This window comes from Lygodium microphyllum, chromosome 18 (genome assembly GCF_053477565.2).
Source record: "Lygodium microphyllum isolate KBCC chromosome 18, Lygodium_microphyllum_v1.1.10, whole genome shotgun sequence".
Classification (NCBI taxonomy): Eukaryota; Viridiplantae; Streptophyta; class Polypodiopsida; order Schizaeales; family Lygodiaceae; genus Lygodium; species Lygodium microphyllum.
The window spans coordinates 53387856-53521459 of NC_141152.1; the positions used below are offsets into that span (position 1 = coordinate 53387856).

General features: G+C 41.9%; 2 protein-coding genes across 2 annotated transcripts; both read left to right on the forward strand.

Annotated features, from left to right (window-relative positions):
* Positions 1-3857: 3857 nt before the first annotated feature.
* Positions 3858-100419, forward strand: LOC148020891 (uncharacterized). The gene is made up of 6 exons (XM_087698701.1): positions 3858-4149; positions 62376-62417; positions 62489-62604; positions 62706-62811; positions 97639-97692; positions 97827-100419. Exons 1-6 carry the CDS (start codon positions 3934-3936, stop codon positions 97998-98000), a joined length of 708 nt encoding a protein of 235 aa, XP_087554827.1. The 5' UTR covers positions 3858-3933; the 3' UTR covers positions 98001-100419.
* Positions 100420-100618: 199 nt separating this feature from the next.
* On the forward strand, positions 100619-107619 carry LOC148020892 (putative mitochondrial protein AtMg00820). The gene is made up of 2 exons (XM_087698702.1): positions 100619-103618; positions 103711-107619. Exon 2 carries the CDS (start codon positions 105637-105639, stop codon positions 106204-106206), a length of 570 nt encoding a protein of 189 aa, XP_087554828.1. The 5' UTR covers positions 100619-103618; positions 103711-105636; the 3' UTR covers positions 106207-107619.
* The last annotated feature ends 25985 nt before the right edge of the window (positions 107620-133604 follow it).

Below are 133604 nucleotides of genomic sequence, written 5' to 3' on the forward strand. Positions count from 1 at the left end.
TTTCTCTCTTTTTCTTTTTTTCTTTCTCTCTCTCCCTCTTAAATTTCATATTTTCTCTCTCTATGTTTCCCCCCTCTCTCTCTCTCCTCTTCTTTGTTTTTTGCTCTCTTTGTATCTTTTTCTCGATTTCTCTCTCTCTTTCTCTGTATTTTTCTTTTTCTCTCTCTTTCTCTTTCAAGTTTTTTTCTCTCGCTATCTTTTCTCTCTTTTTTTCTATTTTCCTTTCTCTACCCCTATTTTCTCCCTCTTTCAAATTATATATTTCCTCTCGGTCTCTCTCTCTAAGTCAAAAACTAAATTAAAAAAGGTTTAATTTAAAAAAAACTATTCTATTTTCTCTTTCCCCCCTCTCTCCATCCCTTTCTCTTTCTTCTTCTTCTTTTATTCCTCCTCCTCCTCCTCCTCCTCAAAGTGTGTGAAAAACTATGTTTAAGAAACTTTAAATTAAAAAAATCTTTTAAAAATATTTTATTAAAGAGTTTAATATGAGAGAGAGAGACTTTTGATTTAAAAAGAAGTTTGATTTAATTAAAGGAGAAAGAGAGAAAGAGAAAACCTAGGCCCTACATATGAGAGAGAGAGAGAGAGAGAGAGAGAGAGGGGGGGAGGAATTCAATTAAAAAGGGGAGGGGGAAAAGAAAGAGAGAGATTATAAGTGAGAGAGAGGGGAGGGGGAAAAGAAAGAGAGAGATTATAAGTGAGAGAGAGGGGAGGGGTTTTTAATTTGAGAGAGAGAGAGAGAGAGAGATGAGGGGGAAAGAGGCTTTTAATTAAAAAGGGGAGAGGGAAGAGAAAATGAGAGATTACACGTGAGAGAGGGGGGAGGGGAGGGGGTTTTAATTGAAAAATGGATGTTTGGAAGAGGGGGTAGGTTTGGGAAGCATTCTAGAGGTTTGAGACTTTTCGAACCTACAACGAAAATAATGTAGTAGTGATTTAATATTTCCTCTTTCTATAATTCTCTTTTCATGTCCCTCTTTCTCTCTCTCTCTCTCTCTCTCCTTCTCCTCCTCCTCCTCTTCTTCTTTCACTTTCTCTCCCCCCCCTCAGTCTCTCTTAAAGTATGTAAATTTTATATTTTTCTTATATGTAATTCTCTCTCTTTATGTTCATATTCTCTTTTCTTCTTCTTCTTCTCTCTCTCTCCTTTTATTCTCCTCCCATTTCTTCTAATTTTCATTTCTCTCTCTCTCTCTCTCTCTCTCTCTCTCTCTCTCTCTTCCCCCTCTCTCGAAAAATATTTAAATTTAAAAATGACTTTTAGCTTTTCTATATTTTCCCGTCTCGCTTTCTCTTTTCCTCTTTCTTATTATTATTCTTCTCTCTTTCTCTCCCCTCTCATCTCTTTTCCTTCTCTCTTCTCTCTTTTTTCTTATTCTCTCTCTTTGTTCTCTTTTTAAAAAATTTTCATTTCTCTTTCTTTTGGATTTTATATTTCCTCTCGATAATTCTCTCTCTTCTTCTTCTTCTTCTTCTCTCTGTCTCTCTCCCCCCTTTTCTTCTCCCTTCTCTTTTCTCTATTTTTATTTTTTCTTTCTCTCTCTTAAATTTTATATTTTCTCTCTCTATAATTCTCTCTCTCTCTGTGTTCCCCCTCTCCTTTTCTTTGTTTTTTACTCTCTTTGTATCTTTCTCTCAGTTTCTCTCTCTCTCTCTTTCTCTCTCTCTCTCTCTCTCTCTCTCTCTCTCTTTCCTTATTTTTCTTTTCTCTCTTTCTCTTTCAAGTTTTTTTCTCTCGTTTTTTTTTCTCTCTATTTTCTCTTTTCTCTCTTTTCCTTTCTCTCCCCCAATTTTCTCTCTCTTTCAAATTATATATTTCCTCTCAGTCTCCCTCTCTAAGTCAAAAACAAAATAAAAAAGGTTTAACTTAAAAAAAACTATTCTGTTTTCTCTTTCCCCCTCTCTAAGTTGCTTTCTCTTTCTTCTTCTTTTAAAAAAAATCATTCTCCTCCTCCTCCTTCTTCTTCTTCTTCTTCTCAAAGTGTGTGAAAAACTATGTTTAAGAAACTTTAAATTAAAAAATTTAAAAATATTTAATTAAAATCAAAGTTAAAATTAAAAAATTTAATCAGAGAGAGAGAGAGAGAGAGAGAGAGAGAGAAAGAGAGAAAGAGAGAGAGAGTGTGTGTGTGTGTGCACGCGCGCGTGTGAGTGAGTGAGGGAGTGAGAGTGAGTGAGAGAAACTTTTGATTTAAAGAGAGAGAGTTTTGATTTAAAAAGAAGTTTGATTTAATACACAGAGAGAGAGAGAGAGAGAGAGAGAGCCTAGGCCTTACATATGAGAGAAAGAGGGGGGGAGGAATTTAATTAAAAAGGGGAGGGAAAAAAGAAAGAGAGAGATTATAAAAGTGAGAGAGAGGGGAGGGGGTTTTAATTTTAAGAAAAGAGAGAGAGAAGGAGAGGGGGAAATGGGCTTTTAATTAAAAAGGGGAGGGGGAAGAGAAAATGAGAGATTACACGTGAGAGAGAGGGGAAGGGAGGGGATTTTAATTGAAAAAGGGAGGTTTGGAAAAGGGGATAGGTTCAAGAATCCCTGTGGAGGTTAGGGGCATTTCAAATCTACAATGAAAATAATATAGTAGTAAGATGAAGGCAAAATCATGGCAACCCATGCTATTCATATTTCTTCCTTATGGTTCGAGTTCCCTTGAAAGCCATGCTTAACACATGGAAGTCAACATTTACATGATCTCTTAGAGTCTAGGTAGATATGAGCAGCAATTGAATACAATAATCTTTACTTGTTCAACTTACAAAGGTGGAAGCAGAAAATAAATATGTACAATTAAATATCAACACAACCATCATGGATAGTCCCAAAAAGCATTAATTTTGAATATGTGATTGCATGGGATGTATCTAATTGTACAATTGATCCATGTCTATGATACAAACATGCAAATATGTGATATAGATTAGATGCCAGATGGACTATCCAAATGAAGGCTGAGTGATACATCTAAAATTACCAAAGAAATGAGGGATAAACAAGCATCCCATCTCAATACACAATGCCATTGAAGAAACTTGGGGCTCATCCTTAGACCTCAAATTTGTGGATTTCAAACAATGATGAACTATTGATATGTTGTTGGTCACATGCAAGAGAATGATTTATAGCCTATAGGTGATATTATTGAAGAGTTTCTTTGTCACATGCATGAGGATGTTTGTTCGGTTCGCAACATTTTGGAGGATCATTTTATGGATATTTATATTGTAGGTCACAAATCTAGAGGAAACATTGCACTCCTAAAAGAGGGAGACATTTCACATGATGCTTTCGTCAAGGTAACAAGTTTATTAGAGTTTGTAGATGAGAGTTTGGATGAAATTTTTCATCCAAAGGGGAAGATCCATAGGGCCAATCTATTCCCAGAAAGGGTCATCTACATTCTAGAAGGACCATGAACTTCAAAGTCCTCGATAGGGCCATCCTAGTCCCACACGAATCTATCTTACTTTTGGAGGTTTCTTTTGGACCACTTGTTGCAACATAGGCAAGGTTAACATTCAATAGATCATAGCGGACCAACACTTCATCTTTCTAGAGGAATTTACCAAAGATTTGAGGAGACTTTTGGTTTCACATTGAGATAGAGCCAAAGCAAACACAATGCTCATATAAAACATGCTTCCTCGAAATAATTTTGGTTGAAGCTTGGGTTCGCGAGCATGGTTGGGTGAACTCGATACCAATGTTTTAACAATGGCCTATCCTCATTGAAAAATACCCTCACATTGAAAAAGGAATTCAAAATTTAATTCAAAATCGAGCAATAGGGGCTATGCAAAATTTTCCATCCAATGAAAATTGTGGGGTAAATAGTGGTTCCCTTTTCTTTGGTATCCAACAATAGGGGCTATGCAAAATTCCAAACACTTGAAAAATGTGGTCGTAATGGTGGTTCCTATGCTGCTTCTACCTGCAGCATGCTGCATCTAGCGAGGCAGCACCTTCTCTCTCTCACCGCACAACCTCCATTGTTGACATGGGGCTCCGTCGTCCCCGCAGTCTGCTGCTCGCAACGGCACTACAGCACAATCGCAGAGAGATGCACCAAGCAGCTGGAAGTCAAGAAGAGCAAGTTCATCGCTTGGGCGGCCCCCGTAGACAGTGAATCTGCTGCCCTTGACTTCCTGGACGAGGTGTGCTTTGCTAACAGTCGCAGTATCACGCCAATACTATTGCTTTGCCTAGCTGTTGAAATGTTTCTATGTGTTTCTGCGAACGGCTTGTTTCTCGTTTGCCACAGGGGATTCAGCTGTGGATGAGATGTGGACAAATGGGACTGCTTTCAGGATTATCAATAGAACCGGAGAAAGGCGAAGCTTGTAGATGTTTGATGGTGTATGTTTTTCATCAGACCAACTGAAGGATAGGGTGATATGATCTATAGGACAGACATTAACTGTGCCGAGCATTAGAAGGAAATCTAATTTGTTGTGAAGGATAGAAGCTATAGAATGCATTTATGTATATGATATCACGTCCCTTGTGATACAGCCACCTTGACTATGACATTAGACGTGTGTGTACGAGATGTATATGGCATCACATCATCAGACGTTTCCTCGAGGGTCTAAGTGGGTCTAAGGATGGGACAATGACACATGGACTAGCCATATTAAGAAAATGAAGGATAGGTTTTGTGCTCTAGGGTAGGATGGATATGGAAATTACTTAATACTAGGAGCTTTTGTTTTCTAGGATAGAATGGTAGGGTTTTCCCTATTGGCCAGCGAATGTTTTATTTGGCACTACGACAACTTATGAATGAGCAGTCAAGGTTTGATTGGTACACATGGGCTTAGAGGTCGGAGGATTGGTAACTTGAGGATAGAGGAAGGTGTATTATCATTGGTTGGGCTTTGATAACATAAAGGTGCAATTAGCTAACATATATGATATTGTGGTCATTTTGATATAGAGGAGGAATGTTTGATGCCGAGCTTGTTAGCAGTATTCTCATGTGTGAGGAGTCTGTGCATGCTAGAGTGGGTTGGGCACATACTAGATATTTTAGTGGCCTTGGCATATACTAGATATTTTAGGTATTTTATTGTGTATTTATTGTGGCCATTTATGGTTGTTGATCTAGCCGACTTGTATTTATGGTCGGCCTGCCGGATGTTGGCTCACCTAACATTTATGATGCCATTATTTTGCCCTATATATTCTAGGCTCCCTCCTCAATCTCAATTGTTCATCACCCAAAGGTTCTATTAGAGAGAGGGAGCTGATGCCATTGTTGTATACGATTATCTTGTGTTTGGTATATGGATTCCATTTCTCGAGCATTTTTCTGAGTTCTCCTCTTTGTAGTGTTCTTATGTATTTTCTCTTCTGTCTTGTGTTCAACAGTTTATTTAAGCATGTGTTTATGCTTCCATTGCTGCATCCACTTGTGACATGGTATCAGATTCCAAGATCTACGCTCCTGCTGCTATGTTTTGCTGATCACAGATTCTCCTTTGCCCTCTGCTGATCAGGCAACCCCTTGCTACTGAAAATTGTGGTGTTTCTAGCTCTCCACTTTAGTTTTTACAGCATTTAATGCCCCTCCAGCCTGGTTTTACACTTCATTTGCATTTTAGTTTGCTTTCCTCCTGTTGCCCTAGGCGGCTCCTAAATTGCTAGTGATTGCTGTCTTTTGATTAGTATACCTATGTTTTCAGCATCTGCTCTGTTGGTAGAGTTCTGGGTGACATCTTTTGGCTGGTTTCTTGCATATTTTTGTGATTTCGGCATTGTGTTTTTTGTGATCACCTTGTGTATACTACGTGTGAACTCTGTTTAGTGTAGTCTGTGCTGTTGGTGTGGCTATACTCTCTCCGTCCTCCTCTTCTTTCTTTTATTTTCTCTTTCTATCTCTCCAGTGGCTTCTCCCTATTGTTCTACTAATAACAAACTTCATGGCCCTAATTAGCTAACCTGGAGTGCTGTCATGAAAGGATGGTTTGTGCAGAAGTGGTTATGTTATGTCGTTTCTAGAGTGTTTGAGTGTCCTGACCATCCCATTTCTCTTCCAGCTGATTTCGAGGAGGACAACTATAAAGAAGCCCTGGTCACATGGGATAGTGTTAACACGTGTGCTTATTCTGCTCTTCTTCATTGCATCTCTAAAGAAGGCCTGTTGGTGGATCACCTCTCATAGGTCCTCTTTTGCGATATGGGTGAAGCCTTAGATATTGTATGAGGCTCTTTGCCTATGTGTGTAGTTATACTTTATAAACAACTCCAGTAGATGAAGTTTGAGCCAAAGGATACTATTCAAACATTCTTGCTTCGTGTTACACAGGTACAAGGCCAACTTTGACACATGCAGTCTATCCTTTCAGAGGCTCATCTTGTGGGGATTGTGCTCTACAAGCTCCCTACGGAGTTTGATGGAGTGGCCAATGCTTTGCAGGCCTAGATGTCATCGATGCCAGTGAGTTTTACACATCCTCATTGTTGCTTGAGCATGAGATTTCTTTGTGGTTACAAGGGATACTTCCATCCCAGTATGATGGCTCCAGTGAGACCTTTGCAACTTTAGAGAGGAGTGACAAAAAGAAGTTGAAGGCCAAGTGCTATCATTGTGGTAAGAAGGGACATTTGCGCAAGGATTGCAAACAATTAGTGGCTACAAGGAAAAATAGGAGAAAAAGAAGTAGTAGGATATGGATTTCTCCTCCGAGTTAGCCGTCTCCTTTTACTTTGACTTGGATCTTTTGGCCAAGACCAAGGCCAAGGCATGGAAAGGGTCATCTTCTTCAGATTGTGGGAAGGGCTTGGCAACCCCTCCTGCTTTTTAGTGCAAGTGATGCCGTCATCCCTCATGACTCTCTAGTGCTAGAGAGGGAGTGTGAGAATGGTGAGATGAGGCAAGTGCACCTCATCTATACATGTATATAGGTGGGTAGGTTTTAGAGAGGGACTTCACTGATGATGACTAATTGATTGAAATCTGGCAAGTTTTGAAATCTTGGATTTGGTTGCATGTTTATGATGGGCTGTTACTAGATAGGTAGTGGGATTGGCTCGTGGTCCAAGCTCACACGAGGGGACACTTTGGCGGTCTTGGCCAAAGGTGGGGTTCGGGGAATCCATGTTCACGTATACTCAAGAGGCATTTTTGACTGGATGATCATGTATGCTAATGCGAGACATTGTTGTGATAGACATTGAGAGTTGTTATGGTTCTTCTCTATTTTTAGGAGGTGGTATCATTGACATTGACATCAGGTTCTCTTTGAGGCGTCTTGGTGGTGGCTTGATTACCTGCTGCTTGGGTATCTATGGTTCTATTTTGGTGGACTTTGTTGTATAGACTATGATGAGTCATTATCATTGTATCATTGTATTGTATCAAATCACCAATGATCTCAGAGAGTGTGTTAGTAGTATTGTCAGCTTATGTATGAGTTTGTGCATGCCAGAGTGGGTTGGGCACATACTAGATATTTTAGGTATGTTATTGTGTATTTATTGTGGCCATTTATGACTGCTTATCTGGCTGACTTGCATTTATGGTTGGCTGGCCAACTTGGCATTTATGATGCCACTATTTTGTCCTATATATTTTGGGCTTCCGCCTCAGCCTTAGTCATTCATTACTTGGAGGTTTTGTTAGAGAGAGGGAGCCGGTGCGAGTGTCCACACAGCTAGTGATTCACTGTTGTACGCAACTGTCTTGTGTTTGGTATATGGATTTCATTTTGCGAGCATTCTTCTGAGTTCTCTTCTTTGCAGTGTTCTTCTGTGTTTTTTCTTCAATCTTGTGTTTGGTAGTTTATTTCAACATCTATTTATGCTTCCATTGCTGCATCCACTTCTGACAGAGCTATCATCAAGTCAATCTGAGTAGATTATTTTAGATTGGAATGCATTGCTCTTTGAAAAATAGACGGGATGGTCATGCAAATGAGATCTTAGCTTCATGATCATTTGAGTATGTGAATGGCAAGCTTAAGGTTTTTATAAGAAACTGCAAAGGCTAAAGCTGAAACTTATAAAGCTTATGCCTTTTGTTGCTGTCATAATCAGTACATTGATAATGACTAGAGGCACATGCACAAAATTTTCATAGCCTGCATGGAAGCGTTTTGACACTATCTTGAGGAATAAAGCACAAGAAGTTAATGCTGATAAAAGGTGAGGCTGGCTGTGTAGGTTTGGGGGTGTGAAGATATGCTGAATTTGCATTGATTCTAAGAAAATGAATGAATGGATGTACATAATGCTCAAAGGTAGAACTGTCCAATAGCCGATGACTCTCGTGGGAATGGGTTGAGGGAAAAGTCGGAGTGTGACATCCATTGGAGATGGATCCTAAGTGCTATAACCAGTAGTTGGTGCTGAACAGAGTGGGCAGGCAGCAAAAATGCAGCCTGTAGAATTTTATCTAGCAGACTAAGATCTCTAGGAGCAGCACAACAGCAGGGGAGCTGATCTGTAAAGGCATCTGTCCACATGGCTGGGAATCAGGGTGGCAGCTGGAAACAAGGTATTAGGAGCTGAGGGCAGTCTGAGGAGTAGTCAGTCCCATAGGAGATGATATCCAGCAACCAGGCAACAGCTATAACCCCCCTCCAAAAAAAAAAAACACCATCGAATCCCACGATAAATTTGAATTTTGTACCCAAGGGGGAAAAGGGATGGTTGGCCCACAAATCACAAAACAAATAGTATGAACTTAACCACTTGCAAGGGTATCGATGACGAAGTAAAGTGGGTGGAGAGGTAGCTACCACCTATGGAGACAACTCAGGATCCAATGTGAGTAACGTGCTCAAGGGTACTTTGCACAATGAGATGCATAGATGAATGTTATATGATGAGAATGTGGATGCAGCAAGATGCCACTTAGATAGTATCCCTCATAGGGGAAATTGTGCACTTGCCCAAGCACCCTTCATAAAGATGATAATGATCATGCAATACAAAGGGTAAGCACATAGGGAAGGAAGACCGATATCGAAGACAATGCTGAAACCTATAGATACCAATTGAAGGGTAGGAAGCCCCTCAACCATGGATGTCGATGCCAAAGGAGAAAGAGGTGTCAGAGTGCAGCGGTGCGGAAGCGTAGGACTGAGAGAGAGAGAACGCAGAGAGAGAGACGAGAGAGAAAGAGACAGTGGAAGATGAAGATCTGCTGTATAAAGTGTGCTGTATACAAAGATATGTAGATATATACACGGGCGTAGTGCGCTGGACTGCGTGTCTCCACCTCGACGATGCAACCTGCTGTTCACCTCGAAGTCCGCTACAGTCTGCACTGTCTCCTGTCTGAAATCTGCGAACAGAGACGGAATCTGCGCGAGCCTCCAGCCTGTAATTTGCGAGCAGAAGAATGTGAACAGAAGACTGAAAACTCGGCTATAAATAGCCAAGATCTGGGCGCTAGAAATAGACAGGTCGGCTGCATTAAATGCAGCCGATTGATGCAGAATCAGGTCGGACTGCCACGTGGCAGTTCGATTGTGCAGTCCGACTGCACCTGGACAGGATCTGACTGCTAACACCCCCTCTCAGAGCCTGGGCGGGGTAGAAGCCTGAGGGATCTGGAATATCTCCGAAGTAGAGCTTGGGGAAGTGCCTTCGTAAACAAATCTGCAAGATTGTCCTCCGTCTTGTAGTACTCCACATTGATGGTCTCATCCAGAAGCTTCTCTCTGATAAAATGGTACTGGATCTCTATGTGCTTCGTCTGGGCATGAAAAACAGGATTCCGTGCCAAGGCAATGCAACTCTCATTGTCGCATTGCAGCAAAGTAGGACGAGTCTGGGAGCAGCCAAGCTCCTCCAACAATCTCTGAAGCCACACAGCCTCACATGTGGTGGAAGACGCGGCCCGATACTCCGCCTCAGTAGACGAAAGGGCTACCGTGGGCTGCTTCTTGCTACTCCATGAGATAACACCTGCACCCAAGGTAAAACAGTAACCTGTAGTAGACCGCCTGTGATCCACATCACCGGCCCAATCCGAGTCGCTCCAACCTGCAAGTACAAGATCTGAACCACCTGTGCTTGCTGGATAGTGAATCCCTAAATCAGATGCCCCCCTCAAATACCGAAGTATCCTCTGAGTAGCCTGCCAATGCACCGTCTGAGGGTCACTCATGAACCCTGCCAAAAGCCCAACAGCAAAACAAAGATCAACACGAGTGTTGAGGAGCCAAATCAATGATCCAATCAACTGACGATAGCGGGAAGCATCCGCCATGGGAGAAGCTGAATGAGAAGTGGCCTTCCAGTTCGGATCCATAGGAGTAGAAAGGGTCCGATAATCCTCCATCGCAAAAGAAACCAAGAGCTCCTGTACATATCTCTGCTGAGAGATGAAGATCCCCCTTTGAGACTGATAAATCTCATGGCCCAAAAAGAAATGGAGTAGACCCAAGTCCGTCATCTCGAACGTCTGATGTAAAGCTGCCTTCGTCTCTTGGACCTTCTGTGCATGATCACCTGTGACAATCAAATCATCAACATACAACACAAAAAGCACACAACCAGCCTCGGAAGTGTGTACATAAAGCTGCGGATCGGCCTTAGAACGCCGATATCCCAACTGTGACTGAAGGAACGAATCAATCTTCTTGTTCCATGCACGTGGAGCTTGCTTGAGGCCGTACAAGGCCTTCTTCAACCTATAGACTTGCCCATCTGAAGATCCAAAGCCAGGAGGCTGCTCTACGTAGATCTCCTCCTTTAAATCACCATACAAGCAGTGGGGGCAAAAGTATCATGACAATCAATCCCTGGGCGCTGTGCAAAACCTTTAGCAACAAGCCGAGCCTTGTGCTTGTCCAAAGAACCATCGCTAAGGTACTTGGTCTTGAAGACCCATTTGACGCCAATCACCTTCTTATTCGGGGGACGAGGCACTAGTGACCAAGTGCCATTCGTCTCAATAGCCTCCAACTCGGCTTCTTCCATGGTGCGGACTGTAAAGCCTCCTTCACAGAGGTGGGCTCTCGATCCTGCATAACACGGGTCATCAAACAATAGTTAGAGCAAACAAGCTCCGTAGAATGTGCCTGGTGCCTCCGTGACCGCCGCGGACTATCTTGCAGTCCCCACTCCTCAGGGACCCCCACTATCCCTGAATCACGGAGTGTGTCACGGGCCCAACGAGGAGGTCGGACCTCTCCTCGTCTCTCTCCATTAGTTGAAGACTCTGGGATATCCACCGGTGGTAACTCCTCGGGGGTGACCGGTGGAACAGAAGACTCTGTATCAGAAACAGAATCTGAATCAAAAGACGCGGGCTCCAAAGGAACTGCCGTGGGAGCCCAACTCTCCCCTGGATCTCTAAGAACGGGATGCTCCTCACCCGCTGCTATGGCCGAAACTTCCACAAACCGCACATCTCGACTGGTGTACACATCCCGCTTGACGGGATCATACAAACGATAGCCTTGGGACTGGGAGCTGTAGCCAACAAATACCTGTCTTTGGGAAGCTGCTTCAAATTTATCACGATGAGCCTTGGGAATGTGAACATAGGCATCACACCCAAAGACCCTAAAATAAGAAACATCGGGCTTAGTCCCAAAGTAAGCCTTAAAAGGTGTCATCCCATCAACGGCCGAAGTGGGAGATCGATTAAGGATGTGGACTGCAGTAGCCACAGCCTCGACCCACAGAAACTGAGGTGTCTGTCGGTGCTCCATCATGGTGCACGCCATCTCGATCACACTGCGGTTTTTCCGTTCAAGAATGCCATTTTCTTGAGGAGTGTTGGTATTAGCAAACTCCTGGTGAATACCTTTAGCTGCACAAAAATGAGCAAACTCATTAGAAACAAATTCACCACCCTTGTCGGATCGCAAGGTCTTCAATCTCCGGCCTGATCGGTTCTCCTCAAATAGAAGCCAATCCTTGAAGTGGGAGAAAGCTTCTGACTTCAATGCCAAAAAATAGGCCCATGTCATCTTGCTGTAGTCATCTACGATCAACATGAAGTACGAGCTCCCTTGCAAGGACTCGTTCCTCATAGGGCCACAAAGATCCGTAGATACAAGCTCCATTGGTGAAGTAGACCGCCGCGAAGCTTTGTGGGGAATGGCATCCCTATGCTGCTTCCCACAAATGCAGGAGATACATGGCTGTTGGCTCACCACTATATCCGGTAACCCTCGAACAAGGTGTCCACGTGACGCCCTCCGAAGATAATCATAATTAAGGTGACCAAACCGAGCATGCCATAGCTCTGACTGTGTCTGAGAGGTAAGAAGAAGAGTAGAGAGGGCGGTAGAAGACTTCAATTTGTAGATGCCGTTCTCCTCATATCCTGATGAGAGAACCTTCCTTGACCCAAGATCAAGGACTCGCACCGAATCACTGTCAAACTCCACCAGAAGGCCAAGGGAACAAATCTTATGAACTGACAGAAGATGATACCCTAAACCTGGTACTTGCAAGACTTCTGAGGTATGGGTACCACCACGTCCATCTGGAATAAGCTGCATCTCACCCCGTTCTGCAATAGACACTGAAGAGCTATCTCCAATGAGAATCTGCCCACGTGCAGGTCGCAACTGGGCAACACCATCTGATGAAGGAGTCATGTGCCGGGAGGCACCACTGTCAATGATCCACTCTCGAGCGTGGGGAGCCGTCATCGTAGCATCAGAAGCATTCGGTGTAGAGTCCTCAATGACAGCTAGATGAAGAAACGCTGCTGATGAGGGTGCAGCCACCGCTCTGTCAGAGTGCAGCGGTGCGGAAGCGTAGGACTGAGAGAGAGAGAACGCAGAGAGAGAAGAGAGAGAAAGAGACAGTGGACGATGAAGATCTGCTGTATAAAGAATGCTGAATACAAAGATATGCAGATATATACACGGGCGCAGTGCGCTGGACTGTGTGTCTCCACCTCGACGATGCAACCTGCTGTCCACCTCGAAGTCCGCTGCAGTCTGCACTGTCTGCTGTCTGAAACGGTGAGCCTTGGGAATGTGAACAAAGGCATCACACCCAAAGACCCGAAAGTAAGAAACATCTGGCTTCGTCCCAAAATAAGCCTCAAATGGAGTCATCCCTTCCACGGCCGAAGTAGGGGATCGATTAAGGATGTGAACTGCAGTAGCCACAGCCTCGGCCCACAGAACCTGAGGGGTCTGTCGGTGCTCCATCATGGTGCGCGCCATCTCGATCACACTGTGGTTCTTCCGTTCAAGAATACCATTTTCTTGAGGAGTATTGGTATTGGCAAACTCCTGGTGAATTTCTCTGTCTGCACAAAACCGAGCTAACTCATTAGAAACAAATTCACCTCCCTTGTCGGATCGCAAGGTCTTCAACTTCCGGCCCGATCGGTTCTCCTCAAAGAGAAGCCAATCCTTGAAGTGCGAGAAAGCTTCTGACTTTAGTGCCAAAAAGTAGGCCCATGTCATCCTGCTATAGTCATCCACGATCAGCATGAAGTACGAGCTCCCACGCAGGGACTCATTCCTCATAGGGCCACATAGATCCGTAGATACAAGCTCCATCGGTAAAGTAGACCGCCGCGAAGCTGTGTGGGGAATGGCATCCCTATGCTGTTTCCCCCGAATGCAGGAGACACATGGCTGCTGGCTCACCACTATATCCGGCAACCCTCGAACAAGCTGTCCACGTGACGCCCTCCGAAGATAGTCATAGTTCAGGTGACCAAACCGAGCATGCCATAACTCTGACTGTCTCTGTTCGCAGATTTCAGACAGCAGACAGTGCAGACTGCAGCGGACTTAACAGTGGACAGCAGGTTGCATCGTCAAGGTGGAGACACGCAGTCCAGCGCACTGAGCCCGTGTATATATCTGCATATCTTTGTATTCAGCATTCTTTATACAGCAGATCTTCATCGTCCACTGTCTCTTTCTCTCTCCTCTCTTTGCGTTCTCTCTCTCTCAGTCCTACGCTTCCGCACCGCTGCACTCTGACATGGTAGCTGCCTTAGCTTGTTAATGTGCTCCCGGAGCGAAGAAGACTTATGTACGGACAAGGTCCGCATCTGTACCTCCAAAGAAACCCTCTTCATTAGGGTCATCCGATTGTACATCTGATCAAGCTCCAGCCATATCTCCCGAGCCATCGTCAAGTGCTCGATGTGAGCGATCACGGCTGTAGTGCATGATAGAAAGAGAAAGGATCGAATCTTGGCATTCAGTTTGTCCCAATGAGACTGGGCCTTGGCCAACTCCGCACGAGCATCGGAAGAGAGTTTGGACTCATCTCTTACCGAGGGCCGGTCAATCTCCTCCTGTACCAACTCCGCCAAATCATAGGACTCAAGGATGGCCAACATCATGACGCGCCAAATGCGGTAGTTGTCGCCGTCGAGCTTCTGATCTGTAGGAAGAGCCGGTAAGACAGGCACCTTCCGGTCCATAATCGCCTGGAACTCCAAGTCCATCTCTGTAGACATCTTCACTTGCAATGCCTTCACAAACGCAAAAGCAGCCCCCTCTGACTGGGAAAACTCAGCCTGCTAAGGCTCTTCCGCGTCCTGAACCTTCTTTACCCGCCGGAGGCGATGAAAAAGCAAAACCTGCACTTGTAGGCTGAAAACTCAAACTTCCTCCGCGTCAAACAGCAGTAAACAGCAGCAAATCCACCACCTGTACTCCTTTCCTGTGCGCCCACACTCGTTTCAGCCTTGTTCCAAGGCGCAGCCCTCCTGTCTGCCCTTAAACGCAAAAAACGCAAATTTGTGTCGCGATGGAAACTCCTCTTCAGGTTGATTCTGCGCTCAGTCAGCCCTCAAACACTGCTTTGATACCATGTCAGAGTGCAGCGGTGCGGAAGCGTAGGACTGAGAGAGAGAGAACGCAGAGAGAGAAGAGAGAGAAAGAGACAGTGGACGATGAAGATCTGCTGTATAAAGAATGCTGAATACAAAGATATGCAGATATATACACAGGCGCAGTGCGCTGGACTGCGTGTCTCCACCTCGACGATGCAACCTGCTGTCAACCTCGAAGTCCGCTGCAGTCTGCACTGTCTGCTGTCTGAAATCTGCGAACAGAGACAGAATCTGCACGTCACCGGTCTGTAATCTGCGAGCAGAGAAGTGTGTCAGACTGCTGAGAATGTCGGGTATTTATAGCCGACAACTGCCTGGAAATAGGGCACCAGAAATGCCCAGTTTAATGCAGCCGACTGCCTGCTGCAGGTGGACTGCCACGTGGCAGTCCGACTGTGCAGTCCAACTGCATGCAGTCCGACTGGACTGCACCAGGCTGAAACCTCCTGCCTGGCTGTGATCTCTCTAACACGCTCCAGAATCCTTCGTGTCCTTCTTGTTGGTGTCCTTCTTGTCTTTGTCAGGGCAATTCTTCTTCCAATGGCCAGTCTTTCCACAAATATGGCATGTGGATTCTTTGTCTTTGTCCTTGTCCTTCTTTGACTTGTTATCCCCCTTCTTCTTCTTTTGGTCCTTTCCCTTCTTTTGAGAGGCTTGACCTGTCAGTGCCTCCGTCTTGGAAGCATTTTGTCCCTTCAGTTGTTCCTCTTGGTCCAAGACCATAGGAATCAACTCTTCCCACCGAAGAGTGGACTCCCGCCCCGAAGCAATAAGGGCGGAGTAGAAAGCACCGAATCGTGGCGGCAACTGGGACAAGAGTGTGATCGCCATGTCTTCGGAGGAAATCGGCTTCCCTGCATTCTGAACCTGCATTTGAAGCTGTCTAAGCTTGTTGATGTGCTCCCGCAACGAAAAAGACTTGTTCACGGACAAGGTCCGCATCTGTACCTCCAAAGAAACCCGCTTCATAAGGGTCATCCGGTTATACATCTGATCAAGCTCCAGCCATATCTCCCGAGCCACCGTCAAGTGCTTGATGTGAGCTATCACGGCTGTAGTACAAGACACAAAAAGAAAGGAACGAATCCTGGCATTCAGTTTGTCCCAGTGAGACTGTGCCTTGGCCAACTCCGCACGAGCATCGGAAGAGAGTTTGGACTCATCTCGCACCGAGGGCCGGTCGATCTCCTCCTGTACAAGCTCCGCCAAATCGTAGGACTCAAGGATGGCTAACATCATTACGCGCCAGATGCGGTAGTTGTCGCCATTGAGCTTCTGATCTGCAGGAAGAGCCGGTAAGATAGGCACCTTCCGGTCCATAATCGTCTGGAACTCCAAGTCAATCTCTGTAGACATCTTCACCTGTAATGCCTTCACAAACACAAAAGCAGCCCAATCTGACTATGAAAGCTCAGCTTGCTAGGGCTCTTCCGCGTCCTGAAACTTCTTCACCTGCCGGAGGCGATGAAAAAGCAAAACCTGCACTTGAAAGCTGAAAACTCAAACTTCCTTCTCGTCAAACAGCAGTAAACAGTAGCAAATCCACCACCTGGACTCCTTTCCCGCGCGCCCACGCTCGCTTCAGCCTTGTTCCGAGGCGTAGCCCTCCTGCCTGCCCTCAAATGCTGAAAACACAGCCTTGTGTCGCGATGGAAACTCCTCTTCAGGTTGGTTCTGCACTCAGTCAGCCCTTCTACACTGCTCTGATACCATGTCAGAGTGCAGTGGTGCGGAAGCGTAGGACTGAGAGAGAGAGAACGCAGAGAGAGAGAAGAGAGAGAAAGAGACAGTGGAAGACGAAGATCTGCTGTATAAAGTGTGCTGTATACAAAGATATGCAGATATATACACGGGCGCAGTGCGCTGGACTATGTGTCTCCACCTCGACGATGCAACCTGCTGTTCACCTCGAAGTCCGCTGCAGTCTGCACTGTCTCCTGTCTGGAATCTACGAACAGAGACGGAATCTACGCGAGCCTCCAGCCTGTAATTTGCGAGCAGAAGAATGTGAACAAAAGACTGAAAACTCGGCTATAAATAGCCAGGATATGGGCGCTAGAAAAATGCAGCCGACTGATGCAGAATCAGGTCGGACTGCCACGTGGCAGTCCGACTGTGCAGTCCGACTACACCTGGATAGGATCTGACTGCTAACAAGAGGAACCTTATTCTTCATATAGTGCCAAGAATCATGAAGAAAAATGCAAATGAAGCACCCTAGCTAGAAGAGCTAGGGAGAAGTAGTTGCGGTGGTAGTATTGAGAGATGCATGAAGATCCACGTGGGGAGGGGGAGGATTCATTTTAGTAGAAGAGCAAGTCTCAAAGGAAGATGGAACCGCAAAGAAATGGCTAGCAATCCATGTCTCTAGTCTAGGAAGGACCGATGCAAACTTACATATTAGCTCTTGACTAAAATACGAAACCTAGCATGTAAGTAGCAAAGAAACCAAAACTTACATAGTAGTGTTTCATGCTGAGATGCTTTGGTGCAAAATAAAACAAAAGTTAAAAAAAGGTAAAATGAATGAGTAATAGAGTAGTAACAAAATGGATGAATACAACAAAAGATGAAATGAAAAAATCCTAAAGCTAAGTAACCTAAGGATAGATTAGCCTTTGGGTCTAACTCATTAGTCTAAGGAACTAAGAGTACTAAGTAATGCAAGACTAGCCTAGTGTACCCTAAGGGACCTAGAAAGTGCTAGCCTAAGGATGTGGCCATTGTTTACATGGCTATTAGAAGGTCTTTGCCGATGAAACTTGTGGCGAGGTGGAGTTGTCCTGATTGGGGGTGCATTAGGAGGCGTTGGAACGGTGGTTAGAAGTGCACGTGGTGAAAAATCTAAGGTAGTTGGTTTAGCAGAAAATTACCCAAACCTTCAAGAGTCTTATAAGGCAGGGTGAGAAGGGCTATCGCGTGCCACTTGTCTAGTAGTGCACGACTATTGCCACCTCTAGAGTTTCCTTCGAGGAAGAGGATGCCAAAGCCCTTGTAGAGTATGAAAATGGGGAAGAGGTCTTTTTGTAGACTTGATCATGTAGCCTTGTGTAACCCAAGAACAGACATTTGAACTTGTAGAAGGTTGGCAGTTAGGATAGCAAAATGACTTGTTGCATAAAGTGAAAATATTTGGGTGGTAGCTTATTTAAGAATAGTAAGACTTGTGTTGGTTGTAAAGGTCCTTATGCTACTCCCATGTATATATTTATTTACACATGTGAACACATCCTTGCGGGTGTAAGTGTACCATACCCTAAGTATAAATACATTCGTTTATTCTTTGTGTGTACCACACTAGTACAGACTCATCTCTTGACTCTTCACTCTTTCTTTGCACCGCACTGCTGAATACACCTCGATTGATGCGCACACTACCTGAGTTCTTCCTCTCGCGCCCTTCAAATTGGTATCAGAGCTTCGGCATGAGTATATGTGCTTCTGGAGGACTGGACAAGTCAGTCTCTGCATGTGAGTGTGAGCCGACAGGCAGTCGAGATCAATCAATGGTCAGTCTAACCAGTCTACAATATGTGTGACCAGTTGGCGGTCAATTCTGACCAGGTGACAACATTTTATAGTGTAAAATTCCCATGAGCTTTCCCTCCCCATAGGAACTCCCTCCCCCCTTAATTTTTTAAAAAAAGTATTATTGGTTTAAATTTTTTTAAACTTCCCCTCTCTCTCCCCGCCAACAGCACGTCGGGGAGAGAGGGAGTGATGTGTTGGTAATGGGGGGCATGCAGCCCCCCAGGTGGGAGGGGTGGCGGCCATGCCCACCTCCTCCCCCTCCTATAAAAGGGGAGGCTCCTCCCCCTCCCTCGTTGACAGAGACGTTGCCCCACAACCCCCCCCTCTGGACGTCCGCCAGAAGCTCCCCCCCCCTTCCTTCGAGTTCGTCACCTCCTCCCTGCGGCAACAGCAGTAGCGGCCCTGGGCCGTCCGACAGAAACTTCCTCCCCCACCCCCCCCCCCCCCCCCCCCCCCCCCCCTCCACGTGATCAATGAGTAGGAGAGGGAGAGTGAAGAGAAGAAGAGGAGGAAGAGGGAGAGAAGGAGAAGGAGAGAAGAAGGAGAGGGAGAGAGAAGAGAAGAGAAGAAGAGGGAGAGGAGGAGAGAAGGGGAAGGAGAGAGAGAGGAAAGAAGAGAAGGAGAGAAAGAGGGAGAGAGAGAGAAGGAGTGAAGAAGTAGAAGAGGCAGAAGGAGAGAAGAGAGAAGTAGAGAAGAAGAAGAGGTAGAAGGAGAGAAGAGAGAAGGAGAAGAGGGAAAGAAGAAGGAGAGGAAGAAGAGAGGGAGAGAAGAAGAGAAGGAGAGGGAGAGAAGAAGAGAAGTAGAAGAAGAAGAGGAGAGGGAGAGAAGAAGAGAAGGAGAGAGAGAAGAGAGAAGGGGAAGGTGAGAAGAGAGAGGGAAAAGAAGAAGAAGAAGAGGTAGAAGAGGAAGAGGAGAGAGAGAGAAGAAGAGAAGTAGAAGAAGAGAATAGGAAGAGAAGAAGAGGAGAGAGAGAAGAGAGAGGGAGAAGAAGAAGAAGAAGAGAAGAAGAGTGAGAAGAGAAGAGGAGAAGAAGAAGAGAAGAAGGGGAAGAAGAGAGAAAGAAGTAGAAGAGGAAGAGAAGAGAGAGAGAAGAAGAGAAAAGAAGAAGAAGAGAGAGAGAGAGAGAAAGAAAGAGAGGGAGTGAGAGTAAGTGAGTAGCCCTCGAGGAGCCGTGTTCGTGAAGCTATCTTTTTCAAGCCATCTAACGACTTTTCCTACCCGAGCCTGTCGTCTTGAAGGCCGGACTTTCCAAACTCCGTGTGGCAAATGGCTCCCAAAAAGAAAGCCGCGGGAAGCGTAGGTGCCAAAGCTACCATTGGTACCGGTAATGTGGGAGAGGCAAGCGGAGCGACCAATTCAATGAATGTCCCTACGATCATGAATCAAACCCAGGTTCTTGAAGCTTTATAATTAGTTCTCGTGGAAGAAATGAAGGGGATAGCTACGTGCATGGAACAAGGACGAGCCGTAGGATTTTTGTTTATTCTAAGCGCTAGGTTGCATGCGTGAAATGGTAGAGTATGGAGTTCGCATAAGTTTATATGCATGGAATGATAGCTTTTACACATATGGAATGATAAGGTTTTCGCATTATTTCACATAAAATAATAGCTTTTAAGCCAGTTCAGTGCATGAATAATCATTTAGAATTCATGCTTCGCGATCATGACTAAAAGAAACACATGAAATGATAGTTTCCGTTCGTAAGATGTAATTGCGCCGATGGATAAAAACCTAGACTTTTATATATGCAAGTCACATGTGATCCAGTGCATTAGGAATAAGTATTCGTTGCCAGGTATGAAGAGGGTTAAAGGTTGTTTAGGATGTACAAATACACTAAACGCACCATGTGCATGATGGGTAAGGATGATTGGGAAACTCCGCATAGTACCACACTAAGAGAGAGATGGGAGGGATGCATGCATCTAGACTGTATCTTGAAGGCCTAGATGAAGAGTCATGTGTTGCCAAGTGTGTTAACTGAACTTGGTTAGAACTGGAAGAATAAAAGACCCTTGATTGGGTTGCGAATAAGGCATGTCCGTTACCTTGATTGACCAGCTAATGCCTGAGTCAGGGTTAAGATACCATAAGGTAAAACCCAAGGGAAAGAGCAAGTCAAAATAAGTTAGCTTACCAAGAACATTTGCTTGCATGATCTTGTTTGAGACTATTGGGATCTCGCCAAGTCGCGAACGATCCAGGATTGGATGCTGGGAGTATTCGGGAAAAAGACCCAGGATCAGATGCTGGGAGCATCCGGGAAAAAGGGGTCACACCTTGGCAGTTGGTTGTACAACCGGCCTCTGAAATGTTTATGATTGTACACTTAGGTGCATTATTTGATCTCCTTTGCTCAAGGAACTAATTCAAGGAAAAACGCTTAATGCTTCAGGTTAGAAGCCTGAAGGGAGAGGCAGGAACAGTTACCTTCGATTGTCTGCCTGGCCCTATCCAAGGGGGTTGTTAGCCGTGCCGGGTATATGGACCTAACCTGCCGCGAGAGGTCTCTCCGTGGGTGCTGCTTGGAGGGGGAGGACGCTTTGGTGCCAGGGGAGGCTCTGGCCGTAAATTCCTTGCCTCCGGATCCCGTACAAGAGGCCGACGTGACTCGAGATGGGATCTCGAGGCCCATGTACTAGTCAACGGACGGAACTTGGAGCAGTAATCCTGTAGATTGCTGGGATAGCCTTTGGGCATGATATTGGATGTACTCCGGAATTATGATAAATAAAGAACAGATATTTGAGAAAAAGGAACTTGCTTGACATTGTTTTTATGTCAGTGCCTAAGTTACGTGAAGGAACCCATGATTAATTTGATTAATTAAGGAAGCTAATTTTCCATGTCAAACGTAATATGGTAGGTAATTAGATAACTAAAGCAAATTGAGGAAAGTGCGGTGGACGTGACTTAGGTCGGTCCTACGGAAGGGTGGTCCTGGTTAGCTGGAAACTTTTCTCAAATGGCGAGATAACAAGACTATGAAGATCTAGTATTAGTAGGGTTAGAATCCCGATTTAGGCTGTTTTAGGGGAAAGGAATGGGACTATGCCTTATGGCAAGGAGGTTGAGTTTTGCATCCCTCTTGTTTCCCATTCTCCATGAACCAAGTGCAGCATGAATCCGCTTTGACTCTGTTGTTTCTACGCAAAGGGGTTCATCTGGAGCTCGACGCTAGCTTCTTCCTAGAGACTTTGCTGATAGGAAAGGAACCTTGACCTCAGGTCGATCCTAAGTGGGAACGGCCGGACACTCCCGCTCGGGGCAGACTCGGGAAGACCTAGTTCGCAAATGCTGTGTCATTCCTTGTGAGTGCCAGGCGGAGCCTTCTAGACCCTCCTCCCGATGGGCTGCTAAGACGTGTCCCACAAGCGGACGAGCGGACACGTTACATACAGGCTGTCAACACCAGGCGATGAACAGGTTTGTAGGTGAGAGGCATGTGGTAGGTGACACGCTGGCAGGCGACGAATAGGTTTGTGACAGGCAGGAAGGTGACGAACAGGCGTGTTACAGCAGTCGGAGGCCATGAACAAGTCAGCGGTGACTAGATGAAGCACCTTGGGCCAGCATTTCAGCTAGCGACAGCTCATAGGTAGTTGAAGGTCAACGGCCTAGCTCTTCAACACTTTTTCAGCCTTTTTTGACATTTTTAAAAATTGTTTTCAGCAAATAGCCCCCCTGCTCTCTAATGGGGGTTCGTGCGCATAAGCATAGTGCTTAGATCTATGCAAATTTATGTCTGAAAATTTGGGGCTTTTCCCTATTTGATGCTGGTCATGCAGAATAGTGACATGTGACCTAGAAATTGTAGACATTGTGCGTATTTGCTTCAAAATCTTGGGGCTTTTCTTATACAAGTGGAATTTTGCTCAGCTGAGCCAATTTCACTATGATTTGTGCACATTTGGACCCTGAATTTGGGGGTTTTGCGGAATTTGTGAAATTACTGCAATATTTGCCCATATTCGACATTCGGGATGATGCATTAATGCAATTGGGCTAGATTTATTGCAAAATTTTTGGAGCTTTTCGCATTAGTGATGCATTTTGAGCTAATTTGTGCTTTGATAGTGAAATTACAGTAGATTCATTGCTGAGTGGGAGAAATTTGGACTTGGGATGTATTAAATGTTGTAAAAGGGCAGCTTCTCTTGGTACATGTATTGCTGAATGCTCATTATGTAATGAAACAGTGGTACATATAGAACTTGGGTTATTGCATTTGGGCATTACGGTGATGTATTATTGAAGTGGGAGTTGTCATTTATGCATACGTATTAGATTTGATTCATGTACATGATGTAATCAGCTCTTGGGACTGAAATTGCAGCAAAATATCTGCTTTGACACCATTTGGAAGTACAAGTGTATGTATTTGCTGTTATATTCAGCAACCTTGCCATTGGCTGAAAGTATTTAACATTTTATTGCAGTCTTTTATTGTTGAAGATGGCTGGCAATGCATCTACGTCTGACACAAAGAATCTTCTTAAGATTCATAAATTTGATGGCAATGGCTTTGATCTTTGGCAAGATGGTATGTAGGGTATACTTTTTCTGAAGGATTGTGATGATGCTTTGGCAAAACATAAGCCTGTTGCTTCGCCAGATGAGGATTGGGCTAAAATGAATAAGAAAGCCATTACTTACATTAAAATGATTGTCTTCATAGATGGTATCTTGGTTAATATCAAGGGACTTATCACTGCTTATGCAGTTTGGGAGAGACTCAAGGCTACGCATGAGAATACAACTCTTGTTAATTAGGTTCATCTCATGCGAAAGTTAGTCAACTTGAAGCTTGATGAGTCTAAGCCCGTCTTAGAGCATTTAAATGCTTTCATTGGTATTTTGAGTCAATTATAGGATGCATGCTTGTAAGCTTTTGATCCTAAGCTGAGGGCTATTTTCTTGCTCATGACTTTGCTAGATTTATGGGAAGCATTGGTTGTATCATTAAGCAACAACCCCAACTTGACGTTTGATGGTGTGTGTGGTTCTATTCTCAATGAGAAGATTAGATGCATGGCAAGTGGGGAAAATAGTGGATTAACCTACAATATAAGAGGATGAACTAAAAAGAGATTAAATGCTGCAAATAAGAACAAAAAACATAGAAGCAAGAGGAAGGAAAAACAACGAGATGTCGCTTGCTATTAGTGTGGATGCAAAGGGCATAAAAAGCCCGATTGCAGTTACTATAAAAGGGAGTAAGAACGTAACAAGCAAGCAAATGCAAAAGGCAAAACGAATGAGAAGGATGACAACTCTACTCCTAAAGAAACAGAAAAGGCAAATGTGATATTTAATGTTATTATTGAGAAGATAGAAGAATATAAATTGTTGATTTGTTGGTTGCATCTTCAGATCCACATGCTATGACAATGGGAGATATGTATATCACAAAAAGGGATGTGATAGATGCCTTGTTGTCTACTCATGATGGTTTGTCACAATCGTGGATTGTTGACAGTGGTGCTTTATTTCATGTGACTCCATCTTTGGAGTGTTTTTCTTTTTATGCAGAAGGTAACCTTGGGAAAGTTTACCTAGGGAATAACCATGTGTGTGATATTGAAGAAATGGGCACCATACACCTAGCTCTTGATTATGGTCAGTAATTGATTCTTCATGATGGTCAGTATGTATCTGGCATTTAGAAGAGCTTGCCTTCTGTTGGGCAGCTAGACAACAGGGGTTACTTCACTACCTTTGGTGGTGGAATGTGGAAGATACAGAAAGGATTCATGCTAGACACTAGAGGTGGTAAAAAAGGAACTCTATATTATCTTCACTGCAAGGCATTTCCTGGAAAGTTTGTTGCAGGTGCAAAAGTGCAGTCACACATGGAGTTATGGCACAAGTATCTTGGACACATGAGCCAAAAGGGTTTACAGGCACTTTTTTCACTGGGAAGAGTTGACATGAAAAACTTAAAGCTTGACTTTTGTGTTGACTATGTTTTGGGAAAACATGTAAAGAGTTCATACTCTCATGGAGCCTCTAAGAAGGCATGTATTTTGGATTTATTCCATTTTGATGTATGTACCATGCCAATAAAAACTCATAGTGGTTTTCATTATTTTGTGTCTTTTATTGATGACCATTCTAGAAACTTATGGATTTACTCGCTTAAGCAGAAAAGCAAGGCATTGGACGCCTAAAAGGTTTTATGCATTTGTTAGTACTCAAAAGGGTTTAAAATTAAAATGCATAAGAATAGAAAACAGGGGAGTGTATATCTAAAGAATTCACTAAGTTTTGTGATGTCAATGGGATTAAAGGGAAGCTTACAGCTCCTTATAATCCATTATCTAATGGTGTGACCGAGGGAATGAATTGCACTTTATGTGAGAAGATTCGGTACATGCTATCTAGAGCTAATATCCCGTAATCATTTTGGGGAGAGGCACTTAAAAGTGCAGTGCTTATTTGCAACCCATCTCCACATCGTGCACTTGAAAGTGGTATCCTTGAAGAGGTTTGGTCTGATAAACTTTCTTCATATGACCACTTAAGGGTCTTTGGTTGCGAATGCTATGTACATGTGCTTGTTGATAGCAAAACCAAACTTGACATGAAATCTCACAGATGCATCTTCATGGGTTATGGAGATGAAGGTGAAATGGGCTATAGAGTTTGGATTCCAAGCATGAAAAAGGTGCTACGCAACCGAGATGTGGTATTTATTGAGTCAAAAGTTATTGAAAAATGCCACATCTAGTGATTTGGACAAAAAGAAAGTGAAATTTCAGCATGATCAGCCACTGAAAATTTAGCTCAATTTGATGCTGGTTATGATAATCAACGTATCGTCATTGAGCCAGATGAAAACGGGCAGCAAAGGGATGCTGAAAATCAGCTTGGGCAACAAAATCAGCATGCTGAAAATGAATTATAGCAGCCTGAAAATGCAGTTCAGTAGCCAAATAATGAGGTCATTGACATTCTTTTGGATGTGGATCCATTGCTTGATAACACAAATCATTGGGTGAGAAGGTCTACACGTGTTAGGAGACCTATACAGAGGGTTGATCCCTCTTTGGATTGCGTTTTACTCACAGATGAGGGTGAGACTCTCACGTATAAAGAGGCATTATCATGTGAGTTAAAGAAAAAGTGGGAGCTAGCTATGCAGGAAGAAATAAAGTCATTGTATTAGAATGATACTTGGGATTTGGTTCCATTACCCAAAGATAGGAAAGCCATTTCTAACAAATGGGTCTATAAAATCAAGTGTGTGAACGGCAAACCCAAATACAAAGCAGGCTTGTGGCTAAGGGCTATGCATAGAAAGAGGGGATTGACTCTCAAGAAGTCTTTTCACCTGTTGTCAAAATGACCACTCTTCGGGTATTGTTTGCTATCGTAGCATCTATCTATCTTGAACTTGATTAGATGGATGTTAGAACCACATTCCTGCATGGTGATTTAGAAGAAGAGCTGTACATGAAACAACCAGAAGGCTTTGTTATACTAGGAAAGGAGCACTTGGTGTGAGGCTTAAGAGAAACTTGTATGGTTTAAAATAGGCTCCTAGATAGTGGTATAAAAAGTTTGATGCCTTCATGCTCTCACATGGGTTTAAAAGAAGCAATGCACATCACTGCTTATATATAAAGAAGGCTGATGATGGAAGCCTTATAATACTTGTGCTTTATGTGGATGATATGCTTATTGCTACTAAGCATAAAAGCCAGGTTAATGCATTGAAAAGACAATTGAATTCAGCCTTTTCCACGAAGGACTTGGGTGCAACTGAACACATTTTGGGCATGCGTGTGACAAGAGATAGAGAGCAACAACTCTTATTTCTCTCACAAGAAAAGTACATCGGCAAAGTACTTGATCGTTTCTCCATGGCAGATGCTAAGCCACTTGGTATTCCTTTACCACCATACCTTAAGCTTAGCAAAGTAGATTGCCCAAAAGATGATAAGGTAGCCAGCTCTATGAAGGGTGTTTCTTATGCTTCAGCCTATGGGTCACTCATGTATGCTATGGTTGCCACTAGACTTGACATTGCTTATGCAGCGGGAGTTGTGAGCAGATTTATGTCAAATCCTAGCAAAGCACATTGAGAAGCAATGAAATGCATCTTTTGATACCTTAAGGGCACACAAAGAAAGTGTATTTGCTTGGAAAGGGTACGTTAGGTTTGCAGGGGTATTGTCATGCAGATGTGGCAGGTGACTTGGATACTCGCAAGTCTACTAGTGGGTACATGTTTACTTTGACTGGTGGGACTATTTCTTCGTGCTCTAGATTGCAAAAGATAGTAGGACTTTCTACCATTGAGGTTGAATATATTTCAGTCACTGAAGCTTCTAAAGAAGTTGTTTGGCTTGGTCGTTTGATTAAGGTATACCTGTACTTGGATGTGATAGCCTGAGTGCTGTATGCTTGGCTAAAAATGCCATGTTTCATGTATGTACCAAACATATTGATGTGCAATATCATGTTATTAAATAGGTTTTGGATGATGGTCTAGTCACATTGACTAAGATCAAAACACAGGATAACCCTGCAGATGTTCTCACTAAAAGTCTTACAAAGGCTCAATACGAGCATTGCATTCGGCTAGTGGGAGTTGGTTAAAGGTTCGCTTAGGACCTTTAAGTGGGAGGTTGTTGGGTGTAAAGGCCCTTATGCTACTCCCCTGTATATATTTATTTACATATGTAAACACACCCTTGCAGGTGTAAGTGTATCATATCCTAAGTATGAATACATTCTTTTCTTCTTTGTGTGTACCACACTAGTATGCACCCATCTCTGGACTTTCTACTCTCTCTCTGCACTGCACTACTGAATACATCTCGATTGATGCGCACACTACTTGAGTTTTTCCTCTCGCGCCCTTCAACTTGATCTTCATCTGACTTTGGTGAGCTAGTGGTAGTGAACTCAGCGAATTGATAGGCTGTGTATGAAACACAATGTACAATAGATGATGTGTGCTTCTAGAGTCTTCTCTATTGAAATTAACCACACTAGGAGTAATTGAGAAGGGTTTTGTTTCATATAACTCAAAAGGGTTATATAAATGAGAGTGCGTGAGGAGGAGGAAACACAAACATGGAGAGAGCTCAGAGAAGGGAAGAGAAAGACTGCAATGGAACAATAGAATGGAAGGAGAAAATTTGCACTAAACTCTAAAAGAAAGCTGAATACAATGAGGAATGATCAGTCCTTGTATGCAGCCCAAGGCATCGTGAGGGCATTGGACGAGGCTGATGATAGAAGGTAGCATCGGAAGACGGAGGAGAGTCTTGAATGCCAGTGTGTTCTGAAACTTGCAAGATAGAATGACTTGTTAGCAGTCGTCTATCTTGTGTGGTCATCTCTTACATGTGAGCCTCAGTCTAAGCTAGATGAGGATATTAAGAGCTTTGACATTGTATTTTTATGTCGCTTTGTGTGTTTTAGACACTTTAGATGGAGGGCACATTAGTGCATTTCTTTTTGTGCACTTTTGGTTATTTTTCAGGGTTTGACTACATTTAGGATTTTCCCTCTTTTTTGCCTATATATAGGCAACTGAGCCTCCCACTTTCATTATCCATTATCCATCATTGATCCTTCGTAATAAGCTAGTCCTTCTCAGTCTCTCATTCCCCTGCTACTGTCTAGCACCCACATTGACGCGTAGAGCTGCGTGTTAGAAAGTACCTTCTATTGATGATTGGATTCATACTTATTCCACTATTTTTAAACAAGTTAAACAATTGATTGCTAAGGCCCAGTAATCCTATGTTAAGCAAGCTAATAAGAAACGACAAGCTATGCATTTTAAAGAAGGTGATTATGTTTAGTTGTGAATTGAGAAACATAGATTGCATAGTGTTGAGAAGAATCCTAATGTTAGACTTGCACCTCGATTTTATGGCCCATTCAAAATTCTTCATTTTATTAATCCTAACGCTTTTAAATTAGAATTGCTTTCCTGTTGGCTATTGCAGCCTTGTATCTTCAGCCATTGCAGTCACATTGTTTCTTCTCTCTCTTGCGTTCTCTTTGTTTCCTCTCTGTGTTCACTTTCATCTTTCCGTTGTGCACTCTCACACGGTATCGGAGCCACACTACGTGGGAGCCGGAGATCTCGAAGAGGAGCGTGCTATCCATGTCAAAACTTGCCAGTCATCATACTCATGAGATGCAAACCTTGTGCTTGGAGTCAAACAGGGAAGGATTGTTGAGAATGTGAGCATGCGAATTCTCCTTATGCTAGAGAGGATAAGGGTAGCTGAGTATGAATGGTCCTAAGGGGAAGGCGAAACCCTAACCCTAGCCATCTGAGGCTATATAAACAGCGCATGGGTCTATATTAGTTGATTGAGTGAGAGTGACCCAAGTTGTACTTCCATAAGCAACTTAATAAGCAAGACTTGTTCTTGTAATTTGAGCTCTCCTCTCCCTCTTGTGTACACATCCCAATGTTGCTTCCACTCTGATTTTCAACATGGTATCAGAGCCTCCTCTGATCCTTTCAGCTTTCATCAACCACATTTTCAACTAAGTGCTCATGAGCCTTTATCTTCTTTATCTTATCCCTTGACCTCCATAGCCACAGCTTAGCCCCCTAACCTTGGAGGAGCTAATGTGAGCAAAGGAGGCCATATTAGCTCTAGATTTCTTCTATAGACTTCATCTCGAGCTCAGGTCGCTTCAGGACGACACATCAAATTGTGACATTGAGCAACCAGGAAGGCGACATTGCTGGTTTTTGCAGATTTGGCGCAGATTTTGTAGTGACTAGTTCAGCCCAATGGCGCAACCTGTAGAGGGCACAATCCCTCGAGCAACCATAGGGCTTTGTTAGCTCCCCTAGTGGGCCATCTCCCCCTAAAAGGGTTTGGCTTAATTCTCTTCCTATTGCTTGCTGTAGACAAAACCCTAACTTTGGGTCATAGTGGCAGCCATAGCCACAAGCTTGAAAGCTTGAATTTCTTCATTTTTTAACCTTTTGCTGTCATTAATAGTGATTTTAATCACTGAGTCACTACCTTCAGAGTCAGTTAATGATTTGTGATCTTCATTTCAATGGTAACTCTTCATTTGGTGGGCATCACTAAGGTTGCCAAGATGGATACCTATTATCTCAAGTGGTCTTAACTTTGAGATGAGTGCTTCTTAGCACTAAAATACATTTGGTTGTCATTAGTTGCTGGTGTTTTATGATAAAACAGAAATATGAATGTAATTGAAATCTCCTCAGACTTCTCTACAAGTATTGAAGTTCTCGATCAACCTTGTTCGACCAAATACTCATCCACTAGACCACAAGATTGGGAGGAGCAAGAAGTTCAATCCAAGTTCACTTCACTAAAGCTTAGGAAGACAATCAAATCTAAAAAAAGGGTTGTCCAAAGGAAAGGACCACCAAAGTCTTATTTTGAAGTTCTCCACATGTACGACTTTCAACCTTTCTTATCCTTGCGGTTTTAATTGTTAAGTCTACATTGTTGTGAGGCTATGTGGCATCTATGAACACATAGACCATTTTTTTCATTTGGTTTGCATCTATTGGCCCTTATTGTAAAGGATTAGATAGTGCTACTTGCATTTAACAAGGAGTAAGGGCTTCCTATGGCCTCAACCTATACTGACATACGTCCACAAATCGGAAAATTTGCTAGAAACGACTTCCATCCATGGCAAGTGCTTATTAAATACAAGATGATGGAGAGGGGTTACTAGTCTCTTATTACGGGGACTAGACCTGTTGATCCTTCCAACCCAAATGATATGGAAGACGATCAAGGAGCTTGGGCTATTATCATGCTTCATCTTGATGAATCCTTAATACACCATGTAGATCAACACTATTGCCAAGGCCTAATGGGATGAATTGGAAAAACTCTATGGTGCCTGTGGAAAAAATTCACAAACTTTTCTTAAAATTGAGTTTTTCAACCAATAATATAATCAAGGGGAGGATTTGGGAAAATTTATTTCCCATATGAAAGGGCTTATGGCCCAACAGCTTCCATACAAGCACCGGTGAGGCCGAATGCGATGCTATTGCTGTCCTTTTGAAGGCTGTCAAGAAAGTTTTTCCTACTCTTGTAACAACATTAATGGACATTCCAAATCCCGGAAAATACTATCCAATCATACTTGGATGAAGAGAAGAGAAACCATAAGGAGCACACTTCAGCATCTACTTCCCGTGATCAACTGTTGATCCATACAACTCTTCTTTTGGTTGTGAAAAAGGGCATATTGTAAGTAATTGCTGGAAGAAGTACCCAAAAAAGATGAAATGCAATAAAAAAAGATTGGGAATATTATCAGTAAGTGTCCTAGTGTGCTAGAACCACCTAAAGAATTGGAGGCTAACTTTGCCTCTCAACCATCTGATGATCGACCTTTTTGAGTCTTGTAAACTCTCTACCTATAACCATCTTTGTAGCTTGATTTATAAAGGCATCTCATTGTGGATTAAAGGGGGGGGCATTCTATCATGACTTGTAATCCAATGCCACTTGGCATTGAGGGGGGTTAGTTGAGAATGTAAGCATGTGAATCCTTCTTATGCTAGAGGGGATAAGGGTAGAGCTGAGTGTGAATTGTCCTGAGGGGAAGGGGAAACCTTAACCCTAGCCATCTGAGGCTATATAAACAGCCCACGGGTCTACATCAGTTGATTGAGTGAGAGTGACCCAAGTTGTACTTCCATAAGCAACTTAATAAGCAAGACTCGTTCTTGTAATTTGAGCGCTTCTCTCCCTCTTATACACACATCCCCATGTTGCTTCCACTCTGATTTTCAACAAGGATGGCCTGTTTCCAGCCCTTTTTTAGGTTTCATTTACTAGGGCAGATTTGCATTTTGCTCTTGGGTGGGCTTTAACAAGTTGGGTGTCACTATTACTGCACTCAGGTGATGTCAAACAGGCTAGGCAGCTATTCTATTGGCTGGGTGACACCAAAATAGACCTGCATTTTCTGTAGGCAGCCCTCGGCACACGTGTTGCAGAACCAGGCCCTGCATTACTTGCATTTTTGTGCAGATAGTCCCTGTACCTCTGCGTTTTGTGCAAGGCATCTACTTTCCAATGCTGGGTGGCCTCTTTTTTAGGCCAGCAGCAGGGCAGATTTGCATTTATTGCAGATATGCCGTTTCCGAGTATCGTGGTACATTACCAGCCCTTGGATTGGCTACAATCATAGATTAAAGACCCGTTTTCCTCTGCATTGAGTGCTCACTTTTGTTGCTTGGCATTGCGTATTCCCTTCAGCATTAGATACTCCCCGTTTACCTTGCCCAGTCAATCTTCTTCTATACCGTGGCAACAGACCTTGATTATCTCGAGGACACCTCTTATTGGTCACCTTTATTCTAGTGGCAGCATCTTCTTTGTTTTCTTGTAGGTACTTTATTGAAGAACATGTATGGTTGATGTGTATGCTATGGGGTTGTGGTTTAGGATCATTTAGACTTATCACCATCTTATTACTCTTTCTCGTCATATTCTTCTAAGGCTCCTAGTCCACGATTAGCATTGATGGCATCTCTTGAGCAGGTGCCAGTCCTACCCTATCTCTTCATATCGGACAAGCTGGATGGGATGAACTACCCTCTATGGTTGTGCCGCATGGAGTGTCTTCTCGATGACTATGACCTTTGGGATTTTGTTACAGTCCCTATACCCCTGACCTACTGGGGATTGTCATGATGGTGTGATTGCGGATTCGGCAACTTTATGGGATTGATTAAATGCCAGAGCTCGCCCTTCTCTCCCTTTGAGTTGTACAGAATTAGTGCTCGTGCATGTTAGACATATCTGCACCAGTGCAGAGATTTGGAGGAGATTGGTATCTCTCTTTTGGATCTAGAGATTTGGGCATTGCTTATCTCTTGAGTTGAAACGCGACAACTCTCTATTGCAGATTCCCCTACAACAAGGGATTACATTGACAGGATGGAGAAGATTCGGGATGAGCTTTCATTTCTTGGTACAGACAGTTCTTTAAAGGACCTAGCTGTGATCCCTCTCTCACATCTTCGGTTACTAATATATGATGTGTGCTACACTAGTCTTCTTACTTCTTGTAGTCAGGAGACTTTCACTTGTGAGGAGCTAGTTCCATTGATACTTGAGTAGGATGTGCGTCACAGTGAGCTAGATTCTTGCGGAGCTCGTGCATATGGCCGTGCTTATGCGGCTTTATCTATAGGTACAGGACAAGACAAGTAGCAAAAAAAGACAGGGAAGAAGTTGGAGTGATCTTTCAACTTTGCTACAGCTTTTGTGGGGAGGTACGATTGTCTCATAGTTGAATTAGAGGCTTGGCTCACCCATTCTCGAGTGGATTTTTTTGGAGCTTGATTGATGGACCGCATTGGCTTTGGCACTCTTTGTGCCATCCTCAGATCCGCATCTCCTTTGGCCTTCCGCACTAGTCGTGTGTCTTGTGTGGTCATCTCCTACTTGTAGCCTCGGTCTAGGTCCGATGAGTGAAAGATAGAGATTGGGTGGAAGTATATAAGTAGAAGCAAGAGCTATGGCAGATGGAGCAAGAGAGCAAGAGCGAGACACCGTATGTGGCAACTCCAACAGTCACAATGTGTGATTGGCCTTTCCTTATTCAAATGTCATTAAAAGAATAAAGAATGAAGTGACAGTGATGGGTGCTTGCCACTTGCAATGTATAGGTGTGCGGGCACTGTTAGTGTAATGAATATATGGGTGGCTAGACACAAGCGCCTTTACCCCCAACAACCTCCCATTTAAAGGTCAATGTGCTCCTAGTAAGGAGAGAACAAGAAAAAAGTGACAAAGGACAACTATACATAAAATACAATAGGATGAGGAAAGATGTCATCTCATCCAACGCTCAAGGAAGGCAAAACGCTCCACTGAGAGACTTTTAGTGAGTAGATTTGTAGGATTTTGTTTAGTTGAGATTTTGACAAGCTCGATGGACTTGTTCTCAACGACCTCTGTGAGATAAAGTGGTAACTCATCTTGATGTGCTTTGCCTTTGCATGAAAGATCGGATTCTTGGCCAAGTGGATGGCACTTATAGAATCTGTAACAAACCTCCTGTATATCAATTCTTACCAAGACATATTGGCTCAATGATTCCAAATTAATTTGATGCTCAAGTACTTTGAAAGGCGATTTGTATTATTTAAGTGTTTTAAAATATGATTAAATGTTCATATTTCTATTTAAGGGTGACCAATGGCCAGAATGCACTATAATATACTTGGTTCGTCATTGACAAGATACCCAAGAGAAAGTAAAAGTTTAGTTGGATGGTCAGATTGACCAGAAAGCTCAGATGACTAAGACTTTTACACTCGGGTAGTCATATTGTTTAGAAACCCATATAATGAGTGGTTTCAGAAAGTAAAACTTGATGCTCATGATTTAAGTAACAAACTAGTAACCGGTGAACTTATATAATGAAGCTCTCTAGAAGCTAAATTTGACGACTTTTAAAATTTAAGAGGTTATTATTTTTGGAGTTACCAATATATAGGTGTGGGGCTTGGGTGCTAAAAAGTGGGAAGTAGAGGCTATAAATAACAAGTGTGTTGAAAACGACAAGTGTAGGGAGACACTTGTCTCTTCAAAATGACACATGTCCTTTTCTAGATGCCACATGTCACTTTTCTAGAGAAAGAATCTTCTAAACCTTCTACTCTAAAAATCTCTCAAATAGTTAAAAATTTGAGATAGCTACTGAAGACAAAATTGTTTCTTGCAAAATTCTAGAGCCTTTGACGTGAACAGAATTTCCATTTGAGCAACTTCCAAAAATAGTAACCTCCTAAATTTTAGGAGTTGTCAAATTTAGCTTTTGGAGAGCTTCATTATGTAGGTTCACTGGTTCATGAAACTAGCATTCCTTCTTGGAATGGGTGGTGATAACCTGATTTAAGAGTTAATCACAACAATAAATAAATGCACATAAAATGAAATACACACTTTACTATAACATTCTTGGACAGTAGACTCCCTGTTGGCCCCGAAACTGGCACCCCTTGCGGTATTTCTTTAGCTTTCATTCGATTGGAAGGAGTACAACTTGAGATTCTTCAATCTCCTTCTGCTAACCAATTTCTCTTGCTGTCATAAATGACCAGCAAGCCTTTTGGGTCATTTGCCCCTTGATTCACCCAGGACTTCTTCTCCAATTTGACCCTTGGCTGGCCAAATGCTATCCCAAATCAATTCGGGATAAGCTGGCTCCTGAAATCGCTTGATAATCTTCAATTATCAGCTGTTGATTTCAGTCCCTTGAGCCTTCAATCTTTGGCACGGATCCCAAGGTGGCTGCTAAACCCTAATTTATGCTGTAAATTAGGTTTTACTGCAGAAATTACAGATTAGCCCACCAAATGGCTGAGATCTCCTCGGAATGGCTGAGAATTGCTGAGAATGGTTGAGCATAGGCTGAAGGAGATGAGAGAATGCTGTAGAGAGAGAGAATTTTGAGATTGTCGTGAAGAACTGATCAATATCTGCTGCTGCCCTGTTGTACCAGCCCCAAACGGATACACCAACAACAATAGGAGCATCAGAGACTGTGATCTTCAGGAGAAAGTGCATTAGCAGCAATTGCCAGCTTCCCAAGGTCAAGAATATGCAATCTCCATCACCAAAATGGTTTCCAATGGCTAGGAATTGGCCCCAAAAGCTGGCAGCAACAGTCCAACACCTCTTCCCAACAGCTCCGAAATGAAAAAACGAGATTTCCCTCTCCCTTCAGCCCTATTTAGCCTTTCCCCCCACTTGCATGGGAAAGTTTTGCCAAGTGGCAACTTTCTTAATCAATTTTCAGTAATTTCTAGCCATTTAATTAATTTTCAAAATAAATTAATTCTGAAAATTAATTTAGCCCTTAATCCATGCCCAGAAAATTGACCTTATCCATCCAAAAATTAATTGGCTAGGCCATTTGCAACCCAAAGTGGTCCATGCATTAATTGACCCTTGGACAAGTATTAATCAATTAATTAATGCCTAGTTCCTAGTGTCACCACTGACACTTAATGGCCAATTAATGGTCCTAGAGGCAAAGTGACACCAAAATTCACCTAGAATCCAACAAGTGTAACTTGTTACAACTTTTGCCTTTGACATCCATCTTTTTCACAGGGTCCTTCGGCCTTCAACTGTAAAAAAGTAGCTTACACCTCACATGTGCAACACATGTGCATCTTTTAATTGCACATTTGATTAATTCTTTAATCAAATGTCAATTAAACATAAGCAAAGCATCAAATTTTTACGTCCTCGTGATAGTTCATGGTTTGTTTCTTCGATCATGAGCATTTGGTTTCTCTCTGAAACCTCTCATTATATAGGCTTCTAGTCAATGTGACTATTTGAGTGTAAAAGTCTTAGTCATCTGAGCTTTTTGGTCAATCTTATTGCCCGACTGAAACTTTTCATTTTTCTTAGATATCTTGTCAATGACAACCCAAGTATAATCATAGGGCGTTTTGGCCATTGGCCACCCTTAAATAGAAAGATGAACATTTAATCATATCTTAAAATACTTAAATAATACAAATTGCCTTTCAAAGTACACGAGCATTAAATTGATTTGGAATCATTTAGCTAATATGTCTTAGTAATAATTGATAAACAAAAGGTTTGTTGTAACTAGCCTTCCTTCCGTGGATGGGTGGTAAAGCCTTGATTACAACTTATTTACAGCAGCAAACAATTAATGCAAATCTGAAAATACAAATTCACCCACTGATCTTGGACAAAGCACACCCGATTGGCCCCCAAATTGGTGCCCCTTTCCGTATTTCTTTAGCTTTATTGAAGAGAAGTTCACTTACAATGGGATACTCCCAATCCCCTTCGCAATCCAAACTCCTCTTGTTGTCCAAAGTGACCATCAAGTCTTCAATCTGTTTTGCCCCTTGATTCAAGTACTTAATTGGCCTTCATCTACTTCATAGATGATGGGAATGCCCCAAATTCAATGACTGGCTAGTCCTTGAGACCTGAATTTAGCTGAAATTCACCTTCAGCCCTATTGAATCCAAGTCTTGGAGTTTTCAATTGTTGGCACGCTTCCCGAGGCTGCCGCTAAATCCTAATTTCTGCTGTAAATTAGGGTTTACAACAGAGAATTTTACAATTTCTCAGCCTCCAAGGGTCCAAATGCCAAGATCTTCGAAGCAAGGCTGTGAAATCGCCGGAAGATGAGAGAGAAAGCTGTAGAGAGAGAAAATTCAGAGTTTCTTCACGAAGAATTGATGAAAATCTGTCATTTATTGCTGCTGCCGTGTCTCAACAGCTTGTAGATGCCAAGACCTCTAGAAAATCAGTCATTTACTGCTGCTACCCTGCCTCAACACGAGGCAGCCAAGGACTAGAAAAGACCAATCAATAGCAGTTGACAACATCTCCTCCCTCTCTCTTGCAGGTTGAATACACTAAAAATGCCTCTCTCTAGCCTCTAAAGACGTTTTTCAGTCTTACATGGGTTTTTTTGACAAAGTGACAGCCTTTCCAAATGGTTTTTGCAGCATTATGCATAATTAAATATTAAATTTTAGTCTTTAAATATTGAAAATTAATCTAATAATTATTTCGGTGCCTTGAAAAATAATCTGACTGGCCAATAATTAAATTGGCTAGGCATCTTCCACTACTGAGTGTCTTTGTGCCATCTTTGACCATTAGATTGGCTTTAGATATCATTAAACACCACTTCTCTAGTGTCACCAACTGGCACTTATGACCAAATAAATAACCTAGGTTAATAATTGGCACTAGATACCACCAAGTACCTATGCAGTATAACTTATAGTAACTTTTGCCTTTGACATCCCGTGATTTCTTGGAGTCTCGGTCTCGTAAATGTACTCTAACCCCAGTTGCATCTCACATGTGCAACATTTACTTAATCATGTGATTAAAAGTTAATACACATGTTAAGTGGGGTTTCAAAAATACATGTCCTTATGACAGCCCTCCCCCTTGAAATCCTTGCAATCGTCCTCGATTGCACTGCCAAGTGCATCAAAAGCAAAGTACTACACTGAAATTCTGCATAGGGCATTATAGTCAACACAACATTGCGCATTGCTGTTCAACCATTCCATATGCCCAACATATGCTGAAAATTATCAGCCAACATGACATAACATAAGACACAAATAATCTCAAAAACATTGCCAGATTATCATGTGATATGTCCATTTCTCATGAGCTCTACTCATTTGGCAAAACCAAACCATAGCATAGCATAACCAAGTATAAACCATGGCTAAAACATCAATGGCATCATAACATATATTGTTGTCCATGAAACTAGATGTAAACCATTGAAACTGAGCATAATCTTATGATAAATTGATCACTAGCTGATCTGAGAACTGATCACAAATTGCTGCAAATGTGACCCCAAACTGATCACAAACTCATTGCAAAAACTGACTAGTAGTAAAAGTAAAAACTAATCTAAAAAGTTACCATAAATGGTTCTCAAGATGATAAAAAATTGAGCTGAAACTAATCAAAATTTGTCTCAAAATTGAGGTAAAATTCATGCTAAATTGATCATAAGCTGATGCAAAAGTATAGTTCCAATGCCCGGGTGAAACTCATACTCATCTGCATACATCTCATAGTGACTAGTACACTAAGTAGTGACCTCATGGCAAACATACTGTCAGCGCAGTACCTTAGATGCATGCTGAATACATCCGAGATCCACTACATACAAGAGCTGTCCATTACTGAGGAGTGGAGGTGCTAGCTCCCTCACAAGTATCAGGTAATACTCTGGACCTCTGCTGTGCTGAACTTGATTGAGCCCGAACTAAAGTCCGCTCTAATTGAAAAGCAGCAAGGTAAAGCTGCAACAACTGAGGATGGTCTGCCAAGTCATCCTCCTCCATCCATTTGGCATCCATTGGTGAATAATTTTGAAACTTCACGAAGTACCTTCTAGAACCCTTACCCTTGATCTTCCTCTCTTTGTGTGCCAAAATCTGCTCTGGTGCCAGTATTTCATCGAGCTCTTCAACCTCCGGCTGAATTTCAGCAGAGATATCCTTAGGCACACCTCCATGAAAAGGTCTAAGCAAGCTCACATGAAAGGCATTGTGTATCTGCCAATGTGGAGGCAATTTCAGCCTGTAGCATGCATCACTGATCCTCTCCAACACTTGAAATGACCCATAGTATCTCATAGACAGCTTTGGATACAATCGCTCTTTGCCCTTCATCTTTTTCAGTCGTGCCTTTTCAAATCACAACAATACATAATTGCCCTCCGCAAAGTGCAAAGCATGCCTATAACGATCAGTTGCTCTCTTTTGCTTATCCTATGATCTTTGAAGCGCATACTTAACCTTTTGATAAGCTGCATCCATGCTTTCCACATAGCGATCAAACTCAAAGATCTTATCTTTTGTGTGCAAAATAGGGGGTACTTTCTTACCACCCTCTATTCAGCTTGCTGTTTATTAGGACATCTGTGTGCTATATGCCCTTCCTGTTCACAAATATAGCATTTATTTGCAGCCATCAGCTCCCTATGTCGTGCATCACTTTTCCCACTCTTTCTTTGCGGTCTGTTTCTCTTTCCAGCCCTATTTTCAGATCTGCCATAATTTTTAATCTCAGCCTTTGCCTCTTTGACATGTGACTTGGTATCATTATCTTGGAATCCTGCATCCTTTCCACACAGCAATGTGTCAGCTGTAGTAGCAGTTTCTATAAGTTGAGAAATGCTAGAAACAGTGGACTTAATGCAAAAATCCCGAATACCCTTTGGCAAACCACAAATATACTTCTCCACCTACTCATGGAGGGGTACTATGCGATAAGAAGTAACTGGCAACAATGCATCCCAAAACTTCTTATTGTACTGATCCAAGTTCTTGCAATCTTTGAAATTCAACTAATTCCAAGTTATCATAATGTCTACTTCAAAGGTACTTGTGAACCAATTTGAAGCAAACATTGCTTGAACTGGACCCAAGTGGTAGGTGACTTCCTTGAATAAGAAGTGTAGTCCACCACTGCAATGCATTTCCCTAAAAAATGTGGTTGCCTTGCGTATCTTAAATGCCATTGTGAAGTTGCCTTCAGAATAGGCTGCGTCAAACTGTTGAATAAAAACAAGTGCTTTCAGCCTATCTTGTGCACCACTGAAACCCTCAAACTTCATGCTTTCACCTCCTTCATTATAGTCCTTTGGCGGACCTATGGGAGTCAAGATACCATAAATGGGCTGCTGCAAAAAGGGTTCATTGGCTGTATTTGCATAAAAACTAGCACTATCTGAAGCACCTACATGTTTAGCACCAAATCCTTATGCTCCAACAGTCCCTAGGGGTGCCGATACATATCCATATGGCCCACTTTGTGCCCCAGGCATCATGCCTATGTTGCCATACATGGAATTAGGCTTTCCACTTGCATTACTTGGATACATTGGGTGTTGTGAGCCATGCATTGGCTGCTGCATACCATAGGGATTTGTGCATACATTCCCGTATGTGGTGCCTATCCAACCATAGCATGAAAAATGGTACCACCACCAAAGTATCCTTGCTGTCCCTTGCTGTCCCATGCTTGCATGTGCATAATTGTCTTGTTGCTCATGTTCCCATGGATCGGCACTACCAAGTTGCCCATGCATTTGCACTTGCTGCCCCACGGATACGAATAATTTGTGCTCATCATGCATTTTGGGCTTTTCTAAAGAAGGTTTAGGCATTTCCTTTGGTTCTTGTGGCTGTCCCGAAGCTATAGAAGGGGTCTTCTTCTCTTTGCCTTTGCTGTCCTTCTTTGGGGCATTCAAGAATTGAGTAAATTGGGGATCCTTTGCCAATTCAGCAAAAAAGATTTGCTGCTGTACGCATTCGATCCTTGAAGCTATTATTAAATTCTTCAGCCCCTTGTTGGTCATCAGCCTCTTTATACATTGAAGTGTCAACATTTGGGTCATTTTTCACATTTTCAGCATGCTGTCCATGGTGAGAACCATGCCTAACATCAGTCATTGCATTTCCCCCTTCACCACGTAATTGGCCAAGGAGTGATGCATCCTCTCAACTTGATCCTGTATTACCATGTGAATACATGCTTGCTGTAATTCACTGCTGAGAACAATTTCAGCAATAGTGCAATAGTACCAAGCTGCAATTAAGTACCACGGGCACACCAATTCAAAGGATTTGATGGTATCCCAGTAATGGAACCATGGAACCAGCCTTCCTTCCGTGGATGGGTGGTAAATCCTTGATTACAACTTAATTACAGCAGCAAACAATTAATGCAAACTGAAAATACAAATTTACCTACTGATCTTGGACAATGCACACCCGATTGGTCTCAAATTGGCGCCCCTTTCGGTATTTCTTTAGCTTTATTGAAGAAGAAGTTCATTTACAATGGGATTCTCCCAATCCCCTTCGCAATCCAAACTCCCCTTGTTGTCCAAAGTGACAAGCAAGTCTTCAATCTATTTTGCCTCTTGATTCGGGCATTTAATTGGCCTTCACCCACTTCATAGACAATGGAAATGCCCCAAATTCAATGACTGGCTAGTCCTCCACCTGAATTTAGCTGAAATTCACCTTCAGCCTTGTTGAATCCAAGTCTTGGAGCTTCTAATTTTTGGCACGCTTTTCGAGGCTGCTACTAAACCCTTATTGCTGCTATAAATTAGGATTTACAGTAGAGAAATTTGCAATTTCTCAGCCTTTAAAGGTCCAAATGCTAAGATCTTCGGAGCAAGGCTGTAAAATGACTGGGAGATGAGAGAGAAAGCTGTAGAGAGAGAAAATTCAGAGTTTCTTCTTGAAGAGCTGAAGAAAATCTGTCATTTACTGTTGCTGCCCTGTCTCAACAGCTTGTAGATGCAAAGAACTGAAGAAAATCAGTCATTTACTGGTGCTGCCCTGTCTGAACAGCCTATAGATGTTGTCATCTATTGATTGGTCTTCTCCAGCCCTTAGTTGCCTCAAAAGGTCCTCCAATGGTTGCAAATCAAACCAGTAACATCTCCTTCCTCTCTCTTGCAGGTTGAATATACTAAAAATGCCTCTCTCTAGGGACAAGTGACAGCCTTCCCAAATGGTTTTTCCATCATTATTCATAATTAAATATTAATTTTCAATCTTTAAATATTGAAAATTAATCTAATAGTTATTTCAGTGTCTTGAAAAATAATCTGATTGGCCAATAATTAAATTAGCTAGGCATCTTCCACTCTTGAGCATCTCTACGCCATCTTTGATCATCAAATTGGCGTTAGATATCATTAAATGCTACTTTTTTAGTGTCACCAACTGATACTTATGGCCAAATAAATGACCTAGGCCAACAACTGGTATCAAATACCACTAAGTACCTATGCGGCATAACTTATAGTAACTTTTGCCTTTGATATTCCGTGATGTCCTTGGGTCTCGAACTCGTAAATTTACTCTAACCCTAGTTGTACCTCACATATGCAACATTTACTTAATCATGTGATTAAAAGTTAATACACATGCTAAGTGAGGTTTCAAAAATACATGTCCTCATGACATTTGTTACATTCCTCCCTCTTGAAATCCGTCTTGTCCTTAAGATGTTGCTTGAAGTATTTCTAATTCTATAGCTTCTTCATAACTGCAAGTATTTTTGGATAGTCTTTAAAATACTCTTTTGGCATCCATTTAGAATCTAAATGAGAGTAATTTTTAAATTTCAAAAGGAATTTTCTAGAAATATTTCCTTCTCATTTTTTGATTACTTGAAAGACTATTTGCTTCGGTTGAAGTATCTCCTCATGTTTATCTACTTCAGTGGATGCTCTATTATAGGTTCCAATGGTGGAGACCCTTTATAAGGCTTCAGAAGATGGATATAAAAATCATTGTGAATTCTCCAATGCTTTGGAAGTTGTAACCTGTAATAAACATCATTAATCTTTTCAATGACTTGAAGTAGTCTATAATTTCTTGCTGCGAGCTTAATGACTTGGGATGAAGGCTTGTTAGAGTTTTTTAGACAAGCATTGTCAAATTTCAACCACACCCAATCTTTTTTTTGTGAAATCAATTGCCCTCGATGCTTATTTGTTGCTTTCTTTTGTTTTTCTTGAGATCTTTGGATAGCTCATCTAACTTGGGCGAATGTTGTATCCATATCACGCATGAACTCATCGGTATGAAATATCTCCTTCATGGTTTTGAGAATAGGTAATAAGAGTGGTTTTCTATATATGATCTCAAATAGTACTTTACTTGTAGAAGTATAAACTGTGTTATTATAGTCATATTCTACCAAAGGCAAATACTTTTCCCATTATTGGTTGGCTTCATGACAATAGCACTTTAGCATATCCAATATTGTGAGATTGGCTATCTCTCTTTCAGTCCATTTTCTGATTAAAGAAAAGCAATTTTTTGTAGAGGACAACCATTTGGGGGCCTCAACAGGCAAGGGACAGAAGGGAGACACCTTTTAGGGGCTGGTAATAGCATTGTTGATCAGGTGATGGCATTTTGCAGGTGACTATATTAAATGCAGGCTGGAGTAGGCAGTAGGCAGATTTTAGGGTTTTCTCGTAAAGAAAATTAGCTTTCTCTCTCATCTTGGCTTTCTTTCACCTTGTCCAATCCATTCTCAAGAGATTTCAGCATTTCTTAGCCATTTTGAGTAGATCTTAGTCAAACTTGGTGGATATTAGAGGGATCTTTATTGTGAATCCTAAATATTTATAGAAATTAGGGTTTAGCAACCACCTTGGTACCCGTGCCAATAGGATAAGGCATTGTACATTGAAATCAACACCTACAATTTGTTGCATTGTCAGGGATTTCAGATGCCCAACCATTCTTTTGGGATAGCATTTGGTCAGTTGGGGTCTAGTTAGAGCAAGTCGTGGGTGAAAATCAAGGGGCAAATTGCCCAATTTATTTGCTGATTGTTGGATTAGCAAGGAGCTTTTGGATCGGCCAAGGAGATCGTGGAATCTCAGCTTGTAATACATCCATTGGCAATTGAAGCTAAAGAAATACCGAAAGGGGTGTCAGTTTTGGGGCCAATAGAGTGTTTACTATCCGAGATTATTAAGGTAAATTATGCATTTCAATTCATGTTTATTTGTTGATTCGTGGAATCTCAGCTTGTAATACATCCATTGGCAATTGAAGTTAAAGAAATACCGAAAGGGGCCCCAATTTTGGGCCCAATAGGGTGTCTACTGTCCAAGATTATTAAGGTAAATTATGCATTTCAATTATGTTTATTTGCTGATTGTTGTAATTAAGTGTTTGATTAGGGAATTACCACCCTTTCCAAGAAGGAAGGCTGGTTTCATGGTTCTGTCATCGGGATACCATCAATTCCCTTGAATTGGTGAGCCGAAGGCACCTGATTGAAGGTTAGAAGCTTTGCTCTAGTGCTGAAATTCTATTGAGTTGAGCATTACTGCTAGAATGTCTTCAAATTGTGAGATGGGATTAAGCGGAGATGATGCCTCTCAATTTGAAAATTCACAAAGTATTGGGAAAAATGCAATGCCTAATCTTGGACAAGGCATGCAGCATGGACAACAAGATGATAATGTTGGTTTAGACCAAAATGTGGGTTCTTCTAAGCCTTCAAAAGCTGATGACTAGTAAGAGCAAGAGGAATTTGATGACCATTTTAAAGATCAGCTGTGATGACAGCAACTAAAATGTTTGTTCACTTGGCAAATTATCCTCAATTCATGTACTTTTTGAATGCCTTAAAGGAGGTAGTAAAGGCAAGATGAGGAAATTGTCTTCAAGAGTTTTGGGACAGCAAAATGCATCGAAAGGGAGTGTAGTTGGAATATCTGATATGCATGAATTCTTTAAGCTTCTCATTTGTCCTGAGCCCTACATTTGGTAAAGACAGTAAAGAAGAAGATGATGTGTTGTCCTTCTCATTGAGGCCTCAGGCTATAATGTCTCCTCAAGGCCTTGAGTGATGGAGATGCTTGGAAAGGCACTATAGCTTCCCAAGAGTACAGAGTCTCACTCATTGTGAATTGGTTACATGGTGTTCATGTGTCTCGCACAATCCATGCCTCCACAATAGTTGCAGAATACTCTTTAGAAGAGCACCGGCTGTGATACCATGTGAAGATATGCTAGGGTTTGCATTGAGAAAACATGGAATGTATGGACATGACTAAAACACAATTGTGGGAGTGGGCTGAGGGAGAAGTTGGAGTGTGACTTCCACCAGAGTTGGATCCTGAACAACTAGTTGATGCTAAACAGATTGGGCAGGCAGCAAAAATGCAGCTTGTAGAAGTATGTCTGGCAGACTAAAACCTCCAAGAGCAGTACAACAGCAGGGCAACTGAGCTGATCTGTAAATACAACTGTCCACGTGGCTGGGAGTCAAGGCAGCAGCTGGAAATAGGGTGTTAGGTACTGAGGGCAGTTGAAAAAGCAGTCAGCCAGGTAAGAAATGATGTCCAGCTATCAGATGACAGCTGTAAACAGCAGAACACAGGGTTGGACTGGTTGTGGGATGATTTGGATGCAGTTGCTGAGCAGTAGAGCTGTAAAGTACATAGTAGATGGGCACCTCTTGTAGGCTGGACGAAAGCTGGAAAGAAGGCACCAAGGGTTGAAAGGAGTGTCAGCAGTCAATGAATCGGCTGGACAGCCATATGCTGATAAGGACTTGATGACTGGAATGGAACGGGATGCTAGGTGATTGAGCACGCCATTTTATTTATAGACAAGGAACCAACCAAATTGTGGGAGTTTGCTTTTGGGACGACACAGAAACTCTTTGTAGCATTAGTCTTGAGTTTTGGGGCTGTTTAAATCAGCTAAATAAGGTTTAATATGAAGAGACCCTGAGTTTTATAGAGGAAGTATCATGAGGACATGTATTTTTGAAACCTCACTTAACATGTGGATTAATTTTAATCACATGATTAAGTAAATGTTGCACATGTGAGGTGCAACTGGGTTATGAGCTCGGGACCTGAGAAAATCACGGGATGTCAAAGGCAAAAGTTGCTATAGGTTATGTTACACAGGTACTTGATGGTATTTGGTGTCAATTGTTGGCCTAGGTCATTCATTTGGCCATAAGTGTTAGTTGGTGACACTAGAGATGTAACATTTAATGGTACCTAACACCGATCTAATGATCAAAGATGGTACAAAGAGACTTGGGAGTGGAAAATGCCTAGCTTATTTAATTATTGGCTAGTTAGATTATTTTTCTGGGCACTGAAATAATTATTAGATTAATTTTCAACAAATAAAGGCTGAAAATTAATATTTAATGATGGATAATATTGGAAAAACCATTTGGAAAGGCTGCCACTTGACAAACTTGCCCATACAAGCTCATAAAAGGCTGAAGAAAAGGAAAAACGAGATCATTCTTACTGTAGCAAAGGTAGGAGAGCTGTGAGCAGCCATGGCAGTCTATTTTCAGCCATGCAGCCAGCCATGAGTGAGTTTTGAGGAGGTGATTGCAGATTCGGACCCTTCATAGTTGGGCGATTGCATCCAGGTACAAGCTGACATCTAATTTGGATGTCTCAACTGTAGGCGACAGCATTTAATGTTGTTGTGGTAGGGCAGTAGCTGGATTTGATTGATTTTCAGTCATTCTTCGTGACAAAACTTGAATTTTCTCTCTCTATAGCCTTCTCTCTCATCTCCCAGCCATTTCACAGCCTTGCTTTGAAGATCTTAGCATTTGGACCCTTGAGGCTAAGAAATTGCAAATTTCTTTGCTATAAACCCTAATTTACAGTAAAAATTAGGGTTTAGTAGTAGCCTTGGAAAACGTGTCAAAAATTAGAAGCTTGAAGACTTGGATTTTTCAGGGTTGAAGGTGAATTTTAGCTAAATTCAGGTGGAGGACTAGCCAGCCATTGAATTTGGGGCATTTCCATTGTCTATGAAGTGGATGAAGGCCAATTAAGTGCCCAAATCAAGGGGCAAAATAGATTGAAGACTTGTTGGTTACTTTGTGTTGAGATATCGAGCTCCACTCGTGATATGCCAAGGTGACCGTTGTGCATTTATGTCACCGACTTGTTAGCTGCAGATGAGGTTGGTACACCGCCTATGAATAATAGCTAGATGATAGCTATCCTTATCTACTCTAGTTCGTGGCTCAGTTAGTATGCCACCTTAGTTAGTTGAGTTTGGTTTGAGACTCATATATAGGGTTCTTCTATTTCTCTGTACGAGAGTTCTTTTGGCTTATACAACTAAGAAGAGGAAAACTGTTTTTAGCCTCCATCTTTGTGTGTATTCCCTCATTGTGTAAGTGAGAAAGCTACTAGTGAGACTCCTTCCTTTTCTCCCATTTTCACAGATTGTCACTGAAAAGCTTGACAAGAACAACTTCCAAGCATGGAAGTTTAGAATGACGAATTTCCTTATGGGAAAAGGATATTGGGAATTCGTTGCAGAAAATGAAGAAGAATCAGTTCTTCCTAATGTTCCCAATCAACAGCAAATGCAGGCATTTAAAGGATGGCATAAGAGAGCTAGAAAAGTTATGTACTGGTTGTCTATCAGTATTTTAGACTCTATGATTTTGGATATTCAGGATGCAAGTACGCCAAAGGAGGCATGGGATACTTTGTCAAAAATGTATAGCACAAATACGCAAGCCAGGAAAATGCAGCTCAAGCAAGAGTTGCATAATGTGCAAAGAGAAAGTATGAGCATCAATGACTACCACATGAAGGTGAAGAAGATTGCAGATGTACTTGTTTTCATTGGGTCGCCAGTGGAAGATGATGATTTAGTTTCTGTGACCTTGAATGGTCTAGAAAAGGATTATGCACAGTTCCGAACATCCATTTTCATCCGTGAAAGATTTCCTGATTTTGAGGAGTTGATTGCTCTTCTAATTTCCGAGGAGCAGAGAAATGGTGGTGCATCTTCTTCAGGAGGAACTTCAAAAGAAGCTGTCTTCTACTCAAATGCTGGAAGAGGTAGAGGCAGAGGTAGAGGAGGCCGATCTGGAGGCCGTGATAGAAATCAGAATATGCAGCAAACTCAAGAAAACCAATCCTATGGAGGAGGACGTGGTAACTCTAGAGGCAGGGGGAGCCAAAGAGTTCGTGGTGAATGGCAAAGAGGCCAAAATGCAAACAACAATGTTGAATGCTACTACTGTGGTAAAATGGGTCATATGGCTAAAGACTGCTATAAAAAGCAGAATGACATCATGAATGGAAAATTGCAACAAGGGAATTATGCATCTTCTAGTAGACAGGGTGATGACAGAAATGAGCATTTGTTTATGGTGCAGCACATGACCAATTTTGTGACAAGTGCAGAAGAAAGCAACGATGTGTGGTATGTTGACTCAGGTGCATTAAACCACATGACAGGTCATGCAGAATGGATGCATGATACAAGGAAAATGGAAAAACCAGGATTTGTGAAGACTGGTGATGATACTGCACATCCTATTGTGCAGATTGGAAAAATTCCTTTGTCTATGCAGGATGGGAAAAAGAAATACTTGTCGGATGTATTTCATGTCTCGAATATCACCAAGAACCTGGTTTCTGTTGGTCAAATGGTTTAGCAGGGCTTGCAGGTCAGATTTAATCCTCATGATGCTTTGTTGAGGATATGAAAAATAAAGGTCGCTTGATAGCAAAAGGAAAGAAGAAGGGCAGAATGTTTACGTTGGATGTAGACATGCCTGAATTGAGTGCAGCAATGTTTGCACATGGGACTAGTGTAGTTGCAGATATTGATATCTGGTATAAACACATTGGTCATGTTAATGTACAACAACTTAAATCAATGCAAGCCCAAAATATTGTTGCAGGATTGCGTAAATTCAAGGTTGTAGAAATGCATAAGGTATGTGAAGCCTGTCAATTTGGAAAACATGCAAGGAAACCATTTCCTAGACATGTTCAAGAGAGTAAGAGACCATTGGAATTAATCCACTCTGATGTGTGGACTACTAAAGCTGCATCTATTGGAGGCTGTCATTATTTTGTCACTTTTATTGATGACTATAGCAGAAAAGTTTGGGTGTATTTTATGAAAAAGAAAAGTAAAGTTTTTGGGTATTTCAAAACTCTTAAAGCTATGGTTAAAAAAAAAACAGGCCTGCAAATAAAATGCTTAAGGTCAGATGGAGGAGGAGAGTACCTCTCAAATGAGTTTGCAAGGTTCTTGCAGGAGCATGGCATAAAGCAGCAATATTCATGTAGTCATACTCCACAACAAAATGGAATTGCAGAAAGAAAAAACAGGCATATTGGAGAGGTATCTCGTGCCATGCTCAATGAAAAAGACCTGCCAGATTTTTACCGGGTTGAGGCAGTTGCTACAGTAGTCTACATAATGAACAGGACTCCCACTGCAGCAATACATGGCATGACTCCAGAGGAGAGGTATATTGGTAGGAAATCAGATATTTCTCATTTGAAAATTTTTGGTTGCATTGCCTATGTTCATGTGCCAGATGAGTTGAGATCCAAGTTGGATCCAAAAGCTGAGAAGTGCATCTTTATTGGTTACTCTCTGCAGCAGAAAGGGTATAGATGCTATAACCCTTCTACTCGTAAGTTTACAGTGAGCAGAGATGTTTTTGATGAGATGAGTAGCTGGTATAAACCAGTAAATGTGATTGATAATGTAGATGCACAAAATGGTAATGCTGCACAGAATTCACAGCAGCAGTCACAAGATATTAGTGGACCTGAAGTGTCCTCTAGCAGTGGTTCACATTCATTGCCATGGACAGGCAGATTGAGATCATGAGAATCTCCTCAAAGCAATACAGATAGTGGTATGCAGGTATCACGAAAAGGAAAAGAGAAGGTAGATCAACCCATGTTTGATGTGAATGCAGGTTACTCTTATGTGGATGGTGATGGTCGACACTTCATCTCTTTGTGCCTTAGCCTCACTCAATTCCTTGAGCAATCGTTCCTTTTGTTGCTTCTCCCTTCTACACTCTGTGAAGGCCTGGGTCCTAACCCTTTTAGCTCCTGAGTGAGCTCGTCTCTGATCTTCTTCAGTTGGTCAAGACGTTCTTGCATCTGCTTGTTTTGCTGCAAGAGGACCAAAAAGACCTCCTCTGGCATCACCTATTCTTCTATTTTCTCACCGTGGGGCTCTTTTGCAACCTTCTCCTCCAATTTTCTTTCTAGTACATGTTTGCTTTTCATCTTCTTCCTCAAGTCACTTATTTGCCTTTTTTGGGTGGCTATTTAGTATGTTTTTTTGAGTTGGTAGGTCAAGAATGTCCAGTGGCTCAGAACAAAGCATTGATGATGAGTTGGGTATTCCTTCTGTTATTACACCTGGAGTAAGGAAGACCAGGGATGTTTTGAGAGCACCTGGAAGTGAGCCTACTTTGCGCAGGTCTACCAGAGCTAGGTATCCTGTGGATAGGCTGAAATATGATGGATTTACAGCCATTCACTATGCTTATATAGTCAAAGTGATACATGAACCAAAATCCACTTCTTTTGAGCAAGCCATAGGAATAGAAAAATGGGAGAAAGCCATGGATGAATAAATGGATGCCTTGGAAGCAAATGCTACATGGGAATTGGTACCTTTGCCTAAAGATAAGAATGCAATTGGTTGTAAGTGGGTTTATAAGGTGAAGCACAATACAGATGGTTTTGCGAACAGATACAAGGCAATATTAGTAGTCAAGGGGTATGCACAAACATATGACATTGATTATGACGAAACATTCAGTCCGGTTACAAAGATGGCAACCGTAAGAGCAGTCATTGCTATGGCTCTATCAAAGGGATAGTCTTTACATCAGATGGATGTAAAGAATGTCTTCTTGCATGGTGATTTGCAAGAAGAGGTCTATATGGAGCAGCTACCAGGTTATGTGCATGCTGTTCATCCTGAGTTTGTTTGCAGATTGAAGAAAGCCTTGTATGGTTTGAAGCAAGCACCTAGAGCATGGTCTGACAAGATAGGACAATATCTTGTCACTATTGGCTTTCAGATTTCCAAGGCAGATTTCTCACTTTATGTGAGAAAAACAGAGAAAGGTATTATGCTGCTTGTCATTTATGTTGATGATTTGATTATCACAGGTGATAGTGATGAAGATATCCTTCACGTGAAAATGCTATTGAAGCAGAAGTTTGAGATGAAGGATTTGGGAGAGCTGCGTTATTTCTTGGGCATTGAGGTGATTAGATCACCAAGTGGAATACGGCTCTTGTAGAGGCAGTATGGATTGGACATGCTGTCCAAATATGGAATGACATGTTGTAAACCTATTTCAGTTCCTTTGGAGCAGAATGTGAAGCTGAGCGCAGATGCAGGTGAGCTTCTCGAAGACCCTACTATGTACAGACGCATAGTAGAAAGTTTAATTTATATGACTATTATCAGGCCAAATTTGAGCTATGCTGTTGGATTGGTAAGTCAGTTTATGCAAGCTCCAAGGAAACCGCATTTGGATGCGGCTAGACGCATACTCAGGCGTGTGAAGTTCACATTGCAGTATGGACTATTTTATGAGATTGGGGTTCAGATACAGTTGCATGGATACACTGATGCTGATTGGGCTAGTAGTATTTCTGATAGATGATCTACTAGTGGATATGTGTTCTCTTTTGGGAGTGCTGCAGTCACTTGGAGCAGCAAGAAACAGCCTACAGTTGCCTTGTCGAGCACAGAGGCTGAGTTTAGGGGTGCAGCAATGGTTGCATGTGAGGTAGCTTGGTTGTATAAGCTACTTTATGATATGCACCAGCCTATAGATGGGCCAGTTGTCATTTATTTTGACAACATGAGCAGTATACACTTGGCAAATAACCCAGTCTATCATGCTAGAACAAAGCACATTGATGTGCATTATCACTATGTGCGGGAGAGGGTTTTACTAGGTCTTATTGATCTAGTTTATGTCAGCACAGAGGATCAGGTAGCTGATATATTCACGAAGGCATTGGGCGCAGAGAAGCTGCGCAAGTTCAGAGACCTGCTTGGTGTGCAGGAATTGGGATTGAGCTCGAGGGGAAGTGTTGAGATATCGAGCTCCACTCGTGATATGCCAAGGTGACCGTTGTGCATTTATGTCACCGACTTGTTAGCTGCAGATGAGGTTGGTACACCGCCCATGAATAATAGCTAGATGACAGCTATTCTTATCTACTCTAGTTCGTGGCTCAGTTAGTATGCCACCTTAGTTAGTTGAGTTTGGTTTGAGACTCATGTATAGGGTTATTCTATTTCTTTGTACGAGAGTTCTTTTGGCTTACACAACTAAGAAGAGGAAAACTGTTTTCAGCCTCCACCTTGGTATTCCCCCATTGTGTAAGTGAGAAAGCTACTAGTGAGACTTCTTCCTTCTCTCCCACAATCTTGACACTTTGGACAGCAAGGGGAGTTTGGATTGCGAAGGGGATTGGGAGAATCCCATTGTAAATCAACTTCTTCTTAAATAAAGCTAAAGAAATATTGAAAGGCGCGCCAATTTTGGGGCCAATCGGGTGTGCATTTTGAAACCGGCCTGTTCACTGGGAAGGGCGGTAGTGTACAACCAAAAAAATACGTAAATGCTTTCACCCAATTCACAGTCGCCCACTTTACCTGAACTTAAAGACACAGAATCAAGAAGAGAAACAGGAAGCTAGAATGCTCCTGTTGCAACACATACACCCTGTTGGCCCCTAAGTTAGGTGCCCCTTGTGGTATTTCTTTATTTTTAAAAAGAGAAAGTACAATGGGCTGTCTTTCACCTATTCTGGGTGAAATTTGACAGCATAACAGTACAATTACTGACCCAAATCAAGTTGACCAGGAGGGGAAACTCTGCCCAAGTCTGAAACTTCTGGTTGGAGTGCAGAATTGACCATTTCAGTCTGCTGTAATTACTGGTTCAGACCTGTTCTGAGACATGTTTACAACTCATACTGTTCCCTGTACTGTTTAGCCCATTGTAATTACTGGTTCAGACCTGTTCTGAAACTTGTTTTCAGTTTATATTGATCCCTGTATTGTTCTGCATCATCTGGGCCAAGTGCCCCTTGATTCTGACATCATTTGGGCTCTGAATTAACCTCTGAACAGTCCAGAATCAGTACTGATTTAGTGCTGTTTCAGGCTCTTGCTTGGTGAGGTTACCACCCTCACCTATTCCTGCTTGTAGGCAGCAAACAACTGCTCCTATTCCTGGAGAAAGGAGGCTCTTGCCTCATACAAAAACAGCATATTCCACACAGCTATACCTGAATCAGAAGAAAGGCCCTTGATTCTGCAGCATAACCATACTGTCAGGGAGAGAGAGAGAGAGTAGGAAGCAAGCTCAGCCCTTTGTGCATCATAGACAAGGTAGACCAGCTCTCAAGAGCTCTCCATCTGCAGCTGTTTTTCACAAATGAGCCCCTTACAGCCCAAAAACTGCACACCAGCCCTCTTTAAAGAGGTAAGTGCACACATTTGTGCCAAGTGGCAGCACTAGAAGATATTTCCCGTTTCAGCCTTCCAGTCTAAAATTCTCCATGCTCGGTGCAGAATTTGACCTCGGCACAGACTAGAGGATTGATCCTCGTGCAAAAACGAAAGTAATGACGCGAACAGATTCTGAGGTCCAAAATTAGTAACTCCCTAAATTTTAGGAGTTGCTTCCATTGCATCCCCACTAGTCTTCTAACCATCTTTGCTGATTATGGCTACATCCAAATTTACAATGTAGTTCAACCGAAAGTGAATTTCCACTGATGACCCCACATGGACTAATCTCTTGCAGATTTGTCCATCTTCACTTTGAACTAGTCTTTTCCAGGCTAGTTCTTCAACACACTTGTCCATATACACTTTCACAAGTCTCTTCCAGGCTTGTCAATCTACAGTGCCATCAGTCTCTTCTAGACTTGTACTGGACCTTAACTGTCCAGTCTTGACTCACTAGACATTCCTGTCCGTTTCACATACTGGCCATGCAACTCAGGCATTTAGATTTCAAGAGGGATCCTTCCAAAAAGAAAAACCAAATAAAATATGTAATAAAGAAATCAACAAAAAGGTAATAGTTGTCACAATTTGGTGACATACCTCCCTCTTGAAATCGCAAACGTCCTCGTTTGCATGAATGTCATACATGCGTCCAGCTAACCCAGTGATCTTATACTTGGCAGCATATGTACAACACATACATGCTATCAGTCAACATTGTGTACTGAACACACTGTTAACACATGTATGTTCTAACTGTGAAATATGGCAGATTATCATCATGTGACTCCACATCACTATTTCCAGATATAGTGGCCGGTACACCACAATGATATCCCCATAGTGGTAGATTCTCATTTGATGACTCCACATCACCCTGACTAGAGATCTAGTGGCCAGTACATCAAAATGATATCACGACTGAGTCAATTTATAAAATACATGCCCGATCGAGTAACCATTGTTACAACATGTATTCAATTCAATAGAAGGAAAAACTGTATTCTTGCAAGCAATACTTACTTCTTTAGCACTGAGAAAACCTATGGACACAATAAGTGTTAAGTTGTACAAAATCTGTTTCTGTACATAATTTCTTTCTTGAGCAATTGTCACTTTGACAATCTATTTCAGCTTAGAGATACAAGGGGTCAAGGTAGGTTGCAAGCGAAATGCTTCAAGGTAAAGTTTCAACACATTAGGTGACTCTGCAAGTTCATCTTCGTCCATCCACTTAGCATCTATAGCTGGATAGTTCTTGAACTTAACCAAATACCTTCTAGCAACTTTGCCTTTCACTTTCCTTTCCTTGTGTGCCAATACCTGTTTTGGAACAAGAATTCCATCAAGTTCCTCAACTTCGGGCTGTTCCTCAGCTGGCATATCTTCTGGCACATCACCCACATAAGGTCTAAGAAGACTTACATGGAAAGCATTATGAATCTTCCAATTGTCAGGCAATTTCAGCCTATAGCTGACATCACTAATCTTCTCTGTTACTTGAAAAGGCCCATAGTATCGCAAACTAAGTTTAGTGAAAAGACTTTCCTTGCCGTTCCGCTTCTTTAAGCGTGCCTTTTCAAACTGCAACAGTATCCAATCACCAAGTGAAAATATCAATTCACGACGGTGATGATCAACAGCTTTCTTTTGCTTTGCCTGAGTCCTTTCAAGGGCATGCTTAACTTTCTGATACATTTCACCCATACTCTGCACATACTGATCTGCCTGAAAAATCTTATCCTTTGTATGCAAAATGGGAGGAACCTTTTTACCACCTTCAACAATTTCAAAAGGGGCTTTGCCTGTTGATGAATGCACAGTATTATTGTATGCATACTCGCCCAAAGGCAAATACTGCTCCCACTTTGACTTGTGCTCTGATACATAGCACTTAAGCAGATCCAAGATAGTAGAATTTGCCTCTTCTGACTGTCCATCAGTCTGTGGATGAAATGACGATGAGAACTTAAGCGTTGTGTCCATGTTCTCAAATATGCCTCTCCAGAATAGACTTGTCATCCGTGGATCACGGTCACTGACAATAGACTGTGGCATACCATGATACTTGAAGACATTGCACATAAACAAATGTGCCATCTGATCTGGTTTTATCTTCTTCTTGACAGGAATGAAATGAGCCTGTTTGCTAAACCTGCAAATAATAGTCCATATCCCATCATTTCCTGTCTGTGTCCTTGGAAGATCAAAGATAAAATCCGTAGCTATGCTTTCCCATGGTTTATCCAGAATAGGCAATGGCTGTAAAAGCCTTGGTGCTTTTTGCCCGTCAAACTTGACCTTCTGGCAAATCAAACACTGCCGCACAAAAGCATCCACGTCTCTTCTCAAAGTAGGCCAATAAAAGAATGTCTCTACTGCTTTGACTGTTGCATCAATACTACGATGCCTTGCATACGGTGGAGAATGACTCTCTGTCATAACTTTCCGTCTCAATGGCATAGTCACACATAGTCTGCCATGCATCAACATGAAACCATCCTTGAGAAGATAATGCTCATGATGTTGTCCATTGACAAGCTGATCAAAGATCCTTGCAAAATCTTCATCATCAGCATACTGTTCCTTCATATCATCAAGCTCATGATGATAAGGAATTGACACAGCTGAAATTTGTGGCTTCCTTGACAAAGCATCAGCCACAACATTCTTTTTGCCTTCCACATGCACAATCTGAAAATGGAACATTGACAAAAAGTTTGCCCAATGCATATGCTTTTCTGACAGCTTAGTCTAAGTTAAGAAATAACGCAATGTCTGATGATCTGTCTGGACAACAAAATCTGCCCCAAGTAGGTAGTGTTTCCAACAAGAAAGCGCATGAGTCACAGCCAACAATTCTTTCTCATAGACCTGCATAGTCTTCTCTGGCCCTTGCAAGATTCTGCTTTCATAAGCCACTACCCGGCCATCTTGCATTAACACTGCACCAATGCTATTGCCACAGGCATCACACTGGACAACAAATGACTTCCTAAGATCTGGCAGAATGATCACTGGACTAGAAGTCATCTTTTCTTTAAGAAGATTAAAAGCTGAAATCTCTTTCTGTGTCCACTGGAAAGAGACTCCTTTCTTCTGTAAAGCATGTAAAGGTGAAGCAATCTTTGCAAAATTGCGAATGAACCTCTTGTAGTAAGAACACAAACCCAAGAAGCTTCTTACATCATGGACAGTCTTCAAATCTGGCCATGTTCTAATTGCTTCAACCTTAGCAGGATCCATTCGGACACCATCCTTTGACACTTTGGCCCCAGGAACTAGATTTCTTCCAAGAAGAACTCACTCTTCTTGCCATTGATAAGCAACCTATTACTGCGAAGCTCATCAAAGACTGCCTTCAAGTGTTCTTTATGCTCTGTTCATTCTTTGAAAAGACAATCATGTCATCAAAGAATGTACCAACAAACTGCCTGTATGGACGAAAAATCCTGTCCATCATTCGATTAAACGTAGCAGGAGCATTAGTAAGTCCAAATGGCATTACCAAGAACTCATAGAGACCAAACGTGGTTCTAAATGCAGTCTTATGCACATCCTCTTGCTTAATCCTGATCTGATGGTATCCACTCTTCAAATCTATCCTGCTGAAAATTGACGCTCCTTCCAAACGGTCAAGGATGTCGTCAATTCTTGGAATGGGGAACCTGTTCTTGATGGTACTCTTGTTCAATGCTTGATAATCTATGCACATGCGCCAAGAGCCATCCTTCTTCTGCACTAAGAGCACTGGTGAGCAAAAGGGAGATGAACTTGGCTGAATCAGCCCTTTTTCTAAGAGCTCATTCACTTGGCTCAATATCTCTTTCTGTTGGGCTGCACTAACCCTATACGGAGGTCTATTTGGTGGGCTACTGCCTGGCACCAAATCTATCGCATGATCCTCAGACCTCTCTGGTGGCAACTATGATGGTAATGAGTCAGAAAAACAATCACTGAACTGAGACAAGAAAGCAGACATGTCTCTATTTAATATAGAGAAATTTGACTCATCATTATCCTTGACATCACGTGCAAAAATCAAGTACGCAGAAAGATGATTCTTTATTACAGATGTAATGGCAGAAGCCGATACAACAGGTACGGACTCTCCTTTAAGCTTCACATCAAGCACATGAGTCTTTCCCCTACGTTCCAAAGTCAGTGTCTTGTTAAAGGCATCCATCACACCATGCTTTCTGAACATCCATGGCATTCCCAACAAGACATCACAGCCTTCAAGTGGCATGATATAAAATTCTTCTGCATCAACATAAGACTGTATATGAAGACGCAGCTTTCCAAGAATGGGTGTCACAGACTCTGAGTGACCAGGACATGCCAACCTTGCCTCTGCTGTGTAGCCCATCTCATCTGCTATGATGCCCAAAGTAGAAGCCAACTCTGGTGAGATAAAGTTTGCCTTAGCTCCAGGATCAAAGAAAATGAGTACATGTTGATCCCTAACTTTACCCCAAGCTCTGCAGAGCTCATTAGCATCCGAGTGTGGCTTGTCTCCCAGCATATCTCGCACTAAACTTGCTGAAGGTTTGGGGTTTTTTCCTTTCCTGTCCTCTTTATTATCATCAGCTGATCTCTTATTCTTGTCCGGACAGTTAGACGCAATATGACCAGTCTGCTCACAGATAAAGCACTTCCTCTCAGCCATTAAAGCCTTTCTCTCTTCAAGAGACTTGCGTACAAAAGGTTTCTTCTGATCCTTTGACTGTTGTCTAAAGAACTTGGTTGGCTTATTCTTGAACTGCCAAGATTTACCTGTGCTCTGAGAAATCTGAGAAACCTGTTTACTAAATGGCTTCTTTGCTGAAAAATTTTCAGATTTGTCCTGTTTAATGCTGTCCCCAAAACCACTTGACTGTCCCAACAATAATGCATTTCCTGTGGTAGCATTCTCAATTAACTGAGTCAAAGTGGTGACCTTTGTCTTTGTACAATAATTCCGAAGTTCCTTGGGCAGCCCACAGCAATATTTCTCTATCAGCTCAGTCAATGGCACAACCCTGTAAGAAGTGACTGGAAGTAAAGCCTCCCAAAACTTCTTGTTATAGTCTTCCAGATCCTTGCATTTAGATGCATCCAAATTGTGCCAAGCTGACATAACATCGATCTTAAATTCATTGGTCAACCAAGCAGAAGCAAATACTTGCTTAAAGTAAGTCCAAGTGGCAGGAGCCTGTCCTTGCATCAACAGTGTACTCCACCACTGACTAGCATTATCCTTAAGAAAAGTGGCAGCTTTCCGAACCTTAGAGGGCTCTGTAAAGTTCCCTCCTGCAAATGCGGCATCAAACTGCTGTAAGAGAGAGAGCCTTAGTCCTATCTTCAAATCCTCGAAAGATGTCAAACTGTACGGCTGCACCACCTTCCTTGTATGGCTTTGGCTTCTCATGAGCCATCAAAGGGTCCATAGGATATACCTGCAACATAGGAACACTAATAGGTGGCATAGGAGTTGCCGGACCACTGACTACAGGGCTTGTAGACACAATACTTGCTTGCTGGCTTTGATAACCAGCCATACCAAAAGTGCCCTGTGGCATGCCAAAACTGCCCTGAACACCCTGAAATCCAGGCTGCATGCCTATATTACCATACATGGGGTTTGGCATAAAACCCTGTGTACCCCAAAACACTGTTCCTGGTACATAAATTTGGTTTCCAGGCACATAACCAGCCATACTTTGAAATACAGATCCACCTCCAAACAGGATGTACAGAGGTCGGTGGGAAAACCTGTGGTAAAGCCTGAAAACCGTTTCCATGTCCATTTAAACCAACATTTTGCTGCTGTAAAGTGGCGAGCTGAACTAGCAATGCCTGTGTAACTAGCGTTTCCGCCACCTGTTCCTGGACAGTCGGAACCAATCTTGGAGTCTCCATTGACTCCGCAAGCTGCCTTGGTGTTTCCATTGAATCTGTAGCATGCTTACCCTTATCCTGGACCTCTACTGGATCCAAAATCTTTGCAGATTGCCCAACTTGCTGTAAATGAAAGGAAGGCTGCAAAAATGCCAAAAACCTTGGATTCTGCATCACTTGAGTAAACATACTCACATCAGCAACTAACTGAGTCTTGAAAGTGTCTTCATCCATAGAAGAAGCCGTAAGAACTTGTGGCTCAACCATAACAGGAGGAGTAACAAACTGTGGAGGTCTAGAAGACTCTCCCACCTCATGAACAACAGGGATCTCCTGTGATGAAGATGCTTCCTCTCTGGTGTCTTCCTTTCTATCAGCCATAATGCACAATTCTGTGTCTACACCCAAACAAACCCTGGCTCACTCTTTATGGAAAAAGTGATTCGATCCCGGCAATGGAACCATGCAAACCGGCCTGTTCACTGGGAAGGGCGGCAGTGTACAACCAAAAAAATACGTAAATGCTTTCACCTAATTCACAGTCCCCGACTTTACCTGAACTTAAAGACACAGAATCAAGAAGAAAAACAGGAAGCTAGAATGCTCCTGTTGCAACACATACACCCTGTTGGCCTCTAAGTTAGGCGCCCCTTGTGGTATTTCTTTATTTTTAAAAAGAGAAAGTACAATGGGCTGTCTTTCACCTATTCTGGGTGAAATTTGACAGCATAACAGTACAATTACTGACCCAAATCAAGTTGACCTGGAGGGGAAACTTTGCCCAAGTCTGAAACTTCTGGTTGGAGTGCAGAATTGACCATTTCAGTCTGCTGTAATTACTGGTTCAGACCTGTTCTGAGACATGTTTACAACTCATACTGTTCCCTGTACTGTTCAGCCCACTGTAATTACTGGTTCAGACCTGTTCTGAAACCTGTTTTCAGTTTATATTGATCCCTGTACTATTTTGCATCATCTGGGCCAAGTGCCCCTTGATTCTGACATCATTTGGACTCTGAATTAACCTCTGAACAGTCCAGATTCAGTACTGATTTAGTGCTGTTTCAGGCACTTGCTTGGTGAGGTTACCACCCTCACCTATTCCTGCTTGTGGGCAGCAAACAACTGCTCCTGTTCCTGGAGAAAGGAGGCTCTTGTCTCATGCAAAAACAGCATATTCCACACAGCTATACCTGAATCAGAAGAAAGGCCCTTGATTCTGCAGCATAACCATACTGTCAGGGAGAGAGAGAGAGAGTAGGAAGCAAGCTCAGCCCTCTGTGCATCATAGACAAGGTAGACCAGCTCTCAAGAGCTCTCCATCTGCAGCTGTTTTTCACAAATGAGCCCCTTACAGCCCAAAAACTGCACGCCAGCCCTTTTTAAAGAGGTAAGTGCACACATTTGTGCCAAGTGGCAGCACTAGAAGATATTTCCCGTTTCAGCCTTCCGGTCTAAAATTCTCCATGCTCGGTGCAGAATTTGACCTCGGCACAGACCAGAGGATTGATCCTTGTGCAAAAAGGAAGGTAATGATGCGAACAGATTTTGAGGTTCAAAATTAGTAACTCCCTAAATTTTAGGAGTTGCTTCCATTGCATCCCCACTAGTCTTCTGACCATCTTTGCTGACTATGGCTACATCCAAATTTACAATGTAGCTTAATTGAAAGTGAATTTCCACTGATGACCTCACATGGACTAATCTCTTGCAGATTTGTCCATCTTCACTTTGAACTAGTCTTTTCCAGGCTAGTTCTTCAACACACTTGTCCATATACACTTTCACAAGTCTCTTCCAGGCTTGTCAATCTACAGTGCCATCAGTCTCTTCCAGACTTGTACTGGACCTTAACTGTCCAGTCTTGACTCACTAGACATTCTTGTCCGTTTCACATACTGGCCATGCAACTCAGGCATTTAGATTTCAAGAGGGATCCTTTCAAAAAGAAAAACCAAATAAAATATGTAATAAAGAAATCAACAAAAGGGTAATAGTTGTCACAATCTGGAGACACATTTTCCAAGATCAGTAGGTAAATTTGTATTTTCAGATTTGCATTTATCGTTTGCTGCTGTGGATTTGCCACCCATCCATGGAAGGAAGGTTGGTTTCAGGAAAACTATGAATACGACGCGGGCTGACTTGGGCACCCATATTTTGGTCCTGGCCAGCTAATATACGAGGTGTGGCTTCAGTTTGCCTATTTATAAGCAACCTTCCCCCTCACTCCAATGATCCATCATCTAGTGTTCATTCAGCCAGCCCTCCTCGTTCTTCTTTTCCATTTCTTGCCTCCATCTGTCGCTCACACTAATGCTCTGAGCTGTGTTGGGGCTGACTGTTGCAGCCTTGTAACATTTGGTCTTTTGTTACTTTGTTTGTTCTTTCTCTTGTGTTTCTTTCAATCTCCTTCTCTACTCACAACGTTCACTTTTCTTTTGGTCGTGCACTCTTAAGAGTACAGCCATTTCCATTTGTGATTAACTATCATTGTGCTACAATTCTCTCTATTTCTCTCTTGCACATGATTAATCCACACATGGCCAAACATTTTCCCATTTGGCGACATGGTTTTGTTCAAGACTCAAGTGTATATGGCATGTCACACCATGTACTGATGGATAATGCCTCTTTCAGCCAAGGATGTGTTGAATCTTTTTGATATGCACTCCCTTTGTCGATTAATATGGAGAGGGCCAAGTTTATGATTGCTGAATTTTCCAGCCATATCCAAGTCTTGTTTGCAACATGCAAAAACGTATATAACTTGAGCTTCATTATATCTACCAATGTGTGATGTATGATTAACCAATGAAAGTCACAAAGTGGAAATAACCTTAGATAGACATAACTGGCATGGGACCACAAATATTACTCTGCATGGGACCACAAATATTACTATGTATTAGCTGCAATTTCCACCAATTCTCATATAACCATCCTTGAATAAAATATTTGCTTATGCACTTTACCCAAAATGAAGGCATGTCATGTATTTTGAAATTCAACAAATTGTACAAATTTAGGTGTAGCAGTTTTTCTTACCTGCATGGGTGTCTTGTGACTGAGAACAGGAGTGATGTGCTCTCAGATGGGTTATCTGCTTCAACTAGAGCAAGGATGGTGGCATCAATGATTGTCTTGAGATAGAACAAGAGTACAGCTTGCTAAAGACCTTTAATGAACTGGAACACCGTTTAGTCTTCTTGTAGCATGCTGCTTTAAGTTCATCATTTGGTTGTCTTTATTGACCTTTTTGTAATCTGGGTTAAAAGATATTGTTACTTGAGACCTTCTTTCCCCTTGGAATGAATGATATGTTTTGAAGTGGGCAGGACCATTTCTAGTAGCCAATGTCATAATGTTGAGCTCATTATCTGTTTGATTCGTGAAATAGTAGTTCTTTTTTAAAGTTTTGCACTTGCTTTGTGTATATGCCTTACATCAGCCATCTCTCCGTCTAGTTCAATGCATTTAACCTTGATTCAATCAAAGTGTTTGGATAGTTGAAATAGTGCAGTTGCTTTTAAGATATCTGTCAACTTTGACAATTTAGAATTTATATGGTGGTTCTTGGTATTAACATGCTTTATAAACATCAGAGACTTTTTTAAATCACCTTTTATTGTTGTTTATGAAAGATCCCCATTTGAATCAAATCAGCTCTTATTTTTAACCCTAAAATCATTAGATGTGGGGCATCAAGTTGTTTTGCAGATAAGTCATCTAAGGATATTGTTCTCCACATGTAGGTTGCGGATCCTCATGCCACACATAACTGCTGGGCTTACAAGGTAGGATGTTGGACATTTCATGCTCATTTTGGGTTTTCAAAGTTTTTATCTAACCATTGATGAGTATGCAGTTGCAGTGTACATATCGTTTCAATGATGATGGGGAGCCAGGTGGAACTGCTGGAAAGCCAATTTATTCTTCTATTGTTGCATCTGGTCTTGATGGGGTTATGGTAGTTGTGACCAGGTTAATATCCACTTGTACAAGATTCATTGAGTGTTAACTTGAGGTGACATGACATTTATAGTATGATTTAGTTATATCTTATTGTTTCATTTAATTGACAGGTACTATGGTGGGATTAAACTTGGAACTGGAGGTCTTGTAAGAGCATATGGGGGGTTGGCACTAGACTGCTTAAGGGAAGCCAAAATAGTTATTGTGAAGCCCAAGGTATGCTGCTACTTGATGAATGTTGGACGTGTTTCAACATAAGTAGGAACGCCTTCCTTACTTTTCTGTAATTATTTAACATTAAGACTTTGATATGATTATGCAGTGAACTGTCAATCTCAAACATGTTTCTTAATGGGTACATTTGAAAGCATAGGGGCATGTGTGAATGCATGATGTGTTGCTCTCCTGCTTTTGTATGGTTTTGCATGATGATGAGCTTCATGCTCATTTCTATCAGCACATAGGAAGGGGCTCCACTGTTTCGAAAGTCATCGTGGGGTTTTCTTCTTTCTTCTTTTTCTCTTTATCAACACACACACACACACACTCTCTCTCTCTCTCATGAAGGGTAAATGCATTAATTGCTGAAAGTACAAGAGTCAGAAATAGTATAAAAAGGCGGCAGAGGAATGGAAGAAACTGCCGTATGCTATGAGACTAAATCATCCTTGGGGAGAACACTTGCATGATGCATGATATCAAGTTGCTATGGAGGAGAGTTGAGACATCTTAGTTGAACAATATGACTTTGCACACTAGAATGGGAATGAAAAATAAAGGTGTTCTGGGTGGTCCAGTTATGGCAACAATCCAGAAGCGCTAGAAGCGAAACACAATCTTCATGTGTGGTTGCGCAGGATCTGAAAATTTAGGCTTGCCAAAAACCCAATCACAGGGACACATGATAGGTCCCACCACATGGCCACATGGCGCCAAATCTTAGACAAAAGGGACCACATTTTTCTCACTACCGTGCAAGAGATAAAAGTCTCCACACTTGCAATGCAGAAGAAGCAAGAGGCATTAAGGTTGCTCTGTTGATCCAGCCCTCCATTATCATTGATTTCCACTATCTCGTGTTTTCATTGATTTCCACTATCTCATGTTTTTGTGAAGCCTTCTGACTCCCCACCCCCCACCCTGCTGCTGCCGTTCAAAGGTTGTAAGAATTGTTTATTTTGAAGTGTTAGCATTGGCTTGTCATGCAGCTGCTGTGAATGACAATGGTAATAGAGTAGGATTCTTTCTTACTTTGGTGTGTTTGTCCTTAAAGAAAATCAAATACTTGGGCCATGTATTTTAGAATCATAGTTGCGTGGTGACAAATGTAGGCGTACGTGTGCATGTGCGTGGTGGCTAATGCACTCATCTTTTAACCCAAAGACTCAAGTTCTTGTGTATATGTGCGTGCATGTGCGCCCCGCGGGGGGGTTTTGCATGATGCTACTGGTGCTGGCTAGATTTCTGCTGCGCATGCCTGCTTGCTGAGTTTTTGGGACCTGCTGACCACATTTTGGCTGTTGTTTTGCTATGATCCTCCATCGTTTAGGCTTTTGGTCATGCTTCAGCCATGTTTGTTAGGGTATCATGATCCGTTAGCAATCCTGCTTCAGCATGCAGTTTCTCTGCTCCTCCTCCTTTCTCTGTCGCATTGCATTGTTCAGCTCTCTATGTTCAATCACAGCTTCATAGTATTACCAATTTTCTGTTCCAGAAGTGGGCCATCCTGCAAAATTAGCTACAGTTCATCATCTACAGCCATGTGCACGCACATGCGTGTGTGCACAGCTCTCTTCTTTCTCCAGTGCAATAAATTCAGATTTTCAGATGCATAGTCATCAGGACAAAATGAGAGTTATGGGAGAAGGCAACATGTTGATTTTGATAGTGATTCACCTTTGTTTCTGGCAGCTCAGCTCAGTTTGTATATTATGCACTTCCATAGATTTTGAGGACAGTAGAGCAAAATGGACAGACTCTTTACCTCATTTATTTATAAAATCAAATTGCCTACGATTGTGACACCCTTGTTTTTTTTGAAAGAGTTACCATCATTTTCTTTCTCAAGCAAGGTGATTCTGTTAGCAATCATGTGAGTCATGTCCAGTCAACTTGTTACATTTATGGTGTAATACTGGGGAACATGTGCGAGAGAAGACCATCCGGGGGCCTTGGGCACCCGAATGGGGTCAAGGGGAGCCTAGGAAGTGAGTGAGTTCTAAAATAGTATAACTCACCTTAAGGAGACGGCTGGCGAGGGAGACACGATGGATGAGAAGTCTAGCCAACACTTCCTAGACGTGGCTGGGAGGAGAAACAGAGACGAGTCTCTTGTGCTTTGAGGACCGATGATAGAGGGGGCACCTATGGAAGTCTCCCGCATCCAATACTGATGGGCATCTAAAGTACCCGCATCTAATACTGGTATTAGAGCCGTCGGGCCGCGTCCTCGTCTTCAGCTATTTCAAAATTTCTGCCAAAGCGTGAATGGGTCCCGTCTTAGACGTTTCCGTGTTGGCGTGTGGAAGCGTCTGACACTTCCGTGTTGGTGACGGCTACGGGATTGGCGTGGACGGTAGGATTCAAACCTGCGCGGGCGTCACCTGAGAGATCACTTCCGTGCTGGCACCGTAGGTAGAGCCCATGTACTTGGCGAGTATGGTGGGACCAAATTTCTTATATTTGCTTTCTAATTCTTGTGTATTAATGGAGGGAAAAGAGAAAGAGGGGGTAATCAAAGGCTCTAATTCCAGGGACCATCCTATGGTGGATCCCCATGAAATGGAAATACAAGAAGAACAATGGGAATAATTTTTTGCTACACGAGAACAATTTGATGATCTAATTGTTTGTGTGCAAGCACAGGGGGTTCAAATGGAGTTGCTAACTCAAGCACTCACTGAAATAAAATCCCAATTAGCCTTATTACTAGAAAGGGATAAAGGTAAGGTTCAGACCTTAGATATTCCATCTTCATCGAAAAATCTTGATGCAACTATGCGAGACCCTAGGAAACCCCACCAAAAGCTGAGGGATAACCCAATGTTAAAAGATAGAAATAAAGATACTATCTTTAATTTCCTCCAAAAATGGGAAGATTTGCATAAATTAAAGAGTACTCCACCACATCTTCAGGTGCTGGAGACTAGTTTAACCTTGGGGCCAAAGGCATATAAATGATGGAGAACTTTAAAGGAGGCAAATAAAATACTTGAAACTTGTGCTCAATTTGAAACAGTCTTTTTGAAAGAATTCCTTCTTGAAAATGAAATGGAAAGGAATTGGGAAGATTGGGATTTTGTCAGACAAAAGGGAAGACCTTTGCTGACATATCTCGAGGAGTATCGTGAGATAATCCTCAAATTAGAGGGAATAGATGAATTTCAAAAGACAAGAGGATTCATAAGGGGACTAGATATGGCCTGTAAAAAGGAAGTGAAAAGGAGTTCACCTAAGACGCTTGAAGAGGCAATTAAATTTGCATTAATCAATGAAGATAATACACGTCCAAGTGCACTCATTAGTCTCACTGATACGGAGCCCAAGTCTAAGGAATTTGAAGCCTCAAAATTTGTAGGCAAATTTAAAAGGAAAATGCCATTCCTTAAGGGTAAGAAACAACCCTTTGAAAAGAAACAATATGTAAGGCCGAAGTTAAGTTAAGATGACTTTGGTAAGGCTAAAAAAGAAAGGCTGTGTTTCAGTTGCCTATCCCCTAACCATGCTGCCTGGAATTGCCCTCAAAGGAAAAGGTGGAAGATAAAGGAAAGGATAAGGACAAGGGCAAGGGAAAAGAGAAACAAATCCATGTAGTGCAGACCCTGGAATTAAAGGGGCATGAAAAGTATAAATCTTTAGAGGTCTTGCACAAGGATGTACAACATAGGTGTTGTATGTCAACTTCTATGTGGCAGCCTACTTTCGGGCCACATGATTTAGTTAGAGTGCATGGATTAATAGCTGGAAAGAGGGTTAGAGCCATGATTGATGACTCTGCCACCCACAACTTCATAAATTATGCACTTGTCAAAAAATTGAAACTTTCCCAACAAAAGAGTGAGCATCAATATGTTGTTCATATGATGCAATGCCAAGATAATAAAATATGGGATACAATGGTATCCAATTTGAAAATCGAGATCCAAGGATATAAAGATAAACTTTATTTCCAAATTATGAACATGGAAAGAGCCGATATTGCTTTAGGGAGGGAATGGCTATGGGGATTGGAACCATCCTTAAAGCGTAGTTATCATTATAATACACTGGAATTTGAAAGGGGTGGTAAGACTTTTGTGATTCAAGGTGAACATCAAGTATCTGATAACCCTTTGATGTGTTCCCTTGAAGTTCAGAAGCTGATAAAGAAGGAAGCTTGTGAGGTATATATGTTATGGTCATTTTCTATACAAGACACTTTTACTTTTTGTAATATAAAGCAACAATTTTCTTATGTTTGTGAGTTGATTGTAAATAATGAATTAAGTGATTTGTTAGATGAATTTAAAGATGTGTTTCCTTCTGATTTACCAAGTGGCCTTCCACTAGATAGGGGTGATGTAAATCACCCAATTGACATAGATAGGGATACACACCCTATTTCTAAGCCACTCTATAAGCTAAGTGAAACACAACACTAAGAAGTCGAAATACAAATTAAGGATTACCTTGATAAAGGGTTTATACAACCCAGCAATTCACCTTGGGCTTTGCCAATTTTATTGGTAAAGAAAAAAGATGGTTCTATGCGACTTTGTGTTGATTATAGAGCACTTAATAAAATAACGGTGAAGAATAAATTTCCTATGCCCATAATGGAAGATCTTTTTGATCAATTACAAGGAAAATTTTTCACAAAGATTGACTTAAGATCAGGCTATCACCAAGTAAGAATTAAGGCACAGGATGTTCCTAAGACAACATTTCGTACTAGATATGGGCATTATGATTATTTGGTGATGCCTTTTGGCGTCACTAATGCACCAGCTACTTTTATGAAGCTGATGAATAGTGTGCTACGGCCCTATCTAGGACACTTTGTAGTAGTCTTCTTGGATGATATCTTGATCTTTAGTAAATCAAGAGAAGAACATTTAGAACACTTACGATTAGTATTCCAATTGTTAAGAACACATTTCCTTTATGTGAAGAAAACTAAATGTGAATTCTTCGCACAAGAGGTCAAATATTTGGGGCATATTATCTCTAAAGAGAGAATCAAGATGGATCCAGAAAAAGTACGGGTAATTATTGAATGGCCATCTCCAAAGAACCTGGAAGAGCTGCAGATCTTCCTAGGTTTATTTGGATTTTATCGTAGATTCATTCGAGATTATGCCAAGATAGCTGTTCCAATGATGGACCAACTTAAAGGGAAAGGGAAGAGCTTTAATTGGGGAACAGACCAAAATGAAAGTTTTCAAAAACTTAAGATAGCTATTACTACAACTCCAATACTATTACTTGTGGATTCCAATAAACCATTCGTGGTTGAGGCTGATGTCAGTGATAGGGCAATAGGTACGGTCTTATTACAAGAAGGTCGACCGGTTGCTTTTGAAAGCAAGAAATTAGACCATGCAAAACGGAATTATTCCGTTTATGAGAGGGAGTTGTATGCAATAGTACATGCAATGAAGAAATGGATGCACTATCTATACGGTGCCAAACTTTTGATCTTGTCGGATCATGAAAGCATTAAGTGGCTTAATGACCAACCGGATCTACAAGGGCGTAAAGCTAGATGGGCCAAACTCCTCCAAGAGTTCGACTATGAGATAAGGTATAGAAAAGGAATGTATAATATAGTGGCTGATACACTTAGCAGAATGCCCATCATAAATGAATTGAGTTTTACTCAGTTCACTTCCGATTTACTTGAATCCTTAAAAGGGAAATGCCAGGTTGATCCGGCATATTCCAACATATGGGAAGCAATAGAAAATGGGGATCCAAATGGAAGGGCCTCCACTGAGGAAGGAATGTCTGAGGATGTTCAACAAGGAAATGGAGCATCAGGGGTTGCTCAAATGGAATTCAAGTGGAAGAATTTTACCATTGATAATGGTTATTTACTCTACAAGGGTAGGGTATGTGTCTCGAAAGATGAAGAAATAAGGTGCCAGATACTCTTTGAGTGTCACGATACCCCTAGTGCGGGACATCCAGGAGTTAATAAGACTTATAGTCTTATTCAAAGGCAGTTCTATTGGCTTGGAATGAATAAGGACGTCCTTGACTATGTGGTCAAATGTAATAAATGCCAGGTTAATAAAGCTGAAAGATTGAAAATGGGAGGACTTCTCCACCCATTAGAGATTCCTTCGGGAAAATGGGAGAGCATCTCCATGGACTTTATTGTCGCGTTACCCAAAACACAGAGGGGGCACGACTCTGTGTGGGTGATTGTGGATAGGTTAACCAAAATGGCTAGGTTTATTCCAACTTCAACGGATGTTAAAACACCAGAACTGGCTAGATTGTTCATAGAGAACATATACCGATTGTATGGCCTTCCGGCAAATATAGTTTCTAATCGAGATAGAAAATTTGATAGTCAATTTTGGCGTGCCGTATTTAGGAAGTTGGATACTAAACTTAGCATGAGTACGGCGGAGCACCTGCAAACTGATGGGCAAGCTGAAAGGGTTAACCAAATCCTTGAAGATATGCTCAGAGCATATGTAAGTAAAAGGTAAACTAATTGGGAAGAGTATCTACTGATAGCAGAGTTTGCATATAATAGTGCCAAGCACTCTTCCACTGGATATAGTCAATTTATGCTAATGTATGGGTTTCAGCCGAGAGCTCCTCATGCAGTAGGGCTGCACAAGGAAAAGGTTCAGGCAACAAAATATTTTTTGGAGGATATGAATAGTATGTTAAAATTTGCTCAAGAAAATATTAAGAAAGCTCAAAATCGAGCTAGAGCTTATGCAGATCCTCACCGAAGAGACATCTCCTTTGAAGAAGGGGAATTGGTCTATCTTAAAGTGCCTGAACAAACTAAAACCATGAAAACGGGACGATGTCCAAAGCTTTCACCCAGGTATTGTGATCCTTTCACATTACTTAAAAGGGTGGGAGAACAGGCTTACAAGCTCCAACTACATGCTGGTAGTAATACACATCCAGTTTTCCATGTAAGCAAGCTAAGAAAGAAGTTGGGTGATAGGGATAATCTAATCTTAAATGATAATATTAAGGAGCCATTAGATGACCAATCTAATCCATATGAACCAAAAAGAATTTTAAATGTTCGTAACAGATGAACAAGGAATACTATTTATCAAGAATATTTGGTCAAATGGAAAGATTGTTTAGAAGAAAGCTCAACATGGGAGTGAGTAAGTACTTTAAGGAAAAGATTTCCCAATTTACAGTTGGACCTTCCAAGTATTGTTTTCGAGGACGAAACCAATTCTTAAGGGGGAGGAAATGTTACATTTATGGTGTAATACTGGGGAACAAGTGCGAGAGAAGACCATCCGGGGGCCTTGGGCACTTGAATGGGGTCAAAGGGAGCTTAGGAAGTGAGTTCATTCTAAAATAGTATAACTCACCTTAAGGAGACGGCTGGCGAGGGAGACACGATGGATGAGAAGTCTAGCCAGCACTTCCTAGACGTGGCTGGGAGGAGAAACAGAGACGAGTCTCTCGTGCTTTGAGGACTGACGACAGAGGGGGCACCTATGGAAGTCTCCCGCATCTAATACTGACAGGCATCTAAAGTACCCGCATCTAATACAACTGTTACAGGTGAGCCTTAGTCAGAGTGAGACGAGGACATTTGGAGCTCTGACATTGTGTTTGCCTGTAATTTTATGTGTCCTAGGTAGTTTAGCTGGAGGGTATACCAGTGCATTTCATTTTTGGGACAGTGGCCAGTTTGTCAGTGGGTGGGCTATCACTTAAGTCTTTTGTTAACTAGTTCCTTCTCTCTCTTGCATTCTTTCAGTCTCCTCTGTTCATCAGTGTTCACTTTCCTTTCTGCTGCCCACTTTCACATGGTATCATTTGCCTTGGTGGGAGGTGGAGCCGATTGAACAGGAGTTTCTGTTTGCACAGTAGCCAGTTGGGCATCATCATCAGCACTGACAAGCTGTGCTTTTCTCATTTGTGTGGTGCAGGGTGGCCTGGGCAGCTGCATTTTGCAACACCACAATGTGTTTGCAGTCATGGTGGCAGCTTTTAGGGTTGTCTGATCAGTTTCTGCCTGTGGAGCAGGCTGCATTTCCGCTCCAGCCACCTGTCTACCTTACGTTTTGAAATTTGCAGGCCAGCATCTTTGATCAGCTGCGCTTTGATCTTCCAGCCCCACATACTCCCCATTCATTATTGTTGACATCATCAGACCTGCTGTACAGCAGCTAGACAGCAGGTGAGAGTTGTCATCTACCAAGTTGCTTTCACCACTGACAGCAGCGTTTTTGTGTTTTTTGCAGGTTTCTTGAAGGACACAAGTGGTTGATTAGTACGACTAGGGGGATTGAGTGGATCGGAACCACAAGGATTGTTGAAGTGATGACAACCGAGATTGAGAAGATTGGTGTTCACATAGCTGTGACCTTGAGGATCATCATGAGGACTGTCAAGATCGACATAATGATTGTGACGTGGATCCAAGGTTGGACCATGACTGAGACCGTGACTGACCACATCATATCATTCTATGCTGGCTACATCTTCCGTGGCCACAATCCATGATTGGCCAATATGGCACTCCCTGTGCAGGTGCCTGTCCTATGCTCTCTTCTTGCCTCCAAAAAGCTAGATGGGATGGACTACTCTCTCTGGTCATGCAACGTCAAGTGTATCCTTGACATCATTTACCCATGGGATTTCATGATTGTGCCTATTCCTTGACATCTTTTACCCATGGGATTGCATGATTGTGCCTACCGTGATCTCCATGTTGGTGCGACCATGGATTTAGCAGCTTAATGGGATCAGCTCAATACTAGACTCCACTCTTTTCTCTTCTTGAGTTGTACAAATTTTGTGCTCGTGCACGTAAGACATATCTGTAATGAGCTGAAGCTTGGATGAGATTGGCATCTCTTTACTAGGTTTGGACATTCAAGCATCACATGATGCTCAAGTTGAAGCTTTGACATCTCTTTTTCACAAATTCCCTACGACGAAGGATCACATTAACAAGATGGAAGAGAATCGGGATGAGCTTGTATCCTCAATAAGATCGTGGCTTTGGAAGGCCTTGCTATGTCACCTTTGTCGCATCTTCTATCACCAAAGTATGTCTTATTTTGCACTAGTCCTGTCACCTCTTGTACGAGGGATACTATCACTTTGGAGGAGCTAGTCTCGATGGTACTTGGGCAAGATGGACATCACAAGGAGGTAGATTCTCACGGGTTAGTGAACAAAGGTGTGCTTTTGCATCACCATCTTTGGGTAAAGGACCAGCCAAGCATAAGGGAAGAAGTCATCCAAGAAATCAAAGCCATCTTCTAACTTTGATACAATTTCAGGGGGGAAGTGCAAAGAATATCCCAAGTTTCCACATTGTGGGAAGACCTTGTATCTCGAGGAGAAGTGCTAGAAGAAATACCCTCATCTTCATTCAAGAGTGAAGGAAGGAGCTATACTGGAGCATCCCTCTACCTCTACTTCTATACCCATGATTACTACAAAGTCAATGTTCCTTCATGTCCATTTGTTGGAGGAGCTAAGCTTATTCGGTTCTCTTGTCTCATGAGAGGCATTGTTAACTTTGCATTAAGTCATTCGACTCCTCGAGGAGATTGACTCCACGATCTCCATACTCTAAAGGGTACAATCATTGCTGGTGACATTTACCTCATTGCTTATTTGTGGTGTTGACACTTGGCAGAAGTGGATGCAGCAATGGAAGCATAGACTGATGCTATAATAAATTGGTGGAACAAGGACAAAAGAGAAAAACACAAAAGAACACTGTGAAGAAGAGAACTCAGAAGAATGCTTGAGAAATGGAATCCATTTACCAAACATGAGAATGACACATACAATAGTGGGTCATTGGCACTGGCTCCCTCTCTTTATAGAACCCATGGTTGACTGAATGAGGAGGGTGTTAGCTTGCCTATGTTAGCCATGCCAGCTTGTCATCTCTTGGTTGTGAGCTCTCATCAGAGTTTGACAGAGACATGGGAGCTTTGGCAGCTTAGGTGCATTTTCTTTAGATGTCAGCTTCCCGTGTCCATTCCTAGGCTAGTTTCTACTTTCCATAGTTTGTCTACACTTGTCGGACATTGTCGTTGTCATTTGGGATTTATTTCGGGCCTCCCTGTTTTTTTTGGCATTTTTTAGAGAGTAACCATCATTTATTGCTGGTCAGCCAGTATTTATGACCCTTGGTGCTGCCATTGTCATCAGCCTGATCTGGTGCCTTCGTTGACGCTTTGGGCTGTGTGCAGGGCCTGACTGATCAGTCCATCCCCATTGTATCAATATTCTTCTTGAGCTAGTGTAGTATTCTTCCTTCATTTTTTGCTTTCTCTCGTTCTCTATCTCTACTTCTCTTTTGTATTCATGTCTCTTCCATTGCACTCTCTCACATAGGATCATTGTCTAAGTGAGGGCACAGTTTGGAGATTTGTTGCAGAAGAGTGGGCCTTCATTGTCGAGGAGCAGCCCAAATTTATTAAATGCAGATTTTCAGCATGGTTTTGCTGCATTTAGTGCATGATAGGTAGTCTAGTACCTAGTCGACCCTTCTAGAGACCAGGCAACATCATCCAGGACTAGGCAACCTTGTCTAGTCATCGGGTGGCTCTAGTTTTGTGCATTTTGCAGCAAACACAAATTTGTGGTTTGTAGGTGGCAGCTTTTTGGCTTAGGCAATAGCTTCCTGGTGCATGCGACCCCCTTCTAGTGGTAGACGACGGCTTTTCCCTGACAGATGACACATTTGCAGTCCATGTAGTTGACTACCTTCTGTCTCATGCGCGGTCTCCATCAAAAAGCAGCTTTCTGGGTGATTGTAGGATCAAAGATGTCTAACTAGTTCATGAGCTTTGATGACTCAGAGGAGGACCTTCTTTCCAAACACTCTTTTGAGTGGAGACACGATTATTGCGGTTATAATCGGCAAGAGGAGTCCCCTATTTGCACGCATCCTCCTTCTATTCATCTATCACAGAAGGCTATGTCCAAAGTGAAGATGCTGTCCTTGATACCCTCGGAGCAGGTGCCTATCTTACTTTCATTACCCAAAGAAGACAAACTCGATGGTTCGAACTGTCCATTGTGGTCGTTAAGGTGGAGTGCATACTCGACACCTTTGATTTTTAGGCTCTTGTTTTGCATTCTATCCCTCGTCTCAAGGAGGATCCAACAGATGGGACTTCTATGGACCAAGTAGCCTTCTGGGATTAGCTCAACTCTCGAGTCTGATCCTTTCTCTTTATGAGTTTGTAGGGTTTCGTCATTGTGCATGTTCGTAGGTTGAAGACCGTGGGAAAAGTGTGGAAAAAGCTTGCATCTTTGTATTAGCACAAGACATTTGCCCACAAGATTTCCCTTGCGCATGCTCAATCTCGATGATTCCTCCTCTATGAAGGAGTGCATCATGAAGATGGAGGACATGAGAGGTGAGCTTTCCTGTCTTGGTCGGATGATATCCTTTGAAGACATGGCCATGATTCTTTTGACTTAGCTGGCATCTCCTCGGTTCTATGTCTTCTACACTAGCCTTATCACATCGAGGACTTGTAAGACACTCTTATAGGAGGGGCATTCACCGCTTGTCTTGGAGTATGACGAGTGAATCAAAGAGGTTGGGGCTAGTGGTTCTGGCTCCACCAAGGCATTTACTGCAGATACAGGTGGAGGGAAGAAGAAGATGCAAGCCAAGGACAAGAAGCAGGAGGACTAGAAGGATGAGAAGAAGGAGAAGCGGCCCAAGTGTCCACATTGTGGGAAGGGCACTCATCCTAAGGAGAAGTGTTGGCAAAAGTATCCCCATTTGAAGCCAAGGGAGAATGATTTTAAAGGATACGAAGGCTACTTCCGCGACAACAAAGTCTGTCTTTGTATATGTGTTTACTGAGGAGGATATAGCTCTTGCATCTTCTGGTTAGGAGAAACCTTGGCTTGTTTCACATGACCTACAAACATAATTGGCTTCAATACTAGAGTGCCAGAGGGGGCATAGTCACCATTGGTGACAATTCTACTGTTCCCATGAGGAGTGGGGACTATTCCTTTATTGCTTGATAGGTAGTCTTCTTCGGCCAAAGTTCATTGTACTATTTTAGGTTTTAACCTCTTGTCTGTTCATGTTCTTACATGGCTTGGTCTTTACACAGGATGTGATGATCGTGGATGAGTCTACACGTGCCGTTCTTTGGATAAGATCCTAGGAGGGTGGGCTTTACATGCTCACAGCCTTAGCCGCGAGGTCTTTCCCCAAGCTTGGGTTGCTTTGGCATGCTTGTTATGGCCATCTCAACTTTGATGCTATCCAATAGGCTTCTTGGAAGAAGATGGTGGAGCGACTTATTGATTTTCCTCCTATTCACAATTTATGCCCTAGCTGTTTGAGGGGCAAGCAACATAGGCAACACATCCCTAGGTTGCCACTAGGAGGGTTTCTACCCCGTTTGAGTTAATTTATACTGACCTTTGTGGACCTATGGGCATGGCTTCCTTGGGAAGGCCAAGTATTTGATGCTGATTGTCGTTATGTATGGCCTTATTTTTTGGAGTACAAGAGCGAGACATATTCCCATTTTTGCAAGAGTGAAAGGTATTTGTGGAGACACAAACTACTTCCAAAAGTTTGTGGCATACGAGCAGATCATGGTGAAGTGTTTGCTTCTAACCTCTTTTCTTAGTTTTGCAAGAATCACAGTATTTGGGTGGAGTATACCCATTCGAACACACTTCGGAGAATGGTGTGGTGAAGTGTGTGAATCGGAGCATGCTCAAGATAGCCTGATCGATATTGGAGTATCGGATTCTTTCTCATATCCTTAGGGGTGAGGTGGTGGCTAGTGCGGTTCACATCCGCAACCGGTCCCCGACTTTTGTGATATAGAACATGACTCCCTACAAGGCTTTCTTTGGTCGAAAGCTCTCTGTGTCTCACTTCTGCATCTTTGGATGTGATGCATTTGTCCATGTGGATAAGAAGAAGAGGAAGACTAAGCTTGACTCGAAGTCTAGGAAGCTCATTTTCGTGTGCTATAGCACTACCACAAAGGGCTTTTGACTCTATGACCCGATGGCATGGAAGCTTGAAGTGAGCAAGGATGTGATCTTCGATGAGGTTGCAGCCTCTGAGGATCCTATTGATGGTTCTCTTACAAGGTGATTCTTTGTCATTGATTGACCTTCCCCTACCTTTAGTTCCTCTACTTCCTTCTAGGTTACCTCTTAGCACTCCTTTTTCGTCTTCGGCTCCTCCCTCTCCTTCTCCATCCTCTAACCTAGCTTCCCTATCACCTTTGACAGATGTGACTATCACTTCTTCATCACATACTTCTAGCCCTTCAACCTCCCCTCTGGAGTCTTTTAGGGATGCTCAGTTGTCAGAGGGGGAGCCTTCTTTAGATAAGGAGGATTTATCTTCCCTTGTTGAGGGTGAGTCCATACCACAGATAGGTGCATTACAGGTATCGGAGGCTACTTAGTCTCCCTCGCAGCAGGATGAGCCTATTCGGATTCCTCTTTGGTACCAACAACTCATGCAAGATTCAAGTATTTCTCACTTTCTTGCTTCTCCTATTGGTCCATGCAGATCAACTCGCTTACAGGCCAAGTATGCTTTGCTCATCTTTTATGTGGATGACCTTATCATTATAGAGAGCTATACTCAGGAGGTTGATTGTACTCCAGAGATTTTGTGACAAGTGTTTGACATGACCAATCTAGGGATCCTTTACTTCTTCGTTGGATTGGAGATTTATCAGATGGCACATGGAATTTTTATTTAGTAGCACAAATACATTACCAAGCTTCTCTTGGAGTTTGGTATGGCCGCTATTTCTTGCCCCATGGATCTCGAGTCCAAGCTTTTGGTAGTCGGAGCTCCCCTTATAGATGCCACCCATTATAGGTGTCTTATTGGCTCTCTTATCTAGCCTATTCACACGTAGTGAGATATTTCTTTTGTTGTGGATTTGTTGTCTTCTTTTATGAAGACTTCCACTTAGGAGTTGTGAGGAGGTGAGGATCAAAGCTCAGGTAAGAGTACACAGTGGAGAGTGAGAGAGTGAAGACACAACACGAATCCCAATGCAATTACCAAGAGTGTAATGAAAGTACAAAGTACAACCCTTAAACTTTAGGATTGTTAAATTTAAAGCATTGCGAAATGCTTTAAATTTGTTGCTAGGAAGAGCTTTGGTAAAGATGCTTGTCACATTGCTGGTGGTAGGACAGTAGACAAGGCTAATATCTCCTGCATGTGCCTTTCTTTGACAAAATGATAGTGGATCTCTATGTGTTTCGTGCGTGTATGAAACTCTGGGTTCCGTGCCACTGCAATGGCACTTTGACTATCAGTAAACAAAAGAGTAGGCTCTGTGACAGATACATCAAGATCAGCCAACAACTGTCATACACATTCAACTGCGGTAGTGAAAGCTACCGTATATTCAGCTTCACAAGACAATATGGCAACAGTGGATTGTTTCTTGCTAAGCCAAGAGATGCAAGATGAGCCAAGAAAGAAATAGTTTCCACTCGTAGAATGACGTGAATCAAAATCACCAGCTCAATCTCATTCATTGTAAGCATGTAGTTGCAATGGTCCTCCCTTGGCATAAAGCATTCCAAGAGTCCTACTATCCTACAAGTAATGAACAACATGCTTCACAGCTCGCCAATGTGACATACGTGGGCTGTGCATATATCTACTCAGGGCTGAAATTGCAAACTGAATATTTGGCCTTGCGTTGCATAAATAAATGAGACATCCAACTATTGGAGCATATGTACGGATGCCAAACAAATCGTTGTCATCAGGCAAAGACAGCTCGACTTCAGTCTCCAGTGGTATGCTAATTGACTTGCAATCCTGTAAGCCAAACCTCTCAAGGAGTCTACCAATATATTTGGACTATGAATCATGAATGAACTGAATGCCCAAATAGTAATACCAAGGCTCCAAATCAGACATTTCAAAAGTTTGCTGCAATTTTTTCTTGAATGCTTAAATCTAATCAGCATGTGTCCCTTTGAGCAAAAGGTCATCTATATAATTTGGTGAAGGGCCAATAACCCCTCTTCATCATTTCATATTTGAGTAATACCTGCCATGGATGAAAGTCTCTTCCGTCAAACTTGCGGATTTGAGGTTTTACATCAACATAGGCCATGATAAGGTCTTACTAATTGCATAGGGCAATGACAATGTCTAATCCTTTACAAGGCGAGCAATAAAAGTGGAAGCAACTTATACTTTATGTTTAAACCAATAGATATTAGGTTGAAAGTGATTTAAGAGATAGAGTGGTCTATGTATTTATAGCTTGCACATAGCAAGGGAATCACCCTCTCCTTGTCAATTGGAAGAAGTAGAGGAGAGTGTACCCAAGCCGATCCGTGGTAGAAGATACTGAAGAATCGGCTGGTTGATCGCCTTGGTCAAAATATCTGCAAAATTATCATTGGACGGTACAAACTCTAGGCGAATAGTGCCTAGCTCAACTTGCTCTTAGGTGAAATGAAAATGAACCACCACGTATGTCGTGTCCGAGGGGTGATGATAGGATTGCCGGCAAAGAGCAATGGCACTTTGGTTGTTGCAATAGATAACTGTAGGCGTCTCACAAGGAAATTGTAGTATGGCCAGTAAGTTCCTCGGATAGATGCTCTTCGTAGTACCATCAAAGAGAGCCCAATACTCTACGTCGGTCATGGAAGCTACCATTGTCTCCTACTTATGGCTAGCCCAAGAGATGGGTGCTGTGCCCCAAGGTGTAGAAGTAGCCTCCATAGGAACAAAAGGTGTTAGGATCTCCCACCTATTTAGAATTAGTATACCCTTGCAAGCATAAACCATACCCGTAAGTTAGTCCATAATTATAGGTACACCTTAAATATCTTAACACACAAAGACAAGCAATCCAATGAGATGTTCTAAGTGCATTAAAATACTGACTAAGCAAACTAATTGAGAATGCAAGATCTTGCTTGAGTATGAATCAACCAAAGTAATTTCTCTACAATAAAACGATAGGTGTGAGGATCAAATGATTGACCCAAGGTATTCTTGTGCAAATGGATAGTGGGATCTAGAGGTGTGGCCACTGGCCATGTCTGATCGATGCAATATTGTTCTACTAGTTGTAGGGCGTACTTCTATTGTGATAGAAAGATACTTCCCTTGAATGTAGGAATCTCCATCCCTAAGAAATAAGACAACAAGGTCATCTCGAATGTAGAGCAAAGCTGTGTCTTAATTCCTGCGATAACTGCAAAATTTAAGCCAGTGGGTACTATATCATCAACATAGAGCAGGATGTAGTTGACCCCTGAGCTAGTGGTGCGCACGTATAGATTTGGATCATAGGGGGTAGAATGGTATCCATGAGTCCGCAAGAACTCGTCCATCTTGTGGTACTAAACCTCGGTGCTTTCTTCAGCCCATAAAGAGCTTTCTGCTAAGCAAAATATCTTGACAGTCTGGTCAGTGGAAGAAAAACCGAGAGGCTACTTCACATAGACTTGCTTTTCAAATAACCATTCAAGCACTTTTGATGTCCATCTGATAGATCGGCCAATCGTGGTAAGTGGCGAGCGTAACCAACAAACGAAATGATGTTAACTGAGCGGTAGGTGCAAAGATTTCTTCATAGGCAATGCTATGCTTTTGCTTGAAACCTTGTACTACAAGGCGAGCCTTGTATTTGTCTAAAGTACCATCAATCTTTAGCTTGATCCTAAAAATCCACTTCGTCTCAATGAACGCTTGTGATGAGGATGATCCACCAATGTCCAAGTCCCATTTCGATCAATGCTATCCAGCTCCTTCTCCATGGCCTCATGCCACAGAGGGTCTTGGAGAGTCTCTTGCCAATTGTCTGGCTAAGAATGCACAATGTAATCAGTTGCAACAATGATGCATATAAAGCTTAAAGGGCGAGCCGAGTAGACCTTCTAGAGCTCTTCGGAGTGAAATCTGGTGGAAGGATCCCCGAATCCCACATGGTCTGTTGGTACCGGTGAGATAATGGGTCTCGCGGAGGAGACCTAGGAGCTGAAGTATTCGGTGGAAGGTCAGGAGTAGGCAGTAGATCCGACTTAGTAGGCATGATCTCAAAGGATTTGAGCGGAGGTAAGGACAAAGATTCTAGTACAGAAGACTGCAAGGTGTCCCTCTTATCAAAGACGATATCCCTCCTAATGATTACCTTGTTCATCCAGGGATCGAACAAATAATAGACTTTCGCTTTGGAAGAATAGCCCACAAAGATCAAGGGACTTACTCTAGGGGGTGAGTTTTCCTATCTTGTCAATAGAAGTATGAGTATAAGCACGACTACCGAAAAAATGAAGTGAGAAATAATAGGACGAGAGCCAAAAAATGCATCGTACAGAGTCTTTTTAGGGAGCGTGGCAAGCGGATATCGATTGAGTATGTACACTGAATTATTAACAGCCTCGACCCAGAGGTGCTCAAGGAGCTTTGCTGCGAATAGCATAGAGCGTGCCATATTCAGGATTGTTTAGTTTCTATGCTTTATGACTCCATCCTATGCGGGGGAGTTGGTGGAGGTGAGCTAGCGTGTAATGCCCTACTCATGTAGAAACTTAGAGAACTTGTGGGCGATAAACTCGCCACTAGAATCACTCCTCATGATACCCACACGACGACCAGTTTGGTTATGAACCAGTAGCACCCAAGCATTGAAATAAGTGAAAGCATCTGACTTGGGTACACCCACATATATCTAGAGAAATCATCCACTATCAAAAAGAAGTACAACGTGCCATTCAAGGCAGCAGTGGATATGGTGTTGAGCTAAAATATGCATTACTTGCTGATTAGCCTCTTAAACAGCCCCAAAACACACTAAAAATGCTCTTTTAGAGTAAAACCCTAAAACAGGGAGGGATTCGAGAGACTTGAGTGGAAACCCTAAAACGGGGAGTGGCTCGAGAGAGTTTAGTGGAAACCCTAAATTTTGGGGCGCCCTTCCACATCTATAAACAGACAGGCTGCCCCCATTCAGCCATCATCCTTTTTTGCAAGTTACATGAGCCCACACACCCTCTGCTGCTGTTGGCGCCCAGTTTCCAGCCTGCAGTCCGCCTCCATCTGGTGTCCAGCCGTCATCGACTGCAGCCACATTATCTTCAGCCTGTCCATTGCTGTAGGCGACAGCTCTCAGCTGCTGGCGACTGCTCCAGACTGCTGTTCAGCATGCTGTCCATCATCTCTAGGGTCAGCCAACTCTCAGACACTATTTCAGCCTGCTGTTTACAGCAGACTGTGCACAGTTTCCAGCCTCCGATTGGTGGTACACTGCTGCGTTTACCAATTTCCAGCCTCTAGACTGCTGCGTTTTGGTGACCAGCCTGCTGTGATTCACTATTCAGCACTCCTACACTCCGACTGGTGGTCACAGACTTGGGATCTATCTCCGGTGGACGTCACACTCCGACATTGCTCTGCCCTTGAGCACACTGTACACTCTTACATTCATTTACAGCATTCATTCACTTTAGAGTTGTGTTCTTTCTCTCCCTTCTTCTGCTTGTGTTTGAGTTTTTGTGTCGAGGTTTTGAGTTTTGTGTTTAGGGTTTGAGTTTTGAGTTTTGCGTTTAGGGTTTGAGTTTTGCCCTCTATGTCCGTGTCTGTCTCTTTGTGTTTTTGTCACGGTCGTACACTCTGTGTGTCCTCGGTGCAAACCCTAGCAGTTTCCTTCACATATGGGGCCATAAAGATCTACATGAATGAGCCCAAGGGGTTCCGCAGTACAAGTGATAGACTGGTGAGGAAAGACCGCTTACCTAGTTGACATGCTTTATAGACCTCTCGAGATAGTTTTAGGTGTGGAAGGCCCTCCACCATCCCTTGACACGACAACTCATAAAGAGAGTTGTAGCCCAGATGTCCTAAGCAAAAATGCCAAAGATTCTCAGAGTCCCTGGGCTCTTGTGTAGTGGCCAAAGCTTGGAAGCAATGGAACTCCATATCATCGCCGATTGGCTCAGTAAGGAAATGTGTCATGTGATAAAGGCCATTAGGTTTTACCTTGCCTTGAGCAATCATGAAACTAGTCTTAGAGTCGAGGACCTTGACTGTGGTCCTTGTGTAGAAAACTACTCACCCCAACTGGCAGAGTTGCTGAATGGACAACAAGTTTACCCCAAGTTGGGAGACATGATAGACATCATTTAGCGAAGCTAGATTTGGACCTTGGTCAGTGGGAAAACTGACGCGACCCTTGGCGTGAATCTTGATCGAGAAGCTGTTCCCTAGATGGACACTCTCGGCTACAGAGACTTGAGAAATAAAAATGTTTGCTATAGAAGACATCTGATGGATAGCTCCACTATCCACAAGCCAAACATGAATTGAGGAGCTTGGCTGTGATGAGTGGGCCTCTGCAGTTACCTTGTCAGGAGGTAACTTGTAGATGTGAATGAGACTCGTGATGTTTCTAAAGAGATGATGTGGGCCTCTACAGAGACTAGCCAGACAAATCCTTTGGAGTTGAGTAGTTTGCCGATTGTGATGACTGACCGGTGCTAGTGTGGATTTGGCCTTGCCACTACTCCTATTGTGGGTTGCCACCACCTTGCTTTCCCTACTGGGAGTTACTCGATTGGGTTGTGGGGTCTAGTTCTTGGATTTTAGCTGTGTGCCTCCTACATTAGATCGACACTTATTGTCATAATGGCTAGCCTTTTGACAATGTTGACAATACCTATTATTCTTAGGTATATTCTACCATCTAGGTTTAAGAGTAGATTGAGTGGTTTCTTGAGATTCACTAGGCTTGTTTTGAATTTGATTTTGATTTGAGTTTTGTTTGCCCTTGCCTTGTTGCCCCCTCCGAGAAGATGCAACTAGATCTCTCTCTATCAAGGACGTGTAACCATGTGTAACACAACAATTGACACTCAAACTCATAAAATGTGGGCATCTGAGATTGTGAAATCACATGGTGCACAAAATGGAAATATTTTCTTGGTAGCTTGTTAATGAACAAGGTAACTTGATCGTCAAAGGACTTAGGAGCCCCAGTGGTTGAGAACTCAGCGAGGAGACATCGATACTCAACCAATTTGACTTTGAAGTAATCCTTGTTTGTGATTTTAAAATTTAAAGTTTGGACCTCATGATCCAAATTGATGCGAGGGATCCTATCTTGAGCTACGTAGACGGTCACAATTAGTCAAGTGTGCCCAACGCTTGGATGCTAAGTTGAAACGCTGAAGTTGAGAGTGGAACTCAAGCAATAAGCCTCGCATAAGATCGACAATAGCTGAGGCATTACGAGCCTTCCATGAGCAAATGACCTTGTATGAAACAAGGGTGGGATTAGGTTGGGGTTCCAACCCTTGCTCTAAATTCCATAGAATTTTAGAGTCTAAGACATGCTTTATCAAATTTGACCAAGTGGTGTAGTTTAACCCATTGAAATGAGTCTTCTCATTAAAAGCATACTTAGCGGATGAGGAACTAGAACCATGAGGTGTCTATGAAGATGGATAGATGGGATAAGTGTCAGAAGTGGAGCAGCGGTGGAAGCATAAACAAGTGCTGAAATAAACTGCTGAAACACAAGACAAAAAGAGAAAAGAAAACGATACAGATGAGAACTCAGATGTATGCACGGGAAATGGAATCCATATATCTGAACACGAGACAGTCGCATACAACAGTGAGTCACTGGCTGCGTGGGCACTGGCACTGGCTCCTCTCTCCACAGAGTCTACAGATGGTGAAGATGAAGTGACTGACTGAGGAGGAGCCACTGAGTATAAATAGGCTGAAAAAGTGGGGAGCAATAATGCTGGTTGGACAGCATTAAAGCTGGCCGACTGGTGCATAAAATGCCCCAATGGCATAAAATGCCACACCAGAAAAATACCTAAAATACCTAATAAAAATGCCTAGCCCAGATCAAGCTCAGACTCACACATGAGCTGACAAATACTCTGCTAACACCCTCTCTCAGATCATGAGTGATCTGATACAAGACAATAGTACAATGAAAAGGGATCAGAAACTATACAACATAGAACCACCAAGTAGAACCATGGATACCCAAGCAGTGGGTGATCAAGCCACCACCAAGGTGCCTCGGAGAGAACCTGATGTCGATGTCGATCGTACCAAACACTTGAAAATAGAGAAGATCATAGCATGTCACTGTGTCCATCATCAATGTCTCGTAGTAGCATACAAGACCATCCTTGCAAAAATGCCTCTGAACATAGGTGACCATGGATTCCCCGCCTTTGGCCAGACCGTCAAAGTGTCCCCTCATGTGAGCTCCAGACGAAAGCCTCCCGCTCTCTGTCAGATGACCAGCTCATCATGAACCTGGATGTCAATCCCAGCTCCAGGATTTGATTCCGCCAGACTGAAGTCGATGCGTCAGGAACGTCCCTCTCTGGAACCTGTGCACCTGTATAAAAGTATAGATGAGGCGCGGCTGCCCCATCTGAACACCCGCTCACACTCTCTCTCTGGCACAAGAGAGTCGTGAGGGATGACCTCATCACCACCACTAGAAAGTAGCCGAGGAAGGGGCCACCAAGCCCTTCCCGCGATCCGAAGAAGAGGATCCCTTCCGCGCCTTGGACTTCACCTTGGTCGGAGGATCGGAGTCAGAGTCTGATGAAGGAGAGGACTCATCGATAGAGTCAGCATTCCGCTTCGTCTTCTGCTCCTTCCTGGAAGCCGCTAACTTCTTGCAGTCCTTCCGCAAATGTCCCTTCTTGCCACAGTGCTAACACTGGGCCTTCGACTTCTTCTTCCCGTCACCCCTCTCTGAAGCTACATAAGCCTCACCTCCATAATGTGCCGGAAGCCGCCCCTGTAATCTCAAGGATGCCTCATGCTCAAGAAGCATCGAGGTCATATGTGTAAAACTGACAGGAGTCGATGATGTCTGCACCCGCAAAGCATTGGCCACTCCATCAAACTCCGGGGGGAGCTTGTAGAGGACCGTCCCAACGAGATGCACCTCGGGAAGAGCAGATTGCATGTGCCGAAGCTGGTCCTGTACCTGCGTAACACGAAGAAGAAAAGACTGAATAGTATCTTTCGGCTCAAACTTCATCTGCTGGAGCTGGCCATAAAGTGTGACGGCCCGCATGGTGGAAGGTGCCTCGTACATCTGCTGCAACTTCTGCCATACTTCAGGAGATGTCCTACAGGAGGTAACCGCCGGTAAGACCGCTTTAGAAATACACCGAAGCAACGCCGAGTAAGCACGGGCATCGCGAGTCCCATGTGAGCACCGCTTCCTCATGGTTGTCCTTATCAAAGTCTTCAGGAAGAGGAAAAGGATGGAGAGGTCGAGCAATAGCTCCATAGACGATGTACCATAGCCGCTTCTGCACAAACCAAGCTTTCATGACAGCACTCCATGTGAGATAATCAGGTCCATATAACTTATCATCAGTGGAAGTGCACGGAGGAGCCATATGGAGAGGATAAGAAGAGAAGTAGAGAAGAGATGGAATTTAGAGAGGAAACACAGCCAAAACACAAGCACAGACTACAGAAAATGAGAGTTCACATGCAATAGAACCCAAAATCTGATCAATAGAAGACAAAATCTGCTGCAGAAAGTCAAAAAATCAGTCAAAAACTGCCAAAAACAGTAAAAACGGCCTGAAGTAACAGTCACCCAGCCACGAGAGACGCTGAATCAGCAAAACGCAGGCTGTAAACTGGAGAAAAACAGGTAGAAAACTGTCGCCAGCAGCTGCAGATGAAAAACGCAGGCAACAGAGGGTGCGGAGGCAGCAGGCAATGGCAAAAATGCAAAAAACGCAGGCTGAAAACAGCCCCAAAACAGGTCGCCTGGCTGCGACAGCAGTCGTCTGATCAGCAGGGGTACAAAACAGTCCTGAAATCAGCAAGAAAACACAGCAGAAACACAAATCCTGAAAACTGATACCATGTCAGAAGTGGAGCAGCGGTGGAAGCATAAACAAGTGCTGAAATAAACTGCTGAAACACAAGACAAAAAGAGAAAAGAAAACGATACAGATGAGAACTCAGATGTATGCACGGGAAATGGAATCCATATATCTGAACACGAGACAGTCGCATACAATAGTGAGTCACTGGCTGCGTGGGCACTGGCACTGGCTCCTCTCTCCACAGAGTCTGCAGATGGTGAAGATGAAGTGACTGACTGAGGAGGAGCCACTGAGTATAAATAGGCTGAAAAAGTGGGGAGCAATAATGCTGGTCGGACAGCATTAAAGCTGGCCGACTGGTGCATAAAATGCCCCAATGGCATAAAATGCCACACCAGAAAGATACCTAAAATACCTAATAAAAATGCCCAGCCCAGATCAAGCTCAGACTCACACATGAGCTGACAAATACTCTGCTAACAATAAGATGGTGGTAGTGTTGGTGGATAAGGAGGGGGTAATGATAGATAGGTAGAAATGCGTTGGTGATGTCCAATGAGTGCCGATTGCTGTGGAGATACCGAAATGGACATAGGTCTATATGATACTATAGGTGTAGATGGAGGCATTGGGACATGATAGCCTTGTTCAAATGTCTGTTGGGGCATAACAGAATGGCCGAATGGTCCACCAGGTAATGTCATAGAGGCAAACTGTGATACCAAATGATCCACACTTGAGTATGTCTGTGATGCACTCCTAGAGGGATAACTCGTGTGTGTGTGTGGGAGGTCAAGCCTCTGTCATAGGTCCACCACCCGGAAATGGTATGTAGAGGTCCTAAATGTTGTGCCTAAATGTGCAGAACCCCCTTGTGTGGTGTGTGGTGGATAATGTGGTGCACTTGATATGGAAGCGGAAAGAAAGGTGCAACGGAAGATGAGGGAGGGATAGGTGGGAGCTTGAATGGATTTGTGATGGATGTTGTTGTGGAAAACATGATTGGTTCCTTTTGTTCATTAAATGCATTAGATGAAGATGCACCTATTCCAAATTGACCATGAGAAATAAAATCATTTGAAGGAAAAGGAATGGAATATTTACAAGTTTTTCTTTTAGCTTCTTACCTAGTTTTAAGTTCATAAAGAAATACATGTCTTCCTCATTACTCACAAACCAAGGTTTGTTTTGAAGAGTCCCTTCTTAACAAGCATCCCCCAATCCAAAAAAAGTATAGAATCAGTTTGCATGGAATCTGAAATAATAGGGTTCTCACCTCGCATTGAAGAAAATAAGTACTGTGGAAGTGATGGGCAATCCAAGCGAGGTTCCACTTGTCGATGGCCAGTCTGTAGTGGAAATCCGAAGGTCCTGCAAGATCATTAGTTCTGTGCACTGAATCTAAAGAGAAAACTTAGGCTTACCTTCAACCTCTTGTTGAGCCCTATGCATAAGGATGAGATCATACTCAATGGCAAAAATTTGATATGGACTGCGGACTCCATGGTAGTTCGATGGTTCATTGCTCATGTCAGATTGGGTAGTAGCAAGTTAAGAAGCCCACTCTTGATCATTTCTGTCCATGTTTGGCTGTGGAGACTGGAGCATTGCTGTAAATGTGCTCGAAGTCATCAGACCCTTCTGTTGTTCTTGCTTTTATGAATGAGCCTTCTGATCAAAGACCAAGGTTTCTCAGAGAGTACCTAGCTCTAATACCATGTGAAGAAATACTCTAAATGCAAAAAACACAAAACCAATCATATGACAAAGCACAGTTTGACAAACACAGAACACAGTAAGGGTTAGGATTAGGGTAACTGAGAGACAGTGAACACAATGATTAATGAACAATGAATATATAGTGCTCATGTAGCAGACACACTATGAAGTGAATACTGAATCTTGAACTCTCGTATCTCTAGGATTAAGGTGGAGGTTATGAGCTATAGAGTGTCGTACTCTGAACAGATCCTGAATCATAGCAAAGGCAGCCCCCGTGTGTCGAACACCAGCAAATGCAGCTAGGGAAGGCCTGGATCTAAGGCAAACGGTAGTGCAGCAGAGAGAGAGAGAGAGAGAGAGAAAGTAAAAACACAAGTACTCAAGGAGAGAAAAACTAGGCGACAACTGTTAGGTGCAAATGCAATAGATAGAGGAGAGAGTGTGCTAGGGAGCCAGCCAAAAACAGTAAACGTAGCGTGGGAAGGAGTGAGAATGTTAGGGCGGTAGCTCTAGACTGATGGCGACAACACTAGATGATGATGTTAGCAGGCAACACAGCAATTTGTTTGTAGGTGATAGCTCCAGGGTACCAAGTGAAGGTTGGAATTGGATGTCAGATGGTTGGGGGAAGCTGTGACCGCAGTGTCCTCCACGAATGGGGTGTGGGTAGCAGAGATACAGCTCTTGAAACTTGCAAAAACGAGATTGAGAGAAAGTGGTGGGCTGCATGTCTATTTATAGAAAGTTTGGGGCACCCAAATTAGAATTTTGCATGTGGGACATAGTAACTCTCTAGGATCGCATTTCTTTTTAAAATAAGAAGGTTTCTTTATTAATTAAGTGTGTTTTGGGGCTCTTTAAGTTGTTGGAAAATGGCAGCCAGCTACAGAGAGAGAGAGGAGAGACAATAACAACAAGAGAGTGAGTTGAAGCATAAAAAGTAGAGTGTACTTGCTAGAATGAAAGATGGAGTGAAAGTATAACTTATGTTTAGGTCAATGGTTGACCTAACCAGCCTTCGACCAACTAACTAGAGTTAGGTTTATTTTACTTTAGAGCCTAGTGTCACCACTTTAAGTTTCCAAGACACTAGGTATATACACCTTACATTGACACTTTAATAAGTGTCCATACCACACAAATTACATTGGGCGCTGCCCATAGAATCGGCAAATTCTAACACCCCCTTGCAATGCCAATGTGATGAAGTACAAGGATGATCAATCACCAAAGGGTAACAAGTTTAGGGACTTTCGAAAAGCCTCAAACTTCTCGTGTGGTAGTGCCTTGGTGAAAATGTCTACAACATTTTTCTGTGTGGGTACATACATCAAGCCGATCTCTCTTGTATAGCATCTGTCTCTGAAATAATGGTAATGCACCTCTATGTGTTTCGTGCGAGCATGAAACACAAGATTTCGTGCTACTGCAATAGCACTCTGACTATCAGAAAGAATGGGTATAGGACCCTCCAATGGTAAATGTAGATCAGCCAACAATCTCCGCAACCATACACATTTCACTGTTGCCGTGAAGGCTGCTCTGTACTTAGCCTCACAAGACAAGGTATCCACTGTAGGTTGTTTCTTGCTTAGCCATGAAATGCATGAACGGCCTAGAAAGAAACAGTGTCCACTAGTAGACTGCCTAGTGTCTGCATCACCAGCCCAATCTGAATCACTGTAAGCCTGTAAGTGCAAGTCTCCCCCCTAGGAAATAATAATGCATGTGACTGAGTACCTTGCAAATATCTGAAGATACGCTTAACAGCTTGCCAATGTATGGTCCGTGGGCTATGCATATACCTGCTCACTTGAGATACTACATACTAAATGTCAGGGTGTGTGTTGCAAAGATAAATAAGACAGCCAACAGCCTGGCTGTAAATTGCAACATCAGACATCTCTTCACCATCATGCATAGACATCTTTAAGCGTGGCTCCATAGGAGTGCACATAGGTTTGCAATCTTGCATACTAAACCTATGTAACAACTTATCGACATATTGTGACTATGACATGATGATACCATGTTGATTTTGGGTGAATTGAATCCCTACATAATAGTGTAGGCAGCCCATATCTGATAGCAAATGTATGTTTTAATTCAGCCTTAAAATCTGCAATTTTTTATTCTGTAGGTCTAGTGAGCAACATGTCATCTACATAAAGAATGATAATTAGCAAGTCCCCCCTCTCATTCTTAATGTATAGAGTGGGAGCAGTTGGACTATTTTTAAACCCTTTGCTAGCGAAGTAAGCATCAATTTTGGAGTACCATGCACAAGGAGCCTGCTTGAGACCAGAAAGAGCTTTTCGCAGCTTGCATACCATATGCTCTTTCCCTTTAACCACAAACCCTGGAGGTTGTGACACATAAACATCCTCATGCAAATCCCCATTCAAGAATGCTGTCTTAATGTCCAACTGATGTACTTTCCAGCCATAATTTGCAGCCATAGCAATCACACATCTCATCGTACTCATACGGGATGTAGGAGCAAAAGTTTCTTCATAATCTATGCCCTTCTTCTGTGCATAGCCTTTTGCTACTAACCGTGCTTTGTACCTGTCAATTATACCATCAGCCTTGCGTTTGAGTTTAAAAACCCATTTTGTGCCAATGGCCTTCTTGCTAGGTGGTAAATCCACAAGATCCCTTGTAGAGCTAGTGGCAATAGAGTCTAACTCATCCTGCATGGCTTGCATCCAATGTACATCTTACTGAGCTTCGTCCAAGGAAGTAGGCTCATCATCATCCAATAGTGAGCTCATAAACACATGCTCATCACAATCATCTACTTCTGTAAAATTAATCAAATGTGCCCCCCTTGCATCATTTGTTGTATTTCTGGCAGCCCTTCTAGTGCGTTGAGGTATAGGAGCATCGATTTTACTCTCTTGGAGAGTCTGCAACAGCCATCTTGGGACTGTTTTGGCTGCATTTACAGCAGCCCTTTCATGCTGTACCGCTTCTTCCACTGCATGTGGCAAACCATCATTGATATCCTGCTGTTCGGGAGCATATGGTGCAGCAACAGCTTGCTGTATTAAGTCTGTCCTGCCATTTACAGCAGGCACAGACTTCAAAGTAAGTAGCAAAAGACCCTCAAAGACATCACCAATGTCATGGGTGGCTGGTATTTGAAACTGATCATGTGAAAATGCAGCATTTTTAGCAAATAGAACATCCCTACTGACAAAGATTTTCTTCGTGAGTGGGTCATACAAGCGATAGCCCTTGCTCTCTGAATTGTAGTCAATAAATATGCATTTTACAGCCTTGTTATCAAGCTTCCCACGAAGCTCTTTCGAAACATGTGCATAGGTTATGCAACCAAACACCCGAAAGTAGTCTACTTTGGGTTTCTTGCCATGCCAAGCTTCGAACGGTGTGATCGTCTTCAGTGCCTTAGTGGGTGCACGATTCAACACATGATTTGCACACTGAAGGCCTTCTAGCCAAAATTTATGAGGTAGCCCCTTGGTTTTTAACATACAACGAGTCATCTCCATAAGAGTCCGATTCTTCCTTTTAGCAACACCATTTTGCTGAGGAGTCATTTAAGAGTGGCTTGATGTGTAATGCCATGATCAAGCAAATATGTCTCAAAAGCACGAGACATGTACTCCTCCCCTCTATCTGTGTGAAGTGTCTGCACTTTTAAGTTAGTTTCAGCTTCAAGCTTTGCAACAAGATGTTTGAAATGCATGAACACATTGGATTTTTCCTTCAGCCCATACACCCATGTATATTGAGAGTAGTTATCAATAAATGTAACAAAGTACTGATGATCTACAAGTACACGTATCCTCATGGGACCACAAACATCAGAGTGAATAAGCTGCATTTTTCGGACAGCACGTACTGCACCATCCTTTTTGGGCAAACCTATGCATCTTGCCCAAAATACATCCCTCACATGCATGAGGAGGTGGGGTTTCCACTGGAGGCAATGCATCTACCATATGACACCTCTAAAGGGTCATCAAACTCCCAACGCTATGTGTCCATAGTGGGCATGCCATAGCTCCGCATTTTGCATGGCGGGAGAAAGAGTAGTGACTGCTAAAGCATTATGAGACTGTTTGTCATATGTATCCAACAAAAATAGACCCTTATGCAGGGTGTCGGACAGCCTAAGTGCATAATCTATCTCTCTGTCTCTAACAATGCATTTGTCATCCTCAATGATGACGTAAAAGCCATGCTTATTAAAAGCAGAGATAGACAACAAGTTCTTTGTAATGCCAAGTACAAACAAGACATCTAGAAGCATGAAATCACAACCATTTGCAGCAGTAATAGTGAGTGTCCCAATGCCACATACATCATAACTGCTGCTGTTCGCACATGTAACACGCTTCCCAGCAGGGGCTGAATGCAAAGAGCTAAACAAATACTTCTTGGAAGTGATGTGCTTTGACGCCCCACTGTCAAAATATCATGTTTGCTGCGTTTCAGCAGCATTAAATGTTGAATCAGCCATTGAAGAATCATAACTGCATGTGAGAAATGCATAGTCCTTCTCTACAAAGTTGGTTGAAGTATCATCATCAGTAGATTTGCTGGCTGATGTTTCTTGGACAGCCAAACTGGAGTTCTTTTTCTTCTCTTTGGCCAATCTCTTTCTGCATTCATCGATTAGTCTTTTCTGTATCTTGGACAACCTTATTTGATGGCTGTGCAACATCACCCTTTTGCTGATTTTTTATATTTTGCTTGACTTTTCCTTTGCCTTTGAACTTGGAAAGTATAGCCACATCACCTGAACGCAATGCCACATTCTTCGGAGTCTGTTCCTCTTGCAGCAAGAGACCTTCCAACTTCACAAATGTAAGGGGTTGCTACCCCCCCCCTCAAAGACAACATCAAAGAGGTGTGGAAACCAAGATGACTCTGGAAGAGAGTTCAGTGTGATGTTTACCAATTCAGCATCCTGAATGACCTCATCAACATTGAGTAGTTGCTCACGCAAATCCTGTATGTGAGTAAGGTGCTCTGTTATGCTATCACCTTCATCCATGGTCACATTGGCCAACTCTCTGCGGAGATAGGATATCTTGGCCTCATTCCGTAGTGCAAACATATGCTCAAGTACATCCCATGCTGATTTTGAGGTTTTACATGACCGAATGTGCGAAATAATTGCCCTTTTCACTGACAAGGCAATCAAAGAAAGTGCCTGTGCGTCTTTTGAGTCCCATTTTCTCTGATCCTCGGTGGGAGGGAGAGGAGGGGCAGCAGCAGTAGCAGCACCAATACCATCAGCAGCAACATCAGCAACCTGTCCTCAAGCGTTACGCTGAGGTGTCTGAGGTGCAAGACCTCCTGGTCGCTGAAAATCACCTGTAACATAGTCCCACAAGTCCTTCGCCACAAGAAGGTTACGGACCATAAAACTCCACAGTGGGTAGTTTGAGCCATCAAGTTTGTCCTCTTGAGTGGGGATACCAAGGATGTTGCTCCTATCATTATTTCCCTAACGTGCCATGTTATCAATGATAGACAAAAATCTGCAATCAAATACTTCAATGTTGGCGTATAGAGTATACTCCTTAGAGTATCAAAATCCCCCAGAGAATTAAGAAACAAGTGCCAAATTGTCACTCAAATGCCAAAGTGTGCACAATGCCACCCAAATTAGCACTCAACCAGTAAATTACAGCACTATACTGTTGTACCACACCCGCCTCAAAATGTGTGCCCACAAAAGTACAAAATACAACTTAATGTTGATTCTTACCAAAATTTACTGAAATTTTCCAAATTTCTCTGCCCAACCTGACTGTAGCAACGATTAAATGCTGTTGTAGTGCTTGTCGCTTGCCTTGGAGTGTGTGTCGGGTAAAAGCCCCAAATTTCTTTCTAAAATTTCAAAGAAATTGAAGAAATTTGTACCTTATAGCTGGATTTTTGCAGAAATGTCGCCTCCAGATGTGTGCCAACAGTGCCCAAATTTTTGGTGGGAATGTCCAGGAAATTGAGAAATTTCTTTGAATTGGTTGTCAATTCGAACTCCGGGAGCAAAAATTAGCAAAAGCCCCAAATTTTTGGGCAGCACGAGCTGAGATTCAAGAAGAGATGGCTGAAATAGACTGGAAATTCTAGAAATTTTGAGAAAACCCCAAATCTGAAATTTAGGGTTTTTGCACTTTTTAGGGTTTGCAGAAATTGGCGGGCAGGACTGAGAAAACGGTGGGTAGAGCTGAGAAAATGGCGGGCAGAGCTGAAAATAGCCATAACTCTTCCAAAATAGAACAGCATATCTAGAGCAAATGGACAGATTTGGAGCGGATGGCTGAACTGGACAGATCTGGAGTAGACAAGAGACGGCTCAGCTATAGCTCCTTCTCCACTTCAGCAGCACCTCACAGTAGCTGAAAACTCTTCCTCAAGTTGAGAACCAAGCTCGCAGCAGTAGGACCTTGGGCGGGATGGCACTGGTTGACGGTGGCTGAACGGAATCCGCGCATACAAGCTAACGGTGGCTGAACGGAATCCGTGCGTACGAGCTGCTTTGATACCAAATGTCGGAAAATGGCAGCCAGCTATGGAGAGAGAGAGGAGAGACAATAACAGCAAGAGAGTGAGCTGAAGCAAAAAAAGTAGTGTACTTGCTAGAATGAAAGATAGAGTGAAAGTACAACTTATGTTTAGGTCAAGGGTTGACCTTACCAGCCTTCCACCAACTAACTAGAGTTAGGTTTATTTTACTCTAGAGCCTAGTGTCACTACTTTAAGTTTCTAAGACACTAGGTGTACACACCTTACATTGACACTTTAATAAGTGTCCACACCACACAAATTACATTGGGCACTGCCCATAGAATCGACAAATTCTAACATAAGTCAGGCTAATGCATTTTTAGCTCAACAACCAGCCTGTAGGGAGCTCCAACTTGTTGTCGCTTGCCTTTTGGAGAGCTTTGGCTTGTTGTTGCCTACTGCTTATGGCACTTTCTTGCTGCAAAATCTGATCAGCAGCCTCCTTCCTCTCTCTTACACAGCCTGCCTCCATTGAATGGACCTCTACAGCCTCCAAACAACCTTCTCCCCCATTGCATGGGCATTTTTGTCAAGTAGTAGTCTTCTAATCCCATTTTCCAGCAATTTTCAATCATTTAATTAATTTTCAGAATTAATTAATTCTTGAAAATAATTTCAGCCCTTTTGACCTTGCCCAAAATTAGATGTGCCCATCCACAATTTAATTGCTTTGGCCATTTCCAGCCCCAAGTGGTCCCTTGCCTTAATTAGTTAGGGCCAAGTCTCTAGTGTCATTGCTGATACTTGTTAGCTAATTAATTGTCCTAGGGCCAAACTAACACCCCAAAACCCAGTTGGCATAACTTGTAATAACTTTTGCCTTTGATATCCACTGCTTCAAATAACTACCACGTGCATCACATGTGGCTTACAACATTGCACAATTGATTATTAAATTAATCAAATGTTTTTAGCAAAAGCCAAGCATCTCAAAAATTTCACGTCCTCATGACAATTATTGTTCTTAATTGATTGGTTACTTCACGTGTGCACCTCACATGTGCATGACTTATAATGCCAAAGATAAGTATTAAGTATACATATTTGAGTGATAGTGTGTTTGTTAGTTATCTGCCACCTCTGAGTGTGAACATGCCTTAGTTCCTAAAAGTTTATAGCTAGGGTTTGGGGTTAGTGCTAGGCCTATAAAATAAAGCCTTGCCTTTGTACTCTCGTGTCTAACTTATCATTATCAAATGATTCTTTTAGTTTGTGTATGCTTGCAAGGGCTCTCTCTCTCTCTCTCTCTCTCTCTCTCTCTCTCTTTTCGTAAAAGGTAATTGTATTAATTATGAAAAAAAAGGTACAAGTTTACATCTGTGTGTGTGTGTGTGTGTGTGTGTGTGTGTGTGTGTGTGGAGTTGCATCTGCCTTATTTGTTGATCTATACTCGTTAGCTCCTCCACCCAACAGTTGTGAATGCTAATTCTAATTTGCAAGTAAATGGCTAGGAAAAAATGGTTGTAGATGGCTAGCAAGCCTATGAGAGATTGCTTTCTTCTTGTAAATACGTGTTGCAATCTTGCAAGCATAGACAGAAGGCAAATTATAAAAGGTGACGGGGGTAGGCGTATGCATAGAGTGAATGTAAAATGAATAGAATGTGAATGAGGTGTGTTGAAGTGGGTGTGTTGTATATAAGGAAAAAGTCAAGAAATAGAAGTTGGTTTGACCACAAAAAGTAATTGGAAATATGGATGTATCTAAAGTGGAGCTAGACGAATTCTCAAGACCCCTAAGCCCTCGTAGTGATGCATTGAGGAATCAAATGAGAACCCAAAGGCTATAGAGAAACTAAATAGAAAATGAAACTTGTAAAAGTGGATGAGGTTAAAATAGGAAGCTCCCTTGCAAAACCGAAAATGTAGGCTAAACAAGATGAATCCTTGAAAGAGAAAATGACTTTAGTGCTTTGGAAATAGAGTGTGGAATGAGAGGGGTATAGACCTTACTCTCAAAAGGTGCCATTAGTTTGTTTCAATGCTGATGTAGTATGAAGCTCTATGCCAATTGACCTTGAACCTCACACTCTAGATATGAGCAAAAATCTGAAGTGGAATTTGAATCCTAGCTCATATAATCAACTTGAGTATAAAAAATCCTTGAACATCTTGAAATTCTGAAGGAAAGATGGAGTAAATGGTTGAGGTCTGGAAACTGTGAAAGAAAATCTAAACGTGATTCAAAAATGTGATAGCCCTAGGTGAAAGAAATCTACATGTGATTCAAAAATGTAATAGTCCCATGTGGGATGAGAATGGCCCACTTGAGGACCTAGAAGTAGGTGGCCCCTCGTGGGATCTTGATATAGATGCTCTTTGGGACTCAAATGACACCTTCTCAAGTGTAAATATCTCCATGTGAGGCTGAAGTATGCTTTATTGAAATGTTCGTCATAGGAAGAATGGCTTGTTGGTGATATCAATAGATGGCTTTTGGCTTTTCATGGGTGATGCTTTGGTGTAATTTAGAACTTACAACTTGAGCTGAATAATTCAAATAACTCAAGTAGGCATAGGAACAAGAACTAAATTGTAATGTTAGTAGCCTCTTATATGGGGGGAGAGGTTAGGTTTTTTTAGTTGCAAAATAACAACATATAACGTATTAGATAGTCTTTTTGAACATTTTTTAGTGTACTTTGAGAGTTTAGAAGCTGGGTTGAATTGAAGTAGGACCTGATTCGAATTAGTTTTTTGGAAAGAAAGGGAATTGATGGTGTAACCAACTATTGTTTAGATGTATTGGATCAATGATTCGTCTTAATTTGATGCTCATAGAGCTTGAATGTGATTTGAATATTCTTTTGAGTATTTAAAAATATGATTGAAATACTTATCTTTTCAATCAAAGGGTGACCAATGGTTAGAATGCCCTATATTTACAAGTAAGTCGATGAGGATTAGATGCCCAAGAGGTCTAAAATTTTAGTGGGGTGGTTAGATTGATCAGAACGTCTAGATGACAGACTTTTAAGTAAATGTGGTCATATTGACTAGAAGCCCTACATAATGAGTAGCTTCAAAAGGCAAGATTGGATGTTCATAATAAGGAAACAAACCATAGATTGGTGACCTTAATAATGAAGCTCTTTTAAATCTAAATTTGGCAACTATTAAATCTTAGGAGGTTACTATTTTTGAAAGGTCCTCTATTCGAAATTTTGTTGGCATCAAAAGCTCTAGAATTTTGGAAGGAACTTTTTTGTCTTTTGTAGCTATATTAAATACTCAAGTAGTTGAAATATTTTTAGAGAAGAATGTTTGGAAGCTTCTTTCTCTAGAAAATTGACATGTGGCCTCTAGAATAGGAGATGTGTTGTTTGAAAGTGACAAAATCTCCTTACACTTGTCATTTGCTTAATACGTCATTTTCAAAACATACTTATCTTTTTCAGCTTCCTCTTTTCAATTTTGAGCACCAAACCTCATAGCTTTATATTGGAGGTCTCTCTATTCACTTCTACAAGCTCTAAAGCTTAAATTTTATTGCTCGAGAGATCATGATGTCCTGTGTGTGTGTGCGCACCTTCTATTGATTATTTTCATTATGGTAATTGATCAAGTTGGATAGCTAAAAAATTGTCCTTACATATTTCCTAGTGTTTACAGTTCAATTCAACATTGTTCTATTCATCTATTTAGTAAGTTGATTCAAATAAGTGTATGTGTGTGCCCTTGTTTTAATTTTTGCTTTTGGGTGGTGTAGATACAAATGGAGTTGCATTTGCCTTATGATCTTATTGGAGTACTTTATCCATTGGTAAACTGTTCAACCTTAATTAAAGAATAGAAAATTCCGCTTGGTATTAATTTTTAAATCACTACACTCTTGGGAGAGCCATTGGGGATCTTTCTATTTTATTTTTTCCACTTGCGACTTGCATCAAGATGCAGATCAATACGGAGTGGTGGTACAAACTCAAAATGTGCATATTGATTAATAAGCACACGTGCATACATGCAGCCTACAAAACAGAAAGCTATTGCCATACCAGTTTGGTGAGTAAAAGACGTAAAGAGAAAGATAAAACCAGCTTTTCTTTAAGAGAGAGGGTGGTAAATCCCTAATTTCCAAAAGATAACAAGGATTAAATTTTACATAAATTAATCAAATTCAATGCTTTACCAAGTATGGGCTCAACTACCCTCATTTGGTTGGAATGTCTTTAGCAAGCACTTCCACATTCAAAGTGATTGATTTCTACAAACCCTGGCCATTGATCTATTGTAAACAACAAATCCTAATTCTAATCTGCTTTAAAAACATAGCTTGCACAGCCCAAGAGAGAGAGAGAGATGTGAAGAAAGAGACCGATGCTTAGCTGTCCAACACCTCGGGATGGTTGCAAAAGACTCTCCTTTTCTTGTTCATTGTGAAAAACAAGAAGTATGCATCTCCTTTTGTTATTATAACTCTCCACACTTGGGCTGCTCCAAAAATAAAAGAGAGAGAAAGAAAGTCTCAAATAGCCAAGATCAAGCTTCCAAATGAATAACTAGTTGCTCCTAAGTTAGATCATTTTTTTAATGGAGGAATAATTAACAACTTGATCATTAATTATGATTGAGCTGTTCACTGGGCCTGAACTTAACCTCAAGGCTTGCTTAATAACTTAAGTGCCTTGAAGTGAGTTGTTTACTGGATATAACTTTCAATGTAACTCAATTCTAAGGTGCAAACTATCGATTTATTGAATGTTTCACTTTGCACCTTGTTTCTTGCATCACATTGCTTGTACACTTGTCCATGACATTCTTGGTGCGAAAGCCTTCATTGCCAATGCAATGGTCATCGTGCCAAGAGCTAGGGGTACTAGAATTAGAGTTCATTTTAATTATATCATTAAGTCCATTTGTCATTCCGGCGAATAAGACTAATCCTCGATTTGCCCTTTGATTTGAGAGATTGGGGAGGCCTAATTGAGTCTTATCCTACTTGATGCAATTGAGCCCTATTGTAGACTAAAGATTGCCCATCAATTTGTTGTCAATTGACTGAATTACAACAGTGAACCTTCATGGATGGTTGAGACATGCATGGACATATCTCGACTTAGCCATGAAGCTCTTGATTCCTGTTGGTTGCAAGCCCACATTGAGTAAAATCTCAGCAACAGCACGTCAGGTCCAAGGATGAGGCTGGGAACAGCTTACTTCGCCTGATTGGTCACACATCAAGGGTGGGAGAAATAGGAGCAATACAAAAGAGAGAATTGTAAATTTGCCTGCCCTGGACTGCTGTTTTACAGGTTGCCCAGTAGTTCCGCTGCTGTTTCTATCCTCTTTCCACCCTGCATGGCCATGTAAAGGGATGACTTCTGCCATGTGGCAGGTCAGGCTGCCCATGCAATTCCCAGCAGCCACAACCTATTTTTTTCACTAATGTTTAGTTCAGCAAGTGAACTAATTGGGCCTTGCCCAACTTCGAGTTTGCCTTGCCTCAATTTTAAATTCTTAATCTCTGTGAATTTGGACATTTAGATAATTTAATTCCTTAAACTCTTTCATTGGAAGTCATTCTGAAGGGGCAAATTTTAATGTCTCTGCCCTAGATCTATCCCAAGTACCCACTAGTATTTGTCCTCCACAACTTCTACCGATTTCCCTCATTGCTCAACTTAATCTTGCTTGTCACCTTGACTCACATATCAACTTAATCTCACATGTGCACATATTAATTCTCCTCTCCCCAGAGAAATAAGTTTAAAGGTTATGACTTTATGATAGACCTGCCCCTTAATGTCTTTGGCCGAACTTTGTCCTAGGTAGCCATTGGCATCTATCCTCCAAAACTTCTGCTAATGTTCCCCCTATCCAAATTAATTTTGGATTGCCTGTGTGACTCACATCATGCAATCATCCTCAATTGCATTGCAATGAGTTAAAGGGATTAGTTTATGTTGGAAAAACATGCAGGGTTGTAGTCAAATGACATCTACAACTATCACTTAACCATACCTATGCCCCCAAGTTCCAACATGCTGAAATTTCCAGCGAGTAAATCCAGGTCATAATCCATACATGAATCATAACTATTGGCATAACCAAAGGCAATGAACAGATATGCTCCACAGCCAAAATATGTATTGACCATTCCAAGGCAAAGTATGGAAGAATTCCACATAAAAGATGTATCCCATGCAAATGTATAGTTTTCAAAACCATGGTACAAACTCTAGGCATGTGCAATCCAATCCACAGCGACTAGTACATTGAACTGGTGATCCTCCCCGTAGAGACATTGTTAGCATGCAGTAACTTGAATGATACCAAAGTACATCCAATATGTTTTTTTTCTTTTCTTTTTTTTGGTGGTTGGGTGGAGGTGGCGCTGTCCTCAAGGATTTTATCTTTTTTTTGTGGTTTGTTCCTGCTCTCATGATACTTTTTCCTCACATTTGGACCTTTGTTGTTGGTATAAAATGCTCTATTGTTTTTTATGTGTGAGAGAGAGAGAGAGAGAGAGAGAGAGAGAGAGAGAGAGAGAGAGAGATCTAACTAGCTTTGATAGATGCAAGCTTACGAAGTGACAAAGCTGGAAGAAGAGTATGATATGATCGGAAGGGGTGGTTTAGAGATGAAACTTGAAGTTGAAGTCGAGAAGGCTCTTCCGTTTGAGGAGGCAGTGAGAAATGCGACTAGTGGACGCGCTTGTATCGCTCGAAAGGTGGAGCCATGATGTTGTCTGAGTGTGTCTAGCTAACTTCGCAGCACACTCTGCATAAGAGCCCACATTGAGCATCTCCTATCACGCATCCTCTTACCTCTCACCTTGGCCACCGGTATGGTTACTTTAACATCAGAGGTATATGCGTTCCTTCTCTCTTGCATTGTGTCTTAGTGCAACCATTTCAGATATTCTAAAGCTTCCATCTGAATATCATTACATTGATACATCAGGCAAAACGTGAAGGGCTAAAAATGGTTTTGGTGTTCTAAGAGAAACTGTAATAGTGCTTACATGAGTTATGGAATGTCTTTTTTTGTCATCATTCCTGTATTCACATGACTTATGGAGGTGGGGGATGCATCTTCCTAGCGCTATCAGTGGGAACAATCTGCTTGTAAGGTGGATCTTTCAACATGCCTACTCTGGTGAAGTTACCCACAATCACTTAATCAAGTTCAATTATGTCAGTGCACGAGATGCTCTTCTCGTTTCTTAACGAGTTTTCAGCTTTTGGTCCTAGTTAGTGAATGCTCATTGAAACTATCAAACATGTGAATGCCCATCAACTTGCAGCGGTTGAAGTCATCATCCTCTCCATGCAACAACAATGGCAGCAGTCTTGGTGTCGTTGATGCCATCGTTTTGCAAATCATGAAAGTTTTGGTCACATGTTGAGAAGTTGCGATATGAGTGTTAGGTATCAAGCCATTCTAGATCGAAGATAAGGAGTTGGTCGTGGAGAAGAGGATGCCTATCTTAGAGATGAAATGGGGCAACGACGGTGTACAAATGCTTGGCACAAACCCCAAAGTTGAATACATAGTCATCGCTAACTCCATAAAAACATGTGTAGGTAAAGAAATGTTGGTGTGTAGACAGGTCATGCATGATTATGGAAGTAATGATGGAAAGCAAAGTCATACACTTGTGAGAGTAAAATATTGTAGTTTAGGATATGAAAAATAGATGGCAAGTTGATATGGAGAGAGTCTTATGAGGTCAAGTTTCAAAAGATTGTTGGGAATTGCACATAAGTATAAATTTTGTGCAAGCTTAAATGTGTGTGTATTGATTGACACTCCTCTTTTCCACTCACCCTCCTTTTGGGTTATGGAAAAGTTGTACTACTATCGTCTATTTCTATAGTATTATATATAGCATTTTAGAATACGAGGTAGTGTGAACATGTCTATAAAGTAAGATAAATGAGGAGATACCGTCAAACAATAGTGATGTGTTTTGTTTGTTGATGAAGAGGAGAAAACAAAGTTATGGTGAATCACATGAGATTACAATAATGACTAGTTCAAAGTAGTGCACATTAACTGTGTGCAAGTCTTAAGAAATAAACAAGAAACAACCATTGTAGTTTGAAATTTTGTGATCATGGGTGAATTGGAGTTTGAGTGTGACTATCAATAGAGGTCACATCAAAGTGAACACTATCTAGCTCACTTAATTCTAAGGCACTTACAGGGGAGTTGCAAAAGATGGCGACATCTCTTGAAGAATTAGGAATTGCAAAAAATGAGTTTAGTGCATTGTAACCCATTAACTAATGGAGGAAAGCAACTTGAAGAATCAAGGATTTAAAAAAATGAGATAGATTTTGTGACATTGAAGAAGAAACAAGGGTTGTAAAGCTATCCCAAACAAGGTTTTTAAGGTGCGCAAGTTGAGACAAAGTCGTAAGGTGAAGTTAAGGTACTCTGATGATGGAAGCTAAAAAAACACAAGGGTTATTTCAATGAGGAAAGACCTCAAAAGAGCTTCAAGTACTAGGGTTGACTCTCTATCCCTCAAGGTATAATGAAAGGTCACACTCAAGATATTGATTGGGAGGTCAATTGCGAATTCTCCCTTGGTTCTTGCACTAGGATTACCCTCTATTGAGAGTCTTAGCCACAGAAATGGATGTCCTAAGGCATTGAACTCGAATAAGGTATTGAAGGAAGAGACTAAAAGATGAAGTACACTACGCCTACTATGCTAGTTTAGATTATTGAGGCAAGCCAAAATCTAGTTGAGGTATTCAAGACAGTTAAGGTTTTTCATAAGATAGCATGGCATTACTACAAATAAGTGCATTTAGTTTTAGAAATGGGGTACTTTTGTCGAGGTATTAATCACTCGAGGTATGTATGGTCAAGTTAATCAAAGTATTGACAGGGGGTCAATGCTCTAATCACTCAAGGTGTTGGTGGATTATGGTCCTTGGACTTTAAGGATTGCACATAATTAAGAAAGGGAAGGGCTTGTGCTCAGTCCATCAATACACTCAAGTATTAATAGGGTATAAACAATGGTGCGATTGTGGTGTTGTTTTCCACAAGCAACACAATCACGGTATTATACTTAGACTCAACATGGTGTACTCCAAAGCTTCCAATTTTGATTGTGGTAATGCACACAATCGAGGTGAAGGACTCTAGATGATCTTGGTCAAGGTATTAGTCGAGGTAATAGACTTGAGGTGATTATAATCACAATCAAGGATTGAAGATGTTGTTGAGAGTCATTTTCTAGATACATGCAGCCACGTCGGTAGTGCCACGTGGCAACAGTCGGACAGTCCGACTGCACCAGTCGGTTGCATTTAATACAATCGACCTCATCATTTATTGATATTATTTACAGTCTATAAATAGGCTCAATTTTCAACAATCTACACATTGTCTTTGACAGATTCTAGCTTGTTGATTGCGAAGATTGCTCTCGAGGTTGATGGAGATCGAGATCCTCGAGGTGGAGACATACACATATATTTTCTTTTCACCAGTGTAAAATTCTGCATCATTATACAATATTCTTCAGTGCAGATTTTCTGTGTTTCAATGTCTCTTTCTCTCTCTCTTCTCTCTCTGTTCACTCTTTGTCATGGTTAATCACTTTCGCATTGCTTCACTCTGACATGGTATCAAAGCATTGAAGGACTGACCTAGGGTGGTTGAACCTATTTGAAGAGGAGTTTTCAGTGTGACACAAGGTTGCGTTTTCAGCGTTCAAGTGCGAGCAGGTGGGCTGCATATCAGAACAAGGTTGAGGCGAGTGTGGATGTGTGAGAAAAGAGAAGATTTACTGAAGCTGTTGCTATTTTTTCTGTTACAGAAGGAGGAAGGCTTGGTTTTTGGCCTTCAAGTGCAAATTTTATCTTTTCATCGCCTCTGGCGCGTGAAGAAGGAACAGGACGAGCGAACCTCAGCTCTAGCAGGCTGTATTTTCACAGTCAAAGGGGTCTGCTTTTTGTGTTTTGTGTAGGCATAGTAGGTGAATGTCTTCTGAGGTCGAGACAAAGTTTGAGGCGATCATGGACCCGTTGTACCGGCTCTTCCTTTAGATCAAAAGCTTGATGGTGAGAACTATCGCATTTAGTGGGTAGTCCAAACTCTCTTCCAGTGAGAAAGCGGAGTTGGCAAAGGCTCGGGCACATTGGGATAAACTCAATGCTTGCATTCGCTCATTTTTATTTCTCTCATGTACTACAACTGTTATATCTCATATAGAGCATTTGACGGTGGCTAGGGAGATATGGTTGGAGTTGGATCAGATGTATAATCGGATGATTGTCATGAAGCGAATTTCTTTGGGAACCAATGCTTCGAAATCTGAAGCTTTGGTTGGTCAATACTCGTAGAAGAAGGGGAAGGAACAAAAGAAGAAGAAGGAAGACAAATCTAAGAAGGACAAAGACAAGGAGTCTACTTGTCACATTTGTGGTAAAACATGTCACAGTAAGAAGGATTGCCTCGACAAGGAGAAGAAGGAGAAGGAGAAGAAGGAGAAATCTTCAAAGGATTCCAGAGTGGTGGTTGCTCCCTCATCAACTGCTTTTCTCCATTTGGAGGTGGCTGAGAATTCGACCCTTCCGGCTTCTAATGTTGTGTTGATAGCCCTATTTACTTGAGAGTGGATTGTTGACAATGGTGCCTTTAGGCCCCTTCTTCAGCAGGTGTTACTCATTTGCAGCCTTCTCATGGTCAGATTCTTATAGGCGACAGTTTGTCTATTCCTATTCAGGGATGGGGCAACATGCATCTTATTCCAGATGGGCGTGGTGGTGCCCATGCTTCTGAGGTACTTTATGTGCCGGCTTTGGGGTATCATTTTCTCTCACTGCATAAGATTTGTGCCCTCAGCCTCTTGGTCGAATTTGATGTGGATTCTTTTCGGATTCTTGATTGAGGATCGAGAGCAGTTCTTTCTTCACGTTATGAGGAGAATGGAGTCTACAAGTTGCAGTCTTTTTTTGCCTTGATTTCTTGAAGCTGAAGTTGGAGGCTTTCTCCAACTTCAAGGATTGGCTGCTCTTTGAGGAGAATCGATTGGGCCAGAAGCTAAAGACCTTACGATCAGATAGGGACAGAGAATTTGTTTCTAATGAGTTTGCTTGGTTTTGTGTAGATCATGGCATATACCAGGAGTTTGCCAATACAAATACCCCTCAGGAGAATGACATTTGGAGCAGAAGAATCACAGTGTGATCGTGATGGCCCGTACCATGATGGAGCATTGTCAGACACCTCAATGTCTATGGGCTTATGCTGTGGCTACTTTAGTTTACATCCTTAATTGTTCTCCTACTTTCGCTATTGTTGGTATGATTCCTTTTGAGGCATACTTTGGATCAAAGCTTGATGTTTCTTATTTTAGGGTTTCTGGGTGTGATGCTTATGTTCACATCTTGAAGACGCAACATGATAAATTTGAAGCGGCTTTCAAAAGATAGGTGTTTGTGGGCTATAGCTCACAATCTCAAGTCTATTGGTTGTATGATCCTATTAAGCAGGATGTCTACATGAGCTGTAATGTTTGGTTCGTGGAGGTTCCAGCCCCAGAGCTTGTCTCTTGAGGACTCTTCTTTGGATGAGGACTCTTCTTTGGATTCACTGATTGGTCCTTCGTTGCTGGTGGACCTTCTAGAAACTTCAGCAGATAGAGAGCGTTGCGGCGAGATTCAGCCTTCTCCTTGTTGGGCTCGTGATACGCTTCGAGATTCAAGGATTGAGGGGGTCCCTGAGAAGTGGCAATGACAGGATGGACCTCGGAGGTCACGGCGGCACCAGACACATACTATGGAGCTTGTTTGCTCACTACTGTTTGATGTCTAGTATTATGGAGGATAGAGAGCCTACATTAGTGAAGGAGGCTTTACAGTTTGATCATTGGCGGAAAGCGATGGAAGCCGAGTTGGAGGCTATTGAGCGGAATGGCACTTGGTACCTTGTGCCTCGTCCCTCTCATAAGAAGGTGATTGGTGTCAAATGGGTCTTCAAGACCAAGTACTATAGTGATGGGTCTTTGGAGCACAAGGCTCGCCTTGTTGCTAAAGGTTTTGCACATTGCTCAAGTGTTGATTTCCATGATACTTTTGCCCCTACTGCACACATGGCGACTATTCGTGCTGTTCTTGCTTTGGCTGGTCATATGAGATGGCCAGTCTTTCAATTGCATGTGAAGTCAACCTTCTTGAATGGTGATTTTGAAGGAGGAGATCTATGTAGAGCAGCCTCCTGGCTTTGGTTCCTCAAATGGACAGGTTTACAAGTTGAAGAAGGCCTTATATGGTCTGAAGCAGGCTCCATGTGCTTGAAACGAGAAGATTGATTCATTTCTCTAGGCCAAGTTGGGATATGACACTCTATCCGTATCTTTATGTGCATACTTCCGAGGGTGGTCGTGCATTGTTTGTTTTGTATGTTGATGACTTGATTGTTACAAGTGATCATGCCGAGAAGGTCAAAGAGATGAAGGTAGTCCTACATTAGAAGTTTGAGATGACAGATTTAGGACTTCTCCATTTCTTTTTGGGCTAGGAAATTTATCAGTCTCAGAGGGGGATTTTCATCTCTCAGTAGAGATATGTACAGGAGCTATTGGTGACTTTTGACATGAAGGATTGTCGGTCCATTTCTACTCCTATGGATCCGAACAGGAAGGTCACTTCACACACCAATTCTCCTTTGGCGGATGCTACCCGCTACCATCAAACTGATTGGATCATTGATTTGGCTCCTCAACACATGTCTTGATCTATGTTTTGCTGTAGGTCTCTTGGCTGCATTGATGAGTGCACCTCATCAGGTGCATTGGCAAGCTACTCAGAGGATACTTCAGTTTTTGAGGGGGACCTCTGACCTCAGGGTTTCCTATCCAGTAGGTACATGTGCTTTTGATCTTGTTTTTGCAGGTTGGAGTGATTCGGATTGGGCTAGCGACGTGTACCAAAGTCGGTCTATTATAGGCTATTTTTTACCTTGGGTGATGGTGCTATCTCTTGGAGTAGCAAGAAGCAGCCGACGGTAGCCCTATCTTCAACTGAGACAGAGTATCGAGCTACGTCTTCTACCACATGTGAGACTGTGTGGCTTCGATGGTTGTTAGAGGAGCTTGGTTGCCCCCAGACTTGTCCTACTATCTTGCATTGCGACAATGAGAGTTGCATTGCCTTGGCACGGAATCCCATATTCCATGCCTGGACGAAGCACATAGAGATCCAGTATCACTTCATCAGGGAGAAGCTTTTGTATGAGACCATTGATGTGGAATATTGTAAGACTAAAGACAATCTTGCATATTTGTTTACGAAGGCACTTCCCCAGGCTTTACTTCATCGACACTCTAGATCCCTTCGTTTGCTGCCTTGTCCACGATCTGAGAGGGGGTGTTGAGAGTCATTTCTTGGACACACACGGCCACGTCAGCAGTGCCACGTGGTAAGCTACTACGTGGTAGTAGTCGGACAATCCAACTGCATTAGTCGGTGCTGCATTTAATGCAGTTGACATGATCATTTATTGATATTATTTACAGTCTATAAATAGGTTGTAAATAATATTATTTACTGTAGTTGACATGATCATTTATTGATATTATTTACAGCCTATAAATAGGCTGAGTTTTTATTAATCTACACATTGTCTTTGACAGATTTTAATCAGTTGATTGCGAAAATTGGTCTTGGGGCTAACAGAGATCGAGATCCTTGAGGTGGAGACATACACAAATATTTTCTATGCACCCATGTATAATTCTACATCCTTATACAACATTCTTCATTGCAGATTTTCTTTGTTTCAATGTCTCTCTCTCTCTCTCTCTTCTCTCTCTCTTCACTCTTTGTCATGGTCATTCACTTCTGCATTGCTACACTCTGACATATGCATGTTGTCAAGATGATGCATCCAAAGCGCTCAATCAAGGTTGAGTATCCAAGTAGTCAGATTGGTTGTGGTAAATATGGTTCAAGGTGATCCATGGTTGAGGTGAAGCCCTCTAGACGATCTCAATCAAGGTGTTGGTCAAGGTGATTGCGATTATACTTGTGGATTGAAGATGCGTGTAGTTAAGGTGATGCATCCAAAGCACTTATTTTGTCGAGATGATGCGATCTAGTCAAGATGATACAATCAAACTAGTTGAGGAATTGAAAGGCAATACTCCAGGTGATATGCCCCCTACTAGTCATGGCAATGATTGGTTGTGGTAATATTGTTTAAGATGATTACAATTACACTCATGAATTGAAGATGCGTGTAGTCAAGGTGATGCATTCAAAGCATGCACTTAGTCGAGATGATGTATCCAAGCACTCAAATTAGTTGTGGCAATATTGTTTAAGGTGATCTAGTCAAGATGATATAATCAAACTAGTTAAGGAATTGAAAGTCAACACTTAAGGTGATATGCCCCTATTAGTCATGGTAGTGGTTAGGTGTGGTATAGGAAAGATCTAATCATGGTATTATGGCCTAATGCACTTGAGCTTATAGAAGTGAGCTGATGGATTCAAGATGGTGCCACTTGTGGTAATAGGGTAATAACATGCAAGGTGATCTATCATGTAGACTTAAGGTGATGTAGTTGTGTTGGTAAGGAGGATTCTAGTCAAGGTGATAAGTTGCTTATCAATTGAGATATCAAATGTACACTCAATGTAACATGGTGCATGCAACTCTTGTAATCAATGATCCCTCAAGGTGGTCAGGGGGTCAATAATGGAGATAGTACCATTGAGGTGGCAATGATTATAGTTGTGAAATTGATGTAATCATGGTATTTAACCTCAAGGTAAAGGCTACTCAAAGGTAATGACAATGGAGATACAATACTCCAGGTGGCGATGAATCAATCATCAATAGATGACACCACGATTGTAAGATAAGGTAAACAAGAAAAACCATGTAGTTAAGGTCTCGATATGTAGTCGATGGGATGGGGGAGAGAGGGACTATTCATGCTAGTTATGACTCTACGCTCGTTTTGGTATGTAAAAGTATTTTTTGATGAGGACAATCCATTTCTAGAGGCTGGTATTAAATTGACACGCGTATGGTCAATGCTCGTGAACTATAATAAAACCATAGGTAACTATAAAAAGACAGGATGATAAGCATAAAGATATTTGCAATATAGAATGCTCCATGAGTTGGATTGCTCTTGAACACTTAGGTGAGCCTTAGAATTGATCACTTTAGCCATAACATTTCGTGGGTGGTTGACTAACATGGTTCTCTAATATGGTAACATCAGATGTAGGCATAAGTACTGAAGTAACATCCATGTCATGGATCTTGTCTAGTGTTAACTCACAGATTTTAATTTGTTGATCAATGTCAAACAAGATATCTACAATATATGAATGATTAGCATCAACAACCTTTTCTCGCAACCTATTTTTCTCATCAATAGGATTTTCTAGATATTTTGATATAAATTCTTGCTGCATCACACCATAAGGCATGGCAATAACCTGAGACATCTCATTTGCAATTAATTGCCATTGATCATTAATATCACGAGCCTTTCATTCATAGCAATAACTCAAGGCATCAAATTTGCAATTAATTGCCATTGATAATTCATATCATGAGCCTTGCACTCATACCAATAACTTGAGACATCCAATTTACAATTAATTGCCATTGATCACTTGTATCATGAGCCTTTCATCACGTGTAAGTCTTGCAAAAACATCCACCTCCATATCTTCCATAGATTGCTTTTGCACTTGTAACAATAGGTGCAATCGAGTATCTAACTAAATGCTTTCAGCCCTTAAGCTACCATTATGTTCCACAACCTCTTGCACTTACACATTAAATTTCTCTTGCATATCCATAGTCCATAGCTTAAACATTTTGGAATATATCTTACATTGTCTAACCATATCACTCAACTCATTGACCTGTCTTTTGAGGTCCACAATCTCTTTTTCATGCAATTGTCGAGTCTGCATTGGACTATTGCATAGCACTCTAGTGTTTTTTTCCTCTTCCAACTATTTTTGTAGAGTTTGTACCACATCTAAGTGGATTGCACCAAACATTTGCAAATCCAATAAGAACTTATGCAGTCCATGTACCCATAAACATGCATCCTCTAAATCTGATGAAATACTTGATATAAATGGTATCTTAGTAGATAGACATATTTGTCATGGAACTATCAAAGTTTGATTTGGTAGTCTCAATCTTAATCTTAGAAAGCCTAACTTTCTTTTGCATTCTAAGAACAATAACATTTTGTTTATCTTGCTCTTTAGCATCAAAGGCAAGCCATTCAAAAAATAGATCATGCATAGTGTTATATGTTGGTAGCTTTGCATTATCCAACTGAGCATCATAAAAACCGAAGTCTTTAGCATCTCTTTGATCATCATGTTCATCACAATCATCTTGCAAACAAGGCAGCCAAAAACGTTAGAAACGTTTAGAAACGAAACATTAGAAACATGTTTCGTAAGTTTCTTTCAAAAGAGGGCAAAATAAGAAACACAGATTTTTTTATTTAGGGTTTTTGTAATAGTTTTAACTAGGGAAAGATGTTTTAAGCCTCTATGGAACTCTCTCTTAAACAAAGAAAGGCCAATTAAGCTTGAGTGATAATACATGAGTCAATTGAGAATAAATGTTACATATCCATGTTCCATTATTGACTTATGTCAAAGTTAGCAAGCTATACTATGGTTCAAACCTCATACATCATGATTCATACATATCACACAACGAAATTTGGGATAAACATGTAAATAGATCATATACAATATGGACCGAGTCAAGTTGCAACATCACGATTATCATTACAAAACAAATTGACAAAATGTCAAAATCCAAAATGAATCATAGTATATCATAAATAACTCGTAAATAAGACTAAAGTTGTATAATAATCAACTCTCAAGTCAAGAATAGAATCTAGATACTAGATTGAAAGAGTCCAACAACTAAACAAAATCCCATAAACGTAAGTCTGCCACATAAAAAATCTCGAGTCCTCAACAAGTCATTACTCATCATCATGATCATGTTTAACATTTCCCAAAAGTTTTTATAAAAAAACCCATGTTTTTGGGTTCCTTCTAAAAAAAAACCCACATTTTTAATTGTAAAAAATATTTCTTACTTTAAGAAATGTTTCATAAGTTTCGAACTCAAAGAAACATGTCTCTTTGTTGCTATGTATGCAAAACTACTTCAAGTGTCTTTACTGCATCCTTATGTGCATTCTTGGCTTATTTAGAAGCCTTGCTCAAAGAAACTTACATTACATTATTGTGTAACTTCCTTAAGATCTTTTTGACCATGGATACAACTCCATAAGCTTGGTATACAATGCCGCCAGCAATGGCTCAGTCTTACTAATTGGTTGCATGAGCCTAAATATTCGGTACATAGATCTTTGCCATGAGCTTATCATGAAGGATACTATACCAATTTGGCATTGCATTATTCTTCTCAAACCAACATAGACCATAGGTATCCCATATAAGGGTATCTATCTTTATGAACAAGAGAAACCTCTCCATAAACCACAAAATGTGATGCTTCCTCAAATGATCAAACTACCATAGAATGTACTGCTTTCTAATGCTTTTGTTAGTTACCCAAATTCCACTTACATTGCCTCTTTGGTGCATCACTAGTGCTTAATATTATCATTCAAATCTATATGACAAACCTTGGCAACAAGAACAAGGGTAAATTTCAATTGCCCCCCAACTTCTCTATCTTGCAGATGACTTGCATGTGGCCCACCACATGCACATTGTCTACCCATTCATCCCAAGGCCACTTAGTATAATGCAAAAGTCTTATTTGCCAAATCCATGCTCTAATTTTTGCATCACAAGAATCCAAGTGTGAAGTACAATCTATAATCACAGTAACTTCACCTAGCGATGATTGTGTTTATGTTATTAACCTCAGAGTTGCCATATCCTCACACATGTTGGCTTGGAGCTCACGTGGACTATTCCTCTATTCAAGGTCATTGGCATCGTCATCTTGTTGGCTCACGAAATCACTTAACATGAAGTTTCTGCATCTTCTGTGCTCCAGTTTTCGCTATGGTTGAAGGTAGAGCATATGTAGAGAAGTGAAAATATTGAAAGGGATGCAGGAGATGCGGGAGAGAAGAGCACACACAATGTAGGTGCTGTCAACAATGTTATGACAACCTTATTGCACTTTCATATATATATATATATATATATATATATATACATATATATATATATATATACATATATATATATACATATACATATATATATACATATATATATATACATATATATGTATATATATACATATATATATGTATATATATATATGTATATATATACATATATATATCTATATATATATATATATATATATGTATATATATATATGTATATGTATATATATATATATATATATGTATATATATATGTATATGTATATATATATATATATATATATATATGAATAAAGAATATGGGTGGTCATTGTACACAGGGGTTGACCCAAGGGCCTTTTACCCCAACAACCTCCCACTAAAAGGCCAATGGGCCAGGGAGTGAAAAAACAAAACAAAACAAAAGAGACAGGGTGAGGAATCATGACATCTCACCCAACTCCCAATCGAAAAGCAAGCCATGCAATAAGTGGTGGGAACCTTCTCACAAGAAGAGTCAAGCATCCCTGAGTCCATGACATCCAGGAGATAAGCGATCCCATAGCTCTAGACAATAGAGCAATCCATGATTGCTTGCCATGAAGCAAGCAACACAACTCATAAGTGCACGGCTGTAAAGCATCAGAGTGGTGCATGGCATCAACGCAGCGCATAAAAGACAACGGAGAGCATACAGACTCTCCAATGTCAATCATCGAAAGAGGCCAACATCCCGAACATAAGTCAAACGGGGTCTCAAGACAGTATGCGGCCTCAGCAAAGCGGAAGACTGACATACGGCTATAGAATCATCCATAAAGCGCATTGAATGCGCATCAAGAGGCATGAGAGGTGTTTGCGTCTCATAAAAGACAGCATGAGGGCTGCGTAGAACCTGCTGCGCATATAAATCACAAAACTTGTAAGCCATAAAGTCACCATCTCCATAACCAAGGAGTATGCATCTACATGGCATAGACTCATGTGGCATACTGATAGATGCCTGGCAACCACTCCATGCCTCATGCGGAGTAATAACATCCAAATAGAAACACGACGTCCAATTAACCAAGTAGATTGCCGTCATAAGGGCCTCACCCAAAAGCCATAAGACAACCTAGCTGTGATAAGCATAGAAGCAACCTTTGCCTGTAAAGTCAGGCACATGCCATGAGCAATCCCATAATACCGTGGGCATAAGAAATCAATGCCATATTGCTGACAAGAGATCCGTAAGCTGGGAGAGATAGCATAACTCTCATAATCCATCTGCAAGCATCTAGGCCTGCTATCAGCAGAATCCATAAACCTGTCAAGCATAGTAACAACATCCTCAATCCGTACCAAAGGGTAAGCCCAAACATGGTGGGTAGCATGATTCATGAAGGTCACAAAATATGACGCTCCACCAAGTGAGTGGAAAGGCATAGGTCCATATACTATAACATGGACTAGATCTAGAGGAGCATGCATCACACGATCGCCATAAGCCAAAGAGGCTCTGCACGGACCATGAGTACAATGAGGACAAGTAGCATGGGGAAGAGCATGCAATAAGCCCATATCACATAAAGCATCCATCTTAGTGTGTCGTACATGGCCTAGGCGACAATGCCATAACAATGCATGTGGTATTTGCGTAACTGCAACCATAGAAACTCCCATATGAGAGACATGCACTACATAATCATTGCCATATCTAGCACCTCTGGCCAATACCAAGCAACCACGATGGATTTTCCATGAAGTATCCCCAAGAGAGACATAATATCTTGTACCATGCAACTGACTGCTCTTATTGAGCGTAGGTATATGCAAGACATCACAGAGCATAAGAGAAGATCCATTTGGCAAAGCCAAGTGTATATACCCTGTACCAATAACATGACAATCCTGATCAAGGCCCAAAGAAATACATTCGTCAATCTCCCTGTAAGAAGAGAACCAAGCTCTATGTGGAGTAACATGACAAGATGCCATACTGTCTAAAAGCCAATCAAAGGTATAGGCCCTATCACTGAGCAAGTAATCTGCAGGGTAACACGATGCCAGGAGTCTAGGCTCAGCTGCATCATCATGGGTAACTACATGCACCATACCACTATTAATAGTGGTCTCACCTACTGTATCACTGACTCTGCTCTCATATCTAGTGCGACGCAATCTTTTCTGCTCTCTAATCCACTTGAAGCATTTACGCTTTACATGCCCTGCCTTTCCACAATGAAAGCAAATAGAATCTGTAAAACCTGTAGAAGAGGATAACTACTCTGTAATAGCATGAGTAGGGCTGTCCAATACATCTAAGGAGCTCAAAGAATTAGGGAAACTCTCATCAGAGAGAACATGCTCATCAAGAGGACTGTCTGCATGACTAGAACGTCATAGTGTACTGCAAAGGGGACTCATCCAAACTAGAAGGGGAGAACACAAAGGCATCAACCACGGATGCAAAAGCTCCCACACGGACAAGCCTAGCAGACAAAAGCATGACATATCCAACCATTGTAGCTCGCAGCCATAAAAGCATAAGCATGCATCGAAGCCATAAATGCATAAGCATCCCCGAAACATAGGAGTATACATAACTTTGTAGTATCTCATACCATGTACTGACATACATGTCCAGCCAAGAACGACATGTGGCAAATAAACCTGCAAGAATCAAGCTCTAATAAAAGCCCAAATATCTGTGTAAAAGCATCCAGGTAGTAAGAGGCTCTGTAAAATACATAGCAGCACTGTAAAATACATAGCAGCAGACCATGTGTATACACGGGTGGTCATAAAGATCAACTGCTCCCTGACATACACGGGCAATAGTAGCCCAAATATCATAGATACCATACAATAGAGAAGCAGGATGGCCATAACTGTAAATCCCAAGCACTATCCAAGTCCACTGATCAGTAAGTATCCCGCATATCAAATGCAAATGAGCAATCACAGCTCAATAGGCAACTACCAAAACAAGGGAGTTCACTGCTCAATACCTGTAAGTGCATCCAAGTAATAGCCAAGATCCATAATCAGAGCATCAAATCCCATATAGTATCCAAGGTCGTAACGAAAAAAGCCAAGTCAATGCCCAACTGCTCAAGGGAATACTCAAATGAATGTCGAGACGAGCTCAAACAACTGCTATCCACAGCCAAAGCATAAAGCATTCACCGAGACATCATAACCTGTACTGGGTAGCCTAGGCATAAACCATGTCATAGATGAAATGCTAGTTGCAAAGAAGTGACAGTCAAACCCAAATCGAGCTCTAATCTCAGCTCAAAAGCATTCTGGAGCATAAACAAGATATGTGGCATAGTCCAAATGCGTGAATACATTAATCCAAGTAGCCGAGAGCACCCCGTACGCAATAGGCATAACTTGGAAAATCATTAAATAGCTTCAGTTCCTTGAAGTTTCCAACAGCCTATAACCTCTGTAAACTGAGCAAATCAGTGCTCAATCCAAGCTCAAATCCATAGGCAAACCATAGGCATGCATTCCCGTATGTATAGGCACTAATCGGGCATAATCGAGCATCGAATGCCAAGACGTGTAAGCATAAAATTGAAGTAATAGGTCGCTCCCTTGTTTTGGGCAGATCTGGGACTATTCAAAATAGTCAATGGCTGAGCTAAATCAGCTCCAAATGTGTCTCACATAAGAGGCATAACATCCACAAGTGATCCAGTATTAATAGACATCAGTAGAAGCTTCACATAAGCCATAGGCATACAAATACATGTTGTCTCAGATTCGAAATCTGTTACAGAATATTTTTTCATTAAAATTTGGCAAATTTGACATCACCATCGCGGCCGGAGCATGCCAAAACCCCAACTTAGACTCTCACCTTGCCTGAATTGGGTTCCGAATGCCCAAGATATGACAAAAAGAGTGATTTTTGAGCCAGTTTTGCAAACATGCGCAAATAAAACGTGAGCATGCTGTTGTACTTGAGGGGCCAAATCAGGGCGGGTAGGGGATAAGCAAGAGCCCAATGAAGGCCTATAATAGGCCTACACAAGCCTAGGACAAGTCCAAGCAAGAGTTGAAGAGAACAAGCTTCAATGATGGAAGCTATGGCTGCCTCTTCATGAAACCCTGCTGTTCATGTTAAAGAATGATTAAGAACTGAGTGAGAAGCAAGCTCTCATACCTCATGTAGATGCCGGGGAAGGCCAGGAAGTGCTCACGAAGGACCTGCTCTGATACCAGTTGAAAGGGATGCAAGAGACGCGGGAGAGAAGAGCACACACAATGTAGGTGCTGCCAACAATGTTATGACAGCCTTATTGCACTTTCATATATATATGAATAAAGAATATGGGTGGTCACTGTACACGGGCAAGCCCAAGGGCCTTTTACTCCAACAAATATGGCAACGAAAAATGAATGTAGCCATCACTTTAGATTTGGACAAGTGTATGGTTGCACTACTAGGGTCTTTGTGTGAGGTCTTGCGATGTGTTTGCTTGTACCCCCAAGAGGAAATCCCAAGTGGTGGTTGAGGGATTTGCTCTTATCACACAATACTTATGTGAAGCAGAGCGTTAAAGAGGTAGTTTGTGCTAGGGTGCGATAAATTTTGAGATTGAAGACTCTTATGCCCTTAAGGCAAGGAGTTTCCATGTCTTGAAGCAAGGGCTTGTACTCTACAAGCAAAGGGTCTCATTGTATCCCGAGTGGCCCAAGTCTTGTTCCTAGAGTTCTTACTCAAGTTCACTTGATCCTATGCACTATGTTAAGCACATGACCTAATGAGGAGTGTATGGGTTTCTTTTTGTGCAACAAGTGTCCTATGATGATGATATCTAACCACACCTAAGGCCTTAAGAGTTGAATGGTTAGGTCTAAATATGTATAAGTGGTACCCATGTTAATGTCTATGCATGTGTGCCTATGGATTAAATGGTTGTGTATGTGAATGTGTCAATTGTGTGTGTAGTAATGTGGAGTGAGATGAGCTAATGGAGTGTGTTGTGTATATTGAATGCCTAAGTTAAGGTGTGGTGACCTTGCACAAATGAGTTGCTTTAGCATACAAGGTTCTACTTGGCGGTATTCTCCTTACCTCTCTTTTTTTTGGGGGGGGGGGGGGTGATAGTTGTGTAGCTCAATGCCTAATCTTGGTGGTCTCACAAGATTCTGGTCACGACATCTCAAGGCTACATCACAATGTCACAAGGTTTGCTTAGTATGCACAAGTTCTTGGTAATTTCAATTGTAATATGACTCTTTTGACTCTACTAGAACTCCCTGTGTGTTTTTGAAGTGACTTGAATGAGCCTTGCTTTGAAGGTTCTCAAATATCACAAGAAAAACCACTTATTCCCAAGATATCCATGCTCCCAAGAGTCGCACTACTTACTTACGAGGGTGTGCCATGTGTACATGCATGCTTTGTCCCTCGGCTTGAGTGGTCTAGTCTTTTTTAAGGTGGAAGCAATGGGGTGGAGCTCCTCTATCTATTGTCAAGTTCACCTAGCCTTGTGTCTTAGGATGCAAGGATGAGGCAACTAATAATTCCTATCAAGAAGTTTAGGTAATACAAATGAGGGTCACTCATGGAAAGGTGTTGGATTCTCAAGCCAATCTTGTGCAAGTATTAAGTGATATTATATAAGCCTTATGTATCCCTCCCTCAAAATTTTAGGATTGTCCCAATGATATTTAATTATCTTGCCTTTTGTCTCTTGTGTTATCATAGTTTCTAGGCAAGTGCATTTCATTAAGAGGAAAAGAGCCACAAATCCTACCCTTCTGGTAATTTATGATATTCCTTCGTAGTCCAACTATTCCCATTGAATGCACTCATTGTCTACCTTGGCTCAAATGGATTGGGTTGTTTTTTTGAACTTGTAGGCAGATGAAACCTTTCTTCTCTTGCTTTTCCTCAATTATTCTTGTGATTGTTACTACCTAGAGATTCCAATTTGGCATTTTAGATTTTCCTATGGACTTGAGCTTCAGTTTTGACCCATACCTCAACTTTAGGAACTCCTATCTATGCCCATAGGGTGCTTGCTAGCAAGTCCTATGTTCTAGGTTCCTTTTTTATATGTGGTCCTATTGCCTTGCGCATGTCATAAGCAAAAATCTAGGGCTGTGAGCGAAAGGATATATTCTCGTCCCATCTCATACTCGTCAATGGGGTGCATGTATCCTACTATATCTCTAATTGGAAGGTGGTTCTTTAGCTAGGATACTACTTGGGTTTGCCATTAGATTGGTAGCTCTTGGATGGCACAAGAAATTTTAACGGTCAAGATCTAAGATGAGTAGTTGTGGTTTACTGATTGTTCTTGAGCAGTCACAATTGGATCTCTATTCTTAGTGTTGGAAGACCGCTTGTATAACAACTTATGGTACCCCCAAGACAATTATATGTGAGTGAATACTCATTTGTGCTTAGGGAGTGATGCCTTGGATTGATGTTTTTTGGTGCACAAAGAGCAACGAGAGACTAATTGCACATGTGGTTTGATGTACGCTGTGAAGGTGGTGCAGTTGACTATGATGTGAGGGTGCGCAATGGAAAGAGAAAAGTGAACATGGAGAGAAGAGGAGACAAAGAGAGGATGCACAAGAGAGAAGAAACAATGTGATTGCAATGGTTACAGGTATAAGGACTCAATAGTTAGCCCCAACATGGCTCTATGTGGAAGTGTGGGTGCAAAATGGTATTAAGGGGATGAGAGAATGAGGAGGGCTACTTGATTGTTACGAAGGATCAATGATGGATAACGAGAATGGGAGGGCAGGGCACCTATATATAAGGAAAAAATGAAAAAATCCTAAAAATGGCCAAAAGTGCCCAAAAAAAAAAAGCACTAACAGTGCTCTCCAACTCAAGTGTCTAAAACACATAAAATGACATATAAATATAATGTCCTCATTTGACTCAGAATGAGGCTCATAGGAAGGAGATGACTAGATAAGACATATGATTGCTAACACCCCCTTGTAGATCCTAGATGTGGTAGAAGGCCAAAGGAAATGTAGATTTGAGGGTGGTAAGAAGAGTGCCAATATCGATGAAGTTTGTCGAGATGAAGAAAGCCAACCAAGTAGCAAGACCCCTCTCCATATAAAAATTTGATAAAACGAGAGGTCATCAAAGGACAATTGAAATAGAGAGGCCTTGAATGGATCACTCCTGAAAACTCCAGTCAAGAATAGGTGAGCCAAGTCTTGAACCCAACTATCAGACAATAGCAATGAACTATCAAAGAGGTACCATAAGCTGCACAGAAACAACAAGGACCAAGGGCCAAGAGGTAGGGGATGGTGGCTTGATGACGAAGAAAAGAGGCTGCTACATAAAAGAAAGGCCCAAAGTAGATTGGAAACCCTAAAGAAACTCCTCATGATCCTAGAAATCCTCCCTTTGAAACACAAAGGGCCAAGAAATCCACATCTACATCACTGATATCATTCCCCTTTGAAAGGGATGGGAGGTACAAGGGAATTACCAGAGGAGATGGTTGGGGATGGGATGGAACCTATGGGATAAATGATGCACAATTGGAAATGGGTGTAGCTCCAGAAAGTTGCCTCGGAGAGCCCTGACAAGGGAAGGGGAATGAAGCATAGATAGCACCCTCTTGCCAACCTATCACAAAAGTGGCTCAAGTTGTAGAAGAATCCTCAACAAAGACAGATGGCTCGCTGGTGAAGACAATGCAGGGCACGAGTCTAGGAAGAACATAAACTGAGAGATGATGGAAGCCCAAGTCTAGAACATGTAGGGCTTCAGAAACGGAGCTCAATGGCTGATTAGACAATAAAGGCAAGGTGCCAATGCCACTAAGAGGCACAAAAGAGATGTGACCAACAATGACTAGGCTTAGTGAAGACAATGCAGATCACGAGTTTAGGAAGGCCATAAAGTGAGAGAAGATGGCAGTTCAAGTCCAAAACATGTAGGGCCTAAAAAATGAAGCTTAGTGTGGCCGATTAGGCAATAAAGGCAACATGCCAATGCCACTAAGTGGCACAAAACAGATGTGACCAATAGTGACGAGGCTTGGTGAAGACAATGTAGGTCATGAGTTTAGGATCAGATAATAAAGGAAAGGTGAAAATGCCACTAAGAGGCACAAAAGAGATGTGACCAATAATGACGATACCCTTTGATGGATGGAGATCTTACAACAAATCACCTTGGGGAGTCATATGACAGCAATAGAAGGTTCCTTCACTTCATAAATCTATAGAAACATGGACTTGGTGGTAAGGGTAGGTGATGAAGTAGAGGTAGACGAAGACTTTGATGTAGATCCACCCTTCACCCCTAGACAAAGGTGAGGGTATATCCTCGAGCACTTCTCCTTGGTGTGTGAGGTCTTCTCACAATGGGAACACATGGGACATCCTTGATGCTTCCCCACAAAATTTGTATTAGAGTTGGAAGATGACTGCAACATCTTTCTCTTCCCTTTGTCTCGCATGTCTTGATGTGTACCTCGAGATAAAGCTGCATAAGCACAACCATGTGCACAAGCTCCACAAGAATATGTCTTCCTCGATGCGCATCTTGCTCAAGCACCAATGGGACTAGCTCTTCCCAAGTGAGAGTCTCCTAGCTATGAGAAGTGAGAAGTTTGGTGTTGAACACATCTTATGTTAGTGATGGAAGATGTGAGAGGCATGTCACAGTTAGGTCCTCCAAAGAAATGTCTGAACCAAGGGATGCAAGATCATCCCAAAATCCTATGGATGTGATCCCTCATCATGGCAAAATTTGTGATAGAAAGTTGTTGTAGCTTCAACTCAAGAGATAATCAATGCTCAAATGTCTAGATTCAAAAGAGAGATGCCAATCTCTGCCAAATCTCTATGGCAGTGCGAATATATCTAATATGCACAAAGCACAGAATCTGTACAACTCAAAAAAGGAAAGGAGTGGGCTCTAGCATTCAACCAATCCCATAAAGTTGCTAAATTTGTGGTCGCACCATCATGGGGATCCATGGTAGGTTGGGATATAGGCACAATAACAAAATCCCAAAGGTCACAATCATCAAGGATACACTCCCTCTGTACAACCACAGAGGGTAGTTTGTCCCATCCAACTTGTCGGATGCAGGTAGAGATAGTAGGATTGACACTTTCTCAGGAGATGTCATCAATGCAATTCAGGGGCTAGAAGCCTCGAAAGAATATAAGAAGAAAGGGAGAGGATGGTGGTCGATAGCCTTGAACCATTCGATTTCCCAAAGCATACACATCAACCATAGACATTCTTCAAGAAATACATGCAAGAAAATAAAGAAGATGCTGCAATTGGGTTATCCTTCACCTGTACAAGGTCCGTTGGTGTGTAGATGTCCTTCAAGAAATACATTCAAGAAAACATACAAGATGCTATTTAAATTGGGATATCCTTGACTTGTACAAGGTCCATTGGTGTGTTGAAAAGAAAGGACTGATAGACATCAATGTAGATGGGGAGTATTCGAGGTGAGAGAGATGACAATGCAGAGGGGGAGTAGTAAACATAGACGAATATAGGTCTGCACTTGTAAATGCAGCATATATAGGGACTGGTTATTAGGGACCAGGAGTGCTAAAAAATGTTGTACCTACAATAAGCAAAGATTTTCCCTACTTTAGGCCTAATAGAGAGGCCATCCAGTACCTAGAATAAGCCATCTAGGGCATAAACAATCAGCTAGTATGTAAATATAGCAAAGAAAGAAGTCTATCCGCATGTAACTAGGCTACCCACTTGTCAAACTATGGCATCCAGACTCACAAGATTCTGGTCACGACATCTCAAGGCTACATCACAATGTCACAAGGTTTGCTTAGTATGCACAAGTTCTTGGTAATTTCAATTGTAATATGACTCTTTTGACTCTACTAGAACTCCCTGTGTGTTTTTGAAGTGACTTGAATGAGCCTTGCTTTGAAGGTTCTCAAATATCACAAGAAAAACCACTTATTCCCAAGATATCCATGCTCCCAAGAGTCGCACTACTTACTTACGAGGGTGTGCCATGTGTACATGCATGCTTTGTCCCTCGGCTTGAGTGGTCTAGTCTTTTTTAAGGTGGAAGCAATGGGGTGGAGCTCCTCTATCTATTGTCAAGTTCACCTAGCCTTGTGTCTTAGGATGCAAGGATGAGGCAACTAATAATTCCTATCAAGAAGTTTAGGTAATACAAATGAGGGTCACTCATGGAAAGGTGTTGGATTCTCAAGCCAATCTTGTGCAAGTATTAAGTGATATTATATAAGCCTTATGTATCCCTCCCTCAAAATTTTAGGATTGTCCCAATGATATTTAATTATCTTGCCTTTTGTCTCTTGTGTTATCATAGTTTCTAGGCAAGTGCATTTCATTAAGAGGAAAAGAGCCACAAATCCTACCCTTCTGGTAATTTATGATATTCCTTCGTAGTCCAACTATTCCCATTGAATGCACTCATTGTCTACCTTGGCTCAAATGGATTGGGTTGTTTTTTTGAACTTGTAGGCAGATGAAACCTTTCTTCTCTTGCTTTTCCTCAATTATTCTTGTGATTGTTACTACCTAGAGATTCCAATTTGGCATTTTAGATTTTCCTATGGACTTGAGCTTCAGTTTTGACCCATACCTCAACTTTAGGAACTCCTATCTATGCCCATAGGGTGCTTGCTAGCAAGTCCTATGTTCTAGGTTCCTTTTTTATATGTGGTCCTATTGCCTTGCGCATGTCATAAGCAAAAATCTAGGGCTGTGAGCGAAAGGATATATTCTCGTCCCATCTCATACTCGTCAATGGGGTGCATGTATCCTACTATATCTCTAATTGGAAGGTGGTTCTTTAGCTAGGATACTACTTGGGTTTGCCATTAGATTGGTAGCTCTTGGATGGCACAAGAAATTTTAACGGTCAAGATCTAAGATGAGTAGTTGTGGTTTACTGATTGTTCTTGAGCAGTCACAATTGGATCTCTATTCTTAGTGTTGGAAGACCGCTTGTATAACAACTTATGGTACCCCCAAGACAATTATATGTGAGTGAATACTCATTTGTGCTTAGGGAGTGATGCCTTGGATTGATGTTTTTTGGTGCACAAAGAGCAACGAGAGACTAATTGCACATGTGGTTTGATGTACGCTGTGAAGGTGGTGCAGTTGACTATGATGTGAGGGTGCGCAATGGAAAGAGAAAAGTGAACATGGAGAGAAGAGGAGACAAAGAGAGGATGCACAAGAGAGAAGAAACAATGTGATTGCAATGGTTACAGGTATAAGGACTCAATAGTTAGCCCCAACATGGCTCTATGTGGAAGTGTGGGTGCAAAATGGTATTAAGGGGATGAGAGAATGAGGAGGGCTACTTGATTGTTACGAAGGATCAATGATGGATAACGAGAATGGGAGGGCAGGGCACCTATATATAAGGAAAAAATGAAAAAATCCTAAAAATGGCCAAAAGTGCCCAAAAAAAAAAAGCACTAACAGTGCTCTCCAACTCAAGTGTCTAAAACACATAAAATGACATATAAATATAATGTCCTCATTTGACTCAGAATGAGGCTCATAGGAAGGAGATGACTAGATAAGACATATGATTGCTAACACCCCCTTGTAGATCCTAGATGTGGTAGAAGGCCAAAGGAAATGTAGATTTGAGGGTGGTAAGAAGAGTGCCAATATCGATGAAGTTTGTCGAGATGAAGAAAGCCAACCAAGTAGCAAGACCCCTCTCCATATAAAAATTTGATAAAACGAGAGGTCATCAAAGGACAATTGAAATAGAGAGGCCTTGAATGGATCACTCCTGAAAACTCCAGTCAAGAATAGGTGAGCCAAGTCTTGAACCCAACTATCAGACAATAGCAATGAACTATCAAAGAGGTACCATAAGCTGCACAGAAACAACAAGGACCAAGGGCCAAGAGGTAGGGGATGGTGGCTTGATGACGAAGAAAAGAGGCTGCTACATAAAAGAAAGGCCCAAAGTAGATTGGAAACCCTAAAGAAACTCCTCATGATCCTAGAAATCCTCCCTTTGAAACACAAAGGGCCAAGAAATCCACATCTACATCACTGATATCATTCCCCTTTGAAAGGGATGGGAGGTACAAGGGAATTACCAGAGGAGATGGTTGGGGATGGGATGGAACCTATGGGATAAATGATGCACAATTGGAAATGGGTGTAGCTCCAGAAAGTTGCCTCGGAGAGCCCTGACAAGGGAAGGGGAATGAAGCATAGATAGCACCCTCTTGCCAACCTATCACAAAAGTGGCTCAAGTTGTAGAAGAATCCTCAACAAAGACAGATGGCTCGCTGGTGAAGACAATGCAGGGCACGAGTCTAGGAAGAACATAAACTGAGAGATGATGGAAGCCCAAGTCTAGAACATGTAGGGCTTCAGAAACGGAGCTCAATGGCTGATTAGACAATAAAGGCAAGGTGCCAATGCCACTAAGAGGCACAAAAGAGATGTGACCAACAATGACTAGGCTTAGTGAAGACAATGCAGATCACGAGTTTAGGAAGGCCATAAAGTGAGAGAAGATGGCAGTTCAAGTCCAAAACATGTAGGGCCTAAAAAATGAAGCTTAGTGTGGCCGATTAGGCAATAAAGGCAACATGCCAATGCCACTAAGTGGCACAAAACAGATGTGACCAATAGTGACGAGGCTTGGTGAAGACAATGTAGGTCATGAGTTTAGGATCAGATAATAAAGGAAAGGTGAAAATGCCACTAAGAGGCACAAAAGAGATGTGACCAATAATGACGATACCCTTTGATGGATGGAGATCTTACAACAAATCACCTTGGGGAGTCATATGACAGCAATAGAAGGTTCCTTCACTTCATAAATCTATAGAAACATGGACTTGGTGGTAAGGGTAGGTGATGAAGTAGAGGTAGACGAAGACTTTGATGTAGATCCACCCTTCACCCCTAGACAAAGGTGAGGGTATATCCTCGAGCACTTCTCCTTGGTGTGTGAGGTCTTCTCACAATGGGAACACATGGGACATCCTTGATGCTTCCCCACAAAATTTGTATTAGAGTTGGAAGATGACTGCAACATCTTTCTCTTCCCTTTGTCTCGCATGTCTTGATGTGTACCTCGAGATAAAGCTGCATAAGCACAACCATGTGCACAAGCTCCACAAGAATATGTCTTCCTCGATGCGCATCTTGCTCAAGCACCAATGGGACTAGCTCTTCCCAAGTGAGAGTCTCCTAGCTATGAGAAGTGAGAAGTTTGGTGTTGAACACATCTTATGTTAGTGATGGAAGATGTGAGAGGCATGTCACAGTTAGGTCCTCCAAAGAAATGTCTGAACCAAGGGATGCAAGATCATCCCAAAATCCTATGGATGTGATCCCTCATCATGGCAAAATTTGTGATAGAAAGTTGTTGTAGCTTCAACTCAAGAGATAATCAATGCTCAAATGTCTAGATTCAAAAGAGAGATGCCAATCTCTGCCAAATCTCTATGGCAGTGCGAATATATCTAATATGCACAAAGCACAGAATCTGTACAACTCAAAAAAGGAAAGGAGTGGGCTCTAGCATTCAACCAATCCCATAAAGTTGCTAAATTTGTGGTCGCACCATCATGGGGATCCATGGTAGGTTGGGATATAGGCACAATAACAAAATCCCAAAGGTCACAATCATCAAGGATACACTCCCTCTGTACAACCACAGAGGGTAGTTTGTCCCATCCAACTTGTCGGATGCAGGTAGAGATAGTAGGATTGACACTTTCTCAGGAGATGTCATCAATGCAATTCAGGGGCTAGAAGCCTCGAAAGAATATAAGAAGAAAGGGAGAGGATGGTGGTCGATAGCCTTGAACCATTCGATTTCCCAAAGCATACACATCAACCATAGACATTCTTCAAGAAATACATGCAAGAAAATAAAGAAGATGCTGCAATTGGGTTATCCTTCACCTGTACAAGGTCCGTTGGTGTGTAGATGTCCTTCAAGAAATACATTCAAGAAAACATACAAGATGCTATTTAAATTGGGATATCCTTGACTTGTACAAGGTCCATTGGTGTGTTGAAAAGAAAGGACTGATAGACATCAATGTAGATGGGGAGTATTCGAGGTGAGAGAGATGACAATGCAGAGGGGGAGTAGTAAACATAGACGAATATAGGTCTGCACTTGTAAATGCAGCATATATAGGGACTGGTTATTAGGGACCAGGAGTGCTAAAAAATGTTGTACCTACAATAAGCAAAGATTTTCCCTACTTTAGGCCTAATAGAGAGGCCATCCAGTACCTAGAATAAGCCATCTAGGGCATAAACAATCAGCTAGTATGTAAATATAGCAAAGAAAGAAGTCTATCCGCATGTAACTAGGCTACCCACTTGTCAAACTATGGCATCCAGACTCACAAGATTCTGGTCACGACATCTCAAGGCTACATCACAATGTCACAAGGTTTGCTTAGTATGCACAAGTTCTTGGTAATTTCAATTGTAATATGACTCTTTTGACTCTACTAGAACTCCCTGTGTGTTTTTGAAGTGACTTGAATGAGCCTTGCTTTGAAGGTTCTCAAATATCACAAGAAAAACCACTTATTCCCAAGATATCCATGCTCCCAAGAGTCGCACTACTTACTTACGAGGGTGTGCCATGTGTACATGCATGCTTTGTCCCTCGGCTTGAGTGGTCTAGTCTTTTTTAAGGTGGAAGCAATGGGGTGGAGCTCCTCTATCTATTGTCAAGTTCACCTAGCCTTGTGTCTTAGGATGCAAGGATGAGGCAACTAATAATTCCTATCAAGAAGTTTAGGTAATACAAATGAGGGTCACTCATGGAAAGGTGTTGGATTCTCAAGCCAATCTTGTGCAAGTATTAAGTGATATTATATAAGCCTTATGTATCCCTCCCTCAAAATTTTAGGATTGTCCCAATGATATTTAATTATCTTGCCTTTTGTCTCTTGTGTTATCATAGTTTCTAGGCAAGTGCATTTCATTAAGAGGAAAAGAGCCACAAATCCTACCCTTCTGGTAATTTATGATATTCCTTCGTAGTCCAACTATTCCCATTGAATGCACTCATTGTCTACCTTGGCTCAAATGGATTGGGTTGTTTTTTTGAACTTGTAGGCAGATGAAACCTTTCTTCTCTTGCTTTTCCTCAATTATTCTTGTGATTGTTACTACCTAGAGATTCCAATTTGGCATTTTAGATTTTCCTATGGACTTGAGCTTCAGTTTTGACCCATACCTCAACTTTAGGAACTCCTATCTATGCCCATAGGGTGCTTGCTAGCAAGTCCTATGTTCTAGGTTCCTTTTTTATATGTGGTCCTATTGCCTTGCGCATGTCATAAGCAAAAATCTAGGGCTGTGAGCGAAAGGATATATTCTCGTCCCATCTCATACTCGTCAATGGGGTGCATGTATCCTACTATATCTCTAATTGGAAGGTGGTTCTTTAGCTAGGATACTACTTGGGTTTGCCATTAGATTGGTAGCTCTTGGATGGCACAAGAAATTTTAACGGTCAAGATCTAAGATGAGTAGTTGTGGTTTACTGATTGTTCTTGAGCAGTCACAATTGGATCTCTATTCTTAGTGTTGGAAGACCGCTTGTATAACAACTTATGGTACCCCCAAGACAATTATATGTGAGTGAATACTCATTTGTGCTTAGGGAGTGATGCCTTGGATTGATGTTTTTTGGTGCACAAAGAGCAACGAGAGACTAATTGCACATGTGGTTTGATGTACGCTGTGAAGGTGGTGCAGTTGACTATGATGTGAGGGTGCGCAATGGAAAGAGAAAAGTGAACATGGAGAGAAGAGGAGACAAAGAGAGGATGCACAAGAGAGAAGAAACAATGTGATTGCAATGGTTACAGGTATAAGGACTCAATAGTTAGCCCCAACATGGCTCTATGTGGAAGTGTGGGTGCAAAATGGTATTAAGGGGATGAGAGAATGAGGAGGGCTACTTGATTGTTACGAAGGATCAATGATGGATAACGAGAATGGGAGGGCAGGGCACCTATATATAAGGAAAAAATGAAAAAATCCTAAAAATGGCCAAAAGTGCCCAAAAAAAAAAAGCACTAACAGTGCTCTCCAACTCAAGTGTCTAAAACACATAAAATGACATATAAATATAATGTCCTCATTTGACTCAGAATGAGGCTCATAGGAAGGAGATGACTAGATAAGACATATGATTGCTAACACCCCCTTGTAGATCCTAGATGTGGTAGAAGGCCAAAGGAAATGTAGATTTGAGGGTGGTAAGAAGAGTGCCAATATCGATGAAGTTTGTCGAGATGAAGAAAGCCAACCAAGTAGCAAGACCCCTCTCCATATAAAAATTTGATAAAACGAGAGGTCATCAAAGGACAATTGAAATAGAGAGGCCTTGAATGGATCACTCCTGAAAACTCCAGTCAAGAATAGGTGAGCCAAGTCTTGAACCCAACTATCAGACAATAGCAATGAACTATCAAAGAGGTACCATAAGCTGCACAGAAACAACAAGGACCAAGGGCCAAGAGGTAGGGGATGGTGGCTTGATGACGAAGAAAAGAGGCTGCTACATAAAAGAAAGGCCCAAAGTAGATTGGAAACCCTAAAGAAACTCCTCATGATCCTAGAAATCCTCCCTTTGAAACACAAAGGGCCAAGAAATCCACATCTACATCACTGATATCATTCCCCTTTGAAAGGGATGGGAGGTACAAGGGAATTACCAGAGGAGATGGTTGGGGATGGGATGGAACCTATGGGATAAATGATGCACAATTGGAAATGGGTGTAGCTCCAGAAAGTTGCCTCGGAGAGCCCTGACAAGGGAAGGGGAATGAAGCATAGATAGCACCCTCTTGCCAACCTATCACAAAAGTGGCTCAAGTTGTAGAAGAATCCTCAACAAAGACAGATGGCTCGCTGGTGAAGACAATGCAGGGCACGAGTCTAGGAAGAACATAAACTGAGAGATGATGGAAGCCCAAGTCTAGAACATGTAGGGCTTCAGAAACGGAGCTCAATGGCTGATTAGACAATAAAGGCAAGGTGCCAATGCCACTAAGAGGCACAAAAGAGATGTGACCAACAATGACTAGGCTTAGTGAAGACAATGCAGATCACGAGTTTAGGAAGGCCATAAAGTGAGAGAAGATGGCAGTTCAAGTCCAAAACATGTAGGGCCTAAAAAATGAAGCTTAGTGTGGCCGATTAGGCAATAAAGGCAACATGCCAATGCCACTAAGTGGCACAAAACAGATGTGACCAATAGTGACGAGGCTTGGTGAAGACAATGTAGGTCATGAGTTTAGGATCAGATAATAAAGGAAAGGTGAAAATGCCACTAAGAGGCACAAAAGAGATGTGACCAATAATGACGATACCCTTTGATGGATGGAGATCTTACAACAAATCACCTTGGGGAGTCATATGACAGCAATAGAAGGTTCCTTCACTTCATAAATCTATAGAAACATGGACTTGGTGGTAAGGGTAGGTGATGAAGTAGAGGTAGACGAAGACTTTGATGTAGATCCACCCTTCACCCCTAGACAAAGGTGAGGGTATATCCTCGAGCACTTCTCCTTGGTGTGTGAGGTCTTCTCACAATGGGAACACATGGGACATCCTTGATGCTTCCCCACAAAATTTGTATTAGAGTTGGAAGATGACTGCAACATCTTTCTCTTCCCTTTGTCTCGCATGTCTTGATGTGTACCTCGAGATAAAGCTGCATAAGCACAACCATGTGCACAAGCTCCACAAGAATATGTCTTCCTCGATGCGCATCTTGCTCAAGCACCAATGGGACTAGCTCTTCCCAAGTGAGAGTCTCCTAGCTATGAGAAGTGAGAAGTTTGGTGTTGAACACATCTTATGTTAGTGATGGAAGATGTGAGAGGCATGTCACAGTTAGGTCCTCCAAAGAAATGTCTGAACCAAGGGATGCAAGATCATCCCAAAATCCTATGGATGTGATCCCTCATCATGGCAAAATTTGTGATAGAAAGTTGTTGTAGCTTCAACTCAAGAGATAATCAATGCTCAAATGTCTAGATTCAAAAGAGAGATGCCAATCTCTGCCAAATCTCTATGGCAGTGCGAATATATCTAATATGCACAAAGCACAGAATCTGTACAACTCAAAAAAGGAAAGGAGTGGGCTCTAGCATTCAACCAATCCCATAAAGTTGCTAAATTTGTGGTCGCACCATCATGGGGATCCATGGTAGGTTGGGATATAGGCACAATAACAAAATCCCAAAGGTCACAATCATCAAGGATACACTCCCTCTGTACAACCACAGAGGGTAGTTTGTCCCATCCAACTTGTCGGATGCAGGTAGAGATAGTAGGATTGACACTTTCTCAGGAGATGTCATCAATGCAATTCAGGGGCTAGAAGCCTCGAAAGAATATAAGAAGAAAGGGAGAGGATGGTGGTCGATAGCCTTGAACCATTCGATTTCCCAAAGCATACACATCAACCATAGACATTCTTCAAGAAATACATGCAAGAAAATAAAGAAGATGCTGCAATTGGGTTATCCTTCACCTGTACAAGGTCCGTTGGTGTGTAGATGTCCTTCAAGAAATACATTCAAGAAAACATACAAGATGCTATTTAAATTGGGATATCCTTGACTTGTACAAGGTCCATTGGTGTGTTGAAAAGAAAGGACTGATAGACATCAATGTAGATGGGGAGTATTCGAGGTGAGAGAGATGACAATGCAGAGGGGGAGTAGTAAACATAGACGAATATAGGTCTGCACTTGTAAATGCAGCATATATAGGGACTGGTTATTAGGGACCAGGAGTGCTAAAAAATGTTGTACCTACAATAAGCAAAGATTTTCCCTACTTTAGGCCTAATAGAGAGGCCATCCAGTACCTAGAATAAGCCATCTAGGGCATAAACAATCAGCTAGTATGTAAATATAGCAAAGAAAGAAGTCTATCCGCATGTAACTAGGCTACCCACTTGTCAAACTATGGCATCCAGACTCACAAGATTCTGGTCACGACATCTCAAGGCTACATCACAATGTCACAAGGTTTGCTTAGTATGCACAAGTTCTTGGTAATTTCAATTGTAATATGACTCTTTTGACTCTACTAGAACTCCCTGTGTGTTTTTGAAGTGACTTGAATGAGCCTTGCTTTGAAGGTTCTCAAATATCACAAGAAAAACCACTTATTCCCAAGATATCCATGCTCCCAAGAGTCGCACTACTTACTTACGAGGGTGTGCCATGTGTACATGCATGCTTTGTCCCTCGGCTTGAGTGGTCTAGTCTTTTTTAAGGTGGAAGCAATGGGGTGGAGCTCCTCTATCTATTGTCAAGTTCACCTAGCCTTGTGTCTTAGGATGCAAGGATGAGGCAACTAATAATTCCTATCAAGAAGTTTAGGTAATACAAATGAGGGTCACTCATGGAAAGGTGTTGGATTCTCAAGCCAATCTTGTGCAAGTATTAAGTGATATTATATAAGCCTTATGTATCCCTCCCTCAAAATTTTAGGATTGTCCCAATGATATTTAATTATCTTGCCTTTTGTCTCTTGTGTTATCATAGTTTCTAGGCAAGTGCATTTCATTAAGAGGAAAAGAGCCACAAATCCTACCCTTCTGGTAATTTATGATATTCCTTCGTAGTCCAACTATTCCCATTGAATGCACTCATTGTCTACCTTGGCTCAAATGGATTGGGTTGTTTTTTTGAACTTGTAGGCAGATGAAACCTTTCTTCTCTTGCTTTTCCTCAATTATTCTTGTGATTGTTACTACCTAGAGATTCCAATTTGGCATTTTAGATTTTCCTATGGACTTGAGCTTCAGTTTTGACCCATACCTCAACTTTAGGAACTCCTATCTATGCCCATAGGGTGCTTGCTAGCAAGTCCTATGTTCTAGGTTCCTTTTTTATATGTGGTCCTATTGCCTTGCGCATGTCATAAGCAAAAATCTAGGGCTGTGAGCGAAAGGATATATTCTCGTCCCATCTCATACTCGTCAATGGGGTGCATGTATCCTACTATATCTCTAATTGGAAGGTGGTTCTTTAGCTAGGATACTACTTGGGTTTGCCATTAGATTGGTAGCTCTTGGATGGCACAAGAAATTTTAACGGTCAAGATCTAAGATGAGTAGTTGTGGTTTACTGATTGTTCTTGAGCAGTCACAATTGGATCTCTATTCTTAGTGTTGGAAGACCGCTTGTATAACAACTTATGGTACCCCCAAGACAATTATATGTGAGTGAATACTCATTTGTGCTTAGGGAGTGATGCCTTGGATTGATGTTTTTTGGTGCACAAAGAGCAACGAGAGACTAATTGCACATGTGGTTTGATGTACGCTGTGAAGGTGGTGCAGTTGACTATGATGTGAGGGTGCGCAATGGAAAGAGAAAAGTGAACATGGAGAGAAGAGGAGACAAAGAGAGGATGCACAAGAGAGAAGAAACAATGTGATTGCAATGGTTACAGGTATAAGGACTCAATAGTTAGCCCCAACATGGCTCTATGTGGAAGTGTGGGTGCAAAATGGTATTAAGGGGATGAGAGAATGAGGAGGGCTACTTGATTGTTACGAAGGATCAATGATGGATAACGAGAATGGGAGGGCAGGGCACCTATATATAAGGAAAAAATGAAAAAATCCTAAAAATGGCCAAAAGTGCCCAAAAAAAAAAAGCACTAACAGTGCTCTCCAACTCAAGTGTCTAAAACACATAAAATGACATATAAATATAATGTCCTCATTTGACTCAGAATGAGGCTCATAGGAAGGAGATGACTAGATAAGACATATGATTGCTAACACCCCCTTGTAGATCCTAGATGTGGTAGAAGGCCAAAGGAAATGTAGATTTGAGGGTGGTAAGAAGAGTGCCAATATCGATGAAGTTTGTCGAGATGAAGAAAGCCAACCAAGTAGCAAGACCCCTCTCCATATAAAAATTTGATAAAACGAGAGGTCATCAAAGGACAATTGAAATAGAGAGGCCTTGAATGGATCACTCCTGAAAACTCCAGTCAAGAATAGGTGAGCCAAGTCTTGAACCCAACTATCAGACAATAGCAATGAACTATCAAAGAGGTACCATAAGCTGCACAGAAACAACAAGGACCAAGGGCCAAGAGGTAGGGGATGGTGGCTTGATGACGAAGAAAAGAGGCTGCTACATAAAAGAAAGGCCCAAAGTAGATTGGAAACCCTAAAGAAACTCCTCATGATCCTAGAAATCCTCCCTTTGAAACACAAAGGGCCAAGAAATCCACATCTACATCACTGATATCATTCCCCTTTGAAAGGGATGGGAGGTACAAGGGAATTACCAGAGGAGATGGTTGGGGATGGGATGGAACCTATGGGATAAATGATGCACAATTGGAAATGGGTGTAGCTCCAGAAAGTTGCCTCGGAGAGCCCTGACAAGGGAAGGGGAATGAAGCATAGATAGCACCCTCTTGCCAACCTATCACAAAAGTGGCTCAAGTTGTAGAAGAATCCTCAACAAAGACAGATGGCTCGCTGGTGAAGACAATGCAGGGCACGAGTCTAGGAAGAACATA

What these genes read in the sequence shown, in the direction of transcription:
- LOC148020891 (XM_087698701.1), top strand. Translation starts at nt 3,934, where the DNA reads ATGCTGCATCTAGCGAGGCAGCACCTTCTCTCTCTCACCGCACAACCT. An exon ending in ATAACTGCTGGGCTTACAAG is followed by an intron (nt 62,418 to 62,488) that starts GTAGGATGTTGG and finishes ATGAGTATGCAG; the next exon opens with TTGCAGTGTACATATCGTTT. An exon ending in TAGTTATTGTGAAGCCCAAG is followed by an intron (nt 62,812 to 97,638) that starts GTATGCTGCTAC and finishes TGGGTGGTGTAG; the next exon opens with ATACAAATGGAGTTGCATTT.
- LOC148020892 (XM_087698702.1), top strand. Translation starts at nt 105,637, where the DNA reads ATGGACCTCGGAGGTCACGGCGGCACCAGACACATACTATGGAGCTTG.